This window comes from Odontesthes bonariensis, chromosome 12, assembly GCF_027942865.1.
Source record: "Odontesthes bonariensis isolate fOdoBon6 chromosome 12, fOdoBon6.hap1, whole genome shotgun sequence".
In the NCBI taxonomy this organism is placed as follows: Eukaryota; Metazoa; Chordata; class Actinopteri; order Atheriniformes; family Atherinopsidae; genus Odontesthes; species Odontesthes bonariensis.
In genome coordinates this window covers 24021944-24137665 of record NC_134517.1, presented here as the reverse complement: position 1 = coordinate 24137665, position 115722 = coordinate 24021944, and the positions used below count along the sequence as shown (strand labels likewise).

Genomic DNA, 115722 nt, shown 5'->3' with positions numbered 1-115722 from the left:
TCAGCACACCTGTGCGTCTTGTCAGGACCTACAAAATGGTGTGGGCGTGGCAGAATGGCACATTCCAATCCCTCGCCGTTTGCATACGTTCGACCCTAAATCTCACACGCATCATCCGATTTGCACCAAACTAGATATGAATGACCTTTGTTAACCTCTAAAGAGCCCAATAGGATTATATTGGAATGTGACTCCAGTGCGCCCCCTAGATCATGTAAACAGCTATATCTCCCTGATACATCATCCGATCTGCACCGTATTTTTTGTGCATCATTACGGAGCGGCGCTTCACACGTTGGCGTGGTACATTTCTGACGTCACTAAACCCCGCCCCCACAAAACAGGAAGTGACGGTAACTCCTGTCTGGTAGGTCAGATATCGCTCCAACTTTGAACACGTGCCACCGGTGTCGTACTGTCGTGGACTGAAGGCCATTTGGGAGATTCGTCGCACGCTCCGCCCGGTGGACGGGTGCGGGAGACTCGTGCCGGCGTCGATGACCGCGTCGGGGCGGCGGTGCCGGCGGTCAGGCGGTCGCATGGCCGGAGCTGCGCTTGGCTGCGAGGGCCGGCATCACTGCTCGCAGTTTTAATTACGCTTATGATTCTTTTTCTTATCCTCGCGGAATCGCAAATGGGGAGGCCTGAACGTATTCGAAAACTCACGTAACTTTGCCCAAAATTGTCCCCCGCGTGAAACTGCATGATTTTAATGGAGTCGAAAGTGGGCGTGGCAAAACTGCTCTACAGCGCCACCTAACGTGAGATAGCCCGAACCGTACGTCGTAGAGATCTGAAACTCGGTATGTATGTAGAACGCATCAAATCAAGAACAAAAGTCTCTTGGAGGTATGCTCTAAAACGTACAAGGAGGCGGCCATTTTGGGTCAAAGGGCAAATTTTGGCCATTTTTCATATTTACACACCTCGCAGGAAAATTTTCACGCCCCAGGGATTTTGAGCTACAGACTTCATTTTTGGTCAGTATGCAGTTAAGGGATGGGGGAACAAAAGTTATCAGAAGACTTGAGTTTTTGAGCATGTTTAGGGGGCTTGGCCAAGCCGCGAACTTGGCGTACTCGCCAGTGTAAACGAAACGCCATAACTTTCACGTAAAAAGTTCAAACTGCACCAAACTTGGTATGAGTCATCCATGTTGGATGCATGTCGATCCTACGTGGTCATATGCTGACGTCAGCTAAGCCCCGCCCCCTCAGAACAGGAAGTCACTTTTTTTACTTGGAAAGCTCCATCTCTGGCCCCCTTCACCGAATCAACATGATCTTGAGTCAGAATACAGATAACAAGTTGGTCTCACTTGCTTTCAAGCACCAACAGTTTTCAGTTGAAGGCGTGGCTATGGCGGCTTGGTGAACTCAGACATCACGCCGTTACCATACGTTTGGCTCTAAATTCTACAGTTTTGAGCCGAGATGCACCAAACTCACTGGGATCGATCCTAATCCGCCCCCCAACAGGTGTGCAGTCCAATATTTGATGGGCGTGGCCTATTGCCTCCACAGCGCCACCTAGAAACTCTAAAAACATCAGCCCCAAGCCATGCTTTCACCAACAATCATGAAACTCAGCACACCTGTACGTCTTGTTCAGGACCTACAAAATAGTGTGGGCGTGGCAGAATGGCACATTCCAATCCCTCGCCGTTTGCATACGTTCGGCTCTAAATCTCACACGCATCATCCGATTTGTACCAAACAAGATATGAATGACCTTTGTTAACCTCTAAAGAGCCCAATAGGATTATATTGGAGTGTGACTCCAGTGCGCCCCCTAGATCATTTAAACAGCTATATCTCCTTGAGACATCATCCGATCTGCACCGTGTTTTTTGTGCATCATTACGGAGGAGTGCTTCACACGTTGGCGTGGTACATTTGTGACGTCGCTAAACCCCGCCCCCACAAAACAGGAAGTGACGGTAACTCCTGCCTGGAAGGTGAGATATTGCTCCAACTTTCAACATGTGCCACTGGTGTCGTACTGTTGTGGACTGAAGGCGATTTGGGAGATTCGTCTTACGCTCCGTCCGGTGGACCGGCGCGTGAGACGCGTGACGGCGTCGATGACCACGTCGGGTCGGCGGTGCAGGCGGTCAGGCGGTCGCAAGGCCGGAGCTGCGCTTGGCTGCGAGGGCCGTTATCACTGCTTGCAGTTCTTGTTTATTCTTATTCTTTTTCTTTTCCGCGCGAAATCGCGAATGGGGATGCCTGAACGTATTCGAAAACTCCTGAAACTTTACCCAAAATTGTCCCCCGCGTGAAATCACATGTTTTTAATGTACTCGAAAGTGGGCGTGGCCAAACTGCTCTACAGCGCCACCTAACGTGAGATAGCCCGAACCGTACGTCGTAGAGATCTGAAACTCGGTATGTATTTAGATCGCCTCAAATCAAGAACAAAAGTCTCTTGGAGGTATGCTCTAAAACGTACAAGGAGGCGGCCATTTTGGGTCAAAGGGCAAATTTTGGCCATTTTTCATATTTACACACCTCGCAGGAAAATTTTCACGCCCCAGGGATTTTGAGCTACGGACTTCATTTTTGGTCAGTATGCAGTTAAGGGATGGGGGCACAAAAGTTATCAGAAGACTTGAGTTTTTGAGCATGTTTAGGGGGCTTGGCCAAGCGGCGAACTTGGCGTACTCGCCAGTGTAAACGAAACGCTATATCTTTCACCTAAAAAGTTCAATCTGCACCAAACTTGGTATGAGTCATCCATGTTGGATGCATGTCAATCCTACGTGGTCGTATGCTGACGTCATCTAAGCCCCGCCCCCTCAGAACAGGAAGTCACTTTTTTTCCTTGGAAAGCTCCATCTCTGACCCCCTTCACCTAATAAACATGAAGTTGTGTGAGAATACAGAAAACAAGTTGGTCTCACTTGCTTTAAAGCACCAACAGTTTTCAGGTGAAGGCGTGGCTATGGCGGCTTGGTGAAGTCAGACATCACGCCGTTACCATACGTTTGGCTCTAAATTCCACAGTTTTTAGCCGAGATGCACCAAACTCACTGGGATCGATCCTAATCCGCCCCCCAACAGGTATGCAGTCCAATATTTGATGGGCGTGGCCTAATGCCTCCACAGCGCCCCCTAGAACATCTAAAAACATCAGCCCCAAGCCATGCTTTGAACGACAATCATGAAACTAAGCACACCTGTGCGTCTCTTCAGGACCTACAAAATAGTGTGGGCGTGGCTTAATGGCACATTCCAATCCCTCGCCGTTTCTCATACGTTCGGCTCTAAATCTCACAAGCATCATCCGATTTGCACCAAACTAGATATGAATGACCTTTGTTCACATCTAAAGAGCCCAATAGGATTATATTGGAGTGTGACTCCAGTGCGCCCCCTATATCATGTAAACTGCTATATCTCCTTGAGACATCATCCGATTTGCACCATATTTTTTGTGCATCATTACGGAGCAGCCCTTCACACGTTGGGGTGGTACATTTGTGAAGTCGTTAAACCCCCCCCTCACAAAACAGGAAGTGACGGTAACTCCTGTCTGGAAGGTGAGATATCGCTCCAACTCTGAACATGTGCCACTGGTGTCGTACTGACATGGACTGAAGGCGATTTGGGAGATTCGTCGCACGTTCCGCCTGGTGGACAGGCGCGGGAGACGCGGGATAGCGTCGACGACCACGTCGGGTCGGCGGTGCAGGCGGTCAGGCGGTCGCAAGGCCGGAGCTGCGCTTGGCTGCGAGGGCCGATATCACTGCTCGTTTATTCTTCTTCTTATGATTAGGCCCGAGCAGCTAAGCGCTGCGAAGGCCTATTGTATCTGTAGGATTTCACTATTATTTTTCTTCTTACTTCTTTTCCGCACGAAATCGCAAATGGGGACGCCTTAACGTATTCGAAAACTCACGTAACTTTGCCCAAAATTGTCCCCCGCGTGAAACTGCATGATTTTAATGGAGTCGAAAGTGGGCGTGGCCAAACTGCTCTACAGCGCCACCTAACGTTAGATAGCCCGAACCGTACGTCGTAGAGATCTGAAACTCGGTATGTACGTAGATCGCCTCAAATCAAGAACAAAAGTCTCTTGGAGGTATGCTCTAAAACGTACAAGGAGGCGGCCATCTTGGGTCAAAGGGCAAAATTTGGCCATTTTTCATATTTACACACCTCGCAGGAAAATTTTCACGCCCCAGGGATTTTGAGCTACGGACTTCATCTTTGGTCGGTATGCAGTTAAGGGATGGGGGAACAAAAGTTATCAGAAGACTTGAGTTTTTGAGCATGTTTAGGGGGCTTGGCCAAGCGGCGAACTTGACGTACTCGCCAGTGTAAACGAAACGCTATAACTTTCACGTAAAAAGTTAAATCTGCACCAAACTTGGTATGAGTCATCCATGTTGGATGCATGTCGATCCTATGTGGTCATATGCTGACGTCATCTAAGCCCCGCCCCCTCAGAACAGGAAGTCACTTTTTTTACTTGGAAAGCTCCATCTCTGGCCCCCTTCACCTAGTCAACATGATCTTGTGTCAGAATACAGATAACAAGTTGGCCTCACTTGCTTTAAAGCACCAACAGTTTTCAGTTGAAGGCGTGGCTCTGGCGGCTTGGTGAAGTCAGACATCACGCCGTTACCATACGTTTGCCTCTATATTCTAAAGTTTTGAGCCCAGATGCACCAAACTCACTGGGATGGATCCTAATCCGCCCCCCAACAGCTGTGAAGTCCAATATTTGATGGGCGTGGCCTAATTCCTCCACAGCGCCCCCTAGAACATCTAAAAACATCAGCCCCAAGCCATAATTTCATCGACAATCATGAAACTCAGCACACTTGTGTGTCTTGTAAGGTCCTACAAAATAGTGTGGGCGTGGCAGAATGGCACATTCCAATCCCTCGCCGTTTGCATACGTTCGGCTCTAAATCTCACACGCATCATCCGATTTGCACCAAACTACATATGAATGACCTTTGTTAACCTCTTAAGAGCCCAATAGGATTTTATTGGAGTGTGACTCCACTGCGCCCCCTAGATCATTTAAACAGCTATATTTAGGCCCGAGCAGCTAAGCGCTGCGAAGGCCTATTGTAACTGAAGGATTTCACTATTATTATTATGATTCTTTTTCTTTTCCGCACGGAATCGCAAATGGGGATGCCTGAACGTATTCGAAAACTCCCGAAACTTTGCCCAAAATTGTCCCCCGCGTGAAACTGCATGTTTTTAATGGAGTCGAAAGTGGGCGTCGCCAAACTGCTCTACAGCGCCACCTAACGTGAGATAGACCGAACCGTACGTCGTAGAGATCTGAAACTCGGTATGTATGTAGATCGCCTCAAATCAAGAACAAAAGTCTCTTGGAGGTATGCTCTAAAACGTACAAGGAGGCGGCCATTTTGGGTCAAAGGGCAAATTTTGGCCATTTTTCATATTTACACACCTCGCAGGAAAATTTTCACGCCCCAGGGATTTTGAGCTACGGACTTCATCTTTGGTCGGTATGCAGTTAAGGGATGGGGGCACAAAAGTTATCAGAAGACTTGAGTTTTTGAGCATGTTTAGGGGGCTTGGCCAAGCGGCGAACTTGGCGTACTCGCCAGTGTAAACGAAACGCTATATCTTTCACCTAAAAAGCTTAATCTGCACCAAACTTGGTATGAGTCATCCATGTTGGATGCATGTCAATCCTATGTGGTCATATGCTGACGTCATCTAAGCCCCGCCCCCTCAGAACAGGAAGTCACTTTTTTTACTTGGAAAGCTCCATTTCTGGCCCCCTTCACCTAATCAACATGATCTTGTGTCAGAATACAGATAACAAGTTGGTCTAACTTGCTTTAAAGCACCAAAAGTTTTCAGTTGAAGGCGTGGCTATGGCGGCTTGGTGAAGTCAGACATCACGCCGTCACCATACGTTTGGCTCTAAATTCTACAGTTTTGAGCCCAGATGCACCAAACTCACTGGGATCGGTCCTAATCCACCCCCTAACAGGTGTGCAGTGCAATATGTGATGGGCGTGGCCTAATGCCTCCACAGCGCCCCCTAGAACAACTAAAAACATCAGCCCCAAGCCATGCTTTCACCAACAATCATGAAACTCAGCACACCTGTGCGTCTTGTCAGGACCTACAAAATAGTGTGGGCGTGGCTTAATGGCACATTCCAATCCCTCGCCGTTTGCATACGTTCGGCTCTAAATCTCACATGCATCATCCGATTTGCACCAAACTAGATATGAATGACCTTTGTTAACATCTAAAGAGCCCAATAGGATTATATTGGAGTGTGACTCAAGTGCGCCCCCTAGATCATTTAAACAGCTATATCTCCTTGAGACATCGTCTGATCTGCACCGTATTTTTTGTTCATCATTACGGAGCAGCGCTTCACACGTTGGCGTTGTACATTTCTGACGTTGCTAAACCCCGCCCCCACAAAACAGGAAGTGACGGTAACTCCTGTCTGGTAGGTGGCATATCGCTCCAACTTTGAACACGTGTCACTGGTGTCGTACTGTCATGGACTGAAGGCGATTTGGGAGATTCGTCGCGCGCTCCGCCCGGTGGACGGGCGCGGGAGACGCGTGACGGCGTCGATGACCACGTCGGGGCGGCGGTGCCGGCGGTCAGGCGGTCGCAAGGCCGGAGCTGCGCTTGGCTGCGAGGGCCGTTATCACTGCTTGCAGTTCTTGTTCTTTTTCTTTTCCGCGCGGAATCCCGAATGGGGATGCCTGAACGTATTCGAAAACTCACCAAACTTTGCCCAAAATTGTCCCCCGCGTGAAATCACATGTTTTTAATGGAGTCGAAAGTGGGCGTGGCCAAACTGCTCTATAGCGCCACCTAACGTGAGATAGACCGAACCGTACGTCGTAGAGATCTGAAACTCGGTATGTATGTAGATCGCCTCAAATCAAGAACAAAAGTCTCTTGGAGGTATGCTCTAAAACGTACAAGGAGGCAGCCATTTTGGGTCAAAGGGCAAATTTTGGCCATTTTTCATATTTACACACCTCGCAGGAAAATTTTCACGCACCAGGGATTTTGAGCTACGGACTTCATCTTTGGTCGGTATGCAGTTAAGGGATGGGGGAACAAAAGTTATCAGAAGACTTGAGTTTTTGAGCATGTTTAGGGGGCTTGGCCAAGCGGCGAACTTGGCGTACTCGCCAGTGTAAACGAAACGCTATAACTTTCACCTAAAAAGTTCAATCTGCACCAAACTTGGTATGAGTCATCCATGTTGGATGCATGTCAATCCTATGTGGTCATATGCTGACGTCATCTAAGCCCCGCCCCCTCAGAACAGGAAGTCACTTTTTTTACTTGGAAAGCTCCATTTCTGGCCCCCTGCACCTAATCAACATGATCTTGTGTCAGAATACAGATAACAAGTTGGTCTAACTTGCTTTAAAGCACCAACAGTTTTCAGTTGAAGGCGTGGCTATGGCGGCTTGGTGAAGTCAGACATCACGCCGTTACCATACGTTTGGCTCTAAATTCTACAGTTTTGAGCCGAGATGCACCAAACTCACTGGGATCGATCCTAATCCGCCCCTCAACAGGTGTGCAGTCCAATATTTGATGGGCGTGGCCTAATGTCTCCACAGCGCCCCCTAGAACATCTAAAAACATCAGCCCCAAGCCATGCTTTCACCGACAATCATGAAACTCAGCACACCTGTGCGTCTTGTCAGGACCTACAAAATAGTGTGGGCGTGGCTTAATGGCACATTCCAATCCCTCGCCGTTTGCATACGTTCGGCTCTAAATCTCACACGCATCATCCGATTTGCACCAAACTAGATATGACTGACCTTTGTTAACCTCTAAAGAGCCCAATAGGATTATATTGGAGTGTGACTCCAGTGCGCCCCCTATATCATGTAAACAGCTATATCTCCTTGAGACATCATCCGATCTGCACCATATTTTTTGTGCATCATTACGTAGCGGCGCTTGACACGTTGGCGTGATACATTTCTGACATCACTAAACCCCGCCCCCACAAAACAGGAAGTGACGGTAACTCCTGTCTGGTAGGTCAGATATCGCTCCAACTTTGAACATGTGCCGCTGGTGTCGTACTGACGTGGACTGAATGCGATTTGGGAGATTCGTCGCGCGCTCCGCCCGGTGGACGGGTGCGGGAGACGCGTGCCGGCGTCGATGACGACGTCGGGGCGGCGGTGCCGGCGGTCAGGCGGTCGCAAGGCCGGAGCTGCGCTTGGCTGCGAGGGCCGTTATCACTGCTCGCAGTTTTAATTTATTTTATTTTTGCCAGTACAAATATTTAGAAAGTCCTCTTATATCCAGCGGCAAGAGTCGGGATTGTTGGAAACAAAACATATGAAATCGTTTAGATGTGATGCATACACAAAAATGAATCTAGAAATGAAAGGAAAGCCTTTAATTACTGTTTTTGATAATCCAATAAGTCCCTTTGAAATAAAATACTCAACTTTTAATGGCTCCAACATGGAGCTGGCTTCCATTTCATGATTCTTCTTTATCATTTATAGTTAATATTTTTCTAATTTACAGTACAGAATACAGTTTGAAATTCACATTTGCACAACAAATGTGACGATAACAAGTAAAACTGCCCAAAAAAAACTACAAATCATCTTTCAGGGAATTGTGTTTCGAAGGGAAGTTGAGGACCAAAAACGCATTTCACGAAAGGAAGCAGGATGAGGAGCAAACTAAACTTTATCAACTTTATCAACATGTGATCTTCATAAGCAAGGCATAAAGACCCTAGAGGAAAAGAGCGAAATATACATCATAAAACAACAAAAAAAAGAAGCCTAACACAAATCGTGTAAATCACAACAACAAAGAACACCAAGATGCAAGCAAAGATTTCTAACAGAAGCCAACAGACTACAGCGATATAACTTTTTTATTACCAATCTTGAAAACAGAGGTGTTGAGTTGCCCCTGACAATTAGACCAGTAAACTCAGTGTAGTAACATGAACCCCAGCTTAATGCTGCTAAGGGGTCACCTGGCAACACATCCTGTAAAACACGAAACACATCAGCCTCACAAATCTTAAGATGTGTGTTGTTGACGGGGGACACCAGAAACGACTTCACGCTGTTGCTGTTTGTTTACTTTAATTTTTCCTTCACATAAAAAGAGGATCTCAGGACAATAAAGCTGGAGTTACAGTTGACGCGTCTGTCACGGCGGTGGCGGACCGTGACGTCAAAATGACGTTTCAGGCATGGCGCTTGCCTTGAAAAGACGGCGCATCGCGTTGTCGTTTTTTTTAACAAACTTTATTAAAGCTCTTCAAAACTATACAAAACAAGTCAGGGAAGTATTCTTGACAGTGTTACAGTTTACAAAACCTAACGTGAAGTGAAAAAGAAAGGAGGAAAAAAAAGTACAATAAGAACAAACGTGGCGTGGGCTGAGTATCATATTTAAAACAGCAAGGATTTAGCAATACTTTGATAGATCACATTTGTTTTCTTGTTTGGATTAGAGACATATTTAAGTGATTTAAAATATTGAACAAAGTAGTTTAGAAAGACAGTAAACAGCGGAACAGTATCTTTCCATTTACATGTATGAATAAAATATTTGCTCCAAATGATCACAAGATTAATGACATCAGAGACATCAGAGTCCAGGTTGTCCATGAAAAAAAGAATGTCCTTAGAAGTGAAAAAAGGTATATTAGAAATTTTAAGCGAGACCCAACTATGAATATCAGACCAGAAAACTTTAACATGTTGACAGCTGTAAAAAAGATGATCTGTAGTTTCTATTTCAGAGGAGCAGAAGACACATGGATCAGAATCAAACTTAAATCTTCTATGTAGAAAATCTCCAACGGGGTATACATCAGATATAATTTTGAAGTGGGTTTCTTTTACCTTAGGAGGAATTGGATATTTCATATAAAGAGAAAATGACTTCTTTTTAAAGGCATTATCTAGGTCTTGTCTTTTATTGTTGACATTAAAATGACAAAATATTTTTTGTTTAAATGCTAGGGAGACCAATCTGTTACTACATCTTTTATCTTGAAGCGATACATTATCAATTGTCAGCGAGATCAAGCTAGTGTTGATTGAAGAATATTGCATGGTATTTTGGATAAGATTAAGTAATGGTATGGGAATTGCTTTACAAACCTTGTTATAACTATTACGTGAACTCTCTATCTTATATTTCTTTATAAAGTCATCGTATGACAACAGCATTCCATCTGTATATAATAAATCATGAATAAAACATATGCCGTTATCATACCAATCAGATTTAAACAGAGACTTCCTGTTGATAGTTACAACCCTGTTGTTCCATAATAAGGAATTGTGAGGGGAGAAGTTGTGAGTAAAAAGCAACTTCCCAAAATCTAATGCTTGCTTGTAGAAGCTTGACAACTTTAACGGTATCTTAGAAACTTCAAAATCACAATTAAACAAAAACTCTAGCCCTCCAACCTTATTAAAAATTTTATTGGGAATATGAAACCACATCGATTGAGGCTGGGTAATGCATTCTTTCAACCATTTAATTCTGAAAGCTGCAACAATAGACTCAAAATCTAAAGCATTCAAACCTCCATTTTTATAATCTTTAACTAATTGTGATTTGCGTATATAATGAGTTTTATTTCTCCAAGTGAACTTAAAAATGATAGAGTTGACAACTTTATTGCCTTTGGAGAGATAAACATTGAGTGACAGGGATAAATAAGTCTTGACAGACCCTCAGCTTTGGACAGCAATATGCGACCTAGTATTGAAAGATCACGCGTTAACCAGTGATTAAAAACTGTTTGTACTGTTTTTAGTCTGGGAGAAATATTGGCATTCTCTCTATCACTGATATTTTTTGTTATTACCAAGCCAAGGTATTTTAACTCGTTTTTAACTGGGATGTTTTCAATACTATTTTGATTACATGTGTGTACAGCTAGGAGTTCACATTTTTTGAGATTAAGTGTCAAACCAGATGCCCTTGAAAAGGCAAGGATTTTATTAATTGCAATTGAAACCATGTTCTTATTTTTAAGAAATAAGGTTGTGTCATCAGCAAATTGGCTAATTTTAAATTCTTTATCTAGAATGTTTATGCCTTCAAAATCAGTAAAATCTTTAAGGGAGATGGCTAATAATTCGGCAGCAATAATAAACAGTAAAGGACTGATTGGACAGCCCTGGCGAATACCGCGATTTACCGAGAAGCTATTCAATAGACCTCTGTCGAGAGCAATACTGCTTGTTATGTTACTGTAAAAAATCCTCATTATGCTACAAAATCTGGTTCCAAAACCAAAACTTTCCAAGGCCTTAAATAAAAAGGGATGTTCTAAAGAGTCAAATGCCTTGTAGAAATCAAGAAACAGGATAAGGCTATCATGGGGAACAAAAGAGTTATAATCTAATATATCTAAAATTAATCGCGTATGATGATGAATATGTCGTCCTTTAATAAAAGCTGATTGGGTCTCATCTATGATTTGGCCTATTCCTGTTTTTAGTCTGTTGGTATAGATATGTGCCAGTATTTTATAATCGCAACAGAGAAGGGTAATTGGCCTCCAGTTGTCAAGTAATAAAATATCCTTGCCTGGCTTTGGTATTAGGGAAATTATTCCTCGTTTCATTGTTGGGGATAACGTTTGTTTTTCTATTAGGTCTTTAAAGGCTTCCAACAGCATTTCTCTGATATCATTCCAAAAATATCTGTAAAACTCAATTGTAATCCCATCAGAACCTGGTGATTTAGCACTGGCCATTTGGGAAACTGCCGTGTCAAGCTCAGCCAAAGTGATGTTTGATTCGGTGAGGTCTTTAAAATGTGTATCAATTTTTGGGATTTTATCCTGAATAGAACTGAAAAAAGAAATAGAATCAAGGTTGGAATGCTGTGTAGAATAAAGAGTTTTATAAAAGTTGGTGATATAATTGCTTAAGGAGTTTTGGTCTTCAACTAAAGTATTATCGATTTTCAATTTGATTATCGTTTTTTTTAATTTGCCTATTTTTTTCCAAATTAAAAAAGTATGTTGAATTTTTCTCCCCGTCCTCGATCCACTTGGCCTTAGAACGGATAAAGGCACCTTTAGCTTTCTCTGTGTAAAATTCATCTAGGCTGGATTGGAGCTGGTTTAATTCAAGCATCGCGTTGTCGTGCACCGGTCGATTTTTGTAACTTGGCTGCGCCGAGAACAACGAACCGGATGGACTAATTTGAGACCAGGCTCAGTGAGGAGGTGCGTTTGTACAGGCAGCTGTACGACACTGCAGTGAAACAGCACAGGGAGCATGTAAACTCCCAAAACTGGTGCACAGAGATCGGCAGAACTTTGGGGAAAGAGGGAGAGTTCTGTAAGAATGTGTGGAAGAAGCTACGGGACAGAAACGTGAAGGCAAAGAAGAGGACAAAGACTCAAAAAGTGGTGATGCCGGGGGCTTCAGACCATCACCTCTGTTAGATTCGATTCTTTCGATGGCAGCTCAAGAACAAGCCGGAGGAATCTCAAGTAAATAAAGTGTTTATTGGTAGTCGCATGTCAAAGCATATCAGCGCTGGGCTCAGTGGAACAGAGCTCCCGCAGGAAGTCCGTCAGACTGAGCCTCGATTTCCGGTTATCATTTGCATTTATAGCCTCATAGGTTGGACTCACACTCGACCGAGTATGATTGGACATGAGTAGGTTCAACATGCTTCGTCATATTCTCTGGATCAGCCAAACAATGTGTGTGTGAATCTGCCCTTGCTTTCCCAGGCTTTCCCAATTGTTTTGTCTTCCCATTCCTGGATCACTTTAGGTCATCATGGAAAAGTACTGAGACTATTTAATTTATAATGTCTAAGAACAAAGCCAATTGTTACACCTCTTTTAACTGAATTAAAAAATTAAAATTATCCGAATACTGCAGCAGTATAATTAATGACAGTGTTCCTGCTCTTCATTGTTTTCTTCTCAACTTTCGTGGTTGTAGAGTAGCGGTAACCTTAACGTAGCAGCGCCACCTCTGTGACAGAGAAAATTACGACTGGCGCATCGATTTGTATGGAAGCCCATTTCCACCATGAAAGAAAAAATAAAAGACCAACAGGAAGTCATAATTTCGACTTTCAAAGTCATAATTATGAGATTCAAAGTCATAATTATGAGATAGAAAGTCATAATTATGAGATAGAAAGTCATAATTATGAGATTCAAAGTCATAATTTCGACTTTCAAAGTCATAATTATGAGATAGAAAGTCATTATTATGAGATTCAAAGTCATAATTATGAGATAGAAAGTCATAATTATGAGATAGAAAGTCATAATTATGAGATTCAAAGTCATAATTATGAGATAGAAAGTCATAATTATGAGATAGAAAGTCATAATTATGAGATTCAAAGTCATAATTTCGACTTTCAAAGTCATAATTATGAGATAGAAAGTCATTATTATGAGATTCAAAGTCATAATTTCGACTTTCAAAGTCATAATTATGAGATTCAAAGTAATAATTTCGACTTTCAAAGTCAAAATTATGAGATTTAAAGTCATAATTTTGACTTTCCGAAACTGACAATTTCTCATTTTTTCCTGTTTAGTCTAACCAGTGAAACAGATCCCCCCCCCCCCATTGGTTTAACCAATGATGATGAAATTCTTGCTTTGCTGGCTGAGGTTCATGGGGTTATTCTTAGCAAGAGGACACTTGAAAGGATTCTTAATAAGAAGAAACTTTGGCGCCGAAAGAACAAAACTGATGCGAGTGTCGTGGCAGCTTTAATTCGACAGCAACTTGAAACCCCTGGACAGTGTCACGGATATCGATGGATGCACCAAAAATGTTGGATGAATGGTCTTGTTACAGACAGGGAAACAGTTCGAGTCCTTTTACGCTTACTAGATGGTGAAGGAGTGGACCTAAGGTCAAGAAATCGACTGAGCAGACGGGTTTACTTTAGTCGTGGTCCAAACTATGTTTGGCATATGGATGGCTATGATAAGCTCAAACCAGTTGTGTAGGTCTCGTCACAACGCAAACACGGATCGTGGTTCTCACTGGCATTTATTCTCCAATTCACGCCGTGAGAACTGCCGGCACAAACATACATATATGGTTCGCAACAAAGAAACAATGTCACGAATTATAAACATAAAGTAGCTGAGAAGAGTGAGCTGATGAAAAGGCTGCTTTTGTGATGAGGTAAAATAAGACGTTGATTTGAAACACTCATAGTGGATCAGATTAAATTAAACTCTGTCCTCGCACAAAGTACAATGCAAAGAAAACGTAAAGCAGTATCTACCTTTAGTGCACATGAGACCTTATATTAGAATCACTCTAATTTAGAATTAAAACATATTAGATCTGAGCACGCATTTACTGTGTCACTGTCTTAGAACGTTTTTGAAGAGTAGAAATACATTGCTATGATCACCTGTGTTATTTTTCTCACATTTCTATCTTTCTTCTGTTTTTTCATCTTTTGAAGGTTCCCATGTTTAAGGAGTGCTGGGTGTTGCTGCTGAGAAGAGGCAGGACAGCATCAGCATCTCTCTCACTTGTTGGTTTGTTTGTGTGTGTGTGTGTGTGTGTGTGTGTCTCTGTCTCAGGGTCCATTTGAAAGCTCTCATTGGTCTGCATGCTGCATGTAAGTTACCAATTCCTTTTGCATTTTAATGTTTGTTTTATTGATATTCATATTCTTAATATATAATTGTGTATTTACTTAATTTTTTTCTATTTATTTTATTTTGTACAAAGTAATTATTGACTCATTATAAAGATAAATGTTGAACTTCTATTTTTATGTGTATCATCCCTTTTTATTTTGTATTTGTCAGGTTCAAATACCTACAAATTTATAAAGAAGTGAGAGAGAGACGTTATAGGAATTTTAACTCATGAGGAGAGCCGATGAGGAGACAGCCTTCACAGCTTCGTCCTGATGAACTCTAAAGCTGCTCCCCAGGCCCCCTCAATTTTATTCAGAGTGGGTGTGTACAACAACTCTCAACTGAGAGGAAAGGGGGTGTCACGTTTCAGGCCGCATTCCTAACAAGGAATTTACGACCTTAACACAAATGAACAAGGCACACTTTTCTTACAACTCTTGATCAATACAACAAACAGAGTATATTATGGGATAACTACATCACATGCATTTACAACTCAACAGTATTCTAAATTAAATGGATGAAAATAAATCCTATTCTTTCCAAGTCCTGGCATAATTTCACAAACCTAACATTTTATTTTGAATTGAAGTCATTCTCTAAGTTGATTAGCAACACAAATTGGTAATAAAAGAAATCCTTGATGTCACTTGTAGCTTGTCATGAGATAAACAACTGTCTCAATCTGGTGGCCTTTTTGTGTATTGCAATTTCAGAAGTTCAGCCTTTGTATCCAGTCATTGGTACAGTCATTTCTTGTTTTATATAATGCATTGTATCACACAAGTAATGATATATTATTCATAGTTTAGCCTACAGTATTACATTTATTATAATTATATTAACTAAAATGAATTAATTAATCTTTTAATATAATTCCTTAACTTAAATTTAAGTAACAAGGCTGAAAGAAATGACACATGTCTAAAAAGTAATGTGACCTACGGTCAATAGATCATAATTTTGATAAGCCTATAATAACAGTATTTTGGGAGAACTTTTCATAATGCTTCTCATAGTGTTAAAAATGTTTGTGTCTCCTGGTGCACATTGATCGTTTAAGGCAGTGATTCCCAACAAGGGGTTAGGGGTACGTATACCACCAGAGGTACGCAAGCACACTGCAGGGGGTATGTGGAAAAATTAACAAATGTGTGCAGCATAGTCACATAGAGCATGAGTGAAGGGGTACTCATGGTATGACAAAAAGGCTTAAGGGGTACGCACGTCAAAAGCAGTTGGGAAACAGTGGTTTAAGGCAGTGGTTTTCAAAGTGGGGGCCGCCAGGGGGGCCTCAGAAAATTGGAGTGAAGATAAGAAAAAAATAAAAAAATAGAATTCAATTTTTTTTAAACATCATTATAAAAAATTGTCACTTTTTTTTTTTCAATCAGTATTGTAAAATACAATTTATAATAATATATCATATCAAAATGTTATTTGCCATGCTTGTCTTTCTGATTGGCTGCCAGTCAAAACATCGTAGACCTGGCAGTTTGCGCCTGTTCTGAAGCTGCTCTGCTCCTCAAGCTAGCGTGTAGGTAGCTTAGCCAAAATGGACAGATTTTTAACTTGGAAGAGACCGAAAGAACTGACCGACTAAAATCAGAAAGTACGAGGCAGCATACATTAAGTTTGGCTTTACAGCCATACAGAAAAATGGCCACGATTGCCCGAAATGCGTCCTCTGTCTGGAGACCCTCTCAAATGAATGTTTAAAACCTTCGAAACTTCAGCGTCACTTGATACAAAAACATCCGTCAGAGTCCGAAAAAACGGTTGACTTCTTCAGACGTAAAGAAGAGCATTTAGTCCGGCTGCATTCACACGGCGAGCTACTGTCCGTGATTAAAAGAAATAAAATACGTTCTAAAAGTTGATGTTTCTTTACATATTTTGTATTGTCTGTGGTTTGCAAAGGGGGTCCCCGGCCAGAAGCTAATACTGTTTGGGGGGCCTTGGCATGGAAAAGTTTGGGAACCCCTGGTTTAAGGGACCAAAAGAAAAACACGCTGTCACAGCGCACTTAATTTTTTCCCCTTCAATACCTGGTGGTGGCCTGGTCTTGGTTAAAAATGCCCGGCCTGAAAAATTTCCCCAGTCCAGCCCTGATTATTAGGCTGTTATAGTTGGGACATCATTTAATCATTCATATTGCAATGCAGGGATCTTTTTCACACACAGTATTTCACTTCTGATAGCAAAATGGATTTATATGTGTTGTCTGGGTCTAGGTACAGATGCAGCTCATCCACAGCAGCGTACTTATGGCTTTAGAGTCTTTTACATTTTTCTTCACAAGTGCTTTCAGTGCAACACAAATGCATCTGCGTGAGCCTTAACAAGAGGCCATGCTGACTGGCAGAAAGTAACCTGAGGATGCAGAGGCACATTTTTGGTTACAGCAGCGTGACAGTCAGAACTTCCTGTTGTGCAGCGCTGCAACCTGCCGCAGTGAGTGTCTTTGGTCTGAGCTCAGTCTGGTTTTGCTGCTCACCTCCTCCCACTGAAGACCACTGTGGCCGCTCACCTGAGAGGCAGGAGATGATCACATGCAGATGACAATTGCGGGTCAAATAAGAAATAGAGGGTGTTGAATATATCATACAATAATAAGCCAAGGGTGTTCTCACCATATTGTTGACATCCACCATCACTTGGCTCGCTCTGTCCAGGTGAATGTTTAAGACGGTGGTTTCCACCCAGGCATTATCTGTGTTCCTGCTGTCATCCATGTAGCCTTCAAACACCTGAAACGCAGGAACACGGCATCATCAAGTCAGACTCAACTACTACAAGTTCAGTGAGAAAAGTATTTTTAAATGAATCCTCATCTCTAAGCAGTAGTCAAACTAAACGAATGATGTTGGATTACAAGTCTGATCCCTCACGAAAGCCAGTGTGTCCTGTAAAAGTATCTTTAAAGCAAAGCCCAGAGTAGCTTAGGTCATTAAGCTACTCATAGGTCATTAAGCTACTGTACCAACTTCAGTGGTGGAAGATTTTTGCCTTCTGTTGGGATCAGAACGAGACATATCTGAGAGGAGGTCTGCTTTCTGGTGCACTTTACTTATTATTCTTCACTGATTCCTACTGCACTTGCTATCAAGAGAACCCTGTAGGTCTTCATGAGCTAGGACACATAATACATGTGAACATTTTTTATTTCGGTTCTACACACAGTTTTATACATCTGTCTTCCTTTTACTGCTTTATCTAAATGGTTTTAATGTTGATACTTGTGCTTCTTTGAATTTGCACATCACTTCTAGTCCTGCGTTTTGTATTTATCATGCATTTGCCTGCCTTTAAAGCTCGACTCTAAAGAAGGGAACCAAAACTTTCAAACACACCTTTGTTCCCTCTGATACGTTTGCATTTATTGTTTCATACAGCTTCTTTCCCAGGGTTCTCTTAAGAGTCGCTGGCAGCTGATCAGCGGAGTCGACGGGCCCCTGAAGGTTTAAAGGTCACAAGAGAACAGGACATTTATTTTAAGAGTGCAAAAAGTAAAAACCACCTGAGCAGAACAAACACAAGCACTCACTCCAGGTAGAACTAAGGTTCCTCGACTCTTATCCAAAACGGCCAGGTACTCCAAAACGGACCTCTCGCTGTCTCGCCAGCTGAAAGTCCAGAAAGTCTTAGATCGTGCCAAGCAAGAACAACAATGTTTTTAAATCTCTGTAAGCCAATGAGAGAACTTACCGTGTGAGCACAAGGTCTAAATTCAGGTTGGGACCGAGGCGGCTGAGTGCTCCTCGTCCTCTTATGCCCGTCCTCCCTCCCGGGTTTCTATTGATAAGAGGATCCATATCACAAATCAAGGCCTGCTTCTAAGGTTGCTGAGCGTGCTATTTGATGCCTAGTTCACCTTATATTGTATCGTACCTGTACTTATCTAAGGCTTCTGGTTCGGATCTTTTAGGAGAAAGAATAGATGAGAGATATGCAGATGTAAGGAGAGGCTTTGTAATCAGACAGTGGACACAGTCAGGAGGGTTAGTTAGTTCAACTGAAATTGTTTAAAAAAATGTTTTAATTAGTATGCCTTGGTCACTAAGGGTTATTAATTATATGCAAAATAATATTTGAGGAGGAGAAACTCCTTTTGGATTTTCTTAGTAGTAAAGGCAACCCACAATCTGACGATTGGCCCTTTGATGTCCAAACATACCCGTCCATATGGTCGCCACAGCCTTCAGAGGCATAATAAGTTGGCATGTAGCAGCTGAAGCTGACCTAGAAAAAAAAAGGGGACATGAAAACCACCTGAATCCAACAATCCTGGACAATCTTTCTGCGCAGTGATTTTTTTGAGTCCCAGCAGCTGGTGATTTGTGCAAAGTACCTCCCACTGCACTTTCTCCTCAGGCACAGGAAAGCGTGTGAGTTTGCTGTTTGGGTAGTGAAATTGACGGCAGTTCACGTGGAAACTGTCCTTTTTTTCTAAAGTGTTCCTCACAGAGTCGGGGGACTCATCTGTTACGACTGCAGCTGCAGAAAAAAGGCAAAGTGGGAGTGAACTAAAATGAGAAAAAAAACAAAGCGTCATAGACTTATGTAACAGTAATGATTAATGAGGAGTTTGATTACTGACGCAGTGTTTGTGATTCTTTTGCAGCAAACCCCTGACACTTCAGACTGTCCACAATCCACTGCAGGGCTTTGGTTGACTGGATGCCCTGATGAGGCAAAGTAAAGTGGGTCAAATACTTTTAATAGCTGCTCATGAAGATTTTTTTCAATGTAGTCATCTGCAAGTAATAGTCCACAAATACAGGAGTGCACCAAACGCCGTCATCTTTTTTTTGCATCGTGCATTTTAAAGGCACAGGTGCAACATTAGTGACAAAGAAAAATCAGGTCACAACCTGCTCCTCCAGTCTAGCCAGTCTCTTCAGCACAGCAGCAGAGCTCGATTCCTCTTCCCTCTCCAGCTGCTCGGTAATGGTGGTAACCCTCAGGAAACAAACAAGAAGAATATTTTAATATATATTTTAAGAAGATTTTAATGTTGATTTTAATGTTGATTGTTGTTGATTGTTGTTGATATTGCTCATGTTGGGGGTGGTGGGGGGGTAGTATGTGTGCAGTGTGGTTGTCGGTGTGATGTTGTGTGTGAGTTTATGAATTGAATTGATTTTATTACTGATTTTATTATGTAAAGCACTTTGTGTTGCTTTTTTCTTTAGTATGAAAGGTGCTATATAAATAAAGTTTGATTTGATTTGATTTGAATATCAGTGTCTGTTTCAAGATCACAACCGCAGCCTTAATGAAATATTAAGCAGCACTCAGGCTAATATAGCCATCTCCTGATCCCAGCTTTGTATTTAACAGACGGACAAGTCAGCAGTATGAATCTCCTCCTCCTAACCTCCCATCTGATGTGTGGGAATTAAGTTAGGAAATGTGGCAATTATTGTTAGTGTAGAAATGATCCAAGTTTATGAAAACATACAGCATCATTTTATTTCTCAGGAACTTTACAAGCTGCATATGAAAACTATTTCAGACAGTACAGTCATATTTTGGGTGTTTAGGAATGTGGCAGATGTGGTGAGGATACAAAGTACAGCAGTACTAAAACGGATAAATCCCGCAGGTTTTTTTTACTTTTGGGCTGTATCCAGGATGCGTCTCTCTGTGCTCTGGCTTTGCTCTTGCCGTGCAGACTGCAGGTATCTGTCCTTCATCAAGGTCTCCCAGGACAGCAGTTCCTCTTCCTCTATCTTTGAGAGCTTATTCTCTGAAAGACAACATCGCAATGCTTTGTATCACTGCCTTACCTAATACTGTGTGGAGTAAGCGCTTTTGCTTCAAAAGTCAAGTGTTAGCATTTTGCTAAACTCTTTCCACATATTTAGAAATGAATGACTCAGTCCTTACTGAACTCTTTGTAAATGATGGGAGGCTTGCAGAGCACCATTCTCCTCATGAAGAGGTAGACATGACTGAGGATGATGAAAGGAGGTGGGGCAGCCGGCCGACTGTGGTACTCCTTCATCAACTCGTACCTTTGAAACTTCCAGATTCGGTCCGTGTTGTCCTGAACTTCCTGGAATGTAAAGCTGTGAAGATGCACAAAGAAAAAAACCCAACAAGGCTTACTCACAGAGGCAAAAAAGGGAAAAAAAAAAAGCTAACAGTGACAAAACGTTGCATGCAGTGTGACGTGGAGGAGAACTCACTTGAAGATTGCTATGAGCAGGTTGAGCAGCAGAATGTTGGCAAAGAGCAAGTAAACACAAAGCATGATGATGGTGAGCCACTCAGGGAAGGCTGGTGTTTGGTTTTCATTCAGTACGGGACACTTGGGCTTCAGAGGATCCGTACCGTTCATGCTGCACGAGTTTATGTCGAATGCCGCATCTGTAGAAGACAAACGCTGAATCTTGGTAAAACTAGCTTTACATGTGCAGAAACGAAGGATTTTTTTCACAAGACAAAACTTTATAGTGCTTCAACTATCACAAGCGTGATACTACAACTGCATACAGCTCAACTCACAATCAAGATTTGTGGGAAAAGTCCCAAATAGGATGAGGTACGGCTCGTAGACAGCCCCGCGCACAATCCAGTCCAGCCGGTTGTCGTTGTGGATGAGAATGCCTTGTTTGGCCACGCCATACGCCACCACCCAGATACTCAGTAGAAACATGAAGAAGAACATGTCCATCATCTGGAGGACAAACAGAAAAGGATCACAAGCATGAAACACAGAGGAAACAAACACAGCTGCAACCACAGATACGTCCATTTTTTCTGACTTTTACTGGGAAAAATGATAAAACCCAAAAACTTCTGCAAGCTGGATCTGGAAACCCTTCTGGAACATATTCCATATTTTGCAGTAACAAGTTTCAGCATTTAGCCTTTTGCTGTAGGTATAATCTCCACATAAGCCAAAGGATAAAAGTGTCACACCGCGGTGAGGTGGTTTTATTTTGGGGTTGTTTTTGTCTTGTGATTTCCTGTTTTATTTTGAAGAGTAACTCTCCTCTCGTTTCAGGTCACTTGCCCTTCCTCATGTGTCACATGTTGGAGTGTCTTCCCTGATACCTGATTGTGTCCACCTGTTTCCCATTACCCTCATGTGTCTTATAGTCTGCGTCTCCCTTTGTCTTGTTGCCAGTGTGTTTCGATCTCTCGTTCATGCCAGGCCTTTTCTCATAGCTCACAGCCACAGAAATCAACCGCTATTGTAGAAGCTCATTGTTATAGCCTCCAACCTTTTTAGGAGTGTTTTTTGTTCATCGAGCCTTAGCCATAGAATATAGCCTCCAGTTTTAAGGAGTGATTTTCAGTTTAGCTTTTCTTGCAGTTCTTCTTCTTCCTCCGTGTGGAGCGATTTTTGTTATAACTTTTTGTAGTCAGTTTTTGTTTCCCTTTTGTTCAGGATTAATCTTCATAGCCCCTTTGTTTATTTCTAAATAAAACCTGTTTGAATTACGCGACCCTCTGCATCTGAGTCCTCCCATTCATTGGTCCTTGTCAAAAAGTATTGAACACGCAATCAAAAACAGACTCATTTAAAAATCAGAAGTAGAATAACTGAAGTAATTGAACCCAATCTCCTCCTGGATATTTGACAGACAAATCAAACAAAAAAAAACAAACAGCTATTTACTTTGTCTAAGAGCACCTTCAAATAAACACACTGAGCTCATTTGATCAGCAGACACCATATAAAGGACCAGGAAGACAGAGGTGACTTGGAATGAGGTCTTTTGTTCTCTGCTTTTGCTATCACACTATATCAAGCTGACTTGCTCTAGATTGGTATGTAATGCTCTCACCATCCTTCTGACTATAATGATTTTGGGTCCCAGGGTTTGACTGATAGTGAAGATGGCCATAAGACGGAGGCAGAAGACCACAAAGTCGATGCAGAGGATGATTTTACCCATATAGAACAGCTCAGTTGTCAGCCTGAAGTAGACAAACCCGGATGAGTCACAGATAATCCAGCAATTATTATTATCAAGGCATGAGGTGTTTGTCTGACACACGAAAAATTACCTGAACACAAGGCCTAAAATAAACAGGAGGATGGAGAGGACGTCTAGAATATTCCACAGGTCGTTGATGTACATCTGGGATTTCTTATGAAACCCAAAACCGTCAGGATCATAAAACAGCTGAGAAAGAAAAGACAGATTTAAAATGGGATTTCAGAAATGTGATGCATGTTTTAAATCAAATAACCCTTCACAGATGGCATACTCTGGAGCACGTGGGCAATATACAGCCCGAAGACCAGAAGCAGCATGTGGACTATCTCAATGTGATCCTTCACTGTTTTATACTGGGGAAAAAATGTGTTTTTAAAAATTTCATTAATGCCCATTGAGACGAGAGAAAACAAAGTTATTCTGCCTTTCTACCTGGTTCCAGAGAGCGTCTACATTTTGAAACAAATATAGTTTTCTCTCGTTCAGCAGCTTGCAGAATGAGGAGGCATGCCTCAAAATAGAGCAAAAAAAGTTACTCTAAATGTTGTGCTTTTTTAATAATAGATTGATTTCTTTTGCTGAGTCAATATGCCCATCCAAAAAAATAAATTGAAATCCAACCCCGGCTCCAGAGGAACAAAATGGTTGCATCAGAGGGATAAAAGCCAAATAAATGCAATCAAAGTTGCTCTTAAAAACCTGGTAAACTGAATAAAATAGGTAAAAAGTTGGAGGAATACTATACATTAGTCTATATCAACTTCATATCTGCCTCGCTTAAGCTCATACTTCACAAAAGAAACTTTGACATTCAGCAAGAAGAGTATAATCATTTCTTTATTTTGAAAATAATCAGATCTTTCCCTTCTCTTTTTCATGCCATATTTGCCATGTGTTCAAACATGTTGGCATCTATTAAAGCAAAACGTGTATGTTTTTGCCTGATTATGTTATTGTGCCGCCAAATTATTGCCAGAAGATTGTACAGGAAGTTCCAGGTACCATATCTAATACGAATCCATTGCGACAAACTTCACGCACAGCCTTTTATTCAAAGAGCAAAGTTAAAACAGTGAGCGAAACAGAACATCAACACCTCTGCTCAAAGAGGAAAGAAACTAATTGGTGCTCGCTGTTTTTCCATTCCCCTCTCTCACTCTATTCAAGATTTTGTTTCTATTTCATAAAAAAGAAAATAAATAATATTAAAAGTTAAATCTTTGAATTTTCACATGTTCTGTCTCCCTGTGCTTCTTTAGGGATACTGTTTGTATCGCTGCAGCCTCTCACCTGTCTGACCTCCTCACACACCAGAGAGAACAGCCAGATGTAGAGCAGCAGCTCTCCAGCAGAGGGTGTGGTCTGGAAGTCAATCATCAACACCACAGCAAACAGGAAGAGGAAGGCGAAGTAGGATACAATGTTAAGGTAAAACTTGACCTGTGGAGCGCTGTACAGGCCCATCAGTCTTGACCAGCAGCCCAGAGGCTTCATACGCTGCAGGCTGTGGACAGAGAGGTGGCTCAGGATGAGGAGACTTTTAAGTGGTTGTTTTCCAACTCTTGCGTTTTTTTTTTTTCTTTTTTTCACTCACCTTTGAGCAGAAATGTTTACAAAATAACAAAAATGAAAAATACAAAGGTGTTTATAAACCCATTTAAATGCAATGCCGGCGGAACACACATTTTTCAGTTTGGTATAGATGATCCAGTTAATAGTTGTGTTAAGCTGCAACTGTCCACTTACGAGCCAAAAGAATTAGTTCTAAATGTGCTTCCTGTTACTGTCTCCACCGTCTTCATCTCCACCTTCTTCTCATTTTCTTTTTGTATGAGTTCGTCACGTCTGGGGAGAATCACAGTGAGACTAGTGACCACCACTGATGAAGTATGACAAATATGCACCGTATATGACGTGAAATAAATTCACATCTTCTGTCTCATATTGCATACATTCTCATAAACTGGGCACAGGAATCTTTAAATCTATTTCTGCCACGCTGAATGTTAGGGCAACACTACTTTTACACAGAAGCAACCTGAAAACCAGAAAGCCCGTGTAGATGAGAGGGAAGAAGACGATGCAGATCAGCACTCTCCACACGGGGTTGTCCACTGAAAGCTCACCACACCAGATCTGAGTCAGAAGAGCCTGAAAGACGGGGATTGTTATCACTCCAGTGACTGTAATCTTTAAAGAGATTTGATACCAAACATTTATATCTGTGTCTTTAGCAAGTTAACTAATCAGTGGCATAAAAAAATACTTTAATGCTACTTTATGTCAATCAAATTATGTCAGTTTTTAGACATTTAATATCAAACTAATTAGATTCTGGAAATGCAAAAATGGCTTTTCCTTGTGACTTCCTCTGACTCAATGCAGACCGTTGCACTTTTTTGGGACTCAAATTACAAGACTCTTGCCTTAAACCCGAAAAAGATAAATCTGAATTTTGCGTCACCTGAACGCCTGAAAGAGCCACAAAGTTTTTATCATCAGCCTCCAGCGCCAGCCGCAGGCACGTGGTTCCGCCCCAGGAGTGTGACACACGAACCAGCAACTTCTGAGCGCGCTCTCCGTCACTGTTGTGGCACACGCTGAACACACCTGTACACGCATATACAATCACTGATCAGTTCTAACTGTCAGTAAAGCCCGTCTGCAGCATCTGTCTGTCTCGTACCGATTGCATGCTTTTCATAATGATCGGCGAGCTCGAGCATCTCCTGTGCCTGGTCTGCGTCGCTTCCTTCTTCTGCCATTTTCTTCAGGATCTTAGTGGCAGCCAGAGCAGTAGACATGCAGTCTCTACACTGTACTCATACAGATACAGCGAGAAGCAAGGTCATATACCCACATATACATATACATATACACATTACACAAAGGACTGTCAGTAGATTTAGTCTCTTCTTGTGTTTTCATCACCTGTTCCCAGGCAATTTCAGCCAGCTCCTTGTTGTTCTGGATGACAGCCCAAAGGAAAAGGTCTCTGCCTGCGTCCCTCTGGGCCTTGGCACTGTTCTGTCTGAGTGGAGCTTTTCTGAAACACTAAAATAAGTAGCCGCATGAAACTTCTAAAAAGGATCGTCATGGCAACATGAAATTTTGAAAAACTAACTACACTATTTTGCAACAGGACATGTTATGGTAGGAAAACAGTTCAACTTTTACTAACAATTAACCTTTGATTAAATCAAATGTAATTCCCCACAGACTGTTCATGATTTTAGTCAAAACAGTAAGCATGTTGGATAAATTCACTCACTGTTACTGACGTCTCCTCCATAGACGATGTGGAGGGATGATAGATGGGCCCAGTGAATTTGCCCAACAGGTGGCGCACTTCGTCAGAGACATGAGTCAATGAGATCCTTTCCCCTCCAGCACGACGACGTCTGATGCCCAACGTTCTGGGCAGCTGTTGGTAGAGCTCACACAGAGTTTCCTCCTCCTGCAGGAAATCCCTCAGTTCCACGCCATTCTCCAGCAACAGATTCACAAACTGAGGCTTGTTGCCAACCAGAGCTGAGAATAAGGCCCAGTGGAGGTCACTGGACTAGAAGATGAGAGTGAAGTGATGTCAGGGGGAAAGAAGCGATTGCACTATTGCTCTTTGTGAATAATATCATAAAACTTTTGTGATATAAGGTACAATCTTTTTTTTTTTTTTTTTTAAATCATCAGCTTATCTGACAGCTTTCATTTAGTCCAAAGTTTAGTGGTGGCACAGCATTTGTTGATACTCACATTTTCTGAGATTTTAAGCATCACTTGATTAGTATTTGTTTTCCAAAATGCAGAAGCAGTGTGTGAAAAACTGAGTCACCCCTTACTGCTTCAATATGAATTAACAGGGTGAGTAGCAGCCACGTGCTGGTGATCAAAAGCACTTGTTTAAATTATCATCAGCAAGTGTGAGCACCTCTAAAAAAGGCAAATGTTTTGGCAGTTTGCTGGTAGGATCATCCAGGTGGGTGCCAACACAATGCCAAGGAGGAAAGACATCAGCAGTGATCTTAAAACGGCAATTGCCGTTGCCCATCAATCTGGGGAAGAGTTATAAGGTCATTTCAAAACTATTTCCATCCATCAAAATTTAGTTAATAAGGTGTAGAAAAGACAACTCAAATGTCTGAACAACATCTAGATTTGGTCTAGAAGTGCTTGATCGATTTAGGGTCCATTATTACTATACATAAACTATTATCTGCAAATCTCAATGAACTGAAGCAACGTTGTAAAGAAGAATGGTCAAAGATTCTCCACAATGATGTGAGAGACTTACAGCATCATACAGAAAACAGTGGCTTCAGGTTATTGCTGTTAAAGGTGGTTCCACGACCTGCAGGACCGTGAGGTGTACTTAGCGTTTCACAAACTGCTTCTGCATTCTGACATTTTTGTTAAACATTTTTACAAAACTCAAATTAAAATGTAACATGTGAAACCTTAGAATTAAAACAGGGTCCACTTTCTTTTTTACCATTGCTGTATGTGTTCTGTGCCACACTGAGAAAACAATGATACAGCTAAAAGTAGAATTAATGGGGATGTTCATCAATATGGAAATTAAAATGTGTCACCAGTAGTTTGTCACCTCTCAGAGATGTTATGTTCCAGGAGCATAGCACTAGATATGCGCTTTTCCAAACACGTTTGGAAGTGACTCCATTACACCCATATAAAAACAACATAATGGCTTGTGAAATGCAGCTAAATTCAGATTACGCTACTTCTCTAGAGTAATGTGCAATGAGCAAACCCACCTTCCACTGGCTCTCCTCAGTGAAGATCTCAGTCTCAGCTATGTCCACTCTGTTCCAGGCTATAGCCAGCTCCAGCTGCCTCCTCCAGGACTCGATTTCCTGTGTCTCATTGCTCTTCGACGCTGAGTGGAGGATTTACAGCAGCAGATAAATGACTTTACTCTTACTTGAAACAGACTGTTGTGGATATGCCACATCTAGTCTCTCTCCCCTCTTTTACATTGATTACCCACTGATTGATCTGATGATCATTTCGACCAAAAAAATTCTGTTATCGCTTTGTCCAATCATTATATTGAAAAACATATTTAATCACTAGCTAGGACACAAGCTAATCTGTAATTTGCTAAAACTGAACCAGGTTATTTTTGGTGTGTTTTGCTCAATATATATGATATTGATTTCTAGATTTTTTTGACAAATGTATATATTTCTTAATAATCCTTTATCACTTTTACCTTGACATCACTGACAGTGATATCAGAGTTGAAACCATGATGCATTGCAATGACAGAATAATTGAGGCCATGGGAATCAAATGTTTTACTAATAAACAAAGATGGAGAAGACAGTGGATGTCTGACAGTGTTTTGATGATTCATTGGAGCCCAGTGGCGAAAAACATGAACAAAGCACACGAGCTGGACCATTCATCATAATCTAATTGGGTGAATGTCTCGTGTGATGGACTTACACTTTTGTGCACTTTGGATCAGCATTCTTCCATGCACACTATGTATTGAGCCTGGCTATAATATGTTTTAATGAGGCCGAAAAAGAAGCACTGCACGTTTCTAAGTAGATCAAATCTATCTCTCAATGTCTTGCTGTAAAAACCAGAGCACATTAAAGTCAGAAATATCACAGCTGGTCGTCGATCATAGTGCATTTCACACCACAGACCAATCTCTTAGCTTTCTGTGAGGCAACATAATACTTTATAATAGCTGTATTAGCACAAAGCTTTCCCGTCTTCAGACTTAATGCTGTGTTTGTTGCCTGTACTGCAATCAGTCAAGTCAGGCATTTATAGTTACCTTTGAGTAGTGCTTTGAGAATGGCCACATCCATATCCCCTTGATTGTCCTCGCTTACTCTAAATATGGTCAGCAAGTCAAGCATCCCGATGATGTCCTGAATCTGGAAAAGAAAGGGGACATAGGGTCAGTTGTACAAAGTGTTATTGTCATTTGGCAAGAATGGCTCCAAAAGTAGTAGTCGGTGAAAGATAAGAAGGCTGCGGGTAAAAAGAAGAACACTTTTAGGGCCAGGGAGAAACCTCGAGTAGTATTTTGTAAGTATGTATAACGAAGGCTATGGATGGGCGCAAATATCATAATTGTGTCGGGAGATGTAAAGTGGGCTTAACTCACTTATGGAACTATGCTGTGTAACATGTAAATGGGAATACGGATGCAATGTTCTCTATGCAACTTATATTAACATTATAATTGAAATACTGACGTATTTAGAATAATGTGAATGGACAGAATATTGACGTGCATGGAAACATCGTTAATGGCTCTAGTTTGAATTGAGCTGTGTGGTTGAATGTTTGTAGCTGCCATCGAAGTCAGAATAAATAAATAAATAATAGATTAATAAATATTAGGTTAAAACATACAGAGTTCATGAATACATACATTTGTAGTAACAGTAGTTTAATATTAAAAGCATCATTTCATATATTTCATGTAAATTGTTTGTTTTGATATGGGGAACAAGTCTTAATTAAGGGGGAACCAAGGTTGCTGCCGCGGGTTGACGGGTGTTACTTTTGAGGGTCGCTACCTGTAACATTCTGGACCAAGCTAGCAGGCAGACACCTTGCTGATTTCTCTGCCTAAGATCATCAATGATTAAGGAAGACTGGATAAAGTGCATTGTTCATTGAAGGACTGAAGATTTCTAATTTTCTCTCAAGGGAAAGCGGCCAATGAGGTACATTTATGTTTGTTACTGTTATGTTTGTAAGACTGTAAAGATGTAAGTGACGAATTTCTGTTGAGTCATGTAACAGTCGCGTTGTTCCTTTGATGTCTTTACGTGGGAGTAATTTGGTTTATTTGCTTTTCTGTCTGTATGTCTAACAGTTCTCACGGCACACTATCATGCTCCTTGTGTGATTAAAGCCTGTAACAAAAGAACAACTTGGTTTTCGTGATTTCGACTTGAGAGGGAATTACAGTGAGAACTCAGCCACCGCGACACGAGGGGAGAGCGTGATCAGCTGCCAGCAAGGAGCCAGCACGCGCGCCCGTCTCTCGTTGTCGGAGCTGTGAAGATGTGCGCGGTTTCGGAGGAGCCACTTGTCAAAGGACAGTAAGCAACCTGCCGGTAACCTAAGAGAGTTGTGTTGTTATGCCAAGAGAGGCACGTTTGAGCCAAGTTAATGTGAAGACGTGGAATAGCCTCTACAACTGCTAAAAGGAGGTTGAAGATTCAGTCGGACTTATTGCACAAAGCATAAGGATAAGTTTAAGGACTTGCATATTTCATTAAGGAATGCTTGCTAAGTCAGAAGTGTAACTAAAGTTTAATGTGATAACTTTCTGATTATTCTACATATTTGTTGCCTTTGCTATTTGAATGTTTATTGGTTAAGTATCAAGCAACACTAAGCAATTTTGAGAAATATTTAGTTTAAAGGAGTAGGCTACTGTGGTATTTGCCTACTCTCAGTGATTCTAAGTTTAAAGGGTGCTCTCATTTAATATTTTTCTGACATATGCCTAGTGTATCTTGCCATATAGGGCATTTAAGCTATCACTTGACATTCAGGTTGGTGTGATCTGATTTCAATATTATTACTTCATTTATTACTTGCCTATTGTTATTCGTTTTATTACTACATTGTTACTACTTTGCATTATTGATATTTTTTACATTTTACTTTCACGGAATAGTCTTTAAACACAGGCCATTAAAGGATAACAAGTTTAACTGATTTAAACATAGTTTTCCAAGGTGAAACTTGCTCTAATTTACAAGCCAATTTGATTTAACCTAACTAAGGCTATTTAAGGCTCCTTAAGGTTACTTATTAAACTCGGTTTAATTCGTAATATACTAAAATGGCTGATAAGGACATTGGAACTGAAATGCAAGACTCGGAAGTTACTCGTGAAGAAGATGAGGAGTTTGTTCACGATGAACCTTTAAGAGAAAGTCCTACAAAGGAAATCGAAGGGAATACAGAAACTGATGTTACTGAAGACAAGAGAAGAAGGAAACTTACTGAAAAGGGTCAGGAACTGCATAATGAAAAGTTAAAGAAACTTCAGCGTAATTTTAACAAAACATACGAGAAATGGAAGGTTCTTGCCAAAGAGGCTAAAAGGGCACTCTCCTTACCCGACTCAACCGACGTTCTACATGAAACCCAAATTCAAATTCACGCTGCTGACCTCAAAGTAAAGGAACACTATGAGGATGTTCGCAAACACAGTGTTCCGGACGCAGACACCCGACGTCGGATAGACACCTGTGATGCTGTATCAAAACAGCTCATTGAACGGCTACATGTTCTACAAGATGAAGACACAGATAAGCATTCATCCACTGTACAAGCACCATGGGGTAACACTGGATCAGTGTTTTCATGTAAAGAAGACCAAGTGTCCATGTTGAGCCGCACAGTCTCTGGACGTGTTTCAAAACGCTCAAGCGTGTCCTCCACAAAGAAGCAGGAGGCAGAAGCAGAGTTTGCCGCAACTAAAGCTACTTTGAAGGTTCTAGCGGAAATGGAACAGGAAGAAAAGGAGCTTGAAAGGCTTGAGGCTGAGAACAGGAGGCAACTAGCACAGCAAGAAGCTGAAAATGCTGAAAGACACAAGTTACTGGAGGAGAAGCGCAGACAGTTAAAGCGTTTGGAAGCAACTAAAAGAATGAATGCTGCAAAAGCAAGACTACAAGTCTATGAACAAGACGTAGGCTCAGATGAAGAAATATCAGATCTTCTTCATAACCATAACCTGTCAGGGCCTCCACCAAAAGCTAATGCTGTTCCAAAGTACAGTATGCCTTCACAGTCTTCCAGTAGGCTCCCTACTACCAGCTATGAAGTCCCAAGGCCTACTTCTAAAGTTGCTCGCCCCACTTGTCACGATAATAGCACAATAATGCTTGCCGAAGCAATAGCAGAGTCCATAAATACAAGCCGTCTTCCAGTGCCAGAGCCGCCGATCTTTAGCGGAGACCCAATGAGATACAAGGACTGGAAAATGTCATTCCTAACTCTGATAGGCCGGAAAAACATTCCCGTGAATGAAAGATTTACTACCTCCGCAAGTATGTCACAGGAGCTGCAAGGAAAGCAATTGAGAGTTATTTCCTGGTGGGCACTGAGAAAGCCTATGATTCCGCATGGGAAATATTAGAAGAGCGATACGGCAACTCCTTTGTGGTCGCTAAAGCTTTCCGCGACAAGCTGAATTCATGGACCAAAATTGGACCCAAAGACAGCGTTGAGCTGAGAGAATTTGCAGACTTCTTGCGAGGCTGTCAAGCAGCAATGGGTCATATTAAGAGTCTTGAAGTCCTAAACGACTGCAGTGAAAATCAAAGAATCCTCAGCAAGCTCCCTGACTGGCTCACTGCCAGGTGGAACAGAAAGGTAATGGAATTCGAAGAAGAAAAACACGACTTTCCGAGTTTCCACATCTTTGTTGACTTTGTGTCAAGAGAAGCAAAGATAGCTTGCAATCCGATGACTTCGTTTCATGCTCTGAAGAGTGGTGATGCTGAAAGAGCAAAGCCATTTAAGATTCGCAATGTTGGTGCAAAGGTGCTAGCAAGTACATCTGAAGAGAAGCCAGATGTTGACGGACAAAAGGGCGATGCTAAGGGATGCATGTTTTGTGAGAAGACAAACCATGGTATTCAGACATGTCGGAAGTTAATGGAGAAGCCTGTTAAAGAGCGAGTTAAGTATGTGCAGACAAAGAGACTGTGTTTTGCATGTTTAAGGCCAGGACACCACTCAAAGAGCTGCGAGAAGAGAAGTGTTTGCAACGTATGTAAGGGGAGGCATCCCACATGTTTGCATGAAGACCGTGCTAAGGCAGATGAAAGGGTCCAAGCTGATGGACAAAGGGAGAGTGGAAAATCCTTAAAGGGAAAGGAAAGGTCTAAAGAGCCGAAACATAGTGACACAGAGTCTACAACTACGGAAGTAACAAGTACATCTATGTCTAACCAAGTCATGCACAATGGGAACAGCACATATGCGTCCACAATAGTGCCAGTTTGGCTGTCAACAACAAGAAACCCAGATGCTGAAGTTCTGGTATACGCTCTTCTGGACAGTCAGAGCGATAGCACCTTCATCCTACAAGAAAGGGCAGAGACTCTGGATACACAGATGGAGCCTGTTCAATTAAAGCTTTCCACACTAGCATCCAAGCAGACTGTAATCCCAAGTCACAAGTTAACTGGGTTGCAAATCAGAGGGTTTTACTCCTCCAAGAAAATCCCTCTTCCCGTGACTTATTCGCGAGACTTCATCCCTGCTAGTCTAAGTCACATTCCCACACCCAAGACAGCAAGAGCATGGTCTCACTTAGAGCACCTTGCTGAAGAGATCGCTCCTCTGATAGACTGCGATGTCGGCCTGCTCATAGGGTACAATTGCTCTCAAGCCCTGTTGCCAAGAGAAATTGTTTCAGGCAAGGATGACGAGCCATTCGCAGTAAGGACAGATCTTGGCTGGAGCATAGTTGGCTGCGTCAACCCCTGTGTTGACTATGGAGATGCCATCGGAAGCAGCCACAGAATCATTGTGAAACAAGTCACACCAAGTCTACAGTCACCTAGTGACCTAACAAGTCAAGTTCAGTACATATGCAGAACCCAAGTCAAGGAAGTCATTGTTCCGACAGATGTGCTGAAAGTGCTTGAATCAGACTTCAGCGAGAGAAACGTAGAAGATGCTCATTTCTCTCAGGATGACCTTCGCTTCATCACGCAAATGGAGGAGGGCATAAAGACACAAGCGAATGGACAGCGCGAAATGCCATTGCCATTTAAAGAAGACAAGCCGTGTCTGCCTAACAATCTCAAGTGTGCAGATCATCGCCTCCGGTGTCTGAAAAGGAGATTTGAGAAGGACAAGCAGTACCACAAGGACTATGTTGCATTCATGAGCGACATCATATCCTGTGGAGATGCTGAGAAGGTCCCAAAGAGTGAACTCCAACGGGGCTCTTGCTGGTATATTCCGCACCACGGAGTCTACCACCATCAGAAACCAGGGAAGATTCGCGTGGTGTTTGACTGTTCAGCCAAGTTCGAAGGAGTGTCACTTAACGACCATCTACTCACAGGACCAGAGTTGACAAACACTTTGGTAGGCGTCCTCTGTCGATTCAGGAAGGGCCCAGTAGCCGTGATGTGCGATATTGAGCGCATGTTTCACCAGTTTCGGGTCAGAGCAGAAGATCAGGACTACCTCAGGTTCCTTTGGTGGGACAACGGGGACATCAGGACAGAGCCATCAGTTTACCGAATGAAGGTGCATCTATTCGGTGCAGCCTCGTCACCCGGCTGTGCGAAATACGGCCTCAAACACGTCGCCGGACAAGGACGAGGTCGGTTCAGTGAAGCAACAATCCACTTCATCGAAAGAAACTTTTACGTTGATGATGGCCTGATAAGTGTCTCAACTCCAGAAGAAGCCATAAAGTTGGTTGCTGAAGCCAGACAGCTCTGCAGCTCTGGAAGGTTGCGCCTCCACAAGTTTGTTTCCAATTACCAAGAGGTGCTTGCATCCCTCCCGAAAGAAGAGTGTGCAGATGCGTCAAGAAGTCAAGACCTGGCTCTGGGGGAACCCCAGATGGAGAGAGCGCTAGGTGTGAAATGGTGCATCACGTCAGACCACTTCAGCTTCAGAGTGGTGGTGGATGAACGCCCACTCTCTAGAAGAGGAGTGTTGTCGACTGTGGCCTCCATCTTCGACCCCTTAGGCTTTGTCGCTCCCTTTATTCTGATTGGGAAGCAAATACTTCAGCAAATGTGCCGTGACAAAGTCGGATGGGATGATCCTCTGCCAGACGATCTGAGACCACGGTGGGAGTCCTGGCTCCTGGACTTGAAGAACCTGGCAGACGTCAAGATTCAGCGATGTTATCTCCCATCAGAGTTCAAGCAAGTCCAAAGGTATGAACTTCATTACTTCTCCGATGCGAGCTTCCTGGGGTATGGAGAATGTACTTACCTTCGGGTAATTAGCGAAACAGGACAAATCCACTGCTCTTTAGTGATGGGCAAAGCCCGAGTGGCCCCCACTAAGGTCACAACTGTGCCAAGACTCGAGCTATCGGCAGCAGTCGTAGCTGTACGCATGAGTGACGTGCTCAGAAAGGAGCTAGAAATAGATGCTCAAGAAGTCTTTTGGACGGACTCAAAGGTCGTCCTTGGATACGTGAACAACGATGCAAGAAGATTCCACGTGTTTGTGGCAAATCGCATCCAGCGGATTAAAGACAGTACCAGACCAGATCAGTGGAGACACGTGAGCTCAGAAGACAACCCCGCCGATCATGCGTCGAGAGGCCTGCGGGCAAAGGAGCTCATTGCCTCCAACTGGTTCTCTGGTCCTGATTTTCTCTGGTGTAAAGAACTTCCTAGTGGAAATGTTGAGGTGGAAGCAGCAGAAGACCCTGAAGTATGCAACGTCTTCGTACACAAGGCTTCAGCTACAGAAGTTTCACTGCGGGATCGTTTCCTAAAGTTCTCCTGCTGGACAAGATTAGTCAAGGCCATTGGTCGTCTCATGCGACTTGCAAAGGAGCTGAAAGGTTCAATCCCAAGAACGAATGAAGCCACAAGTCTGGTGGAAAGGAGCGATGCCGAAGCTACCATCATTTGTCTTGCTCAGAAAGAAGCTTTTGCGGAAGAAATCCAAACCCTCCAACGTGGGAAGGAGCTTGTTAAGACCAATAAGTTACACAGACTGAACCCTTTCCTTGACGAACAGGGAATCCTCAGGGTGGGAGGTCGGCTGACGCGTGCTGATTTGCACCATCACATCAAGCATCCAGCTGTTTTACCTGCCAAAGGTCACATAACAAGACTGCTCATACAGCACTATCATCAACAAGTGCAACATCAAGGACGTGGCATAACAGTCAATGAGCTACGAGCCAATGGATTTTGGATACTCGGATGCAGTCATGCTGTCTCATCCTGCATTAACAAGTGTGTCAAGTGCAGAAGGTTTAGAAGGTCTACAGAGAATCAGCAAATGGCAGACTTGCCACGCGACCGCATGGAAGAAACACCTCCATTTACATATTGCGGAATAGACTGCTTCGGACCGTTCTATGTAAAAGATGGACGGAAGGAGTCTAAGCGCTACGGCCTGCTGTTTACATGCTTATGCTCTCGTGCAGTTCACATAGAGCTTCTTGAAGAGATGACCACTGACTTTTTCATCGTCGCTCTCCGTGCCTTCATAGCCATACGTGGCAATGTTCGACAACTCCGCAGCGATCAAGGCACCAATTTCGTCGGTGCAAGGCGCGAGTTCGTAGAAGCTTTGAAGGAGATGGATCAAGAACACCTTAAGATACTGGGCTGTGAGTTTGTCATGAATCCGCCGTCAGCAAGCCACATGGGCGGTGCCTGGGAAAGGCAGATTCGGACTATAAGAAGTGTACTTACGTCTATCCTGGATCAGTCCTCCAATCGACTCGATACTTCATCATTGAGGACATACTTCTATGAAGTAATGGCAATCATTAACAGTCGACCATTGACAGCTCACTTACTGAACGATCCTACGGGACCGCAGCCTCTTTCACCTAATCACATACTGACAATGAAGTCCTCTATCATTCTTCCACCACCTGGGAAGTTTGAAAGAGAAGACCTTTACCTTCGGAAGAGGTGGCGCAAGGTCCAATACTTAGCCAACGAGTTTTGGTCCAGATGGTGCAAAGAATATCTGTTGAACTTACAACCGCGTCAGAAATGGCAACGAAAGCGCAGGAACGCTAAGGTCAATGATATCGTGATCGTGCAAGATGACACTGCCCCAAGAACAGAATGGAAGTTGGCAAAGGTCACAAAGGCCTATCCTGCAGAAGATGGTTGTGTAAGGAAACTGCAACTGCTGATCAGTGATTCAACTTTGGATAAAGAAGGTAAACGCATTGGGAAGGCGCTGTACTTGGAGAGACCCATCCATAAGACGGTGACCCTGATTGAAGCAGAGTGATGCTGCCACATTTTTCTTGCAATGTGTCTTATCATCCAGTGTTAGCTTAGTTTTTAGGTTTGAGTAAAATCACAAGTGATTTGGTGGGAGTGTAGCTGCCATCGAAGTCAGAATAAATAAATAAATAATAGATTAATAAATATTAGGTTAAAACATACAGAGTTCATGAATACATACATTTGTAGTAACAGTAGTTTAATATTAAAAGCATCATTTCATATATTTCATGTAAATTGTTTGTTTTGATATGGGGAACAAGTCTTAATTAAGGGGGAACCAAGGTTGCTGCCGCGGGTTGACGGGTGTTACTTTTGAGGGTCGCTACCTGTAACATTCTGGACCAAGCTAGCAGGCAGACACCTTGCTGATTTCTCTGCCTAAGATCATCAATGATTAAGGAAGACTGGATAAAGTGCATTGTTCATTGAAGGACTGAAGATTTCTAATTTTCTCTCAAGGGAAAGCGGCCAATGAGGTACATTTATGTTTGTTACTGTTATGTTTGTAAGACTGTAAAGATGTAAGTGACGAATTTCTGTTGAGTCATGTAACAGTCGCGTTGTTCCTTTGATGTCTTTACGTGGGAGTAATTTGGTTTATTTGCTTTTCTGTCTGTATGTCTAACAGTTCTCACGGCACACTATCATGCTCCTTGTGTGATTAAAGCCTGTAACAAAAGAACAACTTGGTTTTCGTGATTTCGACTTGAGAGGGAATTACAATGTTAATATCCATTTCAAAGGATTTCACAATCTTTTTCATCACCTGGGTGGTCCTGAGGTCGCTAACTGGAAGAGAGGATAAGTATTTCCAAATGGTCAGTTTTCCCATATGACGAATGCAAACATTTCAGAATCACTGCCTTTTTAAAAAAAAATAAAGTCTGTTTAGTGAATTTTCTGTTTTATAGTCTCACTTTCATGTGCTGTCTGTAGTCCTGAATCACAAATTGAACCAGCCTGCATGTATTTAGGGTTTGGTGTAGACTGCCTTTTTCATCGGACAGCAGTCATGACTGGAACCACACTGCACCACTGCCATGTCTTGAAAAATGCAGCATGCCATAACAATTTAGCAGATGTTTTCTGAGCCCTGAGAAGTAATCTTAGTAAACCTCACCAGGTCTGATTGTTTGCAACCCTGTACTAATTTCTGACCACGTTGATCACAACTGAGATAATCAAGTGGCCTCTGTGCTCTTAAATTTGTGCATACATATGAGATCATCTGCAGAACCGGCAACTTTTATGCTAGACATCTTTGATATTGTGTGTTTTGGCTGCAGAAAAATGCTATTCAGTATACATAACTTTATATACCACTCACAACCATGGTTTGGGACATCCATCCGTTTGCCATACCTGCTTAATTCAACTGAGGGTTGCAGTGACTGAGACGTGTCAACACTATTAAATTAATTAGCTCTCTCAAGATTTCTGTTGATTTTTGGTGATATCTGTCTTCCAGCAGCATGAACACGAGGTTATTTATGCTTCAGAATGCCAACTAAAGTGAGTAGATATCCATAAGAACATTTTAATGGCTTTCTTCATGGGACCACCTGCAGGTCAGGTTTTCACTCACTCAGTGAAACACCTCCAGTATGAAAATATAAATCTAATTGCTGAGTTCTTCTGTGAGTTCACAAACCTTTTTGGTCCATTCTATAATACGTAGGTCAGGGAAGCTTTCGTACTCTTGCCCAAAAAACTTTTTCATCAGCTGGTGGATGAGATCGATGGTGACCCGGCTGATCGGCAGTCCCGACACCTGGGCGATTACATCTGCTATCCTCCCGGAGCCCTCCAAAATCACACACGGTGTGCCGTTCAGCATGGCATTGTAGATGGTCTGAGTGGAGACACAGATAGGTGTAAGAGCAGGACACAAGGATGGAAAGCTAAAAACTTCTGACTCACATTTAGCGTGCCTGGTCCTCCATCCAAAACCACACATACCACTGGGATGGTAACACCACTCTCTAGATGTTAGACAACAAAAATCGATATTAAAAGCAGGTCAGATAAAAAGAATCACCCCTGAGATGTTGTCTGTAAAAGCTTTCAGATTTTCTGCATGAATGCGTCAGCTTCTTTTAACCTTTGTGTCCAAGTCGCTTGCTGGAGATGTATTGCTCTAGTTTAGAGCGCAGTTCGATCTCCACACCGTAGCGTTCGTTGGTGCCGTCGTCCACCAGCAGGAAGTGAGTATGATTGTTGTCGAGACAGGTCAGTTTGCCCTGGCTTTTAGCGTCCATTAAATAGTGTGCAGGGAAGCAACCCTGTCGGGAAAAACACGAACATTCAGAGAGAAAATAAGTCATAAAAGGTAGTAAATTATGCAGATGATGAGGGTCTGCCACATATAAATGAAGAATATGTGTACATCCTACCTCTGGATCCACCAACTTGTCCCTGTTGTGAATCACTCCCCACGTGGCCACTCCGATGGCCACGATCTTGCCCTGCATGGAGCTGCTCAGAGTGTAATCCCTCACAGCCTGCCCCACATGCTTCATCACACCTGTGTGGGTACCACCTGTGATGATCCATGCACCTGAGAACGACACAGCATGTCCACCGTCAGGTTTCACTCTCACTTGAGAGATCATGCAGTATTACATTTATAGAGTTGATTGGAATGTGAAAACAAAAGGAGAAGAACAAGTTTAACAAATGAACCATTCAGGCCTTCAGATTTATGTTTAAATACGTTTGACCCACCAAATGGTCTGAATCTGAATGCAAGTGGTGAAAACATCAGTACTCATATACCTCATACTTTTGCAGATTTTCTGGCGAGTGATTGTTACATGTTAGGATCAAACACACATATATTTCTCTCTCCCTGGCTCACTGACCTGTCGTCTGGGCCACTTTTATGAGTCCTCTGTGAAACATGTTCTTGAGACGAGCCTTCAGGTAGAAGTTCTTGGCTCCTCCGGTCACTGAGATGAGCAGGTTGGGAGGCGAAAGTTCCCACTGTTCAGTCATTAAGTGGTACAGCGATTCAGGGCTGGTGTCTGCGGACACTCGTGCATACTGGCCATGGGCATCGCACACAAGCGCATATGGAAAAGGCACAGATGAGGACATGTATGCAGCAGGATAAAACACAGAAATGTTCTTCGTATTGAGAGCGAGAGTGGGTTCACCTTGCCCGTCTTTTGCCCCAAACCACCAAAGCTGATGTCTCCAAAAGCATCAGTGGGCACCTCACGGACATGTGTGCGTCTCTCCCACGTCTCCCCTGTGAAGTCCTCTGGCTTGATGGCTTCATGAGCAGCCTTTGAATAGCCACACTTACAGAATTCCTCTCTTGTAGAAAAACATAATTGTTAGTCATTTACACCATATGGTCAGATATGCAGTTTTGTCAGAGTTGCCTTCATCTGTCATTTCTTGTTGCCACTTCAGACAGATGGTCAACAGAAGTTCAAAACATTATAACATAGTTCTTCTCAGCCCTGAGTGGTCTTTCACGTTTCCTTATTTTAACCTGCTTTCGTCCATTTAAAAAACGAAAAAGTTCTTAGACATAGTAGATGTTGACATTTAGTAGTCAAAACTGCTTTTCTTTTTAAAAACAAAAAACAAACAAACAAAAAAACTACCATGTCACAGCTTTTTAATTATTTTTTTTAACTTTTAATCTTTTTGCTGCACATTGCAAAGACTTCTGCTTTCAGCTCTACGTTATTTCAAAGTAGACTACTGGAGACCTCTGATAATTATCATGAAAATGCCCCCCCGGCACTTTTCTCACAGTATCATTGCTTCACTGAACAGCAAAAACAAGGTCAGTTCAGAGACTGTCCAATCATCAGAGAACGGTAGCTCAGCCTACCTGAGGTCCTTTTCAAAAAAGTGACATTCCTTCTTGTAGATGTTGTTCCTGATCCAGCAGCACTGGAAGGAAGGGGAGAGGGACAGGTGTTCAGAAGCTGCACTGATCGCATGAAGAGTATGAGCCAGCTGTGAGTGTAACTCAGCCTCCCCCATCCCTGTTCAGATCAGATCTGAGTCAAGCTGCGGGCCGACAGCATGACGGGAGAGAGCAGCCACTGCAGTCGGCGCTGTGGGTGCTGGCTCGCTCTCAGCACTGCATCAATGATGTCAGAGCTGAGCGGCTGCAGAGCCGGATGCTGAAACCTGACCGAACCTCTAACTGACTGCACAGGACAGAACTGCAGTGAGGTCCCGGCTGTGAATGAAGGGTTTACTGCCGATACTGATATTATATTATATTATAGGCAAAATATGCAATGTAGTTCAGGTTTATCACAAAATAACAGAAGAATCCAAAAGTGAATACAAACAAAGTGCATCTACTTGACAATATTTCATGCTACTTTTAATCAATGTTACATTCCAGGGAAAGATGCTGTACTCACAACATTACTTGCTGTATTACTCAGTAACAGAAATAGTTACTTTGATTTTACATTCCAAACATTATTCTCAGTGTATGCAATATGACTCATTCAATTAAATATAGTACCGAGCAGTATATAAATTGGTTAAACTAGCTCCTCTTCAATAGACAACGGCATATTATTGAATAAACAAGGTTCCATTCATGTAAAAACACTTCACACTCCACGGTGTATAAAGCAAACTTTTATTTTAGATATATTTCCTGCATACTGCACTACTACGGCAGCAGAAATTCAAATGCAGTAGAGTCCTGCACTGGAGCCCTATAGGCCCGAGGGGCCCGAGGGGGCCGTCGGGCCGACGACGTAGGCCTATAATTAACTCGGGACACGGGCCGGGCCGGGCCCGGGCACTTTTATTTTTCAATTTAATTATATATAAAAATAATAATAATAATCAATTTAATTATTAAAAAAAAAAAACCCTGCTAATTAAAGAATTGTGTTGTGTTGAAATGGAAACAATTGAACGCAGCATCAGCTGCTCTGCCCCGCGCCAGCACCTCCCTTATAGAGGCATACGGTACCTCACACATCCGATTCGCGCGACTTCCCGACTCCCACAAACATGGAGAACGACATAAAGAAAAAGATTGAAAATGGTGAATTGAAGAGAGTGAACAACAAGGGAAAAGCTCAGTTCTGGACTAAGTTTCATCTCATTACAACCCTTCAAGATGAGCCAAACGGGTTTGTTCAGTGTGTTGTATGCAAAGCTGTTCTGTCATATGACAGCAAAAAAACTGGTTCATCACATCAGAGACATTTTGAACGTGTAGGCTATGTGGCGGATCCAGCAGCGGTCACAAACAACTGAGTGTGGGCAATTATTACAGTTTCGCAAAACCACCACCAGAAAGGGTGAAGTCAGAGGTCACAAGAAAATGTGTGAACTTCTGTTGCATGGACATTCGGCCATTTGAAACGATTGCGGGAGTAGGTTTCAGAGCAAGGGCGTAAAATTGCGTATGGACGCTATGGACGTGTCCATACCAATATTTGGATACGTTTAAAATGTCCATACCAATTTTGAATGGGAAATTGCACAGCGTTCGGGAAACAAAGGGTTAATTTTCCCCTTCCGCCGTTCTTTCTCTCAAAGACGGCGTGTCATTGGTGGGGACAGCCTTGCTATCTGTGATTGGCTCACCTTCTGTAGCGCTATGCCTGGCCAGAGCTCTGTGCCTGGCTTGTTGTTGCTAGGTTGGTTGCTAAGCGGTGATAGCGGGAAAACAGCTGACGAGGTGACCGGTCTTTTGTTCGCTGCCTCGGAGTCATCATGTCTGACTCGGGCAGGAAAAGAAAACTGACGGACATAAGCGGTTATTTCACCAAGTCAACGGTAAATAGTCTTGTTAAAACATGTTCAGTCCCGTCCCCACACAGTGAAATTTCGCTTCATACAGGCGGACGTCCGAGCAGCTTCCAATATCATCCAAGTTTTTGCTTAATTTTTTAATTACGTTAAAAAAAATCAGAGGGCTGTGAATCAGATGGGATTTGCCATTATTCATCCCAGAATTGGTTAAAATGCAGGAAATTGCATCTAAGAAATACAAAATTTTCTGGGGGAGGACCCCCAGACCCCCCCCACACAAATGAGGTGTCCCTTAACCTTAAGTGGTGGTGGAGTGGCAAATTATGTCCCCACCAATGTCAACACCATTATTACGCCCTTGTTTCAGAGACTTAGCACAGGAATTTATAAATGTCGGTGCAACATACGGCCGCATTTCAGCCAGTGAAGTTCTCCCCGACCCCACTAACTACAATCTCCCGAAGGTGCAAAATTATGGCGAGTAAAAGGAGAGGAGGGACAGTTGAGGAGATAAAGGAGGTGATGTCATTCATAAATATTGACATGACTACAGATATGTGGACGGATGATTTCCGTAAGATGAGCTACATGGCTATCACTTGTCACACCGACATTTTAACTGAGGAGCAAGCTACTCACCACAACATGTTTCCCAAACCATGCTAAAACAGGAGATAATAAGGGAGAGGATGCGCGTCGGCAGGAGCAGTCTACACAATCAGGTATTTTTGTTTTATTATTATAGCCCATTACATTTGGCCTATTTGTCTTTTTACTTTACGCTCCGGCGTAACCAACAAACTACTTTCCCTGTAGCCTATTAATGTAGCTATAGGCCTTGGCCTTATAAATAGCCTAATTGTGTTATGATTTACGCAGGGTCGGGCGCAGTGCGAGTGGCAGCTGCTGGTCCCGCACCAAAGAGGAGAGCACTGGCAGAGTTTGAGGACGCGTGGGAAAATGTCAGAGAGGAGAACGAGGATGAACTCCATGTCTACCTCAGCCTCAACCTCACCATGGAAGCTGATGGAAGGGATCCACTGAAGCTGGTGGAAGCAACACGAGACCACATTGCCGTTACTGGCACGTCTGGCCCTCGTTGTCTTCAGTGTCCCGGCCAGCAGTAGCAGTAGCGAGCGCGCTTTTAGCGCAGCTGGAAGAGTGATGGAAGAAAGGAGGACTGGACTTGCCCCTGAAACGGTGGATGCTATTTTTTTTTCTGCATGATGCCAAATAGACTGTTCCTCTTGTGGTGTTGAAACAACGGAGGACTTTTGCCATGTGAAGCGGCTCACTGTTGTTAAATTGGACGTATAGGCTGTTCTTATAGGCTATAGTTGTTCTTATAATTGTATCGCCATGTTCAGATGAAGACTTGTTTTTTTAGTTGACTACGCCCAGGCAACAGTTGTTGTCTTTATTAAGAAGAAGAAAAGGGCTTTTGCTACGTTTAGCCTAATAAACACAATAATAAGGTTTAAGCGTTTTGTTGGTTTTTGTAGCCTACCTTATGATTGGATATAAGTGTTTATTCTATAGGCCTATTATAATTGCTCAGGTCAACTTGCTGTGCGCTCATTTAAAAAAACGAAATAATTTAGCCTAAACAATACCCAAAACGACAAAAGTACCATTATGCCATTAAAAGTGCTCAGTTAAGGTCTGTGGTCTATAACTGTGCCTATATCAACGAGTTCTCAAGCTGCTGATCGAAACATGAGCCCCTATTTTAACCTGCTCTTTTATGTCCATTTTGATCTGTCAGAAACCGTTTGCTTAGCCTATATTCACAGAAAAATAGAATGCTGTTTTTTTCTAACTGCAGAGCGTTATCCCATTTTCAGAGCGGCAGATTGAATTTACGAACGCACTCAATGAATATAGCGTTCTATCGCTAAAACATTGTTATGGGAGGTTAAAAAAAAAAAAAAAAAAAAAAAAAAAAGTCGGGCAGGGCCGGGTTTGGGCCTGAGAATTCTGAAAACGTGTCGGACCGGGCCGGGCTGGGGCTCAGGCCCAGATAATGGGCCAGTGCAGGGCACTAAAATGCAGGGATTTTATTCGATCAGTAATTTTATTGACAGCTTTAATTAAAGCTTTAAAAGTATCAGATCTTCCCATAAAGTAGATGTGTGTCTAAAGATTTTTCCCGTGTGCCTTTTCAGCTTTCAGATTGATCACAGAGACGTTTCCAGAGCGAATAAAATTCCCTCAGCACTCACTGAAAACACTCACCTTTTTAGAACAAGGATCTTCACAGTTTGATCCGTGTCTCCCCTGCAGCTGCTCAATTACTGTCTGCGGGTGAACTTCAGGTATAGGCAGCATCTCTGAGGGAGTAAAAGAAAAGTAGCCTAGTAGTACCAGTTGACCACTTTGGACTGGAAGAAGTAACTTTGGCTTATATGTTGAGAAGAAAGGCTGAAGAAACAACAGGTGTTCATCTTGTCTGCCGGGAGACTTCAGTGTTCTGACACACTATCTCTACACTTTGTAGGCCTAATATGAGGACTCCAACTCAGCAAATAAATGATGAATTAAGCAGCGTTGACATCACACATTTCATTTTGTACAGAGAGGCTGTATTTACTTTGTTGTGTTGCGCTGTTAAATGGCTCCACCTGCTCAAATCTCCTCCCCTCTTGTACTCACACCACAAATGTAATCTGCATCCACTCAGGATTCACACATTTCAGGCAAAAAGATTCAGAAATGCGCCTTTAATGCACTGAAGCAGACTCACAGCTTGAACCAGCAACGACACACCTTCACACATTTTCAGATCACAGCTGGAAAGGAAGACAGCTTACAAATAAATCAAAATTTGAGGTACAATTTGTCAAAATGAACATTACCGTAACGTTCCTCTTTAGAGTCTAAAGGCTCTGGCATAGTTGCAGCGTCTGCAAGCGCGAGCGGTGTTAATGACTTCACGATTTCGTGTCCGCAATATATAGTGGCGCAAACCTATGGCAGCCCATTTCCGCCATGAAAGAAAAAATAAAAGACCAACAGGAAGTCATAATTTTGGCTTTCAAAGTCATAATTTCGACTTTCAAAGTCATAATTATGAGATTCAAATTCATAATTTCGACTTTTAAAGTCATAATTATGAGATTCAAATTCATAATTTCGACTTTCAAAGTCATAATTATGAGATTCAAAGTCATAATTACGACTTTCAAAGTCATAATTTCGACTTTCAAAGTCATAATTATGAGATTCAAAGTCATAATTTCGACTTTCTATCTCATAATTACGATACCGGAGCAGTGAGAGACAAGTCTCCTTAGAAAAACAGCGTGAAATGTAAGTACAGGTATCAGAAAAAAGCTGCTGGATAGTTTCGGTTAGTGTTGCCAGGTTCCAAGGTTCTTTCGTTTTAAATGCTTTTTGATCGTGTGGTGGTGTGTACAGCGGTCGTTTTCATAGCAACGTTAGCTAGCCGCAGGTTAACCGTCAAAGCGCGTTAACCGTCAAAGCGCATTAACCTTGTTAAATGACATTATTTAATTGTTTTTTTTTAAGTAGTTCGTTAATTAGATCGTTTTTATTTCAAAGTGTGAAAAAAAGTTTGTTAATGCTCTCCAAGAATTCAACAAGTTAGTATGTATAGTTATTTTGCGGCATAAATACAAGCACGAGCTAGTAGGTTAAAACACACCCCACAGCTTGTTGTATGCACATGTTTTGTTATGCATAATGTGATTCACTATCTTCCCCGTTAAATTGTTTTAGTCGATATATAGACAAGAGTAAAATATGTCAGTGATATACATCAGTTTTCAACCTGTTTTCTTAACAGTTTCATGTACATTTAAGCTAAGCTAATGCCGGAGGTCTACAGCTTTAGATTGACAATATTTACAAAAGCAATTAAAAATAAGGGAAATTGAAAAACAAGGAACTAAACAACAAAAAATAAAAACAGGCAGGCCCTGTTGAAAATTTTAACTGTTTAACTTTACTCAACTTTCAGGATACCTACAGGGCCTAAAGAGACAGACAGAGGAGGTTCCTTTGACCTGAACCTAAACAGAGGTAAGTTGCAATTCCTGTAAAAATCCAATTTATCATATTGTGTGTTTAAATGAAAGTAATTAAGATCAAAACTAAGATCCTTCTGATGATGTTCATGTACTTGATCGTTTTACAAAGATGAGAATTTAATTTTGGGAAGTGTTCAACCATTAAAATGTTTCAAGGGAAAAATGTAAACACAGAACTTTCAAACTTAAGCTCTACACTTTACCATTTAGTTGTGGAGACACTGGTAGAGTTTTCTTTATTACTTTTATGTAGTCCCGCGACCCGACCGACGGATTCAGCGGTATAGAAAATGGATGGATGGACTTTTAGTTTCTTTGTGTATTGCTTTGTGATTGCAGATCTGTATAGCTGCTTGGTTGTCTGTTATCCTGTTTTTTTTTAGCTGGATCTTGAGTCTGAAATAATATTTCTATGTATCATGTAGGGCTGGACAATAAATCAATAATATATATCACGATAGACACGTGATCAATATCAATAGATGGTACGTCTGATAGAATATTCAATATATAGAATATTCTCTGAACTCTGATCCAGAACCACAGAGCATTCTGGAGGATGTAGGCAGAGGAAAGGCTTTAGCCACTCAACCTCTCAAGGCCAGCTAAGCCAGGTTGATGGCATTATTCAACTCCCTCACTCACTCACTCACTCACTGGTGAACTAGCCACAAGCTGTTGAGTAACTTGCGGAGCAGCAGTTTCATGTTTCGCCACCGTGCCTCATAACTTTAAAAAATAAATAAATAAATAAAGGTGTGAAAGCTGTGGATAAAAGAGGAAAGATCACATCACCAGTTTGGCAGCATTTCAGATATAAAAAAAACCAAAACAACAACTAATCAATAATTATTGATATAAACTGATGTGAAATGCTTGCATCGTTTTTCAGTAATATCATCCAACTCTACTATCATGTTCATAATAAATCTTTTGCAATGTTATATTTTATTAGACGTTATTCATTACTTATTGTGTGTAACTGTCACAGGATGGAAGAGATATGTGACTTCTTAAAATCACGGGATGTTTCAGAGGAAGTCATACAACGACTGGAAAAGGATAAGGTAGTTAGATTGTTGAGGAAATCAGTACCACTTAGCAGTTATCATACAACACTATTATAGAGACATGGTGAAGAAAGATAAGTTTTATCATTTGGCCTTTTACTTTTTTTTTTTAAACTTTTTTATTTATAGGTTAAATAACTGTTTTAACATTTTTTTTTCTAGATTGACTCCAGTGTCCTTCTGCTCATGCCAGATGAGCAGCTTAAGGAGTATCTCCCATCTTATGGTGATCGACTGGCGCTTCTTGGATATTGCAGACGGAGGGGAAATGATCCTGCTGGCCGGAAATCAAAACTTTTTGACCGACTGAGAGCCAAGATTTCAAGGAACAAAGGCAACGATCAGAAGCAGGTCTCAGAAAATGTTACCATCAGAAATGCTCAAAAAAGTATGCGAAAAGTTGAGATAGGATGGCTGAATTCTCGAGATGGGAAGTTTTTTCAAGTTAGGACAAAGAAAGGTGGTGGAACAAGAAAAACTGATGTGTCAAAGGACTGTAGAAAAAATGAGTTAAATTGAAAAGGCGGTGGGTTTGTTTTTTCCGTCTCAAAGAAATTCACAGGGAAGAATCACAGATTTTGAGTTTGATATGACAGATTTTCAGGAACATTCACTTGATGAACATATTACCGTTGGAGAACTTTATGAGCAGACAAAACTACCGCTTTTGCGATTTTACCTACCACAACCCACAACCAAGAAAAAGGACAGTGGCCGTGACTCAGAACCAGACAACCCCAGTGGAAATGACCAAGAAGCTTTAAGTTTTTCTACTCACTCTCAGGTTCACACACCACTGACTCAATCCAAAGCACCAGACAGTTTTGATGTCATATATGTTGGAAACATCAGTGTCCTGACAAACAGCAGCAGTGATAATGTTCACCTAGTTTACTCTACTGTTGACATGGGTGATTTGTCCAGTGTCCAAGAGCTAGATGCAGCAATCAATGTTGACATTTTAGAAGACAGTGGCAATGTTACCTTTCTCACAGGACACATTTCTAACACAGATAGTCTCAGTCTTGATGACACCCTTCCGCTGTCTCCACAGTCATCTGGTCCAGTGCTTTCTTCTTCACACTTTGATTCTTTGGAGGAGCCCATTGTTCAGAGAGATGGGATTAAAAAAATCCTTGTTCTTCACCGTGGCCAAATCCTGAAAGAACTAATTTCACATTTTTGTGATCCAAGTGTCACTCAGGAGGACATATGTATTCAAGTGGTGCTTCCTGATGGAAGGCGAGAAAAGGCTGTTGATGATGGTGGAGTTTTGAGGGATGTCCTCTCCGAGTTTTGGCAGGACTTTTATGAACATTGCACAATGGGCAATAACTTTAAGGTGCCCTACTTGCGTCATGATTTTGGACAGCAACGATGGGAAAGCATTGGCCGAATCATTGGCTTTGGCTGGCAAAAACATACATGGGGTCCTATACATGTTTCTATTCATTTTCCTACTCATTTCCTTCTTGATACGTGACATTAGTCCTGTACATGGTCCTACTCATTTCCTTCTTCTTGGCTTGATACATGACATTTGTCCTGTACATGGTTCTTCTCATTTCCTTCTTCTTGGCTTGATACGTGACATTAGTCCTGTACATGGTTCTTCTAATTTCCTTCTTCTTGGCTTGATACGTGACATTAGTCCTGTACATGGTTCTTCTCATTTCCTTCTTCTTGGCTTGATACGTGACATTAGTCCTGTACATGGTTCTTCTCATTTCCTTCTTCTTGGCTTGATACCTGACATTAGTCCTGTACATGGTCCTATTAATTTCCTTGACACTCTGTCTATGTAACCTATATTTCAATTTACTCATAGCCTTATGCTTTTACAAACTATTTTGAGCATAATTTCTTTTACTTCTTTCCTTCTGGCTTTCCTTCTGCCAAAGCTTTCCTGTATATGTAAAATATGTAAACTTTGTCTTGCCTGTTCTGCAGGTTGCTCGTTAAATACATACAGTGTTTGGTGTCTGAAATTGTATCCATCACGTGTCTGCACTTTACAATAACCATAACACGCCTGTGTTTCAGGCTATTGAACACACACTACGTTTTCATAATGGTTACCATTGCAATTCTTTACATAAACTGCCTGTTTGGAGAATTGATGTTTGTGACAACCATATTCAAGCCAACGGTCATTGTGATATGTGAAAATACTCACACCTAAACAGTCTGCTGCAGCTTGAATCTCGAGCTCTGTAGCCCAACTGCACACATAACGCATCCTTAACACCACAAGCTATTCTGCCATTGAGGAATCTGGATTCCTCAAAATACCTTGATATGCCACAGGATTGCTTTCCATCTGCTTGACAACAGCAAGCCTAATCTTCCTATGGTTCTTTTGTGTGCCACTAATGGCCTGACTAACTGCCCTAAAGAAACAGTTTCCATCACCAACTATTTCCTCTGTCCTACATGGAGCCCCTAACACACCAACTGTACCAGATGCTACATGACTAATCTCTGACTCTATATTTAATTGCTTGTATAGGGAGTCTGCAACTCCTCTACACAATGGATTAAATTCTAGGCATTTACTTCCAACATCGCTAACAAAAACAACATCTGAATTAACACTGGTAACATCAGCTCCTGAGAATGAGAAAAAGGCGCAAAATATCTACGACCAAGTACAAGACTCGTTCATTATGATAACCTGCTCCTTTTGTGTGACTCGCAGCCTGTGTCTGAAGACATTCAACTTAAAATAACAGCCCCAATTCCAAAAAGTTGGGATTCAGTCTAAAGTGTAAATAAAATTGAATTTGGCAGCTTCCAATCTTTACTTACACTTCACACGGCGCCCCAAACCTCTTTGGAATTTGGGCTGTGCTGCTTGTCATGTCTTCAAGTTTGAAAAGCTGGGAGCACAGAATCGCTTGCATTTTTCTGGAAAATGTAGTTTTTCAGTCGATCAGTCGAGTGTACGTTTCAGATCAGTTTAAAAGGGAAAAAGTTTATGATAAAATAAGAATAAAATATATATATATAATAATGCCAAACCACTGCAAACACAAAGCAGACACACTCGGTTCCTTTACGGCACAATATTTATTCAACAATATACAGATTAATTTCTCTCTACATCTCAGACTTATCTTCGGTTTTTATATTTATCTTGCTTTCACCTTTGTACATTTTGTTATTTACAAGATTTAAAATTAGTCTTTCTCTCCATTTATAAATTCCACTTTAGAAAGTAGCACCGACATCTCGCTTTCCGTGAAGTTCTTCTTTTTTCTGTCTTATTCAGTCTTTTTTCTTTATTTTCTGACCGTACACAGAGGGGAATCGCAGGTGCAGGGCTCATTTAAATATGATTTGAGTATTTAAGTAGGGGCGTGGACAGGGAGGAGTTGGGTGCTCCGACATGTGCGTTCAATTCCACGTTGATTGGGATGTACAAACGAAATGTGCTTGGATTGATGCGTGCGCACAGATTCATACATCCGACGTTGGAGGTCATTTGGGTTTGAGCGTACGCCATGTTTCAGTAGGAAATCCACGCAAGTCTTTGTACATGAGGCCCCTGATCTCTAGAGCTTTGTCTCTACTCTTTTAGCATCCATTAAACTGTGACCTGCGGTCGTTGCTGGTGAGTTTCTTAGACCACAACACGTTAAAAGTAGTAAACGACTTCCCACTGCTGCAACTACAGCCCAGTGTGAAAGAGTCCAGCGTGTCACTGCGTCCTCTCATCTGACCAAGCTGAGCATTCCACACACAAACTCTCCTCAAATGGAGGATATGACGAGAGAATCTTTATTTTTATTTTTTTCAGGATCCCACGCTAGCTGTAGGTCAAAATGTGACATTTCAGAAGTTCTGAGTTCCAGACTGAATCAGTCGTAACTTGGGTTGCCAACCGTCCCTTGAAAAACGGAATCATCCCGTATTTAGAAACAAATGTACGCGTCCCGTATTGAGCTGAAATGGGACGCACTTTGTCCCGTATTATCGTGAGAATCAAAAATAGTCCATAAAATGTCAGTGGAATAAATGAATAACACGGCGCTTTATATGAAAATGTACGGTAAACTTGCTCCCTGGCCCTCTCCTGCTCTGTGACCAATGAGCTGACAGCATATTCAAAAAGGAAGACGACAATAGGGAATCCCGCTCATCTCATTGGTCGAGGTTGCCTCGCTGCGAAGAAGATAGCGGAAGACAACAAAGCAGCATGGCTGACTGTGACAGTGACACAGATGCCGGCACTGCTGCGTTAAAGTTCTCGGACGGTAAAAATACAGAGAGGAATGGGAGAAGGTAAACACCTGGGTGGAAAAGGTGCGCGATAATACTTGCTCAGAGTTCTACTCTGTAGCACTCAAAGACAAACAGCTCCTTGCTGCAGCAAGAGCTCAGAGGAAGTACAGAAGGAAAAAGTAGCGTTGAGTTGCGCATGCAAAATTGCATTGAGTTGAGTTGTGCATTAAGTTCATATAAGTTCTATTTTTAAATATGTTTACAAGTTTACAAGTCTGTTTGCACTTTTGTTATTGTCTATCTATTGTTTTATATTTATTCATACATTTTTAAGTTTAAGACAGATTTCTGTTTAAGAAAGATATTTATTTTATTCAGTTTATTTTGTTATTTTGTAATAAAGTGCATTTCTGGTAAACATTTGTTTTCCATGTGTTTATATAGGGTGACCATATTTGGGTTTCTGAAAAGGAGGACACTTTTTTTTTGGGGGGGGGGGGGGGGGTAAAGCAAATTAATTGACATCAAAAGGTGCTTTGTTGAATTGACGTGCACCTGCAGGTCGTTGGCACCTTTATTTGCCACAGACACATAGGTGCCTGCCTTACACGTCAAGCACTCTGCCTCATACGGATCACGACCCTGGCGAAAGCACGGGTCATTTCACTTACAAAAAAGACTGCGGTCAAGTGAGCAGACGTTCGTCTTTTCCTGATTTAAAGTGCGCCCGTATTACAGAATTTATGGTAAATATAGGAAGTCCGTGATACGGAACGTGCAAATATTTTACTCAACTGTAAAATCCTTTTGATCCATAATTTCTGACAAAGGTGTGTACACTTGAACTCAGGAACATCCTGACTGTTCACTTACTCAGTATCAAGCTCATTAACTGTATCATTTTGGAGAAATTCAGTCTCAAAGTTCATTATTTTGAAGTGAAAAGGGCATTATTTGCAATATTTATGCTACTGTAAAATCCCTTTGATCCATAATTTCTGACAAAGGTGTGTACACTTGAACTCAGGAACATCCTGACTGTTCACTTACTCAGTATCAAGCTCATTAACTGTATCATTTTGGAGAAATTCAGTCTCAAAGTTCATTATTTTGAAGTGAAAAGGGCATTATTTGCAATATTTATGCTACTGTAAAATCCCTTTGATCCATAATTTCTGACAAAGGTGTGTACACTTGAACTCAGGAACATCCTGACTGTTCACTTACTCAGTATCAAGCTCATTAACTGTATCATTTTGGAGAAATTCAGTCTCAAAGTTCATTATTTTGAAGTGAAAAGGGCATTATTTGCAATATTTATGCTACTGTAAAATCCCTTTGATCCATAATTTCTGACAAAGGTGTGTACACTTGAACTCAGGAACATCCTGACTGTTCACTTACTCAGTATCAAGCTCATTAACTGTATCATTTTGGAGAAATTCAGTCTCAAAGTTCATTATTTTGAAGTGAAAAGGGCATTATTTGCAATATTTATGCTACTGTAAAATCCCTTTGATCCATAATTTCTGACAAAGGTGTGTACACTTGAACTCAGGAACATCCTGACTGTTCACTCACTCAGTATCAAACATATTCACTGTATCATTTTGGAGAAATTCAGTCTCAAAGTTCATTATTTTGAAGTGAAAAATGCATTATGCATGATATTTACGCTACTGTAAAATCCCTTTGATCCATAATTTCTGACAAAGGTGTGTACACTTGAACTCAGGAACATCCTGACTGTTTAGTAATTCAGCCTCAAAGTTCACATTTTTAGTTTGTAAAGGGAGATTATTTATTTTAATTTTGGTTTTGTTTATTTTTTCAAAATAAGAATGAAGCTGAACAAATCAAGAGGATTACACTCCAAACAGAGGGAAAACTAAACAACTCAGCTGAAAACATCATTACAAACCCTCCATGTCTCAGCTCCACATTTGGGAAAGAAATAACATCATTCACTAGTAAAATGTGGACGTGTGAGCAGGAAGTGACTATGAACTGTAGATATAGTCTGAAATCATTGTTGAAGTTGTTTATTCATTGTTCACAAATCACACAATTCCATTCACTACTCTCTGCCTGCTGAAATGTTTCTGAGTCCATGTCGATGCACTCAACATGGAACCACCTGCAACAGGTGTCACACTGAATCTGTAAAAGGGCAAAGGTGAGAAATGTTTTGGATTTCTTCATGGAAATCATTAAGTAATTATGTTCTACAACCTTTTGATGACTATCTTCATTTGATTATTCTCCAGATCAAAATGTTGTCATTGTTGAAATCTCAATCTAATGCACACTTTTTTTTTTGGAATTCTTGATAGGAAAACATGCATATCCCTATGGCTGAGGAGTGAACCTCAGATTGTCCTAGCACAGATGATTGGCTGTCATTTCTCATCATTTTAGGCTCTTGCTTGCCGTCATCCACTTCAAAACAAGGCATGCAAAATGTGCGGAGAAAACCTTTTAAACAACTTACCCAGTTTGTTAAGTCAGGCCCTTTAAGTGGTGGTTTGACTGCTGAGCACATGGCACAGCTGGTCTCTGTGTTAATCACTAACAGAAAGTTGAAAATATTAGATTTACCACTAATGCCACCTCTAACAATTGTTCTTATAATAAATAAAATAATGATTTACTTGTTTTAGCATATAGAAAATAGGTTTACAAAGTGTTTTTTTTAGAAAAAATTCACTAAGCGAGTCAATCAGTCAAAGTTTCTGTCATGACTTTGAATTTTGCATTCTTCAGAAATAAAACAAAATTATTTGAGAAGTATCAAAAGAATTAAACTGCAGTGACAGTGTTTGATATAGAATCAGTTCTTGCAAACCTGACTGATGTAATAGGCATGCTGCCCTTTTCACTTCAAAATAATGAAATTTGAGGCTGAATTTCTCCAAAATGATACAGTGAATATGTTTGATACTGAGTGAGTGAACAGTCAGGATGGTCCTGAGTTCAAGTGTATCAACCTTTGTCAGAAATTATGGATCAAAAGGATTTTACAGTTGAGTAAAATATTTGCACGTTCCGTATCATGGACTTCCTATATTTACCATAAATTCTGTAATACGGGCGCACTTTAAATCAGGAAAAGACGAACGTCTGCTCACTTGACCGCAGTCTTTTTTGTAAGTGAAATGATTTTTTTAACTATTTGACTCGAACCTGAATTGAATTAAATGCATATTTTTGAGTGATATAAACACATGGAAAACAAATGTTTACCAGAAATGGACTTTATTACAAAATAACAAAATAAACTGAATAAAATAAATATCTTTCTTAAACAGAAATCTGTCTTAAACTTAAAAATGTATAAATAAATATAAAACAATAGATAGACAATAACAAAAGTGCAAACAGACTTGTAAACTTGTAAACATATTTAAAAATAGAACTTATAAACTTAATGCACTACTCAAATCATATTTAAATGAGCCCTGCACCTGCGATTCCCCTCTGTGTACGGTCAGAAAATAAAGAAAAAAGACTGAATAAGACAGAAAAAAGAAGAACTTCACGGAAAGCGAGATGTCGGTGCTACTTTCTAAAGTGGAATTTATAAATGGAGAGAAAGACTAATTTTAAATCTTGTAAATAACAAAATGTACAAAGGTGAAAGCAAGATAAATATAAAAACCGAAGTCTGAGATGTAGAGAGAAATTAATCTGTATATTGTTGAATAAATATTGTGCCGTAAAGGAACCGAGTGTGTCTGCTTTGTGTTTGCAGTGGTTTGGCATTATTATATATATATATTTTATTCTTATTTTATCATAAACTTTTTCCCTTTTAAACTGATCTGAAACGTACACTCGACTGATCGACTGAAAAACTACATTTTCCAGAAAAATGCAAGCATTTCTGTGCTCTCAGCTTTTCAAACTTGAAGACATGACAAGCAGCACAGCCCAAATTCCAAAGAGGTTTGGGGCGCCGTGTGAAGTGTAAGTAAAGATTGGAAGCTTGGATTCAATTTTATTTACACTTTAGACTGGATCCCAACTTTTTGGAATTGGGGCCGTTATTTTAAGTTGAATGTCTTCAGACACAGGCTGCGAGTCACACAAAAGGAGCAGGTTATCATAATGAACGAGTCTTGTACTTGGTCGTAGATATTTTGCGCCTTTTTCTCATTCTCAGGAGCTGATGTTACCAGTGTTAATTCAGATGTTGTTTTTGTTAGCGATGTTGGAAGTAAATGCCTAGAATTTAATCCATTGTGTAGAGGAGTTGCAGACTCCCTATACAAGCAATTAAATATAGAGTCAGAGATTAGTCATGTAGCATCTGGTACAGTTGGTGTGTTAGGGGCTCCATGTAGGACAGAGGAAATAACAAAATAAACTGAATAAAATAAATATCTTTCTTAAACAGAAATCTGTCTTAAACTTAAAAATGTATAAATAAATATAAAACTTTGAGGCTGAATTTCTCCAAAATGATACAGTGAATATGTTTGATACTGAGTGAGTGAACAGTCAGGATGGTCCTGAGTTCAAGTGTATCAACCTTTGTCAGAAATTATGGATCAAAAGGATTTTACAGTTGAGTAAATTATTTGCACGCTCCGTATCATGGACTTTCTTCATTTGCCATAATTTCTGTAATACGGGGTCACTTTAAATCAGGAAAAAACGAACGTCTGCTTGACCGCAGTAAAAAACGAGCCAAAAAATAAAAAATAAAAAATAAAAAATAAAAAATAAAAAATAAAAAATCACCATGCCAGGAAGGGTGGCCGGTCCTGCCAATGGGGTGTCCCTTATTTTTTTTTCAAGGAGTTGGCAACCCTAGTCGTAACGAATCAGCAATAACATTATAGGTCGCTCATGTGGAGAAAAGTGGGAATCTCTTCTTTCATTCCCGGGCTCACGTGCAATCGTTCTTGCTGATTTACTTCCTTGTTTATTTATTTATTTTTTTCTAAATCGGCCATAAATGGGTTTTATGAACAGAATTTCCTTTAAAATGTTTTAAATCACGATCCAAAGAAGCTTTTTCTTGCTAGTTTTGTTTTTCCTTTAATTGTTTGTGATCTTGGCAGAAATCAGTCCAACCCGAGTGATTCTTTTAAGTTCCGTTTTATTCTGCAGATCCGACAATATCCTAGTTTGAATTAATAAATCAAACATTTTGATCGTTGTCAAACCAAACTGGAATGTGGTAAGAGTTTCTTACCTCGAGCTCTCAACTGGACAAAAAAAATACAAGCGATTCTGTGCTCCCAGCTTTTCAAACTTTTCAAACTTGAAGACATGACAAGCAGCACAGCCCAAATTCCAAAGAGGTTCGGGGCGCCGTGTGAAGTGCAAGTAAAGATTGGAAGCTGCCAAATTCAATTTTATTTACACTTTAGACCGGATCCCAACTTTTTGGAATTGGGGCTGTTATTTTAAGTTGAATGTCTTCAGACACAGGCTGCGAGTCACACAAAAGGAGCAGTTTATCATAATGAACAAGTCTTGTACTTGGTCGTAGATATTTTGCGCCTTTTTCTCATTTTATTAGATCAATTTGAACTTGCTGCACTTATTCTTTCTGCTTGAAAAGTTACTAGTTGCCATACGACGGTTAAATTACCAAAGACAGATTTTTATTATCATGGAACAAGTGACTTGTTGAAGCACTTATTCAGCTGAAAGTTGTTGGTATACCTTTAACTTATCAGCACGAGATATTCAGCATGCACAGCAGAGGAGGACTATTGCTCTCTGGTGGTGATGTACAGCTACAACACAGATGTTTACTGATGGTTTCTCTCAAACAGGTTTTGATTACAGATGCTTCAGATTGAAAAACTTCCTCAGACACTCTTCAGTGTCAACCTATTCTTCAGGAATTTGTGTGAGCACTTCAAGCTTGCTTAAAGATATAACAGAAAGTCTGTGTCTTGAATTAAGCTTGTGCTCTGCAGCGGTGGAATTTCATCACGTAGCTGTCCTGGAAGTGTCCTCAAAAAACAATCTCCAGTTTTTGTAGTCAAGTCTCTCCTTTCCATGTTTGCTTTCGTTATAGAATTTTTAAAATTTTTGCCAGTACAAATATTTAGAAAGTCCTCTTATATCCAGCGGCAAGAGTCGGGATTGTTGGAAACAAAACATATGAAATCGTTTAGATGTGATGCATACTCAAAAATGAATCTAGAAATGAAAGAAAAGCCATCAATTACTGTTTTTGATAATCCAATAAGTCCCTTTGAAATAAAATACTCAACTTTTAATGGCTCCAATATGGAGCTGGCTTCCATTTCATGATTCTTCCTTATCATTAATAGTTAATATTTTTCTAATTTACAGTACAGAATACAGTTTGAATTTCACATTTTCACAACAAATGTGACGATAACAAGTAAAAGTGCCCAAAAAAACCTACAAATCATCTTTCAGGGAATTGTGTTTCGAAGGGAAGTTGAGGACCAAAGCGCATTTCACGAAAGGACGCAGGATGAGAAGCAAACTAAACTTTATCAACATGTGATCTTCATAAGCAAGGCATAAAGACCCTAGAGGAAAAGAGCGAAATATACATCTTAAAAAAAAAAAAAGAAGCCTAACACAAATCGTGTAAATCACAACAACAAAGAACACCAAGATGCAAGCAAAGATTTCTAACAGAAGCCAACAGACTACAGCGATATAACTTTTTTATTAGGGGTTTAGTTGCCCCTGACAATTAGACCAGTAAACTCAGTGTAGTAACATGAACCCCAGCTTAATGCTGCTAAGGGGTCACCTGGCAACACATCCTGTAAAACATGAAACATTTCAGCCTCACAAATCTTAAAATGTGCGTTGTTGACGGGGAACACCAGAAACGACTTCACGCTGTTGCTGTTTGTTTACTTTAATTTTCCTTCACATAAAAAGAGGATCTCAGGACAATAAAGCTGGAGTTACAGTTGACGCGTCTGTCACGGCGGTGGCGGACCGTGACGTCAAAATGACGTTTCAGGCCTGGCGCTTGCCTTGAAAAGATGGCCCAGCGCGTTGTCGTGCACCAGTCGATTTTTGTAACTTGGCTGCGCCGAGAACAACGAACCGGATGGACTAATTTGAGACCAGGCTCAGTCAGGAGGTGCGTTTGTACAGGCACCTGTACGACACTGCAGTGAAACAGCACAGGGAGCATGTAAACTCCCAAAACTGGCGCACAGAGATCGGCAGAACTTTGGGGAAAGAGGGAGAGTTCTGTAAGAATGTGTGGAAGAAGCTACGGGACAGATACGTGAAGGCAAAGAAGAGGGCAGAGACTCAAAAAGTGGTGATGCCGGGGGCTTCAGACCATCACCTCTGTTAGATTCGATTCTTTCGATGGCAGCTCAAGAACAAGCCGGAGGAATCTCAAGTAAATAAAGTGTTTATTGGTAGTCGCATGTCAAAGCATATCAGCGCTGGGCTCAGTGGAACAGAGCTCCCGCAGGAAGTCCGTCAGACTGAGCCTCGATTTCCGGGTATCATTTGCATTTATAGCCTCATAGGTTGGACTCACACTCGACCGAGTATGATTGGACATGAGCAGGTTCAACATGCTTCGTCATATTCTCTGGATCAGCCAAACAATGTGTGTGTGAATCTGCCCTTGCTTTCCCAATTGTTTTGTCTTCGCATTCCTGGATCACTTTAGGTCATCATGGAAAAGTACTGAGACTATTTAATTTATAATGTCTAAGAACAAAGCCAATTGTTACACCTCTTTTAACTGAATTAAAAAATTAAAATTATCCGAATACTGCAGCAGTATAATTAATGACAGTGTTCCTGCTCTTCATTGTTTTCTTCTCAACTTTCGTGGTTGTAGAGTAGCGGTAACCTTAACGTAGCAGCGCCACCTCTGTGACGGAGAAAATTGCAACGACTGGCACATCGATTTGTATGGAAGCCCATTTCCACCATGAAAGAAAAAATAAAAGACCAACAGGAAGTCATAATTTCGACTTTCAAAGTCATAATTATGAGATTCAAAGTCATAATTATGAGATAGAAAGTCATAATTATGAGATGGAAAGTCATAATTATGAGATTCAAAGTCATAATTTCGACTTTCAAAGTCATAATTATAAGATAGAAAGTCATAATTATGAGATGGAAAGTCATAATTATGAGATTCAAAGTCATAATTATGAGATGGAAAGTCATAATTATGAGATTCAAAGTCATAATTTCGACTTTCAAAGTCATAATTATAAGATAGAAAGTCATTATTATGAGATTCAAAGTCATAATTTCGACTTTCAAAGTCATAATTATAAGATAGAAAGTCATAATTTCGACTTTCAAAGTCATAATTATGAGATTTAAAGTCATAATTTTGACTTTCCGAAACTGACAATTTCTCATTTTTTCCAGTAGACACGCTGTCTTGTCTGAGGATGAGATTTACACAGTATTCCATTTGATTAGTCTAACCAGTGAAATTTAGAATTAAAACATATTAGATCTGAGCACGCATTTACTGTGTCACTGTCTTAGAACGTTTCTGTAGAGTAGAAATACATTACTATGATCACCTGTGTTATTTTTCTCACATTTCTATCTTTCTTCTGTTTTTTCATCTTTTGAAGGTTCCCATGTTTAAGGAGTGCTGGGTGTTGCTGCTGAGAAGAGACAGGATGGGACAGCATCAGCATCTCTCTCACTTGTTGGTTTGTTTGTGTGTGTGTGTGTGTGTGTGTGTGTGTGTGTGTCTGTCTCAGGGTCCATTTGAAAGCTCTCATTGGTCTGCATGCTGCATGTAAGTTACCAATTCCTTTTGCATTTTAATGTTTGTTTTATTGATATTCATATTCTTAATATATAATTGTGTATTTACTTAATTTTTTTCTATTTATTTTATTTTGTACAAAGTAATTATTGACTCATTATAAAGATAAATGTTGAACTTCTATTGTTATGTGTATCATCCCTTTTTATTTTGTATTTGTCAGGTTCAAATACCTACAAATTTATAAAGAAGTGAGAGAGAGACGTTATAGGAATTTTAACTCATGAGGAGAGCCGATGAGGAGACAGCCTTCACAGCTTCGTCCTGATGAACTCTAAAGCTGCTCCCCAGGCCCCCTCAATTTTATTCAGAGTGGGTGTGTACAACAACTCTCAACTGAGAGGAAAGGGGGTGTCACGTTTCAGGCCGCATTCCTAACAAGGAATTTACGACCTTAACACAAATGAACAAGGCACACTTTTCTTACAACTCTTGATCAATACAACAAACAGAGTATATTATGGGATAACTAGATCACATTCATTTACAACTCAACAGTATTCTAAATTAAATGGATGAAAATAAATCCTATTCTTTCCAAGTCCTGGCATAATTTCACAAACCTAACATTTTATTTTGAATTGAAGTCATTCTCTAAGTTGATTAGCAACACAAATTGGTAATAAAAGAAATCCTTGATGTCACTTGTAGCTTGTCGTGAGATAAACAACTGTCTCAATCTGGTGGCCTTTTTGTGTATTGCAATTTCAGAAGTTCAGCCTTTGTATCCAGTCATTGGTACAGTCATCCAGTCATTTCTTGTTTTATATAATGCATTGTATCACACAAGTAATGATATATTATTCATAGTTTAGCCTACAGTATTACATTTATTATAATTATATTAACTAAAATGAATTAATTAATCTTTTAATATAATTCCTTAACTTAAATTTAAGTAACAAGGCTGAAAGAAATGACACATGTCTAAAAAGTAATGTGACCTACGGTCAATAGATCATAATTTTGATAAGCCTATAATAACAGTATTTTGGGAGAACTTTTCATAATGCTTCTCATAGTGTTAAAAATGTTTGTGTCTCCTGGTGCACATTGATCGTTTAAGGCAGTGATTCCCAACAAGGGGTTAGGGGTACGTATACCACCAGAGGTACGCAAGCACACTGCAGGGGGTATGTGGAAAAATTAACAAATGTGTGCAGCATAGTCACATAGAGCATGAGTGAAGGGGAACTCATGGTATGACAAAAAGGCTTAAGGGGTACGCACGTCAAAAGCAGTTGGGAAACAGTGGTTTAAGGCAGTGGTTTTCAAAGTGGGGGTCGCCAGGGGGGCCTCAGAAAATTGGAGTGAAGATAATAAAAAAATAAAAAAATAGAATTCAATTTTTTTTAAACATCATTATAAAAAATTGTCACATTTTTTTTTTTCAATCAGTATTGTAAAATACAATTTATAATAATATATCATATCAAAATGTTATTTGCCATGCTTGTCTTTCTGATTGGCTGCCAGTCAAAACATCGTAGACCTGGCGGTTTGCGCCTGTTCTGAAGCTGCTCTGCTCCTCAAGCTAGCGTGTAGGTAGCTTAGCCAAAATGGACAGATTTTTGACTTGGAAAAGACCGAAAGAGCTGACCGACTAAAATCAGAAAGTATGAGGCAGCATACATTAAGTTTGGCTTTACAGCCATACAGAAAAATGGCCACGATTGCCCGAAATGCGTCCTCTGTCTGGAGACCCTCTCAAATGAGTGTTTAAAACCTTCGAAACTTCAGCGTCACTTGATACAAAAACATCCGTCAGAGTCCGAAAAAACGGTTGACTTCTTCAGACGTAAAGAAGAGCATTTAGTCCGGCTGCATTCACACGGCGAGCTACTGTCCGTGATTAAAAGAAATAAAATACGTTCTAAAAGTTGATGTTTCTTTACATATTTTGTAGCATTGTCTGTGGTTTGCAAAGGGGGTCCCCGGCCAGAAGCTAATACTGTTTGGGGGGCCTTGGCATGGAAACGTTGGGGAACCCCTGGTTTAAGGGACCAAAAAAAAAAACACGCTGTCACAGCGCACTTAATTTTTTCCCCTTCAATACCTGGTGGTGGCCTGGTCTTGGTTAAAAATGCCCGGCCTGAAAAATTTCGCAAGTCCAGCCCTGATTATTAGGCTGTTATAGTTGGGAGTTCACGTGGAAACTGTCCTTTTTTTCTAAAGTGTTCCTCACAGAGTCGGGGGACTCATCTGTTACGACTGCAGCTGCAGAAAAAAGGCAAAGTGGGAATGAACTAAAATGAAAAAAAAAACAAAGCGTTATAGACTTATGTAACAGTAATGATTAATGAGGAGTTTGATTACTGACGCAGTGTTTGTGATTCTTTTGCAGCAAACCCCTGACACTTCAGACTGTCCACAATCCACTGCAGGGCTTTGGTTGACTGGATGCCCTGATGAGGCAAAGTAAAGTGGGTCAAATACTTTTAATAGCTGCTCATGAAGATTTTTTTCAATGTAGTCATCTGCAAGTAACAGTCCACAAATACAGGAGTGCACCAAACGCCATCATCTTTTTTTTGCATCGTGCATTTTAAAGGCACAGGTGCAACATTAGTGACAAAGAAAAATCAGGTCACAACCTGCTCCTCCAGTCTAGCCAGTCTCTTCAGCACAGCAGCAGAGCTCGATTCCTCTTCCCTCTCCAGCCGCTCGGTAATGGTGGTAACCCTCAGGAAACAAACAAGAAGAATATCAGTGTCTGTTTCAAGATCACAACCACAGCCTTAATGAAATATTAAGCAGCACTCAGGCTAATATAGCCATCTCCTGATCCCAGCTTTGTATTTAACAGACGGACAAGTCAGCAGTATGAATCTCCTCCTCCCAACCTCCCATCTGATGTGTGGGAATTAAGTTAGGAATCATGGCAATTATTGTTAGTATAGAAATGATCCAAGTTTATGAAAACATACAGCATCATTTTATTTCTCAGGAACTTTACAAGCTGCATATGAAAACTATTTCAGACAGTACAGTCATATTTTGGGTGTTTAGGAATGTGGCAGATGTGGTGAGGATACAAAGTACAGCAGTACTAAAACGGATAAATCCCGCAGGTTTTTTTTACTTTTGGGCTGTATCCAGGATGCGTCTCTCTGTGCTCTGGCTTTGCTCTTGCCGTGCAGACTGCAGGTATCTGTCCTTCATCAAGGTCTCCCAGGACAGCAGTTCCTCTTCCTCTTCCTTTGAGAGCTTATTCTCTGAAAGACAGCATCGCAATGCTTTGTATCACTGCCTTACCTAATACTGTGTGGAGTAAGCACTTTTGCTTCAAAAGTCAAATTTTAGCATGTTGCTAATCTCTTTCCACATATTTAGAAATTAATGACTCAGTCCTTACTGAACTCTTTGTAAATGATGGGAGGCTTGCAGAGCACCATTCTCCTCATGAAGAGGTAGACATGACTGAGGATGATGAAAGGAGGCGGGGCAGCCGGCCGACTGTGGTACTCCTTAATCAACTCGTACCTTTGAAACTTCCAGATTCGGTCCGTGTTGTCCTGAACTTCCTGGAATGTAAAGCTGTGAAGATGCACAAAGAAAAACACCCAACAAGGCTTACTCACGGAGGCAAAAAAGAGGAGAAAAAAAAGCTAACAGTGACAAAAAGTTGCACGCAGTTTGACGTGGAGGAGAACTCACTTGAAGATTGCTATGAGCAGGTTGAGCAGCAGAACGTTGGCAAAGAGCAAGTAAACACAAAGCATGAGGACGGTGAGCCACTCAGGGAAGGCTGGTGTTTGGTTTTCATTCAGTACGGGACACTTGGGCTTCAGAGGATCCGTACCGTTCATGCTGCACGAGTTTATGTCGAATGCCGCATCTGTAGAAGACAAACGCTGAATCTTGGTAAAACTAGCTTTACATGTGCAGAAATGAAGGATTTTTTTCACAAGACAAAACTTTATAGTGCTTCAACTATCACAAGCGTGATACTACAACTGCATACAGCTCAACTCACAATCAAGATTTGTGGGAAAAGTCCCAAATAGGATGAGGTACGGCTCGTAGACAGCCCCGCGCACAATCCAGTCCAGCCGGTTGTCGTTGTGGATGAGAATGCCTTGTTTGGCCACGCCATACGCCACCACCCAGATACTCAGTAGAAACATGAAGAAGAACATGTCCATCATCTGGAGGACAAACAGAAAAGGATCACAAGCATGAAACACAGAGGAAACAAACACAGCTGCAACCACAGATACGTCCATTTTTTCTGACTTTTACTGGGAAAAATGATAAAACCCAAAAACTTCTGCAAGCTGGATCTGGAAACCCTTCTGGAACATATTCCATATTTTGCAGTAACAAGTTTCAGCATTTAGCCTTTTGCTGTAGGTATAATCTCCACATAAGCCAAAGGATAAAAGTGTCACACCGCGGTGAGGTGGTTTTATTTTGGGGTTGTTTTTGTCTTGTGATTTCCTGTTTTATTTTGAAGAGTAACTCTCCTCTCGTTTCAGGTCACTTGCCCTTCCTCATGTGTCACATGTTGGAGTGTCTTCCCTGATACCTGATTGTGTCCACCTGTTTCCCATTACCCTCATGTGTCTTATAGTCTGCGTCTCCCTTTGTCTTGTTGCCAGTGTGTTTCGATCTCTCGTTCATGCCAGGCCTTTTCTCATAGCTCACAGCCACAGAAATCAACCGCTATTGTAGAAGCTCATTGTTATAGCCTCCAACCTTTTTAGTGTTTTTTGTTCATCGAGCCTTAGCCATAGAATATAGCCTCCAGTTTTAAGGAGTGATTTTCAGTTTAGCTTTTCTTGCAGTTCTTCTTCTTCCTCCGTGTGGAGCGATTTTTGTTATAACTTTTTGTAGTCAGTTTTTGTTTCCCTTTTGTTCAGGATTAATCTTCATAGCCCCTTTGTTTATTTCTAAATAAAACCTGTTTGAATTACGCGACCCTCTGCATCTGAGTCCTCCCATTCATTGGTCCTTGTCAAAAAGTATTGAACACGCAATCAAAAACAGACTCATTTAAAAATCAGAAGTAGAATAACTGAAGTAATTGAACCCAATCTCCTCCTGGATATTTGACAGACAAATCAAACAAAAAAAAACAAACAGCTATTTACTTTGTCTAAGAGCACCTTCAAATAAACACACTGAGCTCATTTGATCAGCAGACACCATATAAAGGACCAGGAAGACAGAGGTGACTTGGAATGAGGTCTTTTGTTCTCTGCTTTTGCTATCACACTATATCAAGCTGACTTGCTCTAGATTGGTATGTAATGCTCTCACCATCCTTCTGACTATAATGATTTTGGGTCCCAGGGTTTGACTGATAGTGAAGATGGCCATAAGACGGAGGCAGAAGACCACAAAGTCGATGCAGAGGATGATTTTACCCATATAGAACAGCTCAGTTGTCAGCCTGAAGTAGACAAACCCGGATGAGTCACAGATAATCCAGCAATTATTATTATTATCAAGGCATGAGGTGTTTGTCTGACACACGAAAAATTACCTGAACACAAGGCCTAAAATAAACAGGAGGATGGAGAGGACGTCTAGAATATTCCACAGGTCGTTGATGTACATCTGGGATTTCTTATGAAACCCAAAACCGTCAGGATCATAAAACAGCTGAGAAAGAAAAGACAGATTTAAAATGGGATTTCAGAAATGTGATGCATGTTTTAAATCAAATAACCCTTCACAGATGGCATACTCTGGAGCACACGTGGGCAATATACAGCCCGAAGACCAGAAGCAGCATGTGGACTATCTCAATGTGATCCTTCACTGTTTTATACTGGGGAAAAAAATGTGTTTTTAAAAATTTCATTAATGCCCATTGAGACGAGAGAAAACAAAGTTATTCTGCCTTTCTACCTGGTTCCAGAGAGCGTCTACATTTTGAAACAAATATAGTTTTCTCTCGTTCAGCAGCTTGCAGAATGAGGAGGCATGCCTCAAAATAGAGCAAAAAAAGTTACTCTAAATGTTGTGCTTTTTAAATAATAGATTGATTTCTTTTGCTGAGTCAATATGCCCATCCAAAAAAATAAATTGAAATCCAACCCCGGCTCCAGAGGAACAAAATGGTTGCATCAGAGGGATAAAAGCCAAATAAATGCAATCAAAGTTGCTCTTAAAAACCTGGTAAACTGAATAAAATAGGTAAAAAGTTGGAGGAATACTATACATTAGTCTATATCAACTTCATATCTGCCTCGCTTAAGCTCATACTTCACAAAAGAAACTTTGACATTCAGCAAGAAGAGTATAATCATTTCTTTATTTTGAAAATAATCAGATCTTTTCCTTCTCTTTTTCATGCCATATTTGCCATGTGTTCAAACATGTTGGCATCTATTAAAGCAAAACGTGTATGTTTTTGCCTGATTATGTTATTGTGCCGCCAAATTATTGCCAGAAGATTGTACAGGAAGTTCCAGGTACCATATCTAATACGAATCCATTGCGACAAACTTCACGCACAGCCTTTTATTCAAAGAGCAAAGTTAAAACAGTGAGCGAAACAGAACATCAACACCTCTGCTCAAAGAGGAAAGAAACTAATTGGTGCTCGCTGTTTTTCCATTCCCCTCTCTCACTCTATTCAAGATTTTGTTTCTATTTCATAAAAAAGAAAATAAATAATATTAAAATTTAAATCTTTGAATTTTCACATGTTCTGCCTCCCTGTGCTTCTTTAGGGATACTGTTTGTATCGCTGCAGCCTCTCACCTGTCTGACCTCCTCACACACCAGAGAGAACAGCCAGATGTAGAGCAGCAGCTCTCCAGCAGAGGGTGTGGTCTGGAAGTCAATCATCAACACCACAGCAAACAGGAAGAGGAAGGCGAAGTAGGATACAATGTTAAGGTAAAACTTGACCTGTGGAGCGCTGTACAGGCCCATCAGTCTTGACCAGCAGCCCAGAGGCTTCATACGCTGCACGCTGTGGACAGAGAGGTGGCTCAGGATGAGGAGACTTTTAAGTGGTTGTTTTCCAACTCTTGCGTTTTTTTTTTTTCTTTTTTTCACTCACCTTTGAGCAGAAATTTTTACAAAATAACAAAAATGAAAAATACAAAGGTGTTTATAAACCCATTTAAATGCAATGCCGGCGGAACACACATTTTTCAGTTTGGTATAGATGATCCAGTTAATAGTTGTGTTAAGCTGCAACTGTCCACTTACGAGCCAAAAGAATTAGTTCTAAATGTGCTTCCTGTTACTGTCTCCACCGTCTTCATCTCCACCGTCTTCATCTCCACCTTCTTCTCAGTTTCTTTTTGTATGAGTTCGTCACGTCTGGGGAGAATCACAGTGAGACTAGTGACCACCACTGATGAAGTATGACAAATATGCACCGTATATGACGTGAAATAAATTCACATCTTCTGTCTCATATTGCATACATTCTCATAAACTGGGCACAGGAATCTTTAAATCTATTTCTGCCACGCTGAATGTTAGGGCAACACTACTTTTACACAGAAGCAACCTGAAAACCAGAAAGCCCGTGTAGATGAGAGGGAAGAAGACGATGCAGATCAGCACTCTCCACACGGGGTTGTCCACTGAAAGCTCACCACACCAGATCTGAGTCAGAAGAGCCTGAAAGACGGGGATTGTTATCACTCCAGTGACTGTAATCTTTAAAGAGATTTGATACCAAACATTTATATCTGTGTCTTTAGCAAGTTAACTAATCAGTGGCACATAAAAATTCTTTAATGCTACTTTATGTCAATCAAATTATGTCAGTTTTTAGACATTTAATATCAAACTAATTAGATTCTGGAAATGCAAAAATGGCTTTTCCTTGTGACTTCCTCTGACTCAATGCAGACCGTTGCACTTTTTTGGGACTCAAATTACAAGACTCTTGCCTTAAACCCGAAAAAGATAAATCTGAATTTTGCGTCACCTGAACGCCTGAAAGAGCCACAAAGTTTTTATCATCAGCCTCCAGCGCCAGCCGCAGGCACGTGGTTCCGCCCCAGGAGTGTGACACACGAACCAGCAACTTCTGAGCGCGCTCTCCGTCACTGTTGTGGCACACGCTGAACACACCTGTACACGCATATACAATCACTGATCAGTTCTAACTCTGTCAGTAAAGCCCGTCTGCAGCATATGTCTGTCTCGTACCGATTGCATGCTTTTCATAATGATCGGCGAGCTCGAGCATCTCCTGTGCCTGGTCTGCGTCGCTTCCTTCTTCTGCCATTTTCTTCAGGATCTTAGTGGCAGCCAGAGCAGTAGACATGCAGTCTCTACACTGTACTCATACAGATACAGCGAGAAGCAAGGTCATATACCCACATATACATATACATATACACATTACACAAAGGACTGTCAGTAGATTTAGTCTCTTCTTGTGTTTTCATCACCTGTTCCCAGGCAATTTCAGCCAGCTCCTTGTTGTTCTGGATGACAGCCCAAAGGAAAAGGTCTCTGCCTGCGTCCCTCTGGGCCTTGGCACTGTTCTGTCTGAGTGGAGCTTTTCTGAAACACTAAAATAAGTAGCCGCATGAAACTTCTAAAAAGGATCGTCATGGCAACATGAAATTTTGAAAAACTAACTACACTATTTTGCAACAGGACATGTTATGGTAGGAAAACAGTTCAACTTTTACTAACAATTAACCTTTGATTAAATCAAATGTAATTCCCCACAGACTGTTCATGATTTTAGTCAAAACAGTAAGCATGTTGGATAAATTCACTCACTGTTACTGACGTCTCCTCCATAGACGATGTGGAGGGATGATAGATGGGCCCAGTGAATTTGCCCAACAGGTGGCGCACTTCGTCAGAGACATGAGTCAATGAGATCCTTTCCCCTCCAGCACGACGACGTCTGATGCCCAACGTTCTGGGCAGCTGTTGGTAGAGCTCACACAGAGTTTGCTCCTCCTGCAGGAAATCCCTCAGTTCCACGCCATTCTCCAGCAACAGATTCACAAACTGAGGCTTGTTGCCAACCAGAGCTGAGAATAAGGCCCAGTGGAGGTCACTGGACTAGAAGATGAGAGTGAAGGGATGTCAGGGGGAAAGAAGCGATTGCACTATTGCTCTTTGTGAATAATATCATAAAACTTTTGTGATATAAGGTACAATCTTTTTTTTTTTTTTTTTTTAAATCATCAGCTTATCTGACAGCTTTCATTTAGTCCAAAGTTTAGTGGTGGCACAGCATTTGTTGATACTCACATTTTCTGAGATTTTAAGCATCACTTGATTAGTATTTGTTTTCCAAAATGCAGAAGCAGTGTGTGAAAAACTGAGTCACCCCTTACTGCTTCAATATGAATTAACAGGGTGAGTAGCAGCCACGTGCTGGTGATCAAAAGCACTTGTTTAAATTATCATCAGCAAGTGTGAGCACCTCTAAAAAAGGCAAATGTTTTGGCAGTTTGCTGGTAGGAGCATCCAGGTGGGTGCCAACACAATGCCAAGGAGGAAAGACATCAGCAGTGATCTTAAAACGGCAATTGCCGTTGCCCATCAATCTGGGGAAGAGTTATAAGGTCATTTCAAAACTATTTCCATCCATCAAAATTTAGTTAATAAGGTGTAGAAAAGACAACCTTGTCAAATGTCTGAACAACATCTAGATTTGGTCTAGAAGTGCTTGATCGATTTAGGGTCCATTATTACTATAAATAAACTATTATCTGCAAATCTCAATGAACTGAAGCAACGTTGTAAAGAAGAATGGTCAAAGATTCTCCACAATGATGTGAGAGACTTACAGCATCATACAGAAAACAGTGGCTTCAGGTTATTGCTGTTAAAGGTGGTTCCACGACCTGCAGGACCGTGAGGTGTACTTAGCGTTTCACAAACTGCTTCTGCATTCTGACATTTTTGTTAAACATTTTTACAAAACTCAAATTAAAATGTAACATGTGAAACCTTAGAATTAAAACAGGGTCCACTTTCTTTTTTACCATTGCTGTATGTGTTCTGTGCCACACTGAGAAAACAATGATACAGCTAAAAGTAGAATTAATGGGGATGTTCATCAATATGGAAATTAAAATGTGTCACCAGTAGTTTGTCACCTCTCAGAGATGTTATGTTCCAGGAGCATAACACCAGAAATGCGCTTTTCCAAACACGTTTGGAAGTGACTCCATTACACCCATATAAATACAACATAATGGCTTGTGAAATGCAGCTAAATTCAGATCACGCTACTTCTCTAGAGTAATGTGCAATGAGCAAACCCACCTTCCACTGGCTCTCCTCAGTGAAGATCTCAGTCTCAGCTATGTCCACTCTGTTCCAGGCTATAGCCAGCTCCAGCTGCCTCCTCCAGGACTCGATTTCCTGTGTCTCATTGCTCTTCGACGCTGAGTGGAGGATTTACAGCAGCAGATAAATGACTTTACTCTTACTTGAAACAGACTGTTGTGGATATGCCACATCTAGTCTCTCTCCCCTCTTTTACATTGATTACCCACTGATTGATCTGATGATCATTTCGACCAAAAAAGTTCTGTTATCGCTTTGTCCAATCATTATATTGAAAAACATATTTAATCACTAGCTAGGACACAAGCTAATCTGTAATTTGCTAAAACTGAACCAGGTTATTTTTGGTGTGTTTTGCTCAATATATATGATATTGATTTCTAGATTTTTTTGACAAATGTATATATTTCTTAATAATCCTTTATCACTTTTACCTTGACATCACTGACAGTGATATCAGAGTTGAAACCATTAGGTTTTAACGATGATGCATTGCAATGACAGAATAATTGAGGCCATGGGAATCAAATGTTTTACTAATAAACAAAGATGGAGAAGACAGTGGATGTCTGACAGTGTTTTGATGATTCATTGGAGCCCAGTGGCGAAAAACATGAACAAAGCACACGAGCTGGACCATTCATCATAATCTAATTGGGTGAATGTCTCGTGTGATGGACTTACACTTTTGTGCACTTTGGATCAGCATTCTTCCATGCACACTATGTATTGAGCCTGGCTATAATATGTTTTAATGAGGCCGAAAAAGAAGCACTGCACGTTTCTAAGTAGATCAAATCTATCTCTCAATGTCTTGCTGTAAAAACCAGAGCACATTAAAGTCAGAAATATCACAGCTGGTCGTCGATCATAGTGCATTTCACACCACAGACCAATCTCTTAGCTTTCTGTGAGGCAACATAATACTTTATAATAGCTGTATTAGCACAAAGCTTTCCCGTCTTCAGACTTAATGCTGTGTTTGTTGCCTGTACTGCAATCAGTCAAGTCAGGCATTTATAGTTACCTTTGAGTAGTGCTTTGAGAATGGCCACATCCATATCCCCTTGATTGTCCTCGCTTACTCTAAATATGGTCAGCAAGTCAAGCATCCCGATGATGTCCTGAATCTGGAAAAGAAAGGGGACATAGGGTCAGTTGTACAAAGTGTTATTGTCATTTGGCAAGAATGGCTCCAAAAGTAGAAGTCGGTGAAAGATAAGAAGGCTGCGGGTAAAAAGAAGAACACTTTTAGGGCCAGGGAGAAACCTCGAGTAGTATTTTGTAAGTATGTATAACGAAGGCTATGGATGGGCGCAAATATCATAATTGTGTCGGGAGATGTAAAGTGGGCTTAACTCACTTATGGAACTATGCTGTGTAACATGTAAATGGGAATACGGATGCAATGTTCTCTATGCAACTTATATTAACATTATAATTGAAATACTGACGTATTTAGAATAATGTGAATGGACAGAATATTGACGTGCATGGAAACATCGTTAATGGCTCTAGTTTGAATTGAGCTGTGTGGTTGAATGTTAATATCCATTTCAAAGGATTTCACAATCTGTTTCATCACCTGGGTGGTCCTGAGGTCGCTAACTGGAAGAGAGGATAAGTATTTCCAAATGGTCAGTTTTCCCATATGACGAATGCAAACATTTCAGAATCACTGCCTTTTTAAAAAAAAATAAAGTCTGTTTAGTGAATTTTCTGTTTTATAGTCTCACTTTCATGTGCTGTCTGTAGTCCTGAATCACAAATTGAACCAGCCTGCATGTATTTAGGGTTTGGTGTAGACTGCCTTTTTCATCGGACAGCAGTCATGACTGGAACCACACTGCACCACTGCCATGTCTTGAAAAATGCAGCATGCCATAACAATTTAGCAGATGTTTTCTGAGCCCTGAGAAGTAATCTTAGTAAACCTCACCAGGTCTGATTGTTTGCAACCCTGTACTAATTTCTGACCACGTTGATCACAACTGAGATAATCAAGTGGCCTCTGTGCTCTTAAATTTGTGCATACATATGAGATCATCTGCAGAACCGGCAACTTTTATGCTAGACATCTTTGATATTGTGTGTTTTGGCTGCAGAAAAATGCTATTCAGTATACATAACTTTATATACCACTCACAACCATGGTTTGGGACATCCATCCGTTTGCCATACCTGCTTAATTCAACTGAGGGTTGCAGTGACTGAGACGTGTCAACACTATTAAATTAATTAGCTCTCTCAAGAATTCTGTTGATTTTTGGTGATATCTGTCTTCCAGCAGCATGAACACGAGGTTATTTATGCTTCAGAATGCCAACTAAAGTGAGTAGATATCCATAAGAACATTTTAATGGCTTTCTTCATGGGACCACCTGCAGGTCAGGTTTTCACTCACTCAGTGAAACACCTCCAGTATGAAAATATAAATCTAATTGCTGAGTTCTTCTGTGAGTTCACAAACCTTTTTGGTCCATTCTATAATACGTAGGTCAGGGAAGCTTTCGTACTCTTGCCCAAAAAACTTTTTCATCAGCTGTTGGATGAGATCGATGGTGACCCGGCTGATCGGCAGTCCCGACACCTGGGCGATTACATCTGCTATCCTCCCGGAGCCCTCCAAAATCACACACGGTGTGCCGTTCAGCATGGCATTGTAGATGGTCTGAGTGGAGACACAGATAGGTGTAAGAGCAGGACACAAGGATGGAAAGCTAAAAACTGCTGACTCACATTTAGCGTGCCTGGTCCTCCATCCAAAACCACACATACCACTGGGATGGTAACACCACTCTCTAGATGTTAGACAACAAAAATCGATATTAAAAGCAGGTCAGATAAAAAGAATCACCCCTGAGATGTTGTCTGTAAAAGCTTTCAGATTTTCTGCATGAATGCGTCAGCTTCTTTTAACCTTTGTGTCCAAGTCGCTTGCTGGAGATGTATTGCTCTAGTTTAGAGCGCAGTTCGATCTCCACACCGTAGCGTTCGTTGGTGCCGTCGTCCACCAGCAGGAAGTGAGTATGATTGTTGTCGAGACAGGTCAGTTGGCCCTGGCTTTTAGCGTCCATTAAATAGTGTGCAGGGAAGCAACCCTGTCGGGAAAAACACGAACATTCAGAGAGAAAATAAGTCATAAAAGGTAGTAAATTATGCAGATGATGAGGGTCTGCCACATATAAATGAAGAATATGTGTACATCCTACCTCTGGATCCACCAACTTGTCCCTGTTGTGAATCACTCCCCACGTGGCCACTCCGATGGCCACGATCTTGCCCTGCATGGAGCTGCTCAGAGTGTAATCCCTCACAGCCTGCCCCACATGCTTCATCACACCTGTGTGGGTACCACCTGTGATGATCCATGCACCTGAGAACGACACAGCATGTCCACCGTCAGGTTTCACTCTCACTTGAGAGATCATGCAGTATTACATTTATAGAGTTGATTGGAATGTGAAAACAAAAGGAGAAGAACAAGTTTAACAAATGAACGATTCAGGCCTTCAGATTTATGTTTAAATACGTTTGACCCACCAAATGGTCTGAATCTGAATGCAAGTGGTGAAAACATCAGTACTCATATACCTCATACTTTTGCAGATTTTCTGGCGAGTGATTGTTACATGTTAGGATCAAACACACATATATTTCTCTCTCCCTGGCTCACTGACCTGTCGTCTGGGCCACTTTTATGAGTCCTCTGTGAAACATGTTCTTGAGACGAGCCTTCAGGTAGAAGTTCTTGGCTCCTCCGGTCACTGAGATGAGCAGGTTGGGAGGCGAAAGTTCCCACTCTTTAGTCATTAAGTGGTACAGCGATTCAAGTCTGGTGTCTGCGGACACTCGTGCATACTGGCCATGGGCATCGCACACAAGCGCATATGGAAAAGGCACAGATGAGGACATGTATGCAGCAGGATAAAACACAGAAATGTTCTTCGTATTGAGAGCGAGAGTGGGTTCACCTTGCCCGTCTTTTGCCCCAAACCACCAAAGCTGATGTCTCCAAAAGCATCAGTGGGCACCTCACGGACATGTGTGCGTCTCTCCCACGTCTCCCCTGTGAAGTCCTCTGGCTTGATGGCTTCATGAGCAGCCTTTGAATAGCCACACTTACAGAATTCCTCTCTTGTAGAAAAACATAATTGTTAGTCATTTACACCATATGGTCAGATATGCAGTTTTGTCAGAGTTGCCTTCATCTGTCATTTCTTGTTGCCACTTCAGACAGATGGTCAACAGAAGTTCAAAACATTATAACATAGTTCTTCTCAGCCCTGAGTGGTCTTTCACGTTTCCTTATTTTAACCTGCTTTCGTCCATTTAAAAAACGAAAAAGTTCTTAGACATAGTAGATGTTGACATTTAGTAGTCAAAACTGCTTTTCTTTTTAAAAACAAAAAACAAACAAACAAAAAAACTACCATGTCACAGCTTTTTAATTATTTTTTTTAACTTTTAATCTTTTTGCTGCACATTGCAAAGACTTCTGCTTTCAGCTCTACGTTATTTCAAAGTAGACTACTGGAGACCTCTGATAATTATCATGAAAATGCCCCCCCGGCACTTTTCTCACAGTATCATTGCTTCACTGAACAGCAAAAACAAGGTCAGTTCAGAGACTGTCCAATCATCAGAGAACGGTAGCTCAGCCTACCTGAGGTCCTTTTCAAAAAAGTGACATTCCTTCTTGTAGATGTTGTTCCTGATCCAGCAGCACTGGAAGGAAGGGGAGAGGGACAGGTGTTCAGAAGCTGCACTGATCGCATGAAGAGTATGAGCCAGCTGTGAGTGTAACTCAGCCTCCCCCATCCCTGTTCAGATCAGATCTGAGTCAAGCTGCGGGCCGACAGCATGACGGGAGAGAGCAGCCACTGCAGTCGGCGCTGTGGGTGCTGGCTCGCTCTCAGCACTGCATCAATGATGTCAGAGCTGAGCGGCTGCAGAGCCGGATGCTGAAACCTGACCGAACCTCTAACTGACTGCACAGGACAGAACTGCAGTGAGGTCCCGGCTGTGAATGAAGGGTTTACTGCCGATACTGATATTATATTATATTATAGGCAAAATATGCAATGTAGTTCAGGTTTATCACAAAATAACAGAAGAATCCAAAAGTGAATACAAACAAAGTGCATCTACTTGACAATATTTCATGCTACTTTTAATCAATGTTACATTCCAGGGAAAGATGCTGTACTCACAACATTACTTGCTGTATTACTCAGTAACAGAAATAGTTACTTTGATTTTACATTCCAAACATTATTCTCAGTGTATGCAATATGACTCATTCAATTAAATATAGTACCGAGCAGTATATAAATTGGTTAAACTAGCTCCTCTTCAATAGACAACGGCATATTATTGAATAAACAAGGTTCCATTCATGTAAAAACACTTCACACTCCACGGTGTATAAAGCAAACTTTTATTTTAGATATATTTCCTGCATACTGCACTACTACGGCAGCAGAAATTCAAATGCAGTAGAGTCCTGCACTGGAGCCCTATAGGCCCGAGGGGCCCGAGGGGGCCGTCGGGCCGACGACGTAGGCCTATAATTAACTCGGGACACGGGCCGGGCCCGGGCACTTTTATTTTTCAATTTAATTATATATAAAAATAATAATAATAATCAATTTAATTATTAAAAAAAAAAAACCCTGCTAATTAAAGAATTGTGTTGTGTTTAAATGGAAACAATTGAACGCAGCATCAGCTGCTCTGCCCCGCGCCAGCACCTCCCTTATAGAGGCATACGGTACCTCACACATCCGATTCGCGCGACTTCCCGACTCCCACAAACATGGAGAACGACATAAAGAAAAAGATTGAAAATGGTGAATTGAAGAGAGTGAACAACAAGGGAAAAGCTCAGTTCTGGACTAAGTTTCATCTCATTACAACCCTTCAAGATGAGCCAAACGGGTTTGTTCAGTGTGTTGTATGCAAAGCTGTTCTGTCATATGACAGCAAAAAAACTGGTTCATCACATCAGAGACATTTTGAACGTGTAGGCTATGTGGCGGATCCAGCAGCGGTCACAAACAACTGAGTGTGGGCAATTATTACAGTTTCGCAAAACCACCACCAGAAAGGGTGAAGTCAGAGGTCACAAGAAAATGTGTGAACTTCTGTTGCATGGACATTCGGCCATTTGAAACGATTGCGGGAGTAGGTTTCAGAGCAAGGGCGTAAAATTGCGTATGGACGCTATGGACGTGTCCATACCAATATTTGGATACGTTTAAAATGTCCATACCAATTTTGAATGGGAAATTGCACAGCGTTCGGGAAACAAAGGGTTAATTTTCCCCTTCCGCCGTTCTTTCTCTCAAAGACGGCGTGTCATTGGTGGGGACAGCCTTGCTATCTGTGATTGGCTCACCTTCTGTAGCGCTATGCCTGGCCAGAGCTCTGTGCCTGGCTTGTTGTTGCTAGGTTGGTTGCTAAGCGGTGATAGCGGGAAAACAGCTGACGAGGTGACCGGTCTTTTGTTCGCTGCCTCGGAGTCATCATGTCTGACTCGGGCAGGAAAAGAAAACTGACGGACATAAGCGGTTATTTCACCAAGTCAACGGTAAATAGTCTTGTTAAAACATGTTCAGTCCCGTCCCCACACAGTGAAATTTCGCTTCATACAGGCGGACGTCCGAGCAGCTTCCAATATCATCCAAGTTTTTGCTTAATTTTTTAATTACGTTAAAAAAAATCAGAGGGCTGTGAATCAGATGGGATTTGCCATTATTCATCCCAGAATTGGTTAAAATGCAGGAAATTGCATCTAAGAAATACAAAATTTTCTGGGGGAGGACCCCCAGACCCCCCCCACACAAATGAGGTGTCCCTTAACCTTAAGTGGTGGTGGAGTGGCAAATTATGTCCCCACCAATGTCAACACCATTATTACGCCCTTGTTTCAGAGACTTAGCACAGGAATTTATAAATGTCGGTGCAACATATGGCCGCATTTCAGCCAGTGAAGTTCTCCCCGACCCCACTAACTACAATCTCCCGAAGGTGCAAAATTATGGCGAGTAAAAGGAGAGGAGGGACAGTTGAGGAGATAAAGGAGGTGATGTCATTCATAAATATTGACATGACTACAGATATGTGGACGGATGATTTCCGTAAGATGAGCTACATGGCTATCACTTGTCACACCGACATTTGAACTCAGGAGCAAGCTACTCACCACAACATGTTTCCCAAACCATGCTAAAACAGGAGATAATAAGGGAGAGGATGCGCGTCGGCAGGAGCAGTCTACACAATCAGGTATTTTTGTTTTATTATTATAGCCCATTACATTTGGCCTATTTGTCTTTTTACTTTACGCTCCGGCGTAACCAACAAACTACTTTCCCTGTAGCCTATTAATGTAGCTATAGGCCTTGGCCTTATAAATAGCCTAATTGTGTTATGATTTACGCAGGGTCGGGCGCAGTGCGAGTGGCAGCTGCTGGTCCCGCACCAAAGAGGAGAGCACTGGCAGAGTTTGAGGACGCGTGGGAAAATGTCAGAGAGGAGAACGAGGATGAAATCCATGTCTACCTCAGCCTCAACCTCACCATGGAAGCTGATGGAAGGGATCCACTGAAGCTGGTGGAAGCAACACGAGACCACATTGCCGTTACTGGCACGTCTGGCCCTCGTTGTCTTCAGTGTCCCGGCCAGCAGTAGCAGTAGCGAGCGCGCTTTTAGCGCAGCTGGAAGAGTGATGGAAGAAAGGAGGACTGGACTTGCCCCTGAAACGGTGGATGCTATTTTTTTTTCTGCATGATGCCAAATAGACTGTTCCTCTTGTGGTGTTGAAACAACGGAGGACTTTTGCCATGTGAAGCGGCTCACTGTTGTTAAATTGGACGTATAGGCTGTTCTTATAGGCTATAGTTGTTCTTATAATTGTATCGCCATGTTCAGATGAAGACTTGTTTTTTTAGTTGACTACGCCCAGGCAACAGTTGTTGTCTTTATTAAGAAGAAGAAAAGGGCTTTTGCTACGTTTAGCCTAATAAACACAATAATAAGGTTTAAGCGTTTTGTTGGTTTTTGTAGCCTACCTTATGATTGGATATAAGTGTTTATTCTATAGGCCTATTATAATTGCTCAGGTCAACTTGCTGTGCGCTCATTTAAAAAAACGAAATAATTTAGCCTAAACAATACCCAAAACGACAAAAGTACCATTATGCCATTAAAAGTGCTCAGTTAAGGTCTGTGGTCTATAACTGTGCCTATATCAACGAGTTCTCAAGCTGCTGATCGAAACATGAGCCCCTATTTTAACCTGCTCTTTTATGTCCATTTTGATCTGTCAGAAACCGTTTGCTTAGCCTATATTCACAGAAAAATAGAATGCTGTTTTTTTCTAACTGCAGAGCGTTATCCCATTTTCAGAGCGGCAGATTGAATTTACGAACGCACTCAATGAATATAGCGTTCTATCGCTAAAACATTGTTATGGGAGGTTAAAAAAAAAAAAAAAAAAAAAAAAAAAAGTCGGGCAGGGCCGGGTTTGGGCCTGAGAATTCTGAAAACGTGTCGGACCGGGCCGGGCTGGGGCTCAGGCCCAGATAATGGGCCAGTGCAGGGCACTAAAATGCAGGGATTTTATTCGATCAGTAATTTTATTGACAGCTTTAATTAAAGCTTTAAAAGTATCAGATCTTCCCATAAAGTAGATGTGTGTCTAAAGATTTTTCCCGTGTGCCTTTTCAGCTTTCAGATTGATCACAGAGACGTTTCCAGCGCGAATAAAATTCCCTCAGCACTCACTGAAAACACTCACCTTTTTAGAACAAGGATCTTCACAGTTTGATCCGTGTCTCCCCTGCAGCTGCTCAATTACTGTCTGCGGGTGAACTTCAGGTATAGGCAGCATCTCTGAGGGAGTAAAAGAAAAGTAGCCTAGTAGTACCAGTTGACCACTTTGGACTGGAAGAAGTAACTTTGGCTTATATGTTGAGAAGAAAGGCTGAAGAAACAACAGGTGTTCATCTTGTCTGCCGGGAGACTTCAGTGTCCTGACACACTATCTCTACACTTTGTAGGCCTAATATCAGGACTCCAACTCAGCAAATAAATGATGAATTAAGCAGCGTTGACATCACACATTTCATTTTGTACAGAGAGGCTGTATTTACTTTGTTGTGTTGCGCTGTTAAATGGCTCCACCTGCTCAAATCTCCTCCCCTCTTGTACTCACACCACAAATGTAATCTGCATCCACTCAGGATTCACACATTTCAGGCAAAAAGATTCAGAAATGCGCCTTTAATGCACTGAAGCAGACTCACAGCTTGGACCAGCAACGACACACCTTCACACATTTTCAGATCACAGCTGGAAAGGAAGACAGCTTACAAATAAATCAAAATTTGAGGTACAATTTGTCAAAATGAACATTACCGTAACGTTCCTCTTTAGAGTCTAAAGGCTCTGGCATAGTTGCAGCGTCTGCAAGCGCGAGCGGTGTTAATGACTTCACGATTTCGTGTCCGCAATATATAGTGGCGCAAACCTATGGCAGCCCATTTCCGCCATGAAAGAAAAAATAAAAGACCAACAGGAAGTCATAATTTCGACTTTCAAAGTCATAATTATGAGATTCAAATTCATAATTTCGACTTTTAAAGTCATAATTATGAGATTCAAATTCATAATTTCGACTTTCAAAGTCATAATTATGAGATTCAAAGTCATAATTACGACTTTCAAAGTCATAATTTCGACTTTCAAAGTCATAATTATGAGATTCAAAGTCATAATTTCGACTTTCTATCTCATAATTACGATACCGGAGCAGTGAGAGACAAGTCTCCTTAGAAAAACAGCGTGAAATGTAAGTACAGGTATCAGAAAAAAGCTGCTGGATAGTTTCGGTTAGTGTTGCCAGGTTCCAAGGTTCTTTCGTTTTAAATGCTTTTTGATCGTGTGGTGGTGTGTACAGCGGTCGTTTTCATAGCAACGTTAGCTAGCCGCAGGTTAACCGTCAAAGCGCGTTAACCGTCAAAGCGCGTTAACCTTGTTATATGACATTATTTAATTGTTTTTTTTTAAGTAGTTCGTTAATTAGATCGTTTTTATTTCAAAGTGTGAAAAAAAGTTTGTTAATGCTCTCCAAGAATTCAACAAGTTAGTATGTATAGTTATTTTGCGGCATAAATACAAGCACGAGCTAGTAGGTTAAAACACACCCCACAGCTTGTTGTATGCACATGTTTTGTTATGCATAATGTGATTCACTATCTTCCCCGTTAAATTGTTTTAGTCGATATATAGACAAGAGTAAAATATGTAAGTGATATGCATCAGTTTTCAACCTGTTTTCTTAACAGTTTCATGTACATTTAAGCTAAGCTAATGCCGGAGGTCTACAGCTTTAGATTGACAATATTTACAAAAGCAATTAAAAATAAGGGAAATTGAAAAACAAGGAACTAAACAACAAAAAATAAAAACAGGCAGGCCCTGTTGAAAATTTTAACTGTTTAGCTTTACTCAACTTTCAGGATACCTACAGGGCCTAAAGAGACAGACAGAGGAGGTTCCTTTGACCTGAACCTAAACAGAGGTAAGTTGCAATTCCTGTAAAAATCCAATTTATCATATTGTGTGTTTAAATGAAAGTAATTAAGATCAAAACTAAGATCCTTCTGATGATGTTCATGTACTTGATCGTTTTACAAAGATGAGAATTTAATTTTGGGAAGTGTTCAACCATTAAAATGTTTCAAGGGAAAAATGTAAACACAGAACTTTCAAACTTAAGCTCTACACTTTACCATTTAGTTGTGGAGACACTGGTAGAGTTTTCTTTATTACTTTTATGTAGTCCCGCGACCCGACCGACGGATTCAGCGGTATAGAAAATGGATGGATGGACTTTTAGTTTCTTTGTGTATTGCTTTGTGATTGCAGATCTGTATAGCTGCTTGGTTGTCTGTTATCCTGTTTTTTTTTAGCTGGATCTTGAGTCTGAAATAATATTTCTATCTATCATGTAGGGCTGGACAATAAATCAATAATATATATCACGATAGACACGTGATCAATATCAATAGATGGTACGTCTGATAGAATATTCAATATATAGAATATTCTCTGAACTCTGATCCAGAACCACAGAGCATTCTGGAGGATGTAGGCAGAGGAAAGGCTTTAGCCACTCAACCTCTCAAGGCCAGCTAAGCCAGGTTGATGGCATTATTCAACTCCCTCACTCACTCACTCACTCACTGGTGAACTAGCCACAAGCTGTTGAGTAACTTGCGGAGCAGCAGTTTCATGTTTCGCCACCGTGCCTCATAACTTTAAAAAATAAATAAATAAATAAAGGTGTGAAAGCTGTGGATAAAAGAGGAAAGATCACATTACTAGTTTGGCAGCATTTCAGATATAAAAAAAACCAAAACAACAACTAATCAATAATTATTGATATAAACTGATGTGAAATGCTTGCATCGTTTTTCAGTAATATCATCCAACTCTACTATCATGTTCATAATAAATCTTTTGCAATGTTATATTTTATTAGACGTTATTCATTACTTATTGTGTGTAACTGTCACAGGATGGAAGAGATATGTGACTTCTTAAAATCACGGGATGTTTCAGAGGAAGTCATACAACGACTGGAAAAGGAGAAGGTAGTTAGATTGTTGAGGAAATCAGTACCACTTAGCAGTTATCATACAACACTATTATAGAGACATAGTGAAGAAAGATGAGTTTTATCATTTGGCCTTTTACTTTTTTTTTTTAAACTTTTTTATTTATAGGTTAAATAACTGTTTTAACATTTTTTTTTCTAGATTGACTCCAGTGTCCTTCTGCTCATGCCAGATGAGCAGCTTAAGGAGTATCTCCCATCTTATGGTGATCGACTGGCGCTTCTTGGATATTGCAGACGGAGGGGAAATGATCCTGCTGGCCGGAAATCAAAACTTTTTGACCGACTGAGAGCCAAGATTTCAAGGAACAAAGGCAACGATCAGAAGCAGGTCTCAGAAAATGTTACCATCAGAAATGCTCAAAAAAGTATGCGAAAAGTTGAGATAGGATGGCTGAATTCTCGAGATGGGAAGTTTTTTCAAGTTAGGACAAAGAAAGGTGGTGGAACAAGAAAAACTGATGTGTCAAAGGACTGTAGAAAAAATGAGTTAAATTGAAAAGGCGGTGGGTTTGTTTTTTCCGTCTCAAAGAAATTCACAGGGAAGAATCACAGATTTTGAGTTTGATATGACAGATTTTCAGGAACATTCACTTGATGAACATATTACCGTTGGAGAACTTTATGAGCAGACAAAACTACCTCTTTTGCGATTTTACCTACCACAACCCACAACCAAGAAAAAGGACAGTGGCCGTGACTCAGAACCAGACAACCCCAGTGGAAATGACCAAGAAGCTTTAAGTTTTTCTACTCAATCTCAGGTTCACACACCACTGACTCAATCCAAAGCACCAGACAGTTTTGATGTCATATATGTTGGAAACAGCAGTGTCCTGACAAACAGCAGCAGTGATAATGTTCACCTAGTTTACTCTACTGTTGACATGGGTGATTTGTCCAGTGTCCAAGAGCTAGATGCAGCAATCAATGTTGACATTTTAGAAGACAGTGGCACTGTTACCTTTCTCACAGGACACATTTCTAACACAGATAGTCTCAGTCTTGATGACACCCTTCCGCTGTCTCCACAGTCATCTGGTCCAGTGCTTTCTTCTTCACACTTTGATTCTTTGGAGGAGCCCATTGTTCAGAGAGATGGGATTAAAAAAATCCTTGTTCTTCACCGTGGCCAAATCCTGAAAGAACTAATTTCACATTTTTGTGATCCAAGTGTCACTCAGGAGGACATATGTATTCAAGTGGTGCTTCCTGATGGAAGGCGAGAAAAGGCTGTTGATGATGGTGGAGTTTTGAGGGATGTCCTCTCCGAGTTTTGGCAGGACTTTTATGAACATTGCACAATGGGCAATAACTTTAAGGTGCCCTACTTGCGTCATGATTTTGGACAGCAACGATGGGAAAGCATTGGCCGAATCATTGGCTTTGGCTGGCAAAAACATACATGGGGTCCTATACATGTTTCTATTCATTTTCCTACTCATTTCCTTCTTGATACGTGACATTAGTCCTGTACATGGTCCTACTCATTTCCTTCTTCTTGGCTTGATACGTGACATTAGTCCTGTACATGGTTCTTCTCATTTCCTTCTTCTTGGCTTGATACGTGACATTAGTCCTGTACATGGTTCTTCTAATTTCCTTCTTCTTGGCTTGATACGTGACATTAGTCCTGTACATGGTTCTTCTCATTTCCTTCTTCTTGGCTTGATACGTGACATTAGTCCTGTACATGGTTCTTCTCATTTCCTTCTTCTTGGCTTGATACGTGACATTAGTCCTGTACATGGTTCTTCTCATTTCCTTCTTCTTGGCTTGATACCTGACATTAGTCCTGTACATGGTCCTATTAATTTCCTTGACACTCTGTCTATGTAACCTATATTTCAATTTACTCATAGCCTTATGCTTTTACAAACTATTTTGAGCATAATTTCTTTTACTTCTTTCCTTCTGGCTTTCCTTCTGCCAAAGCTTTCCTGTATATGTAAAATATGTAAACTTTGTCTTGCCTGTTCTGCAGGTTGCTCGTTAAATACATACAGTGTTTGGTGTCTGAAATTGTATCCATCACGTGTCTGCACTTTACAATAACCATAACACGCCTGTGTTTCAGGCTATTGAACACACACTACGTTTTCATAATGGTTACCATTGCAATTCTTTACATAAACTGCCTGTTTGGAGAATTGATGTTTGTGACAACCATATTCAAGCCAACGGTCATTGTGATATGTGAAAATACTCACACCTAAACAGTCTGCTGCAGCTTGAATCTCGAGCTCTGTAGCCCAACTGCACACATAACGCATCCTTAACACCACAAGCTATTCTGCCATTGAGGAATCTGGATTCCTCAAAATACCTTGATATGCCACAGGATTGCTTTCCATCTGCTTGACAACAGCAAGCCTAATCTTCCTATGGTTCTTTTGTGTGCCACTAATGGCCTGACTAACTGCCCTAAAGAAACAGTTTCCATCACCAACTATTTCCTCTGTCCTACATGGAGCCCCTAACACACCAACTGTACCAGATGCTACATGACTAATCTCTGACTCTATATTTAATTGCTTGTATAGGGAGTCTGCAACTCCTCTACACAATGGATTAAATTCTAGGCATTTACTTCCAACATCGCTAACAAAAACAACATCTGAATTAACACTGGTAACATCAGCTCCTGAGAATGAGAAAAAGGCGCAAAATATCTACGACCAAGTACAAGACTCGTTCATTATGATAACCTGCTCCTTTTGTGTGACTCGCAGCCTGTGTCTGAAGACATTCAACTTAAAATAACAGCCCCAATTCCAAAAAGTTGGGATTCAGTCTAAAGTGTAAATAAAATTGAATTTGGCAGCTTCCAATCTTTACTTACACTTCACACGGCGCCCCAAACCTCTTTGGAATTTGGGCTGTGCTGCTTGTCATGTCTTCAAGTTTGAAAAGCTGGGAGCACAGAATCGCTTGCATTTTTCTGGAAAATGTAGTTTTTCAGTCGATCAGTCGAGTGTACGTTTCAGATCAGTTTAAAAGGGAAAAAGTTTATGATAAAATAAGAATAAAATATATATATATATAATAATGCCAAACCACTGCAAACACAAAGCAGACACACTCGGTTCCTTTACGGCACAATATTTATTCAACAATATACAGATTAATTTCTCTCTACATCTCAGACTTATCTTCGGTTTTTATATTTATCTTGCTTTCACCTTTGTACATTTTGTTATTTACAAGATTTAAAATTAGTCTTTCTCTCCATTTATAAATTCCACTTTAGAAAGTAGCACCGACATCTCGCTTTCCGTGAAGTTCTTCTTTTTTCTGTCTTATTCAGTCTTTTTTCTTTATTTTCTGACCGTACACAGAGGGGAATCGCAGGTGCAGGGCTCATTTAAATATGATTTGAGTATTTAAGTAGGGGCGTGGACAGGGAGGAGTTGGGTGCTCCGACATGTGCGTTCAATTCCACGTTGATTGGGATGTACAAACGAAATGTGCTTGGATTGATGCGTGCGCACAGATTCATACATCCGACGTTGGAGGTCATTTGGGTTTGAGCGTACGCCATGTTTCAGTAGGAAATCCACGCAAGTCTTTGTACATGAGGCCCCTGATCTCTAGAGCTTTGTCTCTACTCTTTTAGCATCCATTAAACTGTGACCTGCGGTCGTTGCTGGTGAGTTTCTTAGACCACAACACGTTAAAAGTAGTAAACGACTTCCCACTGCTGCAACTACAGCCCAGTGTGAAAGAGTCCAGCGTGTCACTGCGTCCTCTCATCTGACCAAGCTGAGCATTCCACACACAAACTCTCCTCAAATGGAGGATATGACGAGAGAATCTTTATTTTTATTTTTTTCAGGATCCCACGCTAGCTGTAGGTCAAAATGTGACATTTCAGAAGTTCTGAGTTCCAGACTGAATCAGTCGTAACTTGGGTTGCCAACCGTCCCTTGAAAAACGGAATCATCCCGTATTTAGAAACAAATGTACGCGTCCCGTATTGAGCTGAAATGGGACGCACTTTGTCCCGTATTATCGTGAGAATCAAAAATAGTCCATAAAATGTCAGTGGAATAAATGAATAACACGGCGCTTTATATGAAAATGTACGGTAAACTTGCTCCCTGGCCCTCTCCTGCTCTGTGACCAATGAGCTGACAGCATATTCAAAAAGGAGTACGACAATAGGGAATCCCGCTCATCTCATTGGTCGAGGTTGCCTCGCTGCGAAGAAGATAGCGGAAGACAACAAAGCAGCATGGCTGACTGTGACAGTGACACAGATGCCGGCACTGCTGCGTTAAAGTTCTCGGACGGTAAAAATACAGAGAGGAATGGGAGAAGGTAAACACCTGGGTGGAAAAGGTGCGCGATAATACTTGCTCAGAGTTCTACTCTGTAGCACTCAAAGACAAACAGCTCCTTGCTGCAGCAAGAGCTCAGAGGAAGTACAGAAGGAAAAAGTAGCGTTGAGTTGCGCATGCAAAATTGCATTGAGTTGAGTTGTGCATTAAGTTCATATAAGTTCTATTTTTAAATATGTTTACAAGTTTACAAGTCTGTTTGCACTTTTGTTATTGTCTATCTATTGTTTTATATTTATTTATACATTTTTAAGTTTAAGACAGATTTCTGTTTAAGAAAGATATTTATTTTATTCAGTTTATTTTGTTATTTTGTAATAAAGTGCATTTCTGGTAAACATTTGTTTTCCATGTGTTTATATAGGGTGACCATATTTGGGTTTCTGAAAAGGAGGACACTTTTTTTTGGGGGGGGGGGGGTAAAGCAAATTAATTGACATCAAAAGGTGCTTTGTTGAATTGACGTGCACCTGCAGGTCGTTGGCACCTTTATTTGCCACAGACACATAGGTGCCTGCCTTACACGTCAAGCACTCTGCCTCATACGGATCACGACCCTGGCGAAAGCACGGGTCATTTCACTTACAAAAAAGACTGCGGTCAAGTGAGCAGACGTTCGTCTTTTCCTGATTTAAAGTGCGCCCGTATTACAGAATTTATGGTAAATAGGCTATAGGAAGTCCGTGATACGGAACGTGCAAATATTTTACTCAACTGTAAAATCCTTTTGATCCATAATTTCTGACAAAGGTTGATACACTTGAACTCAGGACCATCCTGACTGTTCACTCACTCAGTATCAAACATATTCACTGTATCATTTTGGAGAAATTCAGCCTCAAATTTCATTATTTTGAAGTGAAAAGGGCATTATTTGCAATATTTATGCTACTGTAAAATCCCTTTGATCCATAATTTCTGACAAAGGTGTGTACACTTGAACTCAGGAACATCCTGACTGTTTAGTAATTCAGCCTCAAAGTTCACATTTTTAGTTTGTAAAGGGAGATTATTTATTTTAATTTTGGTTTTGTTTATTTTTTCAAAATAAGAATGAAGCTGAACAAATCAAGAGGATTACACTCCAAACAGAGGGAAAACTAAACAACTCAGCTGAAAACATCATTACAAACCCTCCATGTCTCAGCTCCACATTTGGGAAAGAAATAACATCATTCACTAGTAAAATGTGGACGTGTGAGCAGGAAGTGACTATGAACTGTAGATATAGTCTGAAATCATTGTTGACGTTATTTATTCATTGTTTACAAATCACACAATTCCATTCACTACTCTCTGCCTGCTGAAATGTTTCTGAGTCCATGTCGATGCACTCAACATGGAACCACCTGCAACAGGTGTCACACTGAATCTCAAGGGCGTAACTTTGGGTCTACCATTGGGGGGGTTAAACTCGCAGCATATTTATTTATTTATTTAATCATTTTCTTGCTCGCTAATTTGCCATTCCTGTGTTAGAAATACATTGTGATACTTTTACTGATTTAGGCTACTTAACGTAAATGCAGCAGTTCACTTCACTATTTATGCCATAACGACACAGTAGTTAAATTCAGTGTTTAAGCACTAGCCAACATTGGCAGCTGACAAGAACTTAAAGATTAATCAATTTCATCACTGTATTGGTCTACATGCAGCAAATGTATTATGCACAATGCAACTCTCGATACATCACACAATACAGGGTGGCACACTGGAGAGCAGCTTGCACCTTTATTAGGAACTGATTTCACATATTGCCCACTTACTATCACATTAAGATTGCTATAAATTAATAATAATATTATTAAAGGAGTCAGACCTGTTACTGATGGTGAACTTGTCTTTAATGTCGGGTGTGTTTCCAGAGCCACTAAAAAAAAAAGCTGTAATCAAACCTCTGCTGAAAAAGGACAATCTTGACAAGACACAAATGAACAACTACAGGCCTATCTCAAATCTCCCATTTTTAAGTAAGATCATTGAAAAAGCGGTTTTTCAACCACTTAATTACTTTTTAAAACAAAACAACTGCTATGACACCTTCCAGTCAACTTTTAGACAGAACCACAGCACTGAGACTGCTCTGACAAAGTTTAACAACATATGTCTGAATACAGACGGTGGAAAAATGTCAGTCTTAGTTCTACTAGATCTCAGTGCTGCATTTGATACGGTTGACCACAATATATTACTGAAACGACTGGAAAACTGGGCGGGTTGAACAAATTTCACGGAAAAACATATGTTTTGACTGTTAAGCCCGGTGAAGATTCAACACATTAGCAGTCATTCCAGTTGTCAACGCCGCTTAAAAAGATGATTTTCTTCTCTTCTAGCATTATCCTGACAGGAGAACCATGCCAACTTTGGATGCAGTTATCTTAGCGATAGCAATAGCCTCAATATACATATCGTTGGAAACTTAGTTTATGGCCGTTCATGTGAGCACAATAACTTAGTTTTGTCAATTTTACCAAAGCGACTGGTTTGCCTTGCAGGATCACATATAAGGAAAACATGAGGTGAACGTCTTGGTATGTGCAAGACAACATTCAAGATTTTCGCGCTAGCTTTGTGAACTTTCTGAGCAGCCGTCACAGCCCTTTTCCATCAATTTAACTCTCGTTAATCCAACTCTTAGCACAACAAACCTCCAAAAAGTGTGACTGTTTTGGAGCAAACAGCAACTTAAGATACAGTTCAGTGACATTGGTTCCACACAGTGATCTCTGGCACCCTCTGGCACCACTCACCAGGTCCAGCGGCTGCGCATAAACAAACTTGCGGTAGAGAAATTGGGTTGGGTAATACCAAGTAGTCGGTTTGGGGGGGGGGGGGGGTTACATTACAGATTATTTAAAACATGATACTATCTTGAAATGAAATGAATGAATAAAGAAAACAAACAAAAGTTATTCATTCAGAATTTTATGATATTTTTTGATGATTTGATTTGATGATATTGGGGGGGTTATATTAGCTGGATCTGATTTTTGAGGGGGTCATGACCCCCGTAACCCCCGTGCAAATTACGCGCATGCTGAATCTGTAAAAGGGCAAAGGTGAGAAATGTTTTGGATTTCTTCATGGAAATTAATTATGTTCTACAACCTTTTGATGACTATCTTCATTTGATTATTCTCCAGATCAAAATGTTGTCATTGTTGAAATCTCAATCTAATGCACACTTTTTTTTTTGGAATTCTTGATAGGAAAACATGCATATCCCTATGGCTGAGGAGTGAACCTCAGATTGTCCTAGCACAGATGATTGGCTGTCATTTCTCATCATTTTAGGCTCTTGCTTGCCGTCATCCACTTCAAAACAAGGCATGCAAAATGTGCGGAGAAAACCTTTTAAACAACTTACCCAGTTTGTTAAGTCAGGCCCTTTAAGTGGTGGTTTGACTGCTGAGCACATGGCACAGCTGGTCTCTGTGTTAATCACTAACAGAAAGTTGAAAATATTAGATTTACCACTAATGCCACCTCTAACAATTGTTCTTATAATAAATAAAATAATGATTTACTTGTTTTAGCGTATAGAAAATAGGTTTACAAAGTGTTTTTTTTAGAAAAAATTCACTAAGCGAGTCAATCAGTCAAAGTTTCTGTCATGACTTTGAATTTTGCATTCTTCAGAAATAAAACAAAATTATTTGAGAAGTATCAAAAGAATTAAACTGCAGTGACAGTGTTTGATATAGAATCAGTTCTTGCAAACCTGACTGATGTAATAGGCATGCTGCCCTTTTCACTTCAAAATAATGAAATTTGAGGCTGAATTTCTCCAAAATGATACAGTGAATATGTTTGATACTGAGTGAGTGAACAGTCAGGATGGTCCTGAGTTCAAGTGTATCAACCTTTGTCAGAAATTATGGATCAAAAGGATTTTACAGTTGAGTAAATTATTTGCACGTTCCGTATCATGGACTTCCTATATTTACCATAAATTCTGTAATACGGGCGCACTTTAAATCAGGAAAAGACGAACGTCTGCTCACTTGACCGCAGTCTTTTTTGTAAGTGAAATGATTTTTTTAACTATTTGACTCGAACCTGAATTGAATTAAATGCATATTTTTGAGTGATATAAACACATGGAAAACAAATGTTTACCAGAAATGGACTTTATTACAAAATAACAAAATAAACTGAATAAAATAAATATCTTTCTTAAACAGAAATCTGTCTTAAACTTAAAAATGTATAAATAAATATAAAACAATAGATAGACAATAACAAAAGTGCAAACAGACTTGTAAACTTGTAAACATATTTAAAAATAGAACTTGTAAACTTAATGCACTACTCAAATCATATTTAAATGAGCCCTGCACCTGCGATTCCCCTCTGTGTACGGTCAGAAAATAAAGAAAAAAGACTGAATAAGACAGAAAAAAGAAGAACTTCACGGAAAGCGAGATGTCGGTGCTACTTTCTAAAGTGGAATTTATAAATGGAGAGAAAGACTAATTTTAAATCTTGTAAATAACAAAATGTACAAAGGTGAAAGCAAGATAAATATAAAAACCGAAGTCTGAGATGTAGAGAGAAATTAATCTGTATATTGTTGAATAAATATTGTGCCGTAAAGGAACCGAGTGTGTGTCTGCTTTGTGTTTGCAGTGGTTTGGCATTATTATATATATATATTTTATTCTTATTTTATCATAAACTTTTTCCCTTTTAAACTGATCTGAAACGTACACTCGACTGATCGACTGAAAAACTACATTTTCCAGAAAAATGCAAGCATTTCTGTGCTCTCAGCTTTTCAAACTTGAAGACATGACAAGCAGCACAGCCCAAATTCCAAAGAGGTTTGGGGCGCCGTGTGAAGTGTAAGTAAAGATTGGAAGCTTGGATTCAATTTTATTTACACTTTAGACTGGATCCCAACTTTTTGGAATTGGGGCTGTTATTTTAAGTTGAATGTCTTCAGACACAGGCTGCGAGTCACACAAAAGGAGCAGGTTATCATAATGAACGAGTCTTGCACTTGGTCGTAGATATTTTGCGCCTTTTTCTCATTCTCAGGAGCTGATGTTACCAGTGTTAATTCAGATGTTGTTTTTGTTAGCGATGTTGGAAGTAAATGCCTAGAATTTAATCCATTGTGTAGAGGAGTTGCAGACTCCCTATACAAGCAATTAAATATAGAGTCAGAGATTAGTCATGTAGCATCTGGTACAGTTGGTGTGTTAGGGGCTCCATGTAGGACAGAGGAAATAACAAAATAAACTGAATAAAATAAATATCTTTCTTAAACAGAAATCTGTCTTAAACTTAAAAATGTATAAATAAATATAAAACTTTGAGGCTGAATTTCTCCAAAATGATACAGTGAATATGTTTGATACTGAGTGAGTGAACAGTCAGGATGGTCCTGAGTTCAAGTGTATCAACCTTTGTCAGAAATTATGGATCAAAAGGATTTTACAGTTGAGTAAATTATTTGCACGCTCCGTATCATGGACTTTCTTCATTTGCCATAATTTCTGTAATACGGGGTCACTTTAAATCAGGAAAAAACGAACGTCTGCTTGACCGCAGTAAAAAACGAGCCAAAAAATAAAAAATAAAAAATAAAAAATAAAAAATAAAAAATAAAAAATAAAAAATCACCATGCCAGGAAGGGTGGCCGGTCCTGCCAATGGGGTGTCCCTTATTTTTTTTTCAAGGAGTTGGCAACCCTAGTCGTAACGAATCAGCAATAACATTATAGGTCGCTCATGTGGAGAAAAGTGGGAATCTCTTCTTTCATTCCCGGGCTCACGTGCAATCGTTCTTGCTGATTTACTTCCTTGTTTATTTATTTATTTTTTTCTAAATCGGCCATAAATGGGTTTTATGAACAGAATTTCCTTTAAAATGTTTTAAATCACGATCCAAAGAAGCTTTTTCTTGCTAGTTTTGTTTTTCCTTTAATTGTTTGTGATCTTGGCAGAAATCAGTCCAACCCGAGTGATTCTTTTAAGTTCCGTTTTATTCTGCAGATCCGACAATATCCTAGTTTGAATTAGTAAATCAAACATTTTGATCGTTGTCAAACCAAACTGGAATGTGGTAAGAGTTTCTTACCTCGAGCTCTCAACTGGACAAAAAAAATACAAGCGATTCTGTGCTCCCAGCTTTTCAAACTTTTCAAACTTGAAGACATGACAAGCAGCACAGCCCAAATTCCAAAGAGGTTTGGGGCGCCGTGTGAAGTGTAAGTAAAGATTGGAAGCTGCCAAATTCAATTTTATTTACACTTTAGACCGGATCCCAACTTTTTGGAATTGGGGCTGTTATTTTAAGTTGAATGTCTTCAGACACAGACTGCGAGTCACACAAAAGGAGCAGGTTATCATAATGAACGAGTCTTGTACTTGGTCGTAGATATTTTGCGCCTTTTTCTCATTTTATTAGATCAATTTGAACTTGCTGCACTTATTCTTTCTGCTTGAAAAGTTACTAGTTGCCATACGACGGTTAAATTACCAAAGACAGATTTTTATTATCATGGAACAAGTGACTTGTTGAAGCACTTATTCAGCTGAAAGTTGTTGGTATACCTTTAACTTATCAGCACGAGATATTCAGCATGCACAGCAGAGGAGGACTATTGCTCTCTGGTGGTGATGTACAGCTACAACACAGATGTTTACTGATGGTTTCTCTCAAACAGGTTTTGATTACAGATGCTTCAGATTGAAAAACTTCCTCAGACACTCTTCAGTGTCAACCTATTCTTCAGGAATTTGTGTGAGCACTTCAAGCTTGCTTAAAGATATAACAGAAAGTCTGTGTCTTGAATTAAGCTTGTGCTCTGCAGCGGTGGAATTTCACCACGTAGCTGTCCTTAGGAAGTGTCCTTAAAAAGAAAAATCTCCAATTTTTGTAGTCAAGTCTCTCCTTTCCATGTTTGCTTTCGTTATAGATTTTTTATTTTATTTTTGCCAGTACAAATATTTAGAAAGTCCTCTTATATCCAGCGGCAAGAGTCGGGATTGTTGGAAACAAAACATATGAAATCGTTTAGATGTGATGCATACACAAAAATGAATCTAGAAATGAAAGAAAAGCCTTTAATTACTGTTTTTGATAATCCAATAAGTCCCTTTGAAATAAAATACTCAACTTTTAATGGCTCCAATATGGAGCTGGCTTCCATTTCATGATTCTTCCTTATCGTTAATAGTTAATATTTTTCTAATTTACAGTACAGAATACAGTTTGAATTTCACATTTTCACAACAAATGTGACGATAACAAGTAAAAGTGCCCAAAAAAACCTACAAATCATCTTTCAGGGAATTGTGTTTCGAAGGGAAGTTGAGGACCAAAGCGCATTTCACGAAAGGAAGCAGGATGAGGAGCAAACTAAACTTTATCAACTTTATCAACATGTGATCTTCATAAGCAAGGCGTAAAAACCCTAGAGGAAAAGAGCGAAATATACACCGTTAAAAAGAAGCACTAACACAAATCGTGTAAATCACAACAACAAAGAACACCAAGATGCAAGCAAAGATTTCTAACAGAAGCCAACAGACTACAGCGATATAACTTTTTTATTAGGGGTTTAGTTGCCCCTGACAATTAGACCAGTAAACTCAGTGTAGTAACATGAACCCCAGCTTAATGCTGCTAAGGGGTCACCTGGCAACACATCCTGTAAAACATGAAACATTTCAGCCTCACAAATCTTAAAATGTGTGTTGTTGACGGTGAACACCAGAAACGACTTCACGCTGTTGCTGTTTTTTTGTTTTTTTTTGTCAAGTTTAATTCAAGTTTACTTGTTGAATGAGCTGGGGGGCGTGGGTTATTTCACAAAGCTGGCTAACTGAATAAGCCTGACTTCTGCAATGAGTAAAACCTGGAAACTCTTCAAATCTGGAACAGCTTTTGATTGTCAGGGTTCTTTTGAACAGGTACGTTTACACATCAATAAATGTTTGTTATGAAATGGTAACCCAATCTCTTCATTCAAGTTAAAGTTTATTGTCACATACAAGACACCGACTTGCAACATCATTATGAGTAGTAAAATTAGAGCTAACTTAATATTTCACACGAGTAAAACATAATAAAATTACCACAGTAATCAAAACATAGTAGACGGAAGAAATAGTAGCAGCAACATATTTTACTACTGTCTAACAGTGGGGTCACCAGTCGGTAGATCCAGACTACTCATGCTTGTCACCACCACCAACCTTTCTTACTTTTATCTGTTCTAATTCTATTTGCAATTGTGAAGCACTTTTAGCAACATTTATGCTTATTATAATTATTATTAATTAAAGTCTGAGAATCATTCACTTAGTCCTCTGGGGTGTCTTGCTTGCAAACAATTTAAAAGAGACAGAAATAATTGAGTTCCATGATTTCCATCATCCGTTAATGGGTCAATTAATTGTTGAATTTCTTGCATGGTACTGTTGCTTACATTAACACTGTTTTCAGGAACCTCAATATTATTCCTGCTCTCTACTGCAGGTACTGGTTCTCCATTATCAGTGAATAAATGGTCATCAATCTGAAACACACCACCTATAGCTGTGTTGTTGCTTCCAATATGTCTGACAACACCTCTATGCCACAATTGCAATGGGGTTTGGCCTCCTTGGGTAGAGAGTCCATGGTTATTCCATTGGCTTCTGAATTCTCTGACTGCCCTTTGAACCCGAGGTAAATAAATGTAATGCGAACAAAATAAATTAAGATCACAAAGAGAGTCAAGTATGCCTTCATTTTCCATAAAGGTAAATAAGTCAGAGAAGTAGTACGAAACGACTCTGTTTAGTTCTGCCCATAGCCTCTCTTTTTTTTAGTTTTTTACTTTTTTTTTATTAAGTTTTTCAATTTACAATAGAAACAAGAAAGAAAGAAAAAAAACAAGAAGAAGGTGCACAGACGGAAAAATGTACGCATATATATCAATTACGCAGGGAAAGATACAACAATATGTATATAAGAGGTAGGTACAGGGTTTAGAGATACTTCAATAATTTTGTTCTATTTATTCTTCATTAGTCTACTCTTCATACCAAGACAGGACAAAACCATTCTCACATACAGCAAACCTGAGAGAGCACATCAAATAGGGCAGTAGGGGGCGCTGCACCCAAGCAAAGAATAAAATGAAATGAAAAAAGAAAGAAAAAACAGAGCACAAGTTATGACAGTGTCACTTATTCAGGATGAGCTGTCCATTTCCTCCATAACGCAGTGAATTTGTCCATGTTTAAGTTCAAGAAAAAAGTCAGTTTTTCCATGTCAAATATTTGCTTCACAATTGCAGTCCACTCCTCTTTAGATGGCCATCTTCGCGTAACAGCTTTTTTACTGGCGACCAACATTATTTTAATCAAATATTGATCAGTAGCACTGATTGTGGGGAAAATATCACCAAGATAAATTGTACAAAAATTATATTTAATCTCAAAGCCCAATATTGAGTTCATTTTCACCACTACATCCCGCCAGTACGTTTGTATAATTGGACAGTCCCAGAAGACTGTAAAAAGCAGTAAATTTTAGAGATCAGTTTCCGGTTTAGTTTGGATTTATATGCCTCGATCATATGCCTTTATATGCCTTTTTTTTTCTTCTTAAAAGATGTTTTTATATTATTTTCATATAATTTGCTGATGGCAATTATAGAATGTGAGTGCTTGTGTTATTATAAAACATTTAAGAAGAAAAAAAGACGGTTGTTGCTCTCGTTTATTTTGTTTTAAGGTTTGTAGATGCGCAATGTTCAGCTGTCAGAAATAAAAGGCTATAGCCTCATCTTTTGTCATATTTGGCTGTGATCACTTTCCCCTTTGGTCGAATGTACAGATCTTTATAGTAATCTTCAAATGACTTTTGTATTTCTTTTAATTTACGAAACATCTTTCCAGATTGTGCGTCCTTAATTTTATGGATGGACCTTTCCTCTTGCTGCTTTCTTATCCTCCAGGCTAACAGTTTTTTAGCCCTTAGTTATCATAGTACCTTTGCCCGATGAACTTTGCCTTCATCTCCTCATGACTATCATATAGTTTATATAAGTTTGTGACAACCCGCTCATTTCAGGAGCTGTGTTACACAGTTTTAGTTTCTCTTTTTGTTATGGCATTACGAACACGCCCCAAGCATGGCCGTGTACTCACCTGAGTGGTCCATGTTCAAGTTGACGCCTCATTTTTCTTTTTAAATGGCAGTTTACCTTTGACGCGCGAGGCGGACAAACATTACAAACTGTCACAAGCGTACATTCCAGATAAAAACTCTTATTTTTGGCACAGCGCTGAGGCTGTTCAATCCCTCACCACTGAAACTCCGCACAGAAACGGAGGAGCCTATCTCGTATTTCCATACCTGTCATCTGACTTCTACACTCTCTTGCTGTGGAGCGGAAGAGAGTTGTGCAAGAGCCTGTACCTCCTTTGAGGAGACACGTAAAGACGTTTTTCTTTTTTTTTTCTAAGGACTTGATTGTTCTTTTTTTGTTGTTGTTTGTCATTCGACCAATTAAAGGTCGACACTGTGGGAGAAGGATGTCATGACATGTTCATGACTTCTGGCCTAGTTACATCCTGTGCCTTGTTGACTGGTTCAGAATATTGTTGATAGTTAGAAGGAGCGTGTTTATGATAAACTGCGAAAGCTAGGCGCCTCCAGAGAGGGCCACGTACACTTGTTATGATAAAACGGTATAAAAGGGTGTCCCAAAATGAGCTCGTCGGACATTTTGTACATTCTGTATGCACATTTGCTGTGACGGTTTGTTCAATAAACTCCCCAATGGACGGCTGACCAACGCGGGATTCGACTCTAATTTCTCCACAACATAATGGTGACCCCGAATTCGTGAGAGTTTGCATCTGGATCCCGGCGGAGCGTGTCCTCTGTGCCCCGACAGCCGACATCAGCTGTAAAAGCCGGCAGGTTGGATCTTTTCGACCATTACGCTGATTTCTGGTGGTGGAGCACGGCTGACCGCTTTTTCCGGCTTCCCCAAATTTAAAAGAACACAGGAGAGAGACGGATCCTGCACACGGTAAGCTCTTCCATTGTTTACTTCTGCGCAGGGGGGCTGCTGAAATTGTTTGGGAAACTGTGGGCCAAGAGGTGCCGTATGTGTGAATTTGGATAAAATTGGGTGAACAGCAGCTTATGTGAGTTGTAAAGCAGACAGCTGTGAGCAGTTGGTCGTGTTGATGTATTGTTGTGATAATTAAGAAGGACTAGTCGCTCATGCTCGGGCAGGGAATAAATCGATGAGTTTAAACTGGAATAATAGATACGCTTTTAGAGCAGGCAGGGTGGAAATCACCCGCTGATAGTGATGTCATAAAGCCGACGGCCGACCTTTAATGCATTGGGGGTTCGGGCTACCGTGGGATTATGGTTCGCATTAGTCATTAATATATGTGAAAATTATTTTCACTAGTCAAGGAGTAGACGAATGCTGGTATTTGATTGACTTGCGAACATAAAAGTTTGGAGGTGGAATCAAAACGGCAGTTCAAGAAAACTCTGAAAAAGTCAATTCCAGTTCTATACGGGCACATTTTAAGTATATATGTTTATATCATTTTATATATCTGCTTAGAACTCTTTGGAGTTATCCGAGACCTCAGTATAAAGACATTTTGAGAAGAAAATTCAAATTCGTTTACGTATTGACCACAGGAGATTATTATTAAGAGGTCACAGCGAAGCTGATAAATACACGTCAGCATTTGCTGCATTGGTCAAGAAACCATATCACAAGGCTTGTAGGGAAAACACATTTTGTATTCCATATATTGCCGACACCAACATCTCCTGAAAAATTAAAAGTCTAAATGAAAGAAATTGATAATTTAAAAATGTGAAGATTTGAACGGTGACTGACACAAAAACTTTGATCGACCGATTTGGTAATCGACTGACTTGGTATGAGTGTGTGGGACCGGTCTCTGTCTGTGTCTGTCAAATGGGTGTGAAATCTGATGTTTTATGTGAATCTAAAAAAAAAGAAAAAGGAAAATTATTTTGTGTGATAAATCAAGGTTCTAACCTAACTCATATCATCCCTTGACTTTTGAGTATTCGTAGCATTTTAAGTTAAACTCAGATTTGCTTCATTGTTATAATTTGCTTCATTGTTATAATTTGCTTCATTGTTATAATTTGCTTTATGGTCATAATTTGCTTCATTGGTATAATCTGCTTAATTGTGATAGTTGCCGCATTAATAACTTGGGGAAATAAGGTGTTGTTGCCGAAATGTGCTGCTATTTTTAAACGCTGTGGGTTTCTTTCTTTAAGACTCTATATTTTCGTTGAGTGCATCTTGTTATTATTGAGTACTGCTGTGATTGGTGTTAAGTTTCTAAAGTTCTATTCTTAACAGGCGAGTGAATGTGTTCTGGCTCTCAGGGGGACAGAGGGTGCTGCGCGCTCCCGCGACTGGTGTGTGGGCGCGTGCTCTGGCCTTGAGAGTTTCCTGCTGCTTCAAATGTTCGTGTGTGATCACACTTTCTTTCCTTGTGTCTTCCAGGGGCAATTTATGGTTGAACTGTAATAATTATTAGTTTTCTTTAGGTAATGTGCTAATTGCGGAGTTGCTATCAGTCGAGTAATGAGGGTTTCGCAATCCTAGAGAAGAGGTTGCTGTCTCTAGTCAAGTTGAATGTGACATTCCTGATAAAGAAAGTTTTTCGCTTATGCATTGTTTCGGTATCTTTTGATTTGTAGTTTCCCTGTCCACAGCGTGTTAAATTGTATTTCTTTCTCTTTCTTAACAAATGCCATTTCGAGGTGAAGAATAGTGCAACTGTTATTTCTGTGTTAAATTGTATTTCTTCTCTGTCCAGCTGAAAGTTTGTATTTCCTCCTTTTTCTTAACTTGTTACAAAGTGTGACAAACGCCATTCTGAGTTTGGGTGTGGTTCAATTGTTATGTCTGGTTTAATTGTTATGCTTGGGAGGAGCTAATAACAGTCTAGGAAGTAGAGGTAATCGTGTGTTCATATTTGATTTGTTAGAAATTCACGTGGTGCATTGGAGGCAGGCTTAGAGGTGGGTTCATATTTTATTGGTTAGAAGTTACGTGTCTCAGACGTGTTTCACTGGAGTTAGATTTAGAGGTGTGTTCAGATTTCATTGGTCAAAAAAAAAAAATATTTTTATTTCATTGGTCAGAATTGACCAATGAAAGTCAAAAAGCTAAATTAGCCTAACATTGAATTAACATTGGTTTAATTTAATTAAAAAAAAAAAAAAAAAAACAACCTAGAGCATAAGCTTTTAAAGCTAACGTAGGCTAACCTTAACATTAGCATTGACAACATCCAATCCAGTAATTAGCTGCATCTAAGCTAAATTTAGCCGAGCATTAAATTAGCATTGATTAGAGTTAAATAATTAGTGCATTTAAATTGACTTTCAAAAAAAAAAAAAAAAAAAGGGGGAATACGAATAATAAATAAGGGAAATTTAGAAAATAAATAAGTAAAGAAAAAGTCAAAAGACAATAGAAGGGAACTAACTAGGTGAAACAATGGATATAACACCAACAATAATCATCAGCGCCAAACATCCTGAACATTCCAAAGATATTAAAAAGATATCTCTAAAATGGGAAAAACGAACAAAAAATAACGTCTCACCCTGGCCAAAAGGTGGCACTTTCAATGTAACTACCTGTAAGAGTATGGAACAAAGGATTAAAGCTTACAAACCAAAGGACAAAAGCAAAAAGAGACAGGAAAAAAGAGAGCTTGAATTAAAAGTTTTACATTTCTTTGAAAATGCAGAGCTATATCCAACACTGCCAGGAGCAGCAAACATACAAGGAGATTCTGAAATAAAAGATCATAAAATATCTCATGAACGTCCAGAACTACAAATAGCTACATCAAGCAGTCATGGAGCTCCTGAGCCAGACGCCGTCTGTAATTCAGATCAGGCAAGGGGACAGCTCCCACAATACCAAAAATCACCCGAACTGGCACCTCCAGTTCAAAAGGCATCTTCTGAAGAACATAAGAGTCCAACAGCGTCAGCACCGAGTTTGATAGAAATGACGCAGGGACAGTATGTGCCGTGGCAGACGCTCGTCCTAGGGGGGCTGGTTGCTCGATTGCCGGACATTCACACAGGTGCAAGCAAATGGATAAGAGCTTTTGAACAAGAGACTGTGAATAAACTGTTGTCTGTTGGACACATTAAGGCAGTGTGGGCACTGTGTTTTGGAACTTCTACCATGGAGGGCATTTTGAGACACAGTGAGAATGACTGGTTGTTGAGCCACCGAGCTGATGGAACTGACTTTAATGCATATCGAGCTGCACTCTGGAGAGCGTTACGAGCTGAGTTTCCTGTAGGAGTGGACCTCGAAGCATTAAAGGGGGAGCCACTGTCAGGAACAGAGAGTCCAGCTGTGTATATTGCACAACAATTGAAGAAATGGACACAAGAGTCTGAGGGAGAAATCGAGAAGAGCCCAGCTTGGGTGACATTGTTCAGAGTTTCCATCAAAGAGGCTCTGCCTGCCCCAGTTCAGGGGCGGCTGGAGGATGTGGTGGGGTTGAATTCAATGTCACATGGACAATTCCGAGACCACGTGGTGCATGCAGTAAACAAATACAGAAAAGAACTGAAACGGAAGGATCAGGAGAAGGATATGCAAAGGGAACTTGCACGGTTGCAGTTAGAAGAACTGCAAGCGAAGCAAGAGGTACGAAATGAGGCCATGACAGCGGGGGCCGCTGAACAGCCGTCACAGGGGCAAGTCCATCGTCGACCCTGTCAAAGGTCAAGAAGAGGTGCACCTGGAGGACGAAGGTCCTCGGGGGCATGTTGGGCCTGTGGCGAGAGGGGACATTTTGTTTACAGCTGTCCGAGAGCACCGAGAAACCCGAGTGTTCGGCAGGACCGTGGCCAGTCCCTGGGGGGCGGAGCAAGTGGCCCGGCAGGTCCAAGGCGTTCCTCTGGCAGAGGAATCCCAGTATTGGTTTACATTGACATATAGAGGTAAGAAGTACACTTACATTAGACGTACTCAAAAGGGTTTAAAAACCGCCCTCAGGTGTGTCAGTATTACAAAACAAAACAAAGTTTTTAAGGTAAATGTGTCACGATTACTAAGTTTTCAAAACGTGAATTTAAATATGTTACTATTACAAAACTATGACTAAGTTTCTAAAACTTAAATGTAAATAGGTCACTGTTAATAGGACAAAACAAAGTTTCTGAATTTAAAATTTAAATGTGCCACTATTACGAAGTTCTAAAATTTAAACGGAACAAAGTTTCTAATTTAAATTTTAGCATTGATAGCCTAAATTAGAGTATCTAGTTAAGCCCATAGGGAATTACTGATATCTCTCCATCCTACTTGGAGGGAGTAAGAAAAGCGCCATGTCCAAAATAAATGAATAAATAACTAATGAATAATAAGTAAAATTAAAATACAACAAGTATGATCTTCTTTTGGGAAGATTATGCAATAAAATGCGCTTCCTCTGGAAGGAATCATGAAAGATCCAAAGATCAAAGGTTGGAAGTCCAACTGGAGAGGACAACCGAGGCTAAGTTAGCCATTGGAAATTTGAAACAGAATTAGCAAGGGTCATCCAAAACGGCCAACACTAGTCTATGAGAAGCCATTTTCCTTATATGTCTCCAATAAAAACCATAAGATTTCAGAACTAATAAATCAGAGTAGGTATGTTGTGACTCGGACAGGATGTTTGCAGGTTGTGCATCTTTTGACACATCCGGATGTGAATACAGAGGTGTACTACATCGGGATCTGCAGATGTCATTCCACGTGAGTTGAAGGAGAACCACATGAGCGTGTGGCAGAAGCTGTGAGATACATTAAACTGAGACCTGACATAGGAGCAACTCCACTTGTGCAGGCTGATGTCACTTATGTTGTGCATGGTTCATGTTGTGAGATCATTTGGGTGATCATGCAGGTTTTGCAGTTGTGAAACAGGAAGGTGGAGAACTTTGTGACGGTGAAAGCTGAGAAGTGTGAGCGGCCATGTTAGGCAGAGTTGGCTGAACTGAAGGCACTAACGGAAGCATGTTGACTGGTGAAAGGTAAGGTTACGAATGTGTACACAGTTTCTGCATATGCTCATGATATTTGCTATTTGTTTGAAGCAGTTCGGAAGCAGAGAGGGTTCAGGAGGTCAGACGGAAGTCCAGTGCGACAGGAGGTCCAAATGAAGGAGCGGATTGCGGTCATGAAAATTGTAAATTGGCAGTGATACAATGTCAAATAATCATAGAGGTAACAAAATGGTTGGTAAAGGTAATATCGCGGCTGATGAAGCAGCGAAAGTAGCATCAAAGTGCCAGCTTGCTGTTTTGGCACCAATGGTGTTACTGGAGCCAGAGGTCACGCCACCACAAGGATATTGGTCATACATATTGGATAAATAGTCGTAAATTTTTTTTGATAAGATAATTGATTCATCTGTTTGTCATTCCATCAGAGATTAGCTCAAATAATGGTTAAGTGTTTGTTTATAAAAGTGCAAGAGGCATTCTGCAGCAGCTGCGAATCAAGCAGCGCTGTGGGGCCGTTTATCATCCACAGAGTCAAGGGATGGTTGAGAGGATCAATAGAACCCGGAAAGTGAAATTGAATTTAATCTGTGCGTAGAAACTAAACTAACTAGATGCTTTGCTGCTTGCACTAATGAGCTATCGTATGCAGACTCATAGAGTCACGCACTAACACCGCATAAAATGCTAACGGGTCGACCCAGGCCAGCACCTCAGTTCCCACTTGAGCAGGTGCAAACAGAGTGGACAGCTTACATGAAGCAACTAACTGCAATCCACAGAACAATCTATCTACAGGAGGAGTCCAGAGACTCAGGTCTCAAACAGCTGGTTGAGAGACCAGTGATGCCGGGCGACCAGGCGCACATCGAAGTGTTCCGAAGGAAGTGGCTTGAGCCAAGACGGAAAGGACCGTACACAATGGTGCGAGCAACATCAACAGCAGTTCAAGTGGAAGGTAGCAACACATGGTACCATTTGAATCACTGCACTAAGGTTCGAACTAAAGACACAGACGGAGTTAAGTCCGAGGGAAAGGATGAACGAAAGGAAGAGGTTAAGATTTCTGACACTAATGAGCATCCAGGTGTGGGTGTTGGCCGACAGCATGGGCTCAGGAGAACGAAGCCTGGAGATGTTGGACGGGATCCCGCATCCAGGAGAGACTGGAAGGGTCCCGTGATAAAGCCACCCCGCAGGGAAGTAGCCAGCCTGGGTCAGATGAGTATGATGCAACAATACACACCCACTCAGACCATGCCACGCCACAAACTTTGCCAGCAATACACACTAGAGCTAGTCGTGAAGGGGTATCTGCTAAGCTTGAATTTAAGTTCATGGAAGAAACGATTTGAGGAAGTGGGGATCATGGGTCCGGTGGAGGAGACGACCAAATCACCGCCTCTGGACACCACGACAAAGGGGCAATCTGGTAAGATCAAGTCAGATTGGGTCAGAAGGAGTTGTTCACAATGGTTGTAAGAATAGAAAGATTTTTCGGGAAAGGCTAGGGGGATTTGATACCATTAGCACTACAGGACAGAATAATCATGTTAATCCAAGAACAGACGGAGTGTACATGCACAGGTGGAGTCGGGAAAACAGTGTAACTGTGGAAAATGGGTTAAGGCAGCACAGGATATGTGGTATAGTTGGGCATGGTACACTACGAGAGAACTGACAGCGACGGAGTGTCTCATATGCGCAGACGCTCCAGGAGCATTGCCTGTTGTTGTTCCAGAGCCACACACCTTCAGGGACTGTGCGGTGGTCCAGCATCGGGAATGCAGAGAAGGTAGGTTCACATCGGAGGAGGATAAACGGTTATTGTTTCCTATGTGTGGTATTAAGTGCAGATTGATGTTCGGGCCAAATAAATTACATAGTTATTTTCAAAATAAGGGAGGGCCACAAATTTGAGTCTTCTTGTGCGGAATTTAATCACAGTACATCACAGGAGGGGCCTCCCACTGATTATAGAGAAGATTACGATGGTGAGTTTGGATGCTTTTGGAACTCGCGTAGGTAGTACTAATGTTAAATGAAAACAAGATTTATTGGGATTTATTTATTTGGATCAAAATGTGAAAATATAGAAATGATCATTTTAACTCTATATCTTTTTTGGGGATCAGACACACCCAGTGGCTGAGAGTTACTGGATGTGTGGAGATCATGTTTTGTTAAATGTGCTACCCAACAGGGAGATAGGTTTTTGGGCACTGGTGAGGAGGAACACATCAGTTGTGGTAGTGTATGACAAGGTAAACGAGATGCTAGGATTGGATGTGGAAGAAGGGAGAGTTAAAAGATCGAGTGATGGCTACATCAGGGATAAGCACGTTTACTTGGATGCAATATGACAGCCGAGATGGATTCCTTTGAGCTCAAAGCACGCAGGGAGATTGCAGCTGGATTTGAGGCTGGTTTGCAGGGAATCATATTTAACAAAATGGGGAATGGACTAATTACATATAATACAACCAACAGGGAATTCTTAACTACACGGGTGAAGGGTTTGCAGGCTTTGGAGAACAACTACATGAGACGAGTATGATGGCTTGGTAGAACAGACAAGTTTTAGAACGGTTTGGAACGGTTACAACAGCCGTGAAGAAGTTCAGAGGACGGAGAGAGGAGCTGACGTGTGATGCTGGTGGAGGTGAACGGTGGTGGACTGGTCTGTTTGGGATTTTGGGAGAAGGGGGAGCGATGACAGTTAAGGCGGGAATAGCAATATTGTTGATAGTGATAATGGTCTCCCTATTGGTGTGTTGCATTATACCCATTCTGAGAAGGTGGTTGCTGCAAGTGATGTTCAAACGAACAGTGGAAGGAATCAGGAGGCAGATGACCATGCGAGACCAGGTCTGAGGACCAACGCATGGGAGAGCGGGTCAACGAATGAAGGTTATCAACGGACGGTTCACAAGTTTCTTTCCTCGAGGGTGGAACCAAGTTTAGTCTGACAGGGAGAAGAGATGCTGAAGATCTCTTTGATTGGGAGTGACGTACTGGCGACCTCTCCTCCCAGAGTTAGCTTAGCAGTTCCAGACCCAGCCGGACGGATGTTCGGCCAGAAGCAGACGACACCAGAGCACAGGAGATGGGACGGGACTGGAGGGGCTGCATTACATTCCATTTTATTACTGTTGTTGTGTGATAATCCATAATTTTATGTATTGTACTTGATACAAAACGGTGATTAACTGATTTGAAGGTGGTGTATTCACTTTATGTGTATTATCAATCAAAACTGATCACTGATATGTCCATTGCCAATTGTGTCAGTCAACTGTTCGGAGTGCGACCTTGGTAAAGTGGTCGGTCGCCAGTGGGGTGGGGCCGTAGGTGAGTTTTCCCAAGATAAGAACATGAGTTACGAAAGTAGCAGCCGGTGGGTTTTTCGCACCTATGCACTGCGAACAGTGGACAAGTGTGATGGCAATGTAAAACTTGTAGTGTTGTTGGATTCAATATCGTTTAATTTAATTTAATCATTTAATGTGATTCGGGTACACATATATATATTCCTTTTCATTTATTCAAAATGGTCCCGTTGATTGATATTGTAGAATTATTAGAATAATTTAGTGTTCATTATGTTAATTAATTCTTAATTAACTATGTGGGATGATTTTCTTTTATTTTAGATTATTTCTTTATTAAATCACTGATAAGTGATTTCAGGGGGGACTATGTGGGAGAAGGATGTCATGACATGTTCATGACTTCTGGCCTAGTTACATCCTGTGCCTTGTTGACTGGTTCAGAATATTGTTGATAGTTAGAAGGAGCGTGTTTATGATAAACTGCGAAAGCTAGGCGCCTCCAGAGAGGGCCACGTACACTTGTTATGATAAAACGGTATAAAAGGGTGTCCCAAAATGAGCTCGTCGGACATTTTGTACATTCTGTATGCACATTTGCTGTGACGGTTTGTTCAATAAACTCCCCAATGGACGGCTGACCAACGCGGGATTCGACTCTAATTTCTCCACAACAACACCTTTGTGTGTTCGGTCCTTATGTGGCCGTATAATATACCAAAAGTATTGAAATTAAATGATCCTATTTGTCAGGAGGAATACCTGACTGGCACCCCAGAATTTTGTTGTATTGTTTTTTTCTTTTTCTTTTCTATTCTATTATACTTTTGAAAACTGTCACAAGATTTGTTTAATGAGTTTTATCTGATCTAATAATTTGGGGTTATTAAATTCAATATGTTTCATTTCTAGGTTTTTTAGTTCCTGTAATAAGTCATTTATTCGTTTCTGTTTCTCCCTCTTTTTAATTGAGGACCACATTATAAGTCTTCCCCTTATTACTGCCTTGGCAGCATCCCATACAGTACCAGGAGTCACTTCTCCAGTGTCGTTTTGTTCTAAATATTCTTTAAATTCCTTATGAATATATTGTTTACACAGTGGGTCATTTAATAAGCTTGTATTAAGCCTCCATGTCGTGTTTTTCGTTTCAGTATCCAGATGTAAGGAAAGATATACACCTGCGTGGTCTGAGATATCTTTTTATCTTTTACCCCTATTTGACATTTCAGGATTCTGTGTCTTTCTGAGTTGAACATAAAAAAATAGTCAATCCGTGAATGAACATTATGGGGGTGGGAGAAAAACGTAAACTGCCTTGCTGTGGGGTTCAGTTCCCTCCAAATGTCCAACATACCTGCTTCAAGGAAAAGTTTCTTAACAGTGACTGTTTCAGGGTTAATTCTTTTTGTTACATTAGAGGAGTCAAAGGACGGTTGTAATTGTATATTCCAATCTCCGCCACAGACCAGAACCCCTTCAGTCTCTTCAGCAATCAAATCGAATATTTTCTTTATAAATACTTTATCATTACCAGGGGGTCTATACACATTCAACAGTGTTACCTGCTTGTGATCAATATAACCTTTAACTAAAATGAATCTCCCCTCAGTATCCCTTATTTTTTTTAGAGATCTGGAAAACAACTTTGTTAGAGATTAGTATTATGACTCCTCTCTTTTGACCATGTTTATAAGATGAGTAATATGCATTCTTAAAATCCAACTGTTTAAACTTTTCATGCTCTTTATCACTAAGGTGAGTCTCCTGCCAAAAAATAATCTGTTGTTTTTCTCTTTTCAACTTCTGAACGGGGAGGGGAGGCCTCCAAAGGAAGGGCCCCTCCAGATGCATCCTAACATCGTCCTAGGCGGTTATAGTACTCGCAGTTTTCGGTGCAGTTTCTCATATGTATGTGTAAGTGTTTCAGACGAGTGTGTATAATGTTTTATATATGAGCGTGAATAGGTTTACGGAGTATGTATGTATGTGTGAGTGTTTCATTAGTATGTGTGAGAGTGTCTCAGTAGTGAGTGTAAGATAGTGATGGGAAGTTCGGCTCTTTTGACTCGGCTCCCAAAGAAGAGCCGGCTCCTTATTTAGGATCTTTTGTAGCCTATATTTTACCTTAACTTTGCAACAACAAAAAAATCATGGTTTATGTGTTGAAAACCCTTTTTCTTTCAGTGTTTTTATGAGAGACCTTATAATTGCCTAATCCTTTGCATTTATTCTGTGACAAAACCACTTTTACATTTGTTTATTTCAATTAAACTTTTTTATTGCACAAATTAACAATAAACTTCAAACAAATCCACAGAACAGAACCAAACTCAAGCTAACATTAATAATGTCCTCAATTAAACTTTTTTATTGGACAAATGAACCAAACAATTTCAAACAAATCCACAGAACAGAACCAAAACCAGAACCAAACTCCTTCATTCTCACGTGAATACCGCATGCTGGTCGCCATGCTGGCCAATCATAACAAAGCTTTGTCGTAACCAGAGCTGGGACTGAGCACTGAAAGTGAAACCTAAGCAGCGAATGGAAAAAAACTTGGAGTCGGCTCTCACTTGATGCGAGCCGGCTTTTCTGATTCACTACAAAGAGCCGGCTCTCAGAGCCGATGCTTGTGCGCATGACCCATCACTAGTGTAAGAGTGTCTCAATAGTTAAGTCCTAAACGGCCCCTCATAGTAATCTGTGGATCATTAGGTTTCACTTTTACGCCTGCTGCTTCTCGCTAAACTTCAGAGTCCTTTTCTTCTTGGAAAAGTCCATGATGATATCTGCTTTTACTGCCACATCATAACACCGTAACCCGTGGGTGTCGATGACGGCGTCGCTCACTGAGCTGCAGATGCACGGAGCGATAAAAGCAATTACTCAGCCCGTTCTTTCAGCCCTATCCAGTGGTGTAGTCTACCTTTTTGAGGTGGGTATACTGTATAGTTGGCCAGTCATAGGCCCGTGGTACCAAACTAGGGGTCGGGACTCGGGACCCCTCGGGACCAATAGTAGCCCCTTAATGCACGCCGTACCTCCAGTGGCACGCTGTAATAGTCATTGAAAAGTTAAGTACCATAGTACTACAATACTATGACATAACACAGGGCTTTTAATAATGCACTACGACTTGGTCATTGCCATTCTGGTAACAGCACATTTATAATGCTGTCTTAACGTGTTAAGGGACAAACATGTTTGTGGGGTCGCAGCTTTGCACTTACCTGGCCCTTGCATGCATGAGGGACAGGATGAGGGACATCATAAACTCACTTTGATTGTGTGGACTGTGTGCTGTGTATCTCAGTGGCAATGGGATTCCCTGTGGCACTTAATCTTTGTACTCATCCCTCATAGAGCGAGGCCTAACAGAGTGATTGTTTTAAAGCAGCAGAACACCATCACATCTTGAGACAGGTTGTTTTATATACATATATATATATATACACAAGGGCTGTCAGAATTAATTAATTGTAATATATATATGTGTATTACATTCGTTTATATATGTAATATACATAAAAAAATATATATATATACACACACATCCATTTTAGTTTTCCACCTTCCACTCCTATAGGGGGCGCTGTTGTGCGTTAGAGAATCACCGCTTTCAACTAATACAAAGAAGAAGAATTTCCTTGGGACGTTATTGTCAAACAACTGATAGTGAATCCCTGGGAGATTGACTGACTGCCGCAATTTCCGAATGAATGCTATTCTGAAGTGTTGTCGTTGTATTGTTAAATTATAACAAGGCTTCCATGAGAAGTGGTAGTTGATGAAACGTGGCTGTGCTATTCTAAATATTGAAAAACGAATTTTAAGTGGGTATACGGAGCATTTTAGGTAGGTATACGGAAATCCCCCCAAAAAAGAGGTGGGTATACGCCGTATTCCTGCGTTCAACGTAGACTACACCACTGGCCCTATCTCCTGAAAGATGCCCTCGGTGCAATAAGGTAATTGGAAGATTGGGCCGTTTCTGTGTAATTGCAGTTTTTTGTCAGCTTAAGGTTGTAAAGAACTTTCTGTGGATCCAATAAAACTAAGAGAAGGATAAGGAAGCAGATGGTTCCAGCGTAATCCGGTTAATGATTAAGATATCAGCTGGATCAGGGTTTCACGAGGTTTCACGAGGTTTACTAAAACAACGCAAAGATTCATCAAGGCTGCGGCTGAGATGCGTTTAAGTGAGTCTGTGGGAGTCGTTTAAATGAAGATTTAGAGGTTCCTGATGCAGATTAAAGCAGAAATGAGCTGATGCTGGATGAAGGGTTACAGATCAGGTCCCTCTGATCGGACAGCTGCTGGGGTTCAGATGTTATTTCTACAGACGAATAGATCCCAAAGAAGTTTGGGAATAACTTCAGGAGTTCCTGTTTGCACCTTTTCATGTCGTCTACACCCGACTGTGGGAGTGCACCAGGGGCCACAGGACCAGGGGCCACAGCACCAGGGGCCACACTTACAGATCAGTCCCTCCAGGGTTCACTTTTATCCGACTGAACCTTTTTTGTTGGATTTTGCAGAAATCCGTCAACCCAGAGACTTTAATAATTTGAACAGACAGACCAGAATGAGCAAACCTCCTCTGGAAGGTCGGTTCTTCCACAGACTCTGAGCCAATGAGCAAACCTCCTCTGGAAGGTCGGTTCTTCCACAGACTCTGAGCCAAAGAACAGTAAAGCTGCTCTGGCAGCTCGTCTCCAACACTTGGAGCTCGGCTGTTTGTCGCTGCCTCCAGCTGTATTCCCTTCGTCCTTCCCCCCCCGCTTTAACCTGTGGTAGACGACCAAGCGTGGCATGAAAATTTTTGCATGTCGAAGGAGTCTCTGTTTGCCCTGAGTGAGGAACTCCGTCCTCACATTGAGGGACAAGTAACAAACATGAGGGCGCCTGTCCCTGTCGTTAAAACACTTTTGCGTTTCCGTATGCACGCAGATTTTCACCCTAAAACGCTCGTCTAAATGCAGATTTAATAGTGAAAACGAAACGCCACTTTTGCGTTTTGGTTTCAGATTGTTTCCGTGTAAAGGTAGCCTTAATCAGAGAGATGATAAAAGGCTGCAATTACTTTCTCTGCTCAGTTAAAAACAAAGATACCGCCTGGTTGTTAAGTTAACTATTGGCTGTTGATTGGAGGACAGTGAGTATCACTGGATAACAGTCAGAGTTCTTTCACTGATAGCATTGTCTTCTTTGTAAATGATTGAGGAGTTCATTCATTTATGAGGTCCTGTCAGAACCAGGGTGGGACGCTTCCTGAAAGGCTCATCATTGATGAAGATGGATGAAGTCCAGCATTTTGAAGTTGATCAATTCAACTCTGCAATCTTATTTCTCAAAATTTGCTTCTACTTTTTTTTTTCATTCAGTCAGTGAGGTTCAAAAAATGTGTAACAATCGGGGTCAGCTCTATGTTCCCACAGCCCATTGGTCCCACATTGCTAAGAATTTTTTGTTTTTTCAAAATTAGGCCCATTGGTCCCACAGCCCATTGGTCCCACATCGCTAAGACTTTTTTATTCATTTTTAGGCCCATTGGTCCCACAGCCCATTGGTCCCACAGCCCATTGGTCCCACAGCCCATTGGTCCCACATCATAAAGACTTTTAACATTATTTTTTAGGCCCATTGGTCTAAATTCTAAATTTGGTCTAGAATTTTTATGTGGGGTCTGCATGGGAATGTTCCTCAACTACATGAGGAACACATATATCCAATAAATACATTTTATTTTATGGCAGCTTACCACCGGGTCATGAATGACACTGGTCAAGTGCGCCACCCCGGACTGTGATGATATTTTATAAGCCACTTTTTATTGTGTAAAGCCAATTTAGCCATGAAATACATATTATTGTTATTATTAGTAGTACCAGTGCAGTTGTAGGTGTTTTTCTACTTTTGGAATGTGGGACCAGTGGGCTGTGGGACCAGTGGGCTGTGGGACCAATGGGCTGTGGGACCAATGGGCTGTGGGACCAGTGGGCTGTGGGACCAATGGGCTGTGGGACCAGTGGGCTGTGGGACCAATGGGCTGTGGGACCAGTGGGCTGTGGGACCAATGGGCCGTGGGAACATAGACACGCTCCCTAACAATCAATAGCAATAGGAAGCATCAAGGGTCCAAAGTGGACCTTTAAAAGGGCTTATAGTACCGATTCGTTTTAAGCAAGTTGGCTGTATTATAAATCCACTAATACAGCATCAAACTAAATGCCAATGTCAGTGTTTTTGCAACTTTCTAATACAAACTCCATTTCCAGAACAAAGAGTAACCTGGCCAAGTTTGAAGTCTATAGCATTAAATCTGTAGGACGAGTTCGATCATATGCAAGGCGTGGAATGGGTCAAAAATGGCCCAAAAGCACTTTCCATCCAAAATGGCAGCCTTCCTGTGGGCGTGGGACCATGGCGGCATTAGACTTTTTTGTGCGTCTGGGTATGATGAATGAGTGTACCGAATTTTGTTGTCCCACGCGAAACTAACCCCATTTCGGGGACCGATTTTAAGCATCATAGGGGGCGCTACAGAGTCAATGAGCAACTCCCAAAAATATAAAGTTTAGATTCTTTCATGTCGTCGACTGGCAGGTGGTGCTTGCAAAATTTTCGAGCACCTTTTGCAAAGAAAGAAAGAAAGAAAGAAAGAAAGAAAGAAAGAAAGAAAGAAAGAAAGAGAATATTTCTTACAGATACAATAGGGTCCTGCTCGGTCCCTAATAAACCTTACAGATTCGTGACGGGAAGTTCGTCTCTTTTCCGAGAGCCGTCTCTTTTGACTCGGCTCTTTTCCGAGAGCCGTCTCATTTGACTCGGCTCCCAAAGAAGAGCCGGCTCTTTCGACTCCCAAACGGCTCTTTATTTATGATCTTTTGTAGCCTATATTTTACCTATAAGAGCTCTGTCGTAACCAGTAGTGATGGGTCACGCGCACAAGCATCGGCTCTGAGAGCCGGCTCTTTGTAGTGAATCAGAAGGGCCGGCTCGCATCAAGTGAGAGCTGACTCCAAGTTTTTTTCCATTCGCTGCTTAGGTTTCACTTTCAGTGCTCAGTCCCAGCTCTGGTTACGACAGAGCTTTGTTATGATTGGCCAGCATGGCGACCAGCATGCGGTATTCACGTGAGAATGAAGGAGTTTGGTTCTGCTTTTGGTTCTGTTCTGTGGATTTGTTTGAAATTTTTTGGTTCATTTGTCCAATAAAGAAGTTTAATTGAGGACATTATTAAAGCGATACAATGTAACTTCTCAAAAAGCCCACTCTGGAGCTCCCCCTACAGGCTTGGAGGTAATGTACGGTTACACTGTCGTAAATACAACACCCTTTCACTTTCACTTTTCACGTTTGTTGAGAACCGGCGAGGAGTCAGAAGGTGCAAGCTATGTCGACCGAGAAGGTAAGAGTAATCAAATGTACCTGGGAGCGTGAGAGGGGTCTATTTGTTTTTGCGGTAGGTGTGCCAGAAAGCAAGTCGAAATACTTCCGCTCAGCTCCCGGGCCGGTCCAGCAAAGTTACATAGCACAGTTTTTCCAACTCAGACCCCCGAAGGGCATAGGAGACAGGCCAATCGTAATATTAAAACTCATTCTAGCCGCACAAATTTTTTCAAGCTGTTATTTTAAAGTAGAAATGTTACATAGTATTGCTTTAATGTTAGCTTGAGTTTGGTTCTGTTCTGTGGATTTGTTTGAAGTTTATTGTTAATTTGTGCAATAAAAAAGTTTAATTGAAATAAACAAATGTAAAAGTGGTTTTGTCACAGAATAAATGCAAAGAATTAGGCAATTATAAGGTCTCTCATAAAAACACTGAAAGCAAAAGGGTTTTCAACACATAAACCATGATTTTTTTTTTGCAAAGTTAAAGCGGCAGTAGGCAACTTTTTTTTAGTCATATTAGCTTGAACTGTCATGGGATTCTGGAAGTAGAATATTAAATAGGCTGTTTAGGAAAAATAACGAAATCTGTAGCTCCCTCTGAAGCCTGTAATCATGCTTACAAAAACCGAGCGCTCCCGGCTGTTTTTAACCAATCAAGTTACGGTGGAGGAATCCTACCTGTCAATCACAGCTTGTGCACACGCTGCTGAGCGTGAGTCTTCCCCAGCTTGTGAGCGCTCACACTGGTGTGAACTCACGTGCACAACCTCGTCCACAGAGGGGGAGGGGTTTGGGGGGCGATTCGGAGCTTGTTAGAGGTTGGGGGAGGGACCTGAAAGTTGTGTCAGTTCGAATTTTCCGACTTTAGACTCGGAATTTTGAAAACTTGCCTACTGCAGCTTTAAGGTAAAATATAGGCTACAAAAGATTCTAAATAAAGAGCCGTTCGGGAGTCGAAAGAGCCGGCTCTTCTTTGGGAGCCGAGTCAAAAGAGACGGCTCTCGGAAAAGAGCTGAACTTCCCATCACTAGTAACCAGAGCTGGGACTGAGCACTGAAAGTGAAACCTAAGCAGCGAATGGAAAAAAACTTGGAGTCGGCTCTCACTTGATGTGAGCCAACTCTTCTGATTCACTACAAAGAGCCGGCTCTCAGAGCCGATGCTTGTGCGCATGACCCATCAATATTACAGATACAATAGGGTCCTTGCAGTTTCACTGCTCGGTCCCATATAATGCTTCAAGGTGTAAAAAAAATAAGAATAACCGAAAAAAAGTGTTCTTTCTCAGCTGTTTTCTGGTTAAATATTGAGCTACTACAATGACATCAATCTGTTATTGAAGATATAAGTAAGCATAACCTTAAAATAACAGCAATATAAATAAAATGCTGAGTAAACAAAAGAAAAGTTTTCATGAAAAAGGATAAATAAAACACCATTTGTTCTAGAACTACAGAGTAGAAACATGTTCATGCACAGAACATTTAAAGTATGTGACTGATATAAGAAACAAAACATCAGAAATTATTCATAAATGATTTAAACAACCAAGAGCTGCTTGTTTACAAGCATGGTGGCCATATCTCAATTTTTAACTGTGGAATAAACCAGCTTTTGTGGCCTCAAGTAAAATGATTAAAAGTAAAAAAAAAAGTCATAGCAGCAATACAAAATCTTTAAATTAAACCCAAAATATTGAGGAAATACATTTTACTGCAGACTCAAATTTATGTTTTAAACTTTTTCTTTAACTTTGGTGTACTTTAACAGAAAAAAACAAACACCAGTAGGAGAGTGCCTACAACTAAGACATTGCAGGTCTTATAAATACTCCAGAGAACAATACATTGCAAAAATACAAACACCGTGGAGGTAAGATGAGCTGAAAACTGTGTTTTTAAGATAATGCTAAACTTTGAAAGTGTAATGCTAAAAAATCCTTAAACTCACATGTTCTTCAGCTGAAGTCTGTTTCACTATATCCATCACCCATACACTGCTTTCTAGGACCTTGTTTATTTCGTATCGAAACTCTGGATAGTTATCATAATTAACCGGCAACTCAAGGTAGCAACCGCATGTGTGGGCAACTGGCCGTCTCTGAATACCTTGAAGTTGAGTGAAGCTAACACTGATGGTTTTTCCAAGACACAAATCAGATCCCGTGCAGAACCGAAGAAA

General features: G+C 40.8%; 2 protein-coding genes across 2 annotated transcripts; both read right to left on the bottom strand.

Annotated features, from left to right (window-relative positions):
• Positions 1–17074: 17074 nt before the first annotated feature.
• LOC142396185 (transient receptor potential cation channel subfamily M member 2-like) lies at positions 17075–39842 on the bottom strand. Its single transcript, XM_075478736.1, has 31 exons — positions 39760–39842; positions 39466–39646; positions 38998–39161; positions 38706–38886; positions 38525–38586; positions 38256–38456; positions 28426–28528; positions 27389–27510; positions 25860–26178; positions 25548–25657; positions 25303–25432; positions 25081–25226; positions 24655–24767; positions 24363–24461; positions 23907–24138; positions 22684–22802; positions 22461–22593; positions 21172–21343; positions 20853–21033; positions 20551–20732; positions 20278–20410; positions 19533–19620; positions 19259–19343; positions 19010–19155; positions 18836–18900; positions 18550–18579; positions 18367–18453; positions 18206–18284; positions 18012–18113; positions 17292–17408; positions 17075–17188 (listed from the first exon to the last, which is right to left on the bottom strand). Exons 2-31 carry the CDS (start codon positions 39596–39598, stop codon positions 17075–17077), a joined length of 3948 nt encoding a protein of 1315 aa, XP_075334851.1. The 5' UTR covers positions 39599–39646; positions 39760–39842.
• A 22772-nt stretch (positions 39843–62614) lies between these two features.
• LOC142395983 (transient receptor potential cation channel subfamily M member 2-like) lies at positions 62615–74553 on the bottom strand. The gene is made up of 23 exons (XM_075478531.1): positions 74406–74553; positions 73938–74101; positions 73646–73826; positions 73465–73526; positions 73196–73396; positions 71753–71855; positions 70702–70823; positions 69168–69486; positions 68856–68965; positions 68611–68740; positions 68387–68532; positions 67961–68073; positions 67654–67767; positions 67198–67429; positions 65972–66090; positions 65746–65878; positions 64460–64631; positions 64141–64321; positions 63839–64020; positions 63566–63698; positions 63078–63165; positions 62804–62888; positions 62615–62700 (listed from the first exon to the last, which is right to left on the bottom strand). Exons 1-23 carry the CDS (start codon positions 74536–74538, stop codon positions 62615–62617), a joined length of 3309 nt encoding a protein of 1102 aa, XP_075334646.1. The 5' UTR covers positions 74539–74553.
• Between the last annotated feature and the right edge of the window lie 41169 nt (positions 74554–115722).

Excerpts from the sequence above, each read along its gene's own strand:
- LOC142396185 (XM_075478736.1), bottom strand. The coding sequence starts at position 39,598 with ATGACTGAACAGTGGGAACTTTCGCCTCCCAACCTGCTCATCTCAGTG. Across the intron at positions 21,344-22,460 it reads TCATTATAGTCAGAAGGATG|ATGATGGACATGTTCTTCTT; the intron begins GTGAGAGCATTA and ends TTTGTCCTCCAG. Across the intron at positions 20,733-20,852 it reads CTGCTCATAGCAATCTTCAA|CTTTACATTCCAGGAAGTTC; the intron begins GTGAGTTCTCCT and ends GCATCTTCACAG.
- LOC142395983 (XM_075478531.1), bottom strand. The coding sequence starts at position 74,538 with ATGACTAAAGAGTGGGAACTTTCGCCTCCCAACCTGCTCATCTCAGTG. Across the intron at positions 70,824-71,752 it reads TCTCAAAGCACTACTCAAAG|CGTCGAAGAGCAATGAGACA; the intron begins GTAACTATAAAT and ends TCCTCCACTCAG. Across the intron at positions 63,699-63,838 it reads CATCATTTACAAAGAGTTCA|AGAATAAGCTCTCAAAGGAA; the intron begins GTAAGGACTGAG and ends GCTGTCTTTCAG.